The 144,179-nt window shown below is 44.3% G+C and overlaps 5 protein-coding genes and 1 pseudogene across 7 annotated transcripts; 2 read left to right on the top strand and 4 right to left on the bottom strand.

Annotated features, from left to right (window-relative positions):
* The first annotated feature begins 34,035 nt into the window (after nt 1-34,035).
* On the top strand, nt 34,036-34,945 carry LOC311350532 (C1q-related factor-like). Its single transcript, XM_084470566.1, has one exon. It carries the CDS (start codon nt 34,198-34,200, stop codon nt 34,765-34,767), a length of 570 nt encoding a protein of 189 aa, XP_084326692.1. The 5' UTR covers nt 34,036-34,197; the 3' UTR covers nt 34,768-34,945.
* Nucleotides 34,946-38,781: 3,836 nt separating this feature from the next.
* LOC311350605 (galactose mutarotase pseudogene) lies at nt 38,782-41,239 on the top strand (annotated as a pseudogene). The gene is made up of 3 exons: nt 38,782-38,839; nt 39,352-39,582; nt 41,028-41,239. The product of its transcript is annotated as a galactose mutarotase pseudogene (transcript).
* Nucleotides 41,240-55,911: 14,672 nt separating this feature from the next.
* On the bottom strand, nt 55,912-68,379 carry LOC311350245 (galactose mutarotase-like; the record flags this gene model as incomplete). Its single annotated transcript, XM_084470241.1, is given in 6 exon segments — nt 55,912-55,967; nt 55,970-56,027; nt 56,808-56,903; nt 66,416-66,540; nt 68,244-68,310; nt 68,314-68,379. Coding segments are annotated over 6 exon segments (468 nt in total).
* Nucleotides 68,380-74,124: 5,745 nt separating this feature from the next.
* Nucleotides 74,125-92,152, bottom strand: LOC311350244 (protein NLRC3-like; the record flags this gene model as incomplete). The annotated part of the gene is made up of 9 exons (XM_084470240.1): nt 74,125-74,695; nt 83,400-83,446; nt 84,290-84,463; nt 84,901-85,074; nt 86,255-86,428; nt 86,721-86,894; nt 88,069-88,242; nt 88,668-90,468; nt 92,143-92,152. The coding sequence occupies 9 exons, from the start codon at nt 92,150-92,152 to the stop codon at nt 74,139-74,141; spliced, it is 3,285 nt and encodes a 1,094-aa protein (XP_084326366.1). The 3' UTR covers nt 74,125-74,138.
* A 345-nt stretch (nt 92,153-92,497) lies between these two features.
* LOC311350524 (protein NLRC3-like) lies at nt 92,498-119,770 on the bottom strand. 2 transcript variants are annotated; one of them, XM_084470560.1, is made up of 10 exons: nt 119,588-119,770; nt 119,342-119,458; nt 119,026-119,142; nt 117,381-117,444; nt 116,973-117,201; nt 115,025-116,819; nt 108,049-108,222; nt 107,629-107,802; nt 107,258-107,304; nt 102,123-102,896 (listed from the first exon to the last, which is right to left on the bottom strand). In XM_084470560.1, exons 1-10 carry the CDS (start codon nt 119,668-119,670, stop codon nt 102,340-102,342), a joined length of 3,357 nt encoding a protein of 1,118 aa, XP_084326686.1. In that variant the 5' UTR covers nt 119,671-119,770; the 3' UTR covers nt 102,123-102,339. The 2 variants fall into 2 exon arrangements, 1 of the variants encoding a protein (XP_084326686.1); XR_014636663.1 differs by lacking the exons at nt 102,123-102,896; nt 107,258-107,304; nt 107,629-107,802; ... (4 more) ...; nt 119,026-119,142; nt 119,342-119,458 and adding exons at nt 92,498-92,994; nt 93,228-93,344 and having other exon boundaries at nt 119,588-119,723.
* Nucleotides 119,771-124,761: 4,991 nt separating this feature from the next.
* LOC311350523 (NLR family CARD domain-containing protein 3-like) lies at nt 124,762-140,951 on the bottom strand. The gene is given in 14 exon segments (XM_084470559.1): nt 124,762-127,822; nt 131,785-131,831; nt 132,266-132,439; nt 132,721-132,891; nt 133,547-133,696; nt 133,698-135,276; nt 135,569-135,794; nt 135,968-136,031; nt 136,902-136,979; nt 137,844-137,960; nt 138,079-138,183; nt 139,289-139,405; nt 139,524-139,628; nt 140,695-140,951. Coding segments are annotated over 13 exon segments (3,468 nt in total). The 5' UTR covers nt 139,607-139,628; nt 140,695-140,951; the 3' UTR covers nt 124,762-127,265.
* Between the last annotated feature and the right edge of the window lie 3,228 nt (nt 140,952-144,179).

Genomic DNA, 144,179 nt, shown 5'->3' with positions numbered 1-144,179 from the left:
CTATTTTGTCTTGCATCCCTATAATGAGTTAAATGTTTAAATTTAATTTGCTCGTCTTTTCCTCAGGATCTCCTCTCTCCTTACAGGGTCTGCATTTTATCTCTCCCTGTCCTTGTAAAAAAAAAAAGTAGCTTTGTAGATGCGTGTCGTTGTGAGATGCTTCATTAAATTAGAGTTGCTTACAACGTCTTTGCTCATGGACATAATGTACACTTTACATGCACGTTCTTGCCTTTGACCTCAATTAATTAGTGTTTATATCTCCACCTTGAAAATGCCAACTTTTCATCGGATTGCTCCGGACTCGCCATTTCTACTGCTTCATCGAATCTGTTTGGTGTTTGTGTGTGCGTGGGCGTGTGGCACGCGTATCATGGCTTGTGTGTAAAAACACTGGCTCCGATTGGCTACCATGAAACATGACTCTGCCTTAAGGCTGCCCCACACTACACAATTTTTTAATCTTATGCGATTTTTGAGTCGGAGTACACCACACACATAAAGAGAATCTCAGCCGATTTGTTGCTCTCCGATCGTAAATAAAAATACATACGATTCGAACACAAGACGTAACACTACACACTATAGGATAATCTTATCTGATTCTCGGCCGTGTAGGCTACGTCATCCAGCACGAGACAAGAGATCCAGAGACAAGAGATTGTAGATCTAGAGCAGTGGTTCCCAAACTTTTTTTCCTGCGCACCCCCTTTACGTCCCAACCGGGTTGGCGCACCCCAATCCCCACTTCAAAAAGAAGGAAAAAAAACGTAACAAAGCTTTGTTTTATCGCCATATAAAGACTCATGTTTAATAATGCCCAAATGACCAGAACACGCATGACAATAACAACATCAACAAATATACAACAAATAGGACAGCCAAGGGACACGACTGAAGTTGTGTGCAAGATCTGCTCATGTGTGATACGCATAATAGACGGGCAGACGACCGATCTACATGACCACTTTGTGCGCCTCGCAGAAGTTAATAGAAATGATGATAAACAAAATATCACATAGCATAGAGCAGGATTGTGAACGTTTACAATGTCTCATGTCAATTTACAATCTGCAAAATGTGTCTGTGTTGGCCGACTTTTTTTTAGTTAGGATATTGATGCTGCGCGCCTCCTATTTGCAACAGAATTTGTTTAAGATATAAAACAATTTAATTTAACACACACGCACTAAAACAGATATTTTCGTTTTTAAATAAATATTTGGAAGCGAAAATTGAAAAGTGAGTCGCCGGGGGAGGGGGCATCACGATGGTGACTCTCCATCGTGATGTCGGTCAGCCATCACGCATCGGCACAACCCTAATCCCTTATCCCAACCCTAACCCTTGAATTAAATTGCAATGAAGTTACAAACAATCCACAACATTAAAGAGAATAGGCTCCGAAACAGATAAAATAAATGAAAACGAGGTAATATTACACCAGACCGCCATTACATTTTTCATCTCGCGCACCCCCTGGTAGCAGCTCGCGTACCCCTGGGGGTGCGCGCGTACCCCGTCCCGTGAAGAAGACGCCAACAGTGAAAACGGATCAACGTCTTCTGTTTGCAGTTGTTTCCGCAGTGCTTATTTGCTCCGAAAAAAAAAAAGGAACGAAAGAGAAGGACATGGACAAAGGCATGGCTGAGAAGGCGAAACGAACAGGGTTTGTTTGTTTGTTTGGTTTGTTTGTTCGTTCTACAGCAAGAGTTAGAGGTGAGTTCTTCACTGTGGCCCCTAGACTCACTCTGGCCCCTCCTCCTCACTTTGGCTCCTCCTCCTCACTCTGGCCCCTCGATTCACCCCCTTCTGTAAAATAAATACATTTTAAATTCAAAGTGACTGTCTTTAAAAAAAGTTACTTGTATAGTTTTATAGAATATTAAGTCGCCACAGTGTGATGTTTGTGCAGTACAATGCAGTGTCTGTAATCTGATTGGATGTAAATTTATCAAATGTTGTGTTGAGCAAAATTATGACCAGTTAAAATTAGCATACAATTACAGTTCAAGTTGTGTTAAAGATGCGATCAACATGGGACTATCAGATTCAAAACAATGAAGAATGAAGAGCAACAGAGGATGAAGGATTAAAGAGGATTATAGAATATTGGATTAGAATCAAAATGGACAGATATATTGGCAGCATAACAAGTAAAACCATTTAGGTAAAGAGGGTGAGTGAATATTAAAGCAGTGAAGGAACACAAGAAATTTCTAAGGCACTTAGAGACAGAAGGAACAACCGGGAACTCACCCACTCACTCACTCATCAAATACATATCATTAAAAGTTCATGAAATGTCATAATTCACAACAATTACACAAACTAAAATCTGGGTCCAAGGTTGAAATAACATCAAATGATATTAAGGCTTGAACTGGGGGTTGAGAATTCGTACACGAGTTTCCAACTCGGTACTCAGATTTTTACCAGTAGGAGGCCGGAGTTTCCGACCTCTAAGGGACATCGAACTGCATGGAACAATACCTGGACGATAGAGCGCAACAGTGTGGTTCCGGAAGACGAGGTTTTGATCAAAAGCCATAAGTCAAGTCGTCGATGACTGCTGCCACTGAAGTCGATGGCTCGAGTTGGAGAGCTGGAGTAGGAGATGAGCTCTACATGATGAAAAATATGTTGATATAGAATATCTTATAAAAATAAAAGTACAAATATATGATATAGTACTAGCAGTGCTTTTTTTTTTTTAGCAATTTGGGTAGTACAAAAGCTAGAAATACATAATGTTGAATGAATACGCAGGGCTCCAGAGTGCGACTAATTTGGTCGCACATGCGACCAAAATATTTAAGGGTGCGACTAATAATTTTTCTAGGTCGCACTGGTGCACCTGACGCTGCCCGGGTGAAAACATAAATCTCCTTTGCATCATCTCTGTGTTCTCCTGTGACCGAACTCACACTCGTGGTAGGATCATATTGTGGTCTAAACCAATAAGAGAAAGAGCTCGGTCGGCTCTTTGCCTCTGATTGGCTGTGGTCTTGTTCACTGCTACTGTGTGTGTTTACAAATTGCAAGCGACCTGAGTGCGAGTAACTTAAATGGAGAAAGAAAATAAATGCGACAAAAGCTAACTTAAAAAACCGCCTACTGTTCCAACCAGACATACTACTGAGAGTCTGGACCCCATGACACGCACAAACTTAAACACTCAATAAACGGCAGGCGTGATAAACAACCCAGCTGTCCTAAAGGACAGAGCGGATCAGTCTATCTCCTCTCCCTCTCTAATTATTGAACAAGCTTACAAGGTAGGTTGGATTTATTGGGTTGTTTAACACGCCTGCCGTTTATTGCATGTTGCACGTTTGTGCGTGTCGTGGGGTCAAGTAGCTATTTTAATGTTTTGTGTTATCATTAATAAGCACATTTTTAAATTTAAAACATGATCATTGCACACCGGGTTTATATATTTTTTACTTTTGTTGGTAGGACCACGGGTCTCATGCAGGCCTTTATTAATCTGTAACCTATGTGTTTAGAAACATATAGGACAGCGCGGCTCCGTCTTCCATCTCCTCTCCCTCTCCTGCTGTCAACCAAAGAGCACCATCACCTGTACTGTCAATCATCTCGGCCCCATTCATTGTGACCCGCCCCCATTCAGAACTTGTAGTTGTGCATTTTTGACGCGTCAAATCACCGGAAGTGTATCGGTAAAGAGATTTCCTTTTTAATTTGGAGTAAGTATATTCAATTGAAGCAAAATAACCTATAAATATATAATATATAGTGTTGGAGTACAATGTTGTTTTATAGGTGAATAACCCTTTAAGCACAAGCCCTTTTATTTTACGTAACTGGAATACAAGACAATTACAAAAAACGATGGTGGACGTACCATGTCGATGACAATGCTATGCACTATATGAAACACTATACACACACACACACACACACACACACACACACACACACACACACACACACACACACACACACACACACACACAATATGACACAACTTGTATTACCAATATATACAATATAATAATGACAAAGATTATAAGATGCAAGAAACGTGCTTAGCTATTGGGTTGTAACCATCGCGAAAATGATAATGTAAATGAAAATGCATAGCGAGCTGGTCATTATCAGGATATATGTCCTGACAGGGTGGTTCAAGACATTATCATCAACATTACATCAACATTATCACGCTTATTATACGACTTCTTAATAAAGAATTCCACCAAAAATATTGATTTAAAAATGGTTGTATTGCTCCTGCTAATGAAAAGATCAATAAGATGGGATGTTGTGAAATAGCGACCATAGCAACGGTCTGCTATACAGAGATAACAGGCCGCTGAATGACCAATCAGAATCTGACATAATACGCAGTCGAGAGACGGCGGAGATTCAACATCAATGACCGGATCCAGGAGCTCGGGGCTATGATCCCAAGATCAGCTGACCAGTAAGTGTCTCTCTTTCTCACACAAGCACACACACACACACACACACACACACACACACACACACACACACACACACACACACGGGTGGTGTTGAGGGTTTCGTGCAGTGGTGTTCACAGTGTTGTGTGTGGTGTTGATGGTATTACACTTTGGATGATGTTGATGTTATGCTGTGGATTCTGTTTACAGTACTGTGGCTGGTGTGGCTGGTCCTGGTGGTGGTGTTGATGGTGTAACAATCTAGGTGGTGCGGTTGGTGGTTTTGATGGAGTTAAACTGGGTGGTGTTGATGGTATTAAACTTGGTGGTGCTGATGGTGTTATACTGGGTGGTGTTGATGGTGTTCTACTGGGTGGTGTTGATGGTGTTATACTGGGTGGTGTTGATGGTGTTATACTGGGTGGTGTTGATGGTGTTATACTGGGTGGTGTTGATGGTGTTATACTGGGGGGTGTTGATGGTGTTATACTGGGTGGTGTTGATGGTGTTATACTGGGTGGTGTTGATGGTGTTATACTGGGTGGTGTTGATGGTGTTATACTGGGGGGTGTTGATGGTGTTATACTGGGTGGTGTTGATGGTGTTATACTGGGTGGTGTTGATGGTGTTTAGGGAGCTGCGCTGGAACAAGGGGACCATCCTGAAGGCGTCGGTGGATTACATCCGCCGGCTGCAGGAGGAGCAGCAGAGAACCAGAGACCTGGAGGTCCGACAGAGGACCCTGGAGACCAGCAACAGAGCCCTGGAGCGACGGGTCCAGGTACCACACCTGGTACACGCCCAGCTACCACACCTGGTACACACCCAGGTACCACACCTGGTACACACCCAGGTCACACACCTGGTACACACCCAGGTCACACACCTGGTACACACAGGTCACACACCTGGTACACACCCTGGTACCACACCTGGTACACACCCAGGTCACACACCTGGTACACACAGGTCACACACCTGGTACCCAGGTCACACACCTGGTACACCCAGGTCACACACATGGTACCCCGGTCACACACCTGGTACCCAGGTCACACACCTGGTACCCAGGTAACACCTGTTTCCTTGTTGGTTCTCAGAAGCTGGAGCTCCGTTCAGGCAGCCTGTCCTCTCTCTCCAGCGGCTCCAGCACCTCCTCCCTTCACCCCACCTTCGCCTCATCCACCTCTGCTATGGCGGCCATGTTGAACCCGCCCCTGGTCTCCATGGTGACCACGCTTCCCGACCTGGAGCCCTTGAGCTTTGTGGAGCTGGAGGACCCCCGGGGAGCCCCGCCCGTGTTTTCCCTGGACCTGCAGGGTCTAGGGGTCCTGGAGGACCTCCTGATGGAGGAGGCTGGAGGGGCCGCCCCCCTCCCCCACGGAGCGTCCAGGGGCCGCGGCAGGAGGAGCCGCTTCAGTGTGGAGCAGCAGGACTGAGGAGCCGCGGTGCCACGCCGCACCACCAGGGTTCACCTGCAGTGCGTTTCGCGGGGAAGCCATTGTTACCTGGGCACCGCTGTAACCAGGTTTCCTAAAGGGCCGATTGAAACCCGGGCACGGTTAGGGTTAGGGTTAGGGTTAAGTAACCCGTCTCCCCGTAGACGGAGCCACAGGGCAGCTAGTTAACCTCCATAACGTTATCCTTATCCAACGGTATTCATCATGTAAACACTGTAACCGTAATAACTCTAGTAATGAGTCTGTTAATCATAGTTTACTGAAGTGTGATAACTCTAGTAATGAGTATGTTAACACTAGTTTAAAGTACTGTAATAGGCCTAGTAATGAGTATGTTAACACTAGTTTAAAGTATTGTAAAAGGCCTAGTAATGAGTATGTTAACACTAGTTTAAAGTATTGTAAAAGGCCTAGTAATGAGTATGTTAACACTAGTTTAAAGTATTGTAAAAGGCCTAGTAATGAGTATGTTAACACTAGTTTAAAGTATTGTAAAAGGCCTAGTAATGGGTATGTCCGTCTTAAGACCTATATGACCTAATTGACACATATGGACCTAGTTAACTATATGAACTATATGGCCTATATGACCTAAAGGCCCTGGACCGGCCCTTGTTAAATAGACCACAATAAAATAATTTTGTTAAAGAAATTGAATAATCGCATTGGTGCATTTTATTATGTTAACTTTCTACTGCAGATATTTCTTAATGGAGCATATATTTGCAGGTAGATGTAGGTAAAGGTGTAGTTAAGGATAGGTGTAGTTCAACGTGTGGTTCAATAGCTAAATGTGTAGTTAAGGTCTAGTTAAAGACGTAGTTAAAGGTGTAGGTAAAGCTGAAGTGAGAGGTATTTCTTGTTTCACTGGTGATTGGATATATGATTGTTAAGCATGGGGCGTGTGTGTGTGCGGACCCCCGTTGACGCTCCAGGATGGGTTACACGGCCGGTTTTCTGCTTCCGGAGAAGCTAAATGCTAACGTGCTTGAAAACGTGAAAAAATGCTCTTTCTTGTTTCACATGCTATCTACACAAGTGATATATAACATGAAAGCTGAGACTCCACAGAGTCAAACAATACAAGCCTCATCATTTTATGACCTGATATGAACTAGATGTGAAAGAATAACATCAGTGACACACTTCTCCAAGTTGCTATGACACACTCCCACTCTTCTTCTTACTTTGTAACACTGAGTTGATTCAACCATTTCAAACTTTATTAGAGCAGTTCAGCTATTCTTTATTTGATCAAACTTTATGTATTCAAACGTTATCACTTTAGCTATTTCTTTAACTCTTACACTTGATTGGTTTTCAACCATTTGACACACCCAAATGGTATGATATGGTACACTATATATCTAGATGTCTCAGAGATTTAAATCTGTTATCCTTGTTGAATGTTATTGATCAAATTCCATTTAATTTCAAGTCAGATTAATGTAACCATAACTTTATCACAATAAAACAAAGGGCTCTCTCTCTCTCTCTCTCTCTCTCTATGTATATATATATATACACACACACACACACACACACACACACACACACACATATATATATATATATATATATATATATATATATATATATATATATATATATATATATATATATATATATATATACACACACACACACACACACACACACACATATATAAGCAATAGGTCAGGCTGTGGTATACTCTCACTATATCACAGTTAAGGAGCGTTGTCCGTCCCGACGCGCAGCGGAGTTGGGAACCAATCAGATCGTTTAAGCCACCCGTTTTATAAAGCCACCCGTTTATATATATATATATATATATATATATATATATATATACATACACACACACACACACATAAAGACACGGATACAAATTGAGCGTTCCCGGCAGCCAATTAGTAAACTATGATTGGATCGACCGCAGCCATGACAACAATGCTGGTTGCAATGTTTGGTGTAACCAAGGCCGCCACTAGATGTCGCCATAAACGCCCCTTCGTCAGAGATCGTCTCGAGATAACTTCTGCAGTTTGTTGAGTTATTCAAGATTACTTTTGCCGCGTGACCATGTTGCCCAAAAAAAATAAGATTCATGTGGAACCTGTAAGTATAAGTTAATTTAAATATACATTGTATTCTCCATTTTTTGTGTTGCTGGGTTAACCTAATATCAATACTAATGGATCATTATGATCATCAGTATTCATTCATTATATATATATATATGTGTGTAATATATATATGTATGTGTATATGTAGAACAGTTTAGAATTTTACCAGATCAAGCAAGAATGTAATATATCATAAAAAAGTAAATGAACTTGAATGGTCAAAGCGTTGTGTTCTGTGCCATCACCACAGCTGGACGCTCACCCCCCAGAGACCAGCAGCAGTCATGGGGAGGAAAATAAGATTCATGTGGAACCAGTAAGTATGCGTTAATTTAAATATACATTGTATTTTCCATTTTTTGTGTTGTTGGGTTAACCTAATATCAATGCTAATGGGTCATTATGATGTATTCATTCATATATATATATATATATATATATATATATATATATATATACACATTATTACACATATATATATATATACAATTTCCTTAAGAGAGAGCTGTTAAGAGAGAGCTTTGGTGATAGCTCTCACTCTCCCCGTGCTGTTTGCTCGTTGCGTTGCTAAAGGACTGGTTATGGTTCCACGTCGACGCATCACAAGGGGGTTACGGACCCGTTACGTCCTTGCGGACCCTCCTTACGTCCACCGCGAGGGCCTGACGTGGGCCTCCCAAAAATTGTAAAGGGCTGATTATGGTTCCACGTCGACACAACGCAATGACCCCGCAGATGCTTCGACGCAGTTGTGAACCTTTATGGTTCTGCGACGGTTCTGGGTCGTTCTGCGTTCTGCGTTTTAGTGAGCAGACCAATCACAGCCTTTGCGGCTGCGTCGCCTCAACGGCAAATTGCGTTGCGTGAACGTGGGACCATAATCAGCCCTTAAGGTGCCTTAAAGGGCTGATTATGGTTCCACGTCAACGCAACGCAAGGACCAAGCAAAAACACCTCATTCTGAATTGTGGTGAGTATTTTCTGAATCAATTCATGGTTGAATTGTATTTATTTGTGTAAAGGAAAAACAAGCGTTGGTCACCAGGTGACCATTCACAATATAACGGAGTATGCCTCTTATATTATATTAAGCCTCTCTGGCGTTCCTTGGCTTTCACATGTGTATTCTCCCGTAGAACAGTTTAGAATTTTACCAGATCAAGCAATTATGAATGTAATATATCATAAAAAGGTAAATGAATTGGAATGGTCAAAGCGTTGTGTCTGTGCCATCATCACAGCTGGACGCTCATCCCCCGGAGACCAGGAGCAGTCATAGAGAGGCCTCCAACGAGGCGTTCTCAAGGATCTTCTCCATACTGGAACGCCAGCGGACAGATATACGTCAACAGATGGAGAGGCTGGATAGGCTGCACCACCTGACACTGGCCTCCATGCGCTTGAAGCTGCGTCTGAGCCAGCAGGAAACACTGGTGGGCCAACGCTCCCTGTCACTCACTGTGTGGTCATACTATTTTCAACCCGGTATCACACCATCTCATGCTCATAGTCACGAAAATTATTCTATTGAATCGTCTCCCAGAGCACGATTCTCAGACGTTTTTCGTGCTAGTCAGAACGTGTTACTGTAAACCCATGCATTTTGAATCAGAGCGTTTCTCAGACTTTTTTCCTGCTGGAAGGATATTTAGTCCCTTGCATTTCAATTTGGTGATGTTCTTTGACTTCAGAAGGGGGGGGATGTGCAGATAGTACAGTGCACCCTCTAGTTATGTATACGTCAGAACCACAAATGCAACTAAGGTTAAATGCCGTCTATTATGGATACTCCATTCAGACCTCCTCAAAAAATTTAAACTAACTACGTCCTTTCAAACCAGTCTCATACAGAAGTGTAGGATAACTACGTTATTCCACAGCGGAAAGCTAGTTTTGCATAAAGGCCCTAAAAATGAATGAAGTTTTTTATTATTGTCTCTTCATTCAGTGATTGTATATGATGTTTAGTTAGTCAGTTGAACTGCTCGTGGCGTTTCTCATACTTATTGGGGGTTTTGAGGGACTATAAGAAAAAAACAAAATTACATATTTTACAAACAATATGTTTTTCAAGCATATGAAGCAATGAGCTACATTTTTTACGCGAATACCCCCGCCCCCCAGTTATCGTATATTTAAGCAATAGATCAGGACAGACTGTGGTATACGGTCATTATACCACAGTTAAGGGGCGTTGTCCGGTGACCCCCTTGACTGTGGTATAATGAACGTATACCACTGACTGAAGTGATCTATTGCTTTTATAAAACGGTTACGTAAGTATGGCGAAATGAAAGTCATAGACACCCTAAATTTTGAAAAAGCTAGAAAGTCAGAAAAGCATTTTTTTTTAACGAATACAAAAAAGTAGTCCCTCCTGGCTGCCGGCAAAGTGTACGGCGGTTGATATGCAACACACTGTAGCGTCCTTCAGAGAGAAGGCTAGGCTAGAGACGGTAGCTTGGTTCGCCGGCAATTTAGCCTACTATCGAGTTCACTCTGTTCACTCTGGCACTGTGTGCCTATTGCTTTACAACATTTCCACCTTTTCCATCAATCAACATGTTTTTTAGGCTTCAGTGAACTATGCTATTGCTTTTATATATAAATAAACAACAGTTCAAGTTAGGCGCGGAGTGATACTGAACTCCGTAAACTGAACGGGCGTCATAGCTGTGTGTATACGCTCAATATACAACAGTTGGGAACCAATCAATGTAAGCACAGTTCATGTTGCAAACAGGTTCAGGAGTTCTGTGTAAAGTGCCGTTAACACAACCCTAGATGAGGAGTAATCACCTTAGTAGTGCACTTCACTCATTTACATATTTAAAGCGATACTTTCGAAAATATTTGGGGGGACGAATGCATGTGTTCTAGAAAGTTCCTACAAAGGACCGTATCCCCTGAGTCCCCCTGAAATCAACGCCTGTTTGTGTTTGAGTGTGGATGCATGCATGTATGTAGGTGTGTATGTAAACACACTTATTGCCGCACAATTTAGTGATTGGGTGAAAACTGGAATTATTTGTGGTATGTCTGACAGTCAAACGTTGATGTGAACTGAATGACAGTTCTGTTAAAAAGCTGTACTGTTCTGACACCGTTGTGCTTTCCCTCCCAAAGGTTGAGGTCCTTACACCTGAAGACATCGATTGGTCGAATGCCCCTCTCCTCCTCCCCATTCCGCCAAGCCCCTCTCGTCCTCCTGCTCACAACGCCCTCCCCAACCACCAGCTCAGCCAGGAGCGGGACGCTGTGATGAGGAACATTAATGAACTAAATGTAAGCACAGTTCACGTTGCAAACAGGTTTAGGAGTTCTGTGTAAGGTGCCGTTAACACAACCCTAGATGAGGAGCAATGACCTTAATTGTGCACTTCACTCATTTACATATTTAAAGCAATACTGTAGGAATTACTCCCATCTAGTGGTACAATTATACATTGCATTCAAATGAATAGTGCTTGCTTTTCAAATGGACGTTGCATTGCACGTGTGCGTGCATTGTCAGAGATCATCATCATTAGGTGATTTAAGGGTAGGGAGAGGGAGAAGGAGAGGATAGAGAGGCAGTGGATCGGTGGGAGGTAGTAGGCATGAAATGCAACCCTTATATTCTATCAAACATAACCTATGCTGATATCCACCAACGAGGCGAACAACAAAGCAATAAGAAAAGCTTGTAATTTAGACAGTAAAATTGACTTAACTGTCGAGAAGAAAGCAGGCAACTTCAGCGTCCCTTTGAAAATCGTAATCCTTCATGAGCTCTTTAAATTTGGGAAAAGCTTCCCAAATGTTTACCCTCGTTTTTTGAACTCGCCGGTCAAGTGACCTTTTTAATTGCCTTATACACTTTTTTTGGCCACTAGGATACCTTCTCCTGTGGCGTGGCATAATTATGATCTTGCATTATGATCAAAGTGCAGTGCAGGCTTCCAAATTTGCTTGTGCAGTGACAAGCGCTTGTCGCTATGCTCCGTCTGCATTTCAGTCACGCTGGCTCTGAGCGAAAGTGCGTTTAGCCTGCTAGTACCAGCTAGTGCTTGATATCCACGCGTAATTAACTTTTGTAATCAACGTGCCTTGTTTAATTTAATTTAATCACGTTTAGTCATTTAATATTCTCCCTGCTGAGTCATCATAGATAGAGGCATGATTTACTCTCATGTCCTCTCTTCTGCCCCTCGTTTGGGAAATGATGTGTTTTTGGAGGGTTAAAAAAAACAATAGCTGTCAGTTCTTGCGAGTGACATAGTAATGGGTTTCGAAAATAAAAGTCCCCTACTTTTTTCATGTTTATATTTGGGGGGACAAATGCATGTGTTCTAAAAAGTTCCTACAAAGGACCCTATCCCCTGAGTCCCCCTGAAATCAACGCCTGTTTGTGTTTGAGTGTGGATGCATGCATGTATGTAGGTGTGTATGTAAACACACTTATTGCCGCACAATTTAGTGATTGGGTGAAAACTGGAATTATTTGTGGTATGTCTGACAGTCAAACGTTGATGTGAACTGAATGACAGTTCTGTTAAAAAGCTGTACTGTTCTGACACTGTTGTGTTTTCCCTCCCAAAGGTTGAGGTCCTTACACCTGAAGACATCGATTGGTCGAATGCCCCTCTCCTCCTCCCCATTCTGCCCAGCCCCTCTCGTCCTCCTGCTCACAACGCCCTCCCCAACCACCAGCTCAGCCAGGAGCGGGACGCTGTGATGAGGAACATAAATGAACTAAATGTAAGCACAGTTCACGTTGCAAACAGGTTCAGGAGTTCTGTGTAAAGTGCCGTTAACACAACCCTAGATGAGGAGCATCGTTGTTGTAATCAACGTGGCTCGTTTAATTTTGTGACCATAATGGGGGGAGCCTTGAACACATGCACACAGGCACCCACACACACCCACACACAATTCAAGAGCATGCTAGACTCTTCTTCTCACACACTCAATGTGGTTGATAATTGAGTTAATTCAGGTAGATTCTGATTTCCATCTTTAGAAATTAAACAACTATTAACTATTAACTATTAGCCCCACGTCGACGCAACGCAATGACCCCGCAGACGCTTCGACGCAGTTGTGAACCTTTATGGTTCTGCGACGGTTCTGGGTCGTTCTGCGTTCTGCGTTTTAGTGAGCAGACCAATCACAGCCTTTGCGGCTGCGTCGCCTCAACGGCAAATTGCGTTGCGTGAACGTGGGACCATAATCAGCCCTTAAGGTGCCTTAAAGGGCTGATTATGGTTCCACGTCAACGCAACGCAAGGACCAAGCAAAAACACCTCATTCTGAATTGTGGTGAGCATTTTCTGAATCAATTCATGGTTGAATTGTATTTATTTGTGTAAAGGAAAAACAAGCGTTGGTCACCAGGTGACCATTCACAATATAACGGAGTATGCCTCTTATATTATATTAAGCCTCTCTGGCGTTCCTTGGCTTTCACATGTGTATTCTCCCGTAGAACAGTTTAGAATTTTACCAGATCAAGCAATTATGAATGTAATATATCATAAAAAGGTAAATGAATTGGAATGGTCAAAGCGTTGTGTCTGTGCCATCACCACAGCTGGACGCTCATCCCCCGGAGACCAGGAGCAGTCATAGAGAGGCCTCCAACGAGGCGTTCTCAAGGATCTTCTCCATACTGGAACGCCAGCGGACAGATATACGTCAACAGATGGAGAGGCTGGATAGGCTGCACCGCCTGACACTGGCCTCCATGCGCTTGAAGCTGCGTCTGAGCCAGCAGGAAACACTGGTGGGCCAACGCTCCCTGTCACTCACTGTGTGGTCATACTATTTTCAACCCGGTATCACACCATCTCATGCTCATAGTCACGAAAATTATTCTATTGAATCGTCTCCCAGAGCACGATTCTCAGACGTTTTTCGTGCTAGTCAGAACGTGTTACTGTAAACCCATGCATTTTGAATCAGAGCGTTTCTCAGACTTTTTTCCTGCTGGAAGGATATTTAATCCCTTGCATTTCAATTTGGTGATGTTCTTTGACTTCAGAAGGGGGGGGATGTGCAGATAGTACAGTGCACCCTCTAGTTATGTATACGTCAGAACCACAAATGCAACTAAGGTTAAATGCCGTCTATTATGGATACTCCATTCAGACCTCCTCAAAAAATTTAAACTAACTACGTCCTTTCAAACCAGTCTCATACAGAAGTGTAGGATAACTACGTTATTCCACAGCGGAAAGCTAGTTTTGCATAAAGGCCCTAAAAATGAATGAAGTTTTTTATTATTGTCTCTTCATTCAGTGATTGTATATGATGTTTAGTTAGTCAGTTGAACTGCTCGTGGCGTTTCTCATACTTATTGGGGGTTTTGAGGGACTATAAGAAAAAAACAAAATTACATATTTTACAAACAAGCAATGAGCTACATTTTTTACACGAATACCCCCGCCCCCCAGTTATCGTATATTTAAGCAATAGATCAGGACAGACTGTGGTATACGGTCATTATACCACAGTTAAGGGGCGTTGTCCGGTGACCCCCTTAACTGTGGTATAATGAACGTATACCACTGACTGAAGTGATCTATTGCTTTTATAAAACGGTTACGTAAGTATGGCGAAATGAAAGTCATAGACACCCTAAATTTTGAAAAAGCTAGAAAGTCGGAAAAGCATTTTTTTTTAACGAATACAAAAAAGTAGTCCCTCCTGGCTGCCGGCAAAGTGTACGGCGGTTGATATGCAACACACTGTAGCGTCCTTCAGAGAGAAGGCTAGGCTAGAGACGGTAGCTTGGTTCGCCGGCAATTTAGCCTACTATCGAGTTCACTCTGTTCACTCTGGCACTGTGTGCCTATTGCTTTACAACATTTCCACCTTTTCCATCAATCAACATGTTTTTTAGGCTTCAGTGAACTATGCTATTGCTTTTATATATAAATAAACAACAGTTCAAGTTAGGCGCGGAGTGATGCTGAACTCCGTAAACTGAACGGGCGTCATAGCTGTGTGTATACGCTCAATATACAACAGTTGGGAACCAATCAATGTAAGCACAGTTCATGTTGCAAACAGGTTCAGGAGTTCTGTGTAAAGTGCCGTTAACACAACCCTAGATGAGGAGTAATCACCTTAGTAGTGCACTTCACTCATTTACATATTTAAAGCGATACTTTCGAAAATATTTGGGGGGACGAATGCATGTGTTCTAAAAAGTTCCTACAAAGGACCGTATCCCCTGAGTCCCCCTGAAATCAACGCCTGTTTGTGTTTGAGTGTGGATGCATGCATGTATGTAGGTGTGTATGTAAACACACTTATTGCCGCACAATTTAGTGATTGGGTGAAAACTGGAATTATTTGTGGTATGTCTGACAGTCAAACGTTGATGTGAACTGAATGACAGTTCTGTTAAAAAGCTGTACTGTTCTGACACCGTTGTGCTTTCCCTCCCAAAGGTTGAGGTCCTTACACCTGAAGACATCGATTGGTCGAATGCCCCTCTCCTCCTCCCCATTCTGCCCAGCCCCTCTCGTCCTCCTGCTCACAACGCCCTCCCCAACCACCAGCTCAGCCAGGAGCGGGACGCTGTGATGAGGAACATTAATGAACTAAATGTAAGCACAGTTCACGTTGCAAACAGGTTTAGGAGTTCTGTGTAAGGTGCCGTTAACACAACCCTAGATGAGGAGCAATCACCTTAATTGTGCACTTCACTCATTTACATATTTAAAGCAATACTGTAGGAATTACTCCCATCTAGTGGTACAATTATACATTGCATTCAAATGAATAGTGCTTGCTTTTCAAATGGACGTTGCATTGCACGTGTGCGTGCATTGTCAGAGATCATCATCATTAGGTGATTTAAGGGTAGGGAGAGGGAGAAGGAGAGGATAGAGAGGCAGTGGATCGGTGGGAGGTAGTAGGCATGAAATGCAACCCTTATATTCTATCAAACATAACCTATGCTGATATCCACCAACGAGGCGAACAACAAAGCAATAAGAAAAGCTTGTAATTTAGACAGTAAAATTGACTTAACTGTCGAGAAGAAAGCAGGCAACTTCAGCGTCCCTTTGAAAATCGTAATCCTTCATGAGCTCTTTAAATTTGGGAAAAGCTTCCCAAATGTTTACCCTCGTTTTTTGAACTCGCCGGTCAAGTGACCTTTTTAATTGCCTTATACACTTTTTTTGGCCACTAGGATACCTTCTCCTGTGGCGTGGCATAATTATGATCTTGCATTATGATCAAAGTGCAGTGCAGGCTTCCAAATTTGCTTGTGCAGTGACAAGCGCTTGTCGCTATGCTCCGTCTGCATTTCAGTCACGCTGGCTCTGAGCGAAAGTGCGTTTAGCCTGCTAGTACCAGCTAGTGCTTGATATCCACGTGTAATTAGGGACCGAGCCAAACTTGGCAAGGACCCTATTGAAACCCTCGTGATTATTATTATTATTATTATTATTATTATTATTTTCCACGACTTCGACTGCATTTTTCCCCCCCTGCACATATTCTAAAACTCAAAATTTTTTGGTGCAATTGTGGGGACTGGTGAAAAATTTGATATTCTAGCCCTCAAATTCACATTCGCCCCTAGGTGGCGCTATAGCAACTGTTCAAAAGTGCAAACTTTGCACAAGCATATCTCGCCACCGGTTTGACCTACACTCATGAAACTTTGCACACACATGCATATCCTCATGATGAACAAAAAAGTCTCTTGAACTGAACACTTCCGGTAGCCATATTTTCCGCCATTTTGAATTTAGTTAAAAACAGTAAATTCCCCAAGGATCCCAGGTTTTTCGACTTTGACAAAATTCCTTTGGCACATATCATCTATGGCCCATTATCTTCAATCTGACTTAAGGATTAGTCTGTACAATAAAGTTTAGAGCACCAATGAGTTCTAAAAGTGGTGTGGTTGAAACCTCGAAAATAGTTAATTGCTCATATCAACGTCAAGTTGGACGCCTATGATGTTGGCCCCAATACAAAAGTTGTTCAGAATCAAATTCTGAACAAGATAAAGTCAACATATTTTCAAATGGGGCGTGGCATCGAAATGGGCGTGGCCTGACACTAAAATCGCCACAGTTCATAGACGCAATGTTTGATTTGAGCGGGACCAACTCAATGGCCATTAGGTACCAAAGTTCTAACTGCTCACCAAAAATTAAGTCGATTTAAAATACAACATGGCCGCCAGAGGCTCAAAATCACTGTGCGGAGACCGTAATAGTTATGAATATGAAATTCACAGGACACGTGTAAACTGGTGCCGATAGCTCACATACCAAAATTCGTGTTTCTATTTTTTGTAGCGCCCCCTACAGGAACTTTAAAAAGCAGCCCCTGCGCCACGTTTCACCAATATGTATGAAACTCAGTATTCACGTACAATGTGCCCATACCTACAGAAAAGCCTCTTGGACCCATGCCCCAAACCCCACAGGAAGTCGGCTATTTGCATTTCTAATTTTCACTTTTGGCGGCCATTTTGAATTTTTTTCACTTTTTTGCCTTGTATTTGAATGAACTCCTCCTAGGGAATTTATCGGATCTGCTTCAAAATTGGTCAGTACAGTCATGAAGTGGTGCTGAACAAAAATCCTGCTATTTGTGACTGTACGTTGAAGGGCGTGTCCGTGGCGTGCCGTCAAAGTTGGCCATTTTGAATGGAATTCTTTCACTTTTTCGCCTTGTATTTCAACTAACTCCTCCTAGGGAATTTATCGGATCATTGATGTAGGGTTAATAATGTTAGTTAAAGTTGTTACAACATGTAATTCAGTTAAATGTGGTCTTACATGTTAATGTCAAAACAATCAGTAGGACACCACAGGGCACCTCTGCTTCTACAGATTACATAAATTTGCGATTTTTTTTTAAAACTGCGCTTTTTTAAAACTGAGCGCAGTGATGAACGGGACCTCGTGCCGGCTTGCGGCTGCGTCACGTGCGGTCCTAACATGTGCACATCTTGCCAGCACACATGTTACGACGGCACGTGACGCGGCCGCAAGCCGGCGCGATTTTTTTTAAAAACTGCGCGCAGTGATGAACGGGACCTCGTAGTGGCGGCTGCAAGCCGGCGCGAGGTCCCGTTCATCACTGCGCGCAGTTTTAATTAACTTTTGTAATCAACGTGCCTTGTTTAATTTAATTTAATCACGTTTAGTCATTTAATATTCTCCCTGCTGAGTCATCATAGATAGAGGCATGATTTACTCTCATGTCCTCTCTTCTGCCCCTCGTTTGGGAAATGATGTGTTTTTGGAGGGTTAAAAAAAACAATAGCTGTCAGTTCTTGCGAGTGACATAGTAATGGGTTTCGAAAATAAAAGTCCCCTACTTTTTTCATGTTTATATTTGGGGGGACAAATGCATGTGTTCTAAAAAGTTCCTACAAAGGACCGTATCCCCTGAGTCCCCCTGAAATCAACGCCTGTTTGTGTTTGAGTGTGGATGCATGCATGTATGTAGGTGTGTATGTAAACACACTTATTGCCGCACAATTTAGTGATTGGGTGAAAACTGGAATTATTTGTGGTATGCCTGACAGTCAAACGTTGATGTGAACTGAATGACAGTTCTGTTAAAAAGCTGTACTGTTCTGACACCGTTGTGCTTTCCCTCCCAAAGGTTGAGGTCCTTACACCTGAAGACATCGATTGGTCGAATGCCCCTCTCCTCCTCCCCATTCTGCCCAGCCCCTCTCGTCCTCCTGCTCACAACGCCCTCCCCAACCACCAGCTCAGCCAGGAGCGGGACGCTGTGATGAGGAACATTAATGAACTAAATGTAAGCACAGTTCACGTTGCAAACAGGTTCAGGAGTTCTGTGTAAAGTGCCGTTAACACAACCCTAGATGAGGAGCATCGTTGTTGTAATCAACGTGGCTCGTTTAATTTTGTGACCATAATGGGGGGAGCCTTGAACACATGCACACAGGCACCCACACACACCCACACACAATTCAAGAGCATGCTAGACTCTTCTTCTCACACACTCAATGTGGTTGATAATTGAGTTAATTCAGGTAGATTCTGATTTCCATCTTTAGAAATTAAACAACTATTAATCTGGTTCCCTATTCCTTATTTCTATAAATGTGCAGTCTGCCATGATCATTGCACTCAACAACAGAAATAGTCAATGCACACTGAGCATGAATAATAGCCTCTCACAGATGAGGGGGGCATTGCCTCGGCGGCACTCAGGGAGGCGCTGTTCTGTCTGGAGCACCTTAGTAAACGTGTCTATTTCCTAACCAGCGGAAGTGAGTTAACGAAAAAACAAACCAATATAAAAAGTGCGCTGTTGTTTGGAGCAGAGCTATTTGGAGTAAAAGCCGGCTAAATCATTCATCTGTAAATTAATTAATGAGTTAAGCGCACTATTAAAATGATGATGATGATGCAACGTAAACAGTGCTGACGTTTTGTTAATTAATGTTCCCTATCACAGTAACCTAGAATAAATATGTTCAGGGGGTTGTTCTGGATATTGTGTTCATATAATGTATTAAATACAGGATATATGCGTACATGTTACATAAAGCTGACCCCACACTACAAGATAAATGTCCCGATATCGTGGCCGATTTGCCCCTTACGAGAATCGGGGTGGCATTCCCATAGCAGCCGAATCTGGACGAAAATCGGCCAAGATTATCCTGTCTGCCGTAGTGTTCTAAGATAGAATCTCATAAACTTAAGACCACCCAATCTCAAAATCGGGGTTATCCAACATGATAGATATTTTCGGCATGTTGAGTGTGTAGTCAACATAATAGCGACGCACACACACACAAACACACGCGCAAAACACACACACATGCTGACCCGAGGGTGCTCCATAATGCCATCACATCACGATGGAGAGTCACCATCGTGATGCCCCCTCCCCCGGCGCCTCACTTTTTAATTTTCGTTTCCAAATATTTATTTAAAAACGAAAATATCTGTTTTAGTGCATGTGTGTTAAATTAAATGGTTTTATATCTTAAACAAATTCCGTTGCAAATAGGAGGCGCGCAGCATCAATAGGCCTATCCTAACTAAAAAAAGTAAGTCGGCCAACACAGACACATTTTGCAGATTGTAAATTGACATGAGACATTGTAAACGTTCACAATCCTGCTCTATGCTATGTGATATTTTGTTTATCATCATTTCTATTAACTTCTGCGAGGCGCATAAAGTGGTCATGTAGATCGGTCGTCTGCCCGTCTATTGCGCATATCACACATGAGCAGATCTTGCACACAACGTCAGTCGTGTCCCTTGGCTGTCCTATTTGTTGGATATTTGTTGATGTTGTTATTGTCATGCGTGTTCTGGTTATTTGCGCATGATTAAACATGAGTCTTTATATGGCGATAAAACAAAGCTTTGTTGCGTTTTTTTTTCCTTCTTTTTGAAGTGGGGATTGGGGGTGCGCCAACCCGGTTGGGACGTAAAGGGGGTGCGCAGAAAAAAGAATTTGGGAACCGCTGCTCTAGATCTACAATCTCTTGTCTCTGGATCTCTTGTCTCGTGCTGGATGATGTAGCCTACACGGCCGAGAATCGGATGAGATTATCCTATAGTGTGTGGTGTTCCGTCTTGTGTTCTAATCTTATGTAGGATCGGAGAGCAACAAATCGGTTGCGATTCTCGTTATGTGTGTGGTGTACTCCGACTCAAAAATCGCATAAGATTAAAAAATTGTGTAGTGTGGGGCAGCCTTAAGATGAAATAATGGCCATAGGTCGTAAACAAGCGCATATGGATACATACTGGGGGGCGGGGGGATTCTGAACAAATTGTATCTCATTGCTTCAAATGTTGTTAAAACATATTTGGTATAAAATGTCATTTTGGTTATTTCTTAAACAGAATATAGCCCTCCCCGATTATAGTTCCTCAAAACCCCCAATAAGTCACAAGCAGTTCAACTGACTAACTAAACGAAAAATGGGAGTATCCATTATACGCAGCCTTAGTCGCATTTGTGGTTGTGACGTATGCATAACTAGAGGGTCCACTGTACTATCTGCACATCCCCCCCTTCTGAAGTCAAAGAACATCACCAAATTAAACTCAATTTAATCACGTTTAGTCATTTAATATTCTCCCTGCTGAGTCATCATACATAGAGGCATGATTTACTCTCATGTCCTCTTTTGTTAGCCTGGTGCTACCAGACCATCGTACTTCATTTAATTTGTACAGAAGGTCTGGAACTGCTGTAATTGGCAAACGTTCACTCACTTGGAGGCGGGTGTCTGTTGAAGTTTAAAACTATTGGATCTGCCCAGTGCCACTCTGGATCTGCCATAACCAATCGCAATAGCGTTTCGTCGTGACGTTTGTCATGCGCCGGGACCGGCCGGAAACTACGTTGCGCGCATGCGCAGGCTGAGTACACAAACAAAACAAGATGAAGCGTGAAGATGTCTGTCAACGATAGCTGCAGGTTTTGTTCATCTAATTTTAGAGTTCAAGGAACAATTACAAATTCTACATTAATATTCGATAGTAAGGACAGAGATAATGTTTGCAGTCAACTGTCGAGGCTGGTACTACTTCGACGTCATCGTTCTCAGCCACTTCCTCTGTTCGCTGATTGGTCACACAGAAATTTGTTCGGGCAAAATCCCACTAACAAGCCCCAGCCCCAGACTACTGAAGGGAAAATGAAATTTGGGCGGAAGTAGGTGGGCGGGCGGAGCCAGGCTACTCTTTTGTGCCCCTCGTTTGAGAAATGATGTGTTTTTGGAGGGTTAAAAACAACTATTGCTGTCGGTTCTTGCGAGTGATAATAATGGGTAATAATGGGTTTCGAAAATAAAAGTCCCCTACTTTTTGCATGTGTTCTAAAAAGTTCCTACAAAGGACCGTATCCCCTGAGTCCCCCTGAAATCAACGCCTGTTTGTGTTTGGGTGTGGATGCATGCATGTATCCTCCTCTGGAGGAGGTCAAAGAGAGAAAGCAGAGAGAGAAAGAGATGGCAGAGCTGCATGAGAAGGAAAAGAAAGAACAAGAAAGATTGGCAAAACTGGAGGAAAAGAGTGTGAAGAAAAGGTATGAAAAGGAGAAGAAAGAAAGAGAGAAGAGAGAGAAGGAAGTGGCCAAGCAGATTGAAAAGGAAAAGAAAGAACAGAAAAGATTGAAGGAAAAGAACGTGAAGAAGAAACATGAAGAGGAGAAGAAAGAAAGAGAGAAGAGAGAGAAGGAAGTGGCCAAGCAGATTGAAAAGGAAAAGAAAGAACAGAAAAGATTGGTGGAAAAGAACATGAAGCGACATGAAGAGGAGAAGAAAGAAAGAGAGAAGAGAGAGAAGGAAGTGGCCAAGCAGATTGAAAAGGAAAAGAAAGAACAGAAAAGATTGGAGGAAAAGAACGTGAAGAAGAGACATGAAAAAGCCGTCAAGCAGCAAGAAACGGAACGGAAGGAGCAGGTGAAGCTCCTCAAGAGAAAAAGAGGTGGAAGTCTTTAGCGAAAGCTTCCAAAGAAAGGCTGGAGCTTGAGAAGAGGAGACGAAAGGAAAAGCTGCAGAAAGATGAACATGAGGCCAAGCTGGCTAAAGAGGAGAGAAAGTTGTCTGAGTTTGCAGACCCTCCTCCTCACTGTGGCCCCTCCTCCACAGTGTGGCCCCTCCTCCTCACTGTGGCCCCTCGACTCACTGTGGCCCCTCCTCCTCACTGTGGCCCCTCGACTCAGTGTGGCCCCTTAACTCACTGTGGCCCCTCCTCCTCACTGTGGCCCCTCCTCCTCACTGTGGCCCCTCAACTCACTGTGGCCCCTCGACTCACTGTGGCCCCTAGACTCACTGTGGCCCCTCGACTCACTGTGGCCCCTTCTCCACAGTGTGGGCCCTCCTCACTGTGGCCCCTTCTCCTCACTGTGGGCCCTCCTCCACTCTGTGGCCCCTAGACTCACTGTGGCCCCTAGACTCACTGTGGCCCCTCCTCCACAGTGTGGGCCCTCCTCTTCACTGTGGCCCCTAGACTCACTGTGGCCCCTCCTCCACAGTGTGGGCCCTCCTCTTCACTGTGGCCCCTAGACTCACTGTGGCCCCTCCTCCACAGTGTGGGCCCTCCTCCTCACTGTGGCCCCTCGACTCACTGTGGCCCCTCCTCCTCACTGTGGCCCCTCGACTCACTGTGGCCCCTCAACTCACTGTGGCCCCTCGACTCACTGTGGCCCCTAGACTCACTGTGGCCCCTCGACTCACTGTGGCCCCTTCTCCACAGTGTGGGCCCTCCTCACTGTGGCCCCTCCTCCTCACTGTGGGCCCTCCTCTTCACTGTGGCCCCTAGACTCACTGTGGTCCCTCGACTCACTGTGGCCCCTCCTCCACAGTGTGGGCCCTCCTCTTCACTGTGGCCCCTAGACTCACTGTGGCCCCTCCTCCACAGTGTGGGCCCTCCTCTTCACTGTGGCCCCTAGACTCACTGTGGCCCCTCCTCCACAGTGTGGGCCCTCCTCTTCACTGTGGCCCCTAGACTCACTGTGGCCCCTCCTCCACAGTGTGGGCCCTCCTCCTCACTGTGGCCCCTCGACTCACTGTGGCCCCTCCTCCTCACTGTGGCCCCTCGACTCACTGTGGCCCCTCCTCCACAGTGTGGGCCCTCCTCCTCACTGTGGCCCCTAGACTCACTGTGGCCCCTCGACTCACTGTGGCCCCTCCTCCACAGTGTGGGCCCTCCTCCTCACTGTGGCCCCTCGACTCACTGTGGCCCCTCGACTCACTGTGGCCCCTCCTCCTCACTGTGGCCCCTAGACTCACTGTGGCCCCTCCTCCACAGTGTGGCCCCTCGACTCACTGTGGCCCCTAGACTCACTGTGGCCCCTCCTCCGCACTGTGGCCCCTCGACTCACTGTGGCCCCTCCTCCACTCTGTGGCCCCTAGACTCACTGTGGCCCCTAGACTCACTGTGGCCCCTCCTCCACAGTGTGGGCCCTCCTCTTCACTGTGGCCCCTAGACTCACTGTGGCCCCTCCTCCACAGTGTGGGCCCTCCTCTTCACTGTGACCCCTCGACTCACTGTGGCCCCTCGACTCACTGTGGCCCCTCGACTCACTGTGGCCCCTCCTCCACACTGTGGCCCCTAGACTCACTGTGGCCCCTTCTCCGCACTGTGGTCCCTAGAATCACTGTGACCCCTCGACTCACTGTGGCCCCTCCTCCACTCTGTGGCCCCTAGACTCACTGTGGCCCCTCGACTCACTGTGGCCCCTAGACTCACTGTGGCCCCACCTCCACAGTGTGGGCCCTCCTCCTCACTGTGGCCCCTTAACTCACTGTGGCCCCTAGACTCACTGTGGCCCCACCTCCACAGTGTGGGCCCTCCTCCTCACTGTGGCCCCTAGACTCCCTGTGGCCCCTCGACTCGCTGTGGCCCCTCGACTCACTGTGGCCCCTAGACTCACTGTGGCCCCTCACCTCACTGTGGCCCCTCGATTCACCCCCTTCTGTTTACCCTAAATAAATACATTTTAAATTCAAAGCGACTGTCTTTAAAAAAGGTTACTTGTATAGTTTTATAGAATATTAAGTCGCCACAGTGTGATGTTTGTGCAGTACAATGCCTTTGTCTTTAATGTCTTTTAAAAAAGTTACTTACTTAAAGTTACTACAGTACAATGCAGTGTCTGTAATCTGATTGGATGTAAATCGATCAAATGTTGTGTTGAGCAAAATTATGACTGGTTAAAATTAGCATACAATTACAGTTCAAGTTGAGTTAAAGATGCGATCAACATGGGACTATCAGGTTCAAAACAATGAAGAATGAAGAGCAACAGAGGATGAAGGATTAAAGAGGATTATAGAATATTGGATTAGAATCAAAATGGACAGATATATTGGCAGTTTAACATTCTCATTCACCAAAAAACATAAATTATGTATTAAAACATTTGTTTTAATTTAGAAACATTGATAAACATGTCATATTGTAAAACATTGCATTTAGAGAGAGAGAGAGAGAGAGAGAGTCTTTCTGCTACAGAAAGACAACAGCCACCACTGTGACCAACACAGAAGTATCAGAGATACACTTTCCCCTGACACAGTGCAGTCATAGTTACTCACTACTTGTTCCAAAAAATAACAGAGTTAGTAACTGAATTACTCTATAATAAAAGTAACCAGGGAAAGTAATTTGAGTTACTGTAAAAAAAAAAGAAAAAGCAGCTTTGTAGATGCGTGTCGTTGTGAGATGCTTCATTAAATTAGAGTTGCTTACAACGTCTTTGCTCATGGACATAATGTACACTTTACATGCACGTTCTTGCCTTTGACCTCAATGAATTAGTGTTTATATCTCCACCTTGAAAATGCCAACTTTTCATCGGATTGCTCCGGACTCGCCATTTCTACTGCTTCATCGAATCTGTTTGGTGTTTGTGTGTGTGCGTGTGGCACGCGTATCCTGGCTTGTGTGTAAAAACACTGGCTCCGATTGGCTACCATGAAACATGACTCTGCCTTAAGGCTGCCCCACACGACACAATTTTTTTATCTTATGCGATTTTTGAGTCGGAGTACACCACACACATAAAGAGAATCTCAGCCGATTTGTTGCTCTCCGATCGTAAATAAAAATACGTACGATTCGAACACAAGACGGAACACCACACACTATAGGATAATCTTATCCGATTCTCGGCCGTGTAGGCTACGTCATCCAGCACGAGACAAGAGATCCAGAGACAAGAGATTGTAGATCTAGAGCAGTGGTTCCCAAACTTTTTTTCCTGCGCACCCCCTTTACGTCCCAACCGGGTTGGCGCACCCCCAATCCCCACTTCAAAAAGAAGGAAAAAAACGTAACAAAGCTTTGTTTTATCGCCATATAAAGACTCATGTTTAATAATGCGCAAATGACCAGAGGGGTGTTCCACAAAGCCGGTTTTATCACTTACCCAGCTAAGTTAACCCAGGGTTAGCGGCAACCCTAGGTTTTCCGTTCCAAAATGACCACGGCATGTAAGTTGCTATGGAAACATATGCTCTCAATCAAACCTGGTCGGAGCAGGTTTTGCGCAGGTTAAGTTTGGAAGATAACCCGGTTTTGCTCAGAGTAGGCTATTTAAACCCACGTTTATCGCAGCTTTTACGTGTTCGCCTATTGATATCGGAGCGCAAATAATTTGTGCAATTCACAGAGAGATTAATTAGACCACGGCTCGACATATTGTCCTTTCCGGATGACTTTTTGCTGGAGAGATATAGTTTTTCACGTGATTCTTTGATATATTTAAATAGCCTTCTCCAACCCTACATTGCAAATGTTACCAATCGTGGATCTGCCCTCAGTTCACTACAAACAATTTGCATAGCTTTCCGTTTTTTTGCGACGGGTAGCTTTTTGTACAGTGTAGGAGATGCTGAGCACATAGGCAAAGCTACCGTCTGCCGCTCCGTGCGTCTGTCTTGCGCTGAAGCGGTTGTTGCGTAACTTCATGGAGTTTCACTAACTTGCAGGTCAGCATTATCTACTTTAAGTGTTCCCAAATGGCTCCGAAATTATCCTTGTTGACTTTTCATCTGGGTGTTATATTTCAGGATTTCCTAATGTAATTGGGTGCATTGATGGCACACATCCAATGTGAGCAATACATTTCAACAGGGTGCGTTGCATTATGAACATATCATAGACCTCATATAATTGTTGTGCTTGTGCAAGATAGCTCAAAGTTTGTATTTGATCGCAGGGCAATTCGATGGGGATCTCCTAGGAGATCGAGGGTATCAATGCCTCCCGACGCTCATCACCCCGTACCCTAATCCCGCTCCTGGACCACAGACAACATTTAACCTGGCACACAGCAGAACCCGCGTTAAGATTGAAAATACATTCTGGATATTGAAGTCCAGATTCCAATGCCTACGTGGACTAAGAGTTTGTCCGGAACGGGCATGCGATGTAATTGTTGCATGCGCCGTCCTCCACAATATAGCCACTCTGCGCAAAGAGATGCCTCCCCACTTTACCCGTTCCTCGAGGAGGAACACATTCGCAAATGTTTGTAAGGGCTGACAAAGGATGCGAGACCACATTTTCAGAAATCATTTAAATAAAAAATAAAAAATAAACACTTTTCTTCCATCATTTTTATTCTTTAGTTGCTGAGGGAGGAAAAATAATAATTAGTACCTTGATCGGTAAAATATGCGGCCCGTTTCGCCATTTTGATCAGGATTTCCATGATCCATACATCACGTTTTTATAGGTTTGCCGTGAACGCGCACAACCCTGTGTTAACCAACCCCGTGTTGATTGAACTAATTCATAACCGGTGCTGTGGAACCGACAGCTCTGGGTTAGTCGGCACAGGATCGGACAACCTAGAGTTCAGCGTTAACTCTGTGTTTGTTAAACCTCCGTTCTTGGAACACCCCTCTGAACACGCATGACAATAACAACATCAACAAATATCCAACAAATAGGACAGCCAAGGGACACGACTGAAGTTGTGTGCAAGATCTGCTCATGTGTGATACGCGCAATAGACGGGCAGACGACCGATCTACATGACCACTTCGCGCCTCGCAGAAGTTAATGGAAATGATGATAAACAAAATATCACATAGCATAGAGCAGGATTGTGAACGTTTACAATGTCTCATGTCAATTTACAATCTGCAAAATGTGTCTGTGTTGGCCGACTTACTTTTAGTTAGGATATTGATGCTGCGCTCCTCCTATTTGCAACGGAATTTGTTTAAGATATAAAACCATTTAATTTAACACACACGCACTAAAACAGATATTTTCATTTTTAAATAAATATTTGGAGGCGAAAATTGAAAAGTGAGTCGCCGGGGGAGGGGGCATCACGATGGTGATGTCACCCGTCCTGTGACCGCCGGATGCTTACAGTCCATCGTTCAAACCACTCTGACCACTGACCTCACCAGGCCTTTGGTCACATGATCCTACTGGTGTCATTAAGGGAAGCCAGCATGCAGAGGCTAGCGAGGCTCATACGCAGAACGCTAGGCTCCACGTCCCTGGGCGCTCTGAGGCCGATGTGTCGGCTCATCTCCATTTATTTATTTGTTCAAACCAACCTGGCCGACCTGCTCAGAGACCGTCTGCTGCACCTCTACTGACTCCTCCCACTCTCTCCAAGATGAAGACCGCCTGAGGTCTGCAACCAGACCTCCTGATCCACCAGCGTGGTCTGATGGTGTACTGACGGTGTACTGACCTTACTGACGGTGTACTAACCGTACTGACGGTGTACTGACCTTACTGACGGTGTACTGACGGTGTACTGACCTTACTGACGGTGTACTAACCGTACTGACGGTGTACTGACCTTACTGACGGTGTACTGACGGTGTACTGATGGTGTACTGACCGTACTGATGGTGTACTGACCGTACTGACGGTGTACTGACGGTGTACTGATGGTGTACTGACGGTGTACTGATGGTGTACTGACGGTGTACTAACCTTACTGACGGTGTACTGACGGTGTACTGACCTTACTGACGGTGTACTGACCTTACTGACGGTGTACTGACGGTGTACTGACGGTGTACTGACCTTACTGACGGTGTACTGACAGTGTACTGACGGTGTACTGATGGTGTACTGATGGTGTACCCTGACCCCGCCCTCTACCTCCTGAATAAGGGAAACTCAAACGTGAGGAGGCTGTTGAACAAAAAGGTCAAATAAAAATATAAAGTACATTTATATTATGTATTTATATAGGACCGTACGGAATACTGGGACCCAAGACCAGTAAGGAACCAATCACTGAGCCGTTCCAACCCTACCGCACACGGTACAGGAAGTGATGAACTCTGATAGAGGAACACACACACACGGTACAGGAAGTGATGAACACTGATAGAGGAACACACACACACGGTACAGGAAGTGATGAACACTGATAGAGGAACACACACACACGGTACAGGAAGTGATGAACTCTGATAGAGGAACACGGTAGAATCTGAGACCTCTTTGAGGCGTGTTTCCTCACAGGCCGTCCGTCTACGAATCAGCTCCTGCGAGTGTGGAATCTGCTACTCCAATACTTTTGGCACAAATTGCCCGTTAAAATAATCCTCCAATAACACACTGAAGAATCCGACCCGTTGGTCAGCCACTTACCCCGCCTGAACACTAGGTGGCGACCTTCATCAGGTGGAAGCACTCTAGCATAACTGAAATACAAAACTGTCAGGTTTGTTATTGCTCAATTGAGCACGAGTGATGTCTGTTACTGAACCATCTCGACTCAACTCAACTAAACTCTGTGTATTAAAGGAGATTTATCTAATGAATGTACTGTACTAAATCAGAACATGATCATATGTCATCAGAGATTAAATGTACAGTATGTAAACAAAGGTTGCTTGTTGTAATGGTTGCACGCTCAGTGCTGGACGCCTCATAATGTTTGGCGCGGTCTCACCCGTTTCAATGTGACCATAACCGATCCCCCAGGATGCTTCCACCTCTGTCACGCACCCTGTAGACACGCTTCATGGTCTGAGTCCTGAGTATCACACTAAAGAGGACGCTTGTTCTCAGCCCTGACTCCCCTTACCAGAGGGAGAGAGAACTGAGTTACCAACGGTACAATAGAGGCCATCGTCAAGTGACCCCGGAAACCGATACAAACCCCTCTCCTCCTCTTCTCGTTTCTGCTCTCCTCCTCCTCTCCTCCTTTTCTCCTTCCTGCTCTCCTCCTCCTCTCCTCCTCCTTCCTCCCCCTTTCCTCCTCCTCCCCTCCTCCTCTCCTCCTCTCCTCCTTCCTGCTCTCCTCCTCCTCCCCTCCTCCTCCTTCCTCCTCCCCTCCTCCTCCTTCCTCCCCCTTTCCTCCTCCTCCCCTCCTCCTCTCCTCCTTCCTCCTCTCCTCCTCCTCCTCTCCTCCCCTCCTCCTCTCCTCCTCTCCTCCTCCTTCCTCCTCCTCCTTCCTCCCCCTTTCCTCCTCCTTCCCACCTCCTCTCCTTCCCTCCTCTCCTCCTCTCCTCTCCTCCTCTCCTCCCCTCCTCCTCTACTCCTCTCCCCCCCTCCTCCTCTCCTCTCCTCCTCCTTTCCTCCTCTTCTCCTTCCTGCTCTCCTCCTCTCCTCCCCTCCTCCTCTCCTCCTCCTCCTTCCTCCCCCTCTCCTCCTCTCCTCCCCTCCTCCTCTCCTCCTCCTTCCCACCTCCTCTCCTTCCCTCCTCTCCTCCTCCCCTACTCCTCTCCTCCTCCTTTCCTCCTCTCCTCCTCCTCCTTCCTCCCCCTCTCCTCCGCTCCTCCCCTCCTCCTCTCCTCCTCCTTCCCACCTCCTCTCCTTCCCTCCTCTCATCCTCCCCTACTCCTCTCCCCCCCTCCTCCTCTCCTCTCCTCCTCCTTTCCTCCTCTTCTCCTTCCTGCTCTCCTCCTCTCCTCCCCTCCTCCTCTCCTCTCCTCCTCCTCCTTCCTCCCCCTCTCCTCCTCCTCTCCCCCTCTCCCCCTCTCCTCCTCTCCTCTCCCCCTCTCCTCCTCCCCTCCTCTCCTCCTCTCCTTCTCTCCTCTCCTCCTCTCCCCCTCTCCTCCTCCCCTCCTCTCCTCCTCTCCTCCCCTCCTCTCCTCCTCTTCTCCCCCTCTCCTCCTCTCCTCTCCCCCTCTCCTCCTCCCCTCCTCTCCTCCTCTCCTTCTCTCCTCTCCTCCTCTCCTCTCCTCCTCCTCTCCTCCCCTCCTCCTCCTCTTTCCTCCTTCCTCCTCTCCTCCTCCTCCTCTCCTTCCCTCCTCTCCTCCTCTCCTCCCCTCCTCCTCTCCCCCTCTCCTCCTCTCCTCTCCTCCTCTCCTCTCCTCCTCTCCCCCTCTCCTCCTCCCCTCCTCTCCTCCTCTCCTTCTCTCCTCTCCTCCTCTCCTCTCCTCCTCTCCTCCTCTCCTACTCTCCTCCTCCTCTCCTCCTCTCCTACTCTCCTCCTCCTCTCCTCCCCTCCTCTCCTCCTCTCCTCTCTCAGGTGAGGTGAGAGCCGTGGAGGGCTGGCCCTTTGACCTCCAGAAACCAGATCTGATTGGCTCTCTGCTCAAGCCCCTCCCAGGCCCAGGGTTCCATGACAACTTGTGTTGAGCCTCTCCAGGGGCCCTTAGACCCGGGGGCCCTCAGACCCGGGGGCCCTCAGACCCGCTGCCAGGTCAACTTCAGCTCATGTGGGCTCCTACCCATCCTCCTCATTTACTCCTCCCCCTCCTCCTTCTCCTCCTCATTTTTCCTCCTCCTCCTCATTTCTTTCTCCTCCTCCTCGTCTCAGCTCCTCACCACCTGACCTCATCTCCTCCTCCTCCTCCTCCTCATCTTTGCTCCTCCCCTCCTGACCTCATCTCTCTTCTTTCCTCCTCCTCCTCTCATCTCAGCTCCTGACCTCATCTCCTCCTCATCTCTCTTCTTTCCTCCTCCTCCTCCTCCTCCTCCTCTCATCTCAGCTCCTGACCTCATCTCCTCCTCATCTCTCCTCCTCCCCTGACCTCCTCACCTCATAGGGTGTGTCATCCGGAGAGTGGGCGTGTCCTGGAGGTTTCCACCAGCCAACCAGGTGTCCAGTTCTACACGGCCAACTTCCTGGATGGCTGTGTGGTGGGCAAGGGAGGTTCCAGCTCCGCCCAACACAGCTCCTTCTGCCTGGAGACACAGAGCTGGCCTGAGGCCGTCAACAAGGTACGTCTGAACGCCCCGCAGCAGTGAGGGCTTCACCGCCACCGGGACCACAGCCACACCATCTGCTAGGGCTGCTCCATCATGAAGAACATCATGATCACCCTTATTTTGGTCAATATTGAAGTCACAATTATTCAAGCGATTTATTATTTTTTTGGTTTGAAAACGTGATGCATTTATTCAGCATTTCTCCCCGAAAAAACACTTTGTAATTGTGAAACTTCCCCTTAAAAAAATACACAAAAGGTTAAAATAGAAAATGTTCAAATAAAAAAGAATGTACAAAAAATCTATACTTATATAATATATAAAATAAATATAATAAATATATACGAAATACTAAAAAATATTAATTGCACTGCCCTAGTATCTTCTGTAGCTTACTTTGAGCGTGGACGCATTTGGGGAGAGAATAAAGAAGAGAATAGCCGTACAGAGAAACTCCATTCGCGGATCATTTAAAGTTTCCTGACAATGGGATATTTATCTTCATGGTCTAGTAGTGGGACCTGTGTATACAAGCAAACGACATCAAAGGTGTCTGGCGTGGGCTGCAGGACATTACTGACTATAAGACCAAGCACCATGCTCCAGTCAGCGACCCCTCTCTTCCTGGGAGGCTTAATGACTTCTACTGTCGTTTTGATAGTCACCTGCCCCCCCCCCCCCCCCCCCCCCCTGCTACAGAGAGCAGGGTGACCCTCCACCCACTATCTCTGAGCATGAGGTTAGAATACTGCTCCGCCAGCAGAACATCAGGAAGGCGGCGGGGCCTGACGGCGTAATGTCCGCCACCTTAAGACACTGTGCTGATCAATTAACATCTGTCCTCACTTTTGTCTTCAACTGGTCTCGCCAACTTGGTATTGTGCCTGCTTGTTTTAAAACTGCTGTGATCATTCCTGTTCCTAAGAAAACTAGAATCACATGTCTTAATGACTATAGGCCTGTGGCCTTAACTTCTGTCATTATGAAAGTGTTTGTATATACACAATTCTGTCAATCACACATAGTTCAGTCTTGTTGTTCAAGTTTGCAGGTCTTATTACTAATGGAGATGAGTCTGACTACCGCAGAGAAGTGGAGGGGCTGGTGAAATGGTGTGAAAGCTTTAATTTGATACTCAACATCTCAAAAACCAAAGAACTGGTAGTGGATTTTAGAAGGTCTCCCAGTCCCCTCTCTGCGCTCTCCATTAATGGGGTGGAGGTGGAGAGGGTCACTTCCTTCCAGTTCCTTGGGACCACAATCCATGAATCCCATCATGGGAGCTCAACACTAATATTAGGATCAGCAAAGCCCACCAGCGACTTCACTTTCTGCGGCAGCTCAAAAAGTTTAGAGTCAGCCGAGTTGCCATGACCCACTTTTATAGGTCAACTATTGAAAGCGTGCTCACTTTTTCCATGCATGTCTGGTTCGGTCACACAACCGCTCAGGACAAAACTAGGCTGGAAAGAGGAGTACGCAGAGCATCAAAAATTATAGGCTGCAGTCTGCCTTCACTTTCTTCACTCTTCTCCACCAGAATAATTAGGAAGGCAAAAAACATCATAGCAGATCACTCTCACCCTGCTCACGTCCTCTTTAATCTCCTTCCATCTGGAAGAAGATATAGGAGCATTAAGACCTACACATCACGTTTCAGAGACAGCACCTACCCTCTGGCTATCAGAAATCTGAACTTGCACTAAATATATGTTAACAGCACTTTAACAACTGTATGCACTGTGCTCTTTCTGTCTGTTTTACTGTCCGTCGGGTATGGTTTGCAGTACTACTGTCTGCTGGGATTGTTTATTGTTTGTTGTACATTGAATGTTCTGTACTTATGATGTCTGTCCTTCATGTTTGGCTGTCTGAGAGTTGTACCAAGACAAATTCCTATCAACTTGTTGACATGGCAATAAATATATTGAATCTTGAATTGAGAATTAAGTTCATGATTTTAATGTTTTTTTGTGGCAGACTGTTGACATGTATAAATATATCCCCTCCACTGTCACCATAAGATTTCATTGTGTATTCAGCCGCAGCCAATGGGATGTCCCAGAATGAGCATGTGACCAAGAGGCAAGTTCAAATACGCAAGTGTTTAATAAACAACTATGAGTTCCAGAACTTCCAGTCAAACAGCACTGATGCCCCACTGTGTGCTATTTCCTCCGTATATTATTTTGGCCTAGTGCTGGGCATGCACGCCAGGACCGTGGAGCAAACCACCTCTGGTAACAGAGACTAAAGACTAATGACAGACTGTTGATCTTTGAATAAAAATATGTTTGGTTCAGGTTTGAACCCCCCCCCACCCCCATCCATGTCATCCAACACCGTCCCGAATTTCAGCCAATCTCATCTGATCACCCTATTTTTAGTTGCCCTGGGCAAGCGGGCAACCGTTAGTGCAATACGAGCTGCACTGGGGCTTGAAGACCAGAACTAACCCCAGAGCTGGTAGAGCACACCAGACAGAGTCAGGACCAAATCAAGATCCACCTGAAGACGAACTAAACCAAGGCCAGACCAAGGAGCAGCTCAAGCCCAAACAGAAGTCCAGAAGAGAACCATGGAGCGCACATTCCTCCTCTTGGTGGCCTTCATCTTCTCCAGCGGCCAGTGCCTAGATATTGGCCCCTTCCACCGTGGCGCCAGGGTTGGCGCCAGCCAACCAGGATCTGACGTCCAGATCCTGGATCCAGGATCTGACGCTCTGCAGGAGAGCACATTGGCGGTGATGCCCCGGGTGGCCTTCACCGTCGCGCTGGGCCACAACCTTGGCCCACTGCCCATTGACACGGCAGTCAAGTACCCGGTGATCATCTCCAACATGGACAATGGCTACAACCCGGCCACGGGCTCCTTCACCGCCCGGTTGCCCGGCGTGTACTACTTTAGCTACACCATGTACAACGATGGGGATCAAAACACGGTGGTGGCGCTGATGAAGAACGGCCAGAGGATGGTGTCCACCTGGAACACCAGGGGGGGCAACACACAAGACAGTTCCACCAACGCCGCTGTGCTGCAGCTGGAAGCCGGAGACAGCGTCCACACCCAGCTCTACGCCAGCCGCAAGCTATTTGACGACGCCGGCAACTACAACACCTTCAGCGGCTTCCTGCTCTTCCCTCTGTAAAAGGCCCGTCGGCCATTTAGTGAGTTTTGAGGTTGATTTGCCAGTGTGATGGTGGGTGAAAGGATGGGGTTGGCTGGATTAGTGGTTTTTGTTGACAAAATTATATATTTTGGCTCTGTATAAAAGTAACAAAAACCTTTAATACAAATAAAATAATATCTATAATGTTTGACATTAATTCTGTGTGGTGTGAGTTTTTTGAAGATGAATAGAAACAGTACAAACAAGATGCGGTGGGTCCTGTTAACTGGATAGGTGGTGCAGTTTGGGCGGGGTTTTGAATTAAATGCCTCTCCTGTTAGGAGTGATAGGGGTTTATAGTTCTTCTTTTCCTTCTCCTTAAAACTTTGTATGTGCTGGTGTTCATTGACTAATAATAATAATAGGTGTGTGAATAAAATGGGTTTGATAAAATAGTCTTTAATTTATATTTACTTGGGTCTGTTTGGAGGACGATTGGTCATTGGAGCTTCAGGTGAGTTTGGTTGGAAGTTAACCAATGAAAACATTGGCCCGTTAGATGACTGATGAGAAAAAAAAATCCAACATCTACGGCCCCATAGGACTTAGCAAAGGAAAGGAAAATGTAAAATCTCTTTTAATTTATAAAAAATATATATATGGGAAAAAACACAAACTGAGCTCATTGTGGCTAAATGACATTGTAATCACAACAAACGTGAAAACTCACCCTTTTATCCAGTCATTAGAGGAATATAAGGAGATGCTATGATGTTGATTCAAATGCTAAATAAAATCATTAAAGGGATGAAGGAAATGAGGCAATGTCCCGATTCAAAGAAATCTGAAAATAATCTAAAGGGGTCTTATTTTGGGGTAAACAAAAGTTTAAGGATGAAATAACTTGACTCGACAATGTCCCCTTTTGATAATAAATTGAACCAAATGGACTTAATGTAGCTTCATTTTGCCTAATGGCCTTTAACTGATTCAAAAAAATCTGAAAACAATCTCAAGGATACCCCACGGTATTCCCCTACACCCTCCTAAATATGTGCAGTATTTCATTGTTTTTCATGTGCAGTACATAGAAAAATATGTATTCTAACAAACAAGGGAAATAGATTCATGCCAATGTATTACATCTACAGACAGAATGTATATGTGTTATTCTACCTAATAAAAAATAGATACGTTCTTATTCTAGTTTGTGTTCCTACTAAATTAATTACTTACTTTTATAGAGTCAAATTAAGCTCCCATTTTAGAATAATTGTTTTTTTGGTGTGAATATTTCTCAAAACTATTCTACCTTTTTTTTTCCCCCAAAAAGGTAGAATAATCAGAAAATGAATTGCAAGCACAAAAGAGAACTGGTTCATTTACCAGAATCCATAGTGCTGCAAGCAGCTGGTAAAGTAAAGTAAAACGGGATATTATCTCTGGTCATTTTTGGTATTTTATCACTGTAAGAGAACAAGAGAACTTGTAAACGATTTATATCATAATACAATCACTGAGCTACTAAGCTAAGCTTCAAGGAACTATTGTATTGGTATGCTGTTTGTTCTCAAAGCATACTCATTTGAAAATCTATATAATTTTGATGATCTTTTTTTTTACAACGTGGCTGGCTATGATGAAATTAGGTCAAATTACATTTCATGAGGCTGAACACCTGTTGTTCATTGAGCTATCATTGAGGACAGGTTAAACCACACCCACGAACACTCACTCAAGGAGGTCTCGTACATGGCAGCGTGCGTCACCATCTGTCTGTATCATGGTTCCCACATTCTGCAACATTGAACGGTTTCTAATGCAGTGTATTGATTGGCATCCTTACGATCTCTGTCTGTTTTTAAGAATTAATGGTACTCAATACATAATAAATGATGTATTTCATTTTTAGGTCAACATCGGACAATTAGGGAAAGGTTGAGAGAGCTAAGGGGACTGGTCAGCTTGCTACTGGTACTGCTCCAGCCCACTCACTATCCACCTCTCCTGCCTGTTTCCGACAATGACTACATGCTTCGCTTGGTGCAGTTGATCGATGTTGACTGATGGCCTTTTTCATAATACAGCCTCCTGCATACTTTCTAAAAAATATTTTTGAGTCCATGTAGGTTTTTAGGCATTGTTTAAGAAGTTGTTGGTATTGACACTAAGGTTTCAAAAGCACATGCCCATAGAGTAGAGGTCATGTTCGATTTGCCTGAATGTCATGTTCACTTCGTGAACGGGCCTCTTTTTGCCAGGCACCTGGTCTGGTTTTGGGGTGCTCAGAAAAGTCATCGTAGCTCAGACTGAAGCTGAATGTTAGCTTCCCCTTTACAGTCCCCTAATAACTAGGTATTTACCCGGTAAATATATGGTAAATCATAGTATATTATTGGGTAATTACCACTGTAATAAGAAGGTAAATACAGAGTAACAACAGCTGAAGCACTAAGAAAAACCTCCACTATTACCCATCAACTAAGTACCGTGTAGTTGTTGTAGTTGTAGACTGTTTTAGGTTGGTAATAACTCAAAATATAATTGTGTACTCCCTAGTAGGCAACCAGTTCAGAAACACCTCTTCTATTACCCATCAAGTGTAGTTATCCAAGGTTTATGTTGGTAACAGCCCAAGTTGAATTATGTACTATCTAGAAATGAACATAGTACTTTCCAATAAATTACTTTTTCTTATATAGTTGTTCATAGCTACACCCATTTATAAAGGGTGTATTTGAAACTGATTTGATACCTTAGAAACTATGGAATTGTTTTTAAAAACAATTGAACAGCTGAAAAAATACAGCAATACTTACCTGGTAACAACCTCAGCAGGAACAGTTTCCTCTAGTGTCATGGTCATCTTCTTAAATACTGGGTACAAAGCCTTGTTTGTTTCCATGGTATTACCATGTTCTTACCATATCCTTTGTAATAGATTATTCCATTGTCCATGCAGTTAACTGGAACTTGTACCAACTTGTTCTGCGACGTTACTAAGTAAAACATGACAATTTACCCAGTAAGTAAGCTTAAACTGTACTGTAAAAGGAAGCCTTGTTTGTTTCCATGGTAATACCAGGCTCTTACCATACAATTTGTAATAGACTATTCCCTTTTCCATGCAATCAACACAAACTTGTACCATATATGTTCTGCAACATCGTTTACAAATTGAATCATTCGTTCACCAGTAGTTAAGCACTTTAATACTAGTTATAAAACCCCAAACCACTGTTGATGAACATTGAAATGAAACAGAAACAAAGGCTTAACTTTCAAACAATGCATTTCTCACAAACAGGCACTGAACACTGAAAAAATCTGACGAACAAAAGAGCTGTCTACATCAACTCAATTTAAATGTTACTGATGGTGTTTTGGTAAGACACATGACAGTGTTATGGCAAGTGACCAAAATGCAGACTGCTTCAACCTCTACAATTTGAATAAGTGACGAATGTCATGCAGCGATCTGCCTAGGGGAGCATCTTTGTGGTCATTCGCCAACATGAGTCCACTCGATGAATGAGAGATGGCTCTTTAGTGTCCTCTCCATGCGGTTTCCCCGCAGTCTCCACACCTGGGATTTGTAGGCTGACCAAGCCCTGACCAGGCACCTCCAAATCTCCCCTTCCATACTGTAATAAAGTAGAAGACGACAAGAAAATAAACATTAGGACTGTCAATTAATGAACATTTCTAGATCATGTAAAAACTCAAAGATTATTTTGTTTGCACGGTTAAGAAAGGATGTTGGTCCTCTGGCCATTGTGTTTGGTCATAATAAAAAGAAAAAAAGGCATAGCCATGAATACAGTTAATAGGATGGGAGGGGGCAGGCTCTGTTAGCTCCGGTTAGCGCTTTAGCATCGAGCTAGAGGAGCTTCTGTCATCCTGTCATCCACTACATGTCTCAACAACTCAGACATGTAGTTTAAAACCTATAGCACCCAACTTATTAAAATATCCAGATTTAGTCGGGCTCTGTCCCATAAATACAGTTAATAGGAAGGGAGGGGGCAGGCTCTGTTAGCCCCGGTTAGCGCGATGCTAAAGAGCAGCTCTACCGGAGCATGCTGCCTCAGCAGGTACAAGTTAGCAGCCGGTTTGATATTCGCCGGATACGTTCGTGCACATGAGCACGAAATCGCGTGATACCGGGTTGCATGGTGATGAGCCTGAGGCCCGCTGATCAAAACCTTTATATTTGCAGTATATTGAATGTTATGAACTGGTTGTCGGCGGCGATACCTTTGGGATCTGGACGTTTCCAGGACGTATCATCCAGGACGTATTTGTATAATGAAGAGACACAATTCAACAAGGAACAGTGAAACACAAAAATATCAACATCACATTGGCAAGAGAAGTTAGAGAGAACTACTGTTAGCTAATCGAGCCACATCTAATCTTGCCACATACACTCCCATTAGGATTAATATAATGCATTTATAGATTTACCAATCTAAAGAACTAGAGGTTTGATGTCTATATCTCGCATTTTGTCATTCCATTATCAGGCAGTATCGGAGGAATTTTCGATCCATGTATCGGTATCGGAACAGCTCTCACAGTGACGTCAGTCATTGAGCGCAATGCTGAAGTCCAAGATGTGAGCCCATTCACCGGTCCGGAGTGAAGACCCAGCGGGCGCTGCGGAGATGACGCAGGTGACCACCGCACCGTTCGGGGACGTCAGCAAGGGCTCCGTGGAGAAGTGGGTCCTGCGCTCCGCCCTCGTCACGGTGGAAGTCCTCACCCTCGGTTGCATCATCAGATGGATCCAGTGCACGGACAGGGAGGGACGGGTGGGGGACGACGTGGTGCAGGGCTACGACCACCTGGGAGGTACAGCTCTACTACAGCTGTTTAGCAGAGCTACCCGCTGGGTTAAACTCTGGTGAAGTAGCGCTATATCCCAGGGAAGAGTTGTACATTACGGGGTAGACTCTCTCAACCCTGGTCTGTAGGGTGTAGTATTGGGGGTACAACCTTAGACCGGATAAAAGACCCCCCCCCCACAGGCACAAGTAGGCGACCGACTGGGACAGGATGGGGGAGGAGGTAGACTTTCACCGTGAAGGTCTAGCTCCTCCCCATCCTGACAGGTGGAGGTCTAGCTCCTCCCCATCCTGACAGGTGGAGGTCTAGCTCCTCCCCATCCTGACAGGTGGAGGTCTAGCTCCTCCCCCATCCTGACAGGTGAAGGTCTAGCTCCTCCCCCATCCTGACAGGTGAAGGTCTGGCTCCTCCCCATCCTGACAGGTGGAGGTCTAGCTCCTCCCCCATCCTGACAGGTGGAGGTCTAGCTCCTCCCCCATCCTGACAGGTGAAGGTCTAGCTCCTCCCCATCCTGACAGGTGAAGGTCTGGCTCCTCCCCATCCTGACAGGTGGAGGTCTAGCTCCTCCCCCATCCTGACAGGTGGAGGTCTAGCTCCTCCCCCATTTTGACAGGTGAAGGTCTGGCTCCTCCCCCATCCTGACATGTGAAGGTCTGGCTCCTCCCCATCCTGACAGGTGAAGGTCTAGCTCCTCCCCATCCTGACAGGTGAAGGTCTAGCTCCTCCCCATCCTGACAGGTGAAGGTCTAGCTCCTCCCCATCCTGACAGGTGAAGGTCTAGCTCCTCCCCCATCCTGACATGTGAAGGTCTGGCTCCTCCCCATCCTGACAGGTGAAGGTCCAGCTCCTCCCCCATCCTGACAGGTGGAGGTCTAGCTCCTCCCCCATCCTGACAGGTGAAGGTCTGGCTCCTCCCCCATCCTGACATGTGAAGGTCTAGCTCCTCCCCATCCTGACAGGTGGAGGTCTAGCTCCTCCCCATCCTGACAGGTGGAGGTCTAGCTCCTCCCCCATCCTGACATGTGAAGGTCTAGCTCCTCCCCATCCTGACAGGTGAAGTCTAGGGCTATATCAGTTGTGGTAGACTGTTTGTAAAGTTGTAATAACAGTAGTAACAGTTTGTTTTTATAAATAAATAAATAATAGATTGAATGTGTGTTCTCTTAAGTTATTTAATAAACACCAGCTCAAATATTTTAAATATCAGAGCGAAAAATACCTCATTTTAATCCTAGCCACTGAAGGGATAAGAATGGTCGGCTGCTGTATAGTATCTACTGTAAAGGGCGGGGCCCTGACGCGGCGGGTGTTCCCCGGCTCCAGGCTGCTGTATAGTATCTACTGTAAAGGGTGGGGCCCTGACGCGGCGGGTGTTCCCCGGCTCCAGGCTGCTGTATAGTATCTACTGTAAAGGGTGGGGCCCTGACGCGGCGGGTGTTCCCCGGCTCCAGGCTACGCCTCCGACCGGCGGTACTTCAGCGCGCTGGTGGGCCGCGTGGCCAACAGGATCGCTGGGGGCCGCTTCGTGGTGGACGGGGCGGAGTAGCGGCTGGCCGCCAACAACGGGCCCAACGCCCTGCACAGCGGGCTCAGGGGCTTCAAAAAGGTCTGTAGTACGACACCCCGATGCCGCTCTGTGTGGTCCTTCTTCACCAAGGAGTGAGTGGCCTCATTGCTCACGGCTCTACCAGTCTCAATAGACCTCTGAGAATAAGAATAAGCCCCGCCTCCGAGGCTCCCGGTTCCCTCGGCCAAATGTCTACGGGGAATAACACGGGGTTTATGAATGATCGTACATAACAAACTCTGTAGGTGGCGGAGAAGTAAAAGCTGCGTCACGTGTTGAACTACACACTTTTCCCATCTAGTTTCGACTGGGTTTTGGGATTTTTGGTGCCGTTAAAGTAGCATTAATAATCGTTTACTACTTTAACGGCACCAACAATCCAAAAAAAAAAAGTGTGTAGTTCAAAACGTGAGGCAGCTTTTACTTCTTCGCCACCTACAGATCGTACATAACAGTTTGTTATGTACGATCATTCTAAAACCCCATTTGACCGAGGGAACCGGAGCCTCGGAGGCGGGACTTATTCTTTAGAGGTCTATGAGAGAAGTCTTCCCCTGGCCAAAGGGCAGACCGTTGCTATCTCCTCATCAACTACCAAAACAAAGTCAATCTAAAGTGTAGTACAAGGTGCGAAAACTAGCGAAAACCAGTTCTCCCTCCTGTCTCCCCTTTCCTCTCCCCTCTCTCCCCCCTGCCCTCTCTTCTCCCCCTCGTCTCTTCTGTCTCCCCTTACCTCTCCCCACTCCCCCTCTCCCTCTTCCCCTCTTTTCTCTCTCCTCTCTCCCCTCCCCTCTCTTCCGTCTCCCTTCCCCTCTCCCCCCTCCTCTCTCTCCACTCCCCCTCTCTTCTCGCCTCTCTCCCTTCTCATCTACCCTCTCTCCTCCCCTCTCTCCACCCCTCTCTCCTCTCCTCTCATCTCACCTCTCTCCTCTCCTCTCACCTCTCCCCCCTCCCGTCTCCTCTCCTCTCTCCTCCCCTCTCCTCCCCTCGCTCCTCTCCTCCCCTCTCCCTTCCCCTCTCTCCCCCCTCCCGTCTCCTCCCCTCTCTCCTCTCCCCCCTCCCGTCTCCTCTCCTCTCTCCTCCCCTCTCTCCTCTCCTCTCCTCTCTCCTCTCCTCTCTCTTGAGCCCAGCTGACATCAGAGTTACCATGTTAGTGTTGACTGGACTTTGACACGAGGAGGAGCCAGTGGAAGGCTGCCCCCCGTCCCGTCTCCCCCTTACTCTCTCCCCTCCCCCTTCCTCTCTCTCCCCCCTCTCTCCTCTCCTCTCTCCCCCCTCCCTCGCTGCTGGGACTGCTTCACAGGGGGAGGGATGCACCTTTTCAATTTCTTTAAAAGTTGTGTAAAGCCCAGTTTGAGGGAGAGCTTCCGTCCAGGAGTTTCGATAAGGTCTTGACTCATGTTGAATAAAAGACACATCGGGTTGCCTGAGGAGCGACTGTGGGGGGCGTGGTCAAACAACTAAATCTGATCTGTCGTAACTTTACTGGTTTTCAGGTCATCTGTCACTTGGATTAAATTTACATAAAATAGCTTTATGTTAGTTTTGGGACATCTAATAAAGTAGCTAATAAGGCACATCTAGGTGTGTCATTGATATACGTCATCACAGGTGAAGAGTCCAGATGCTCATTGTTGAGCCAACTTTAGTTTGCTAGCTAGAGTAGCTAACAGTAGTTCTCTCTAACGTCTCTTGTGGATGTGATGTTTATATATTTGTGTTTCACTGTTCCTTGTTGAATTGTCTCTCCACTCCCACATCCTGGATGTTGTAGTTTCACTCTTAAAAACACAACGCCGTCCTTCTGGTTCCTTCTTGTGCAGCAGCGATCTTAGGTTGTAGTTTTTCGTAGCCACCTAGAGGATGTACATCCTTCAATGACACGCCCTCTTGTGATGTCACTGTCTCTAAACACCTACAAAACATCTAGTAGGAGTTAGGAGACTGTGACATCACAAGAGGGCGTGTTACTGACACCTCTTGATGCCAGCAAAAGTGTTCCTAACGAGAGGAGATATGTGTTATGTCAATGAGTTTGGCTGCCAGTCAGGAGAAGGCCTCACCAGGAAATAGCTGCTGCTGGAACCGCCCTAACGACCGACTGACACCATGAGACTCATCTTCATCAGGGAGAAACCGACTCCAGCCTTAAGATACAGACCAGCACATATGAATCAGAGTGGACAGCATGGACCTGCAACCCTTATGGACCCACATTATTTAATACATTCAGTTAATAATCAGTAGAACTTCACCCCTACCAGAGCAAACCGTATATGATCATTCAACATCATCACTTATTTATTACATTTCTCTTTCATGTTTTTTATCTTTTTTTCCTTTCTTATTGAGCAGAAACAGTGAAGAAGCTGAGATCTAAATCGGTGTAAACCTCTACAGTTTTAACCTTCTGTGATTAAAATGCTTTTCCAATGAAAACACATTAAGGTGAAGGTCAGCTAATGTGAAGGTTATCTGACCTTAGGCCATCTCAAAGTTGCAATCAAATCTTAAATATGTTGGAGGCCATGTTGCCTGACTTCAGTTGAAGTCAATAATCATTTGAATGAGAGGGGCTGTTGGGTAGTCCATGATGATGACTCCAAAGCGCAGTTTCTTCCCCCTTTTGCCAGTCAAGTAGTCGTACAGTTTGGCATTGATGCGCTGGGCCACGGAATAGGGGTAGGCACCGCCCCCAGACCCACTAGTGAAGGTGAGAAACATCTGGGCCATGTTTCCTACTGGGGCCAATTCCAGATGTTTGTGAACACTCTGCCACTTGTTCGCCACGTGCAGTAAGGTGGGTACCTATAAAGGGGGCAGTTACTAGAATGAGTGGTGAAGGGTGACTAGTGAGGGTGATTAAAGTGAAACAAATTACAAAATGAAACTGCATGGACAGCACCTCTCTTGAAATGACAAATTGGTTCCACCTTGGTAGAAATAATATGAGCCCATCAGATTGTATTTCATACCTCAAAGTCATCAGCTATGTCCTGGGAAAGGTACCACATTCCCAGGGCCCGTCCCTTGAAGTTTTGCAAGATGATGATCTCCTTCCGGGCCTGCCCCATGGTTGGCATGCCCCGGCTGTTCCACAGCATGTCCCGGCATCTGTGGTGGTCGACGTATCTCATCACGGCACCGTAGATGTCATGCGTCTCGCTATACTCCTCCCTCACACGCATCAGCATGGTCTCCCTGGAGTTCCTGTTCAGGAAGTCCTTCACGCCTTGGAGGACGTCGCCGAAGTTGGCGTGCTGGAGGAACGCACCGTGGTGGATGGAGAGGCCACCGTTGAAGTGGCGCACGCGGATATCCAGGAAGCGCACACCGGCACGGAGCTGGGCCTGAAGGTTCCAGGACTGGCATATAACGAGATCTCCGCCATACCGAGCCATGGTGTTGTGGGTACCTGGCATGGTGACCTTGGAGAGGAGGGTGCTGTCGGGGAGGCCGGACATCCAGGAAGGGTTCCAGGACTCTGGGTGAGGGGTCGCATTGTAGCCAGGTCCCATGGCAGCTCCCATGGCACCGTCAGTTGGGCAAACGACTCTGATCAATGGAAGACATTGGGGGACATTTTCTTTTGAATATCTGGAGAATTCAAAAGCTTATACTTCTTGCCGTCATTGTGTATTCCCCCAGATCCAAATAAGAAACGTATCTTGTTTGAATTGCACTTTCATGAAATGTACTTTCTTAAGCTTATAAAAGAGAAACATAACAAATAATATATAATAAATAATAACATTGATTATGTTTAAGTACACTATTAGTTAGTGGAGATTTGGGGGATTTAAATTTGATTGCATTCGATTTAACTTGATTGCATTGTTTATTTCAATGGCATAGCAAACAGACAATCCATCCAACAAACTGTCCTTATCGTTATGAAAAATGTGTTGATGACCAAATAACAATATGGTTAAAGGTCAAAACCCATTGAAGATGTAGAGGCATGAAAAGTTCCACAGGTGATACCTTTCCCATCAATTATCTTATCAGGGAGAGAAGTGAGTGAGAGTTGAGTTGAGGTGAATATTGTACAATATTTTTCTGCTGTCTCTGAATATGATCGTTAACCTTTTATATTCACAGACAGCACAAAAATATTTGATATGGTTTGTCATTTGTAATTTGTTGTGCAAATGGTAATTTGTCACCATTACTACCACAATTGTGAAACATTCGCTGCTCTACACTATGGCTGTTATAGAAACTTGGTCATGCAGCATTTGAATAGTGCTCCATCTTCTTAGTCTGAATCATCTGTGATTTTTGAGTGTCTGTTAAATTACTAAATATGGATTCAAATTACAATTGCAAGCCAGTATTTAGACACGTGTGCATGTGAGTACACTGGGAGGGCTGGTGTGGGTAGGCTTATGTTGTTGGAAGCTTCTCCACTTTCACTTCCAAGAAGGCAATCACTACAACACAACCTTATCTGCAGTGTTATATTTACCTACACATTGTTTTTTACATTCCAGCAATATGGTTATTTCAACAGGTTGGCCTTAGCACTGCAAGTGGAACAATCACCATCTCAGTATAGATCATTTCAAGTTTTTCCAAATTGTTAGGATGTGGATTTTCTGTAAACAAGTGCATAGAAGTTAGAACAAGTGCAAACTAGTTTCATAGTATGTATTTGTATTATAGTATGTTTGTCGGAAATTATGATTTTAATGGTTTTGTATCAGAATTTGATGATTGGTAAAATAAAAATACAATTTTGGACCCTTATAACTGCACCGCCTCTCATCGATACATGCAAAGATCCTGCGGAAAATCACATTTGTTTAAAAAAATAATAATAAAATTTGCTTTTGCCCCTTATTTATTGCTTATTATAACATAACATATTCACCTCTACAACAAATAATGGCTACATTTCTAATGAACTGAGTTTCTCTGTGGTTGAAAATGTTGCTGTGGAACATGTGCTTCCTAAATTGTCCGTATTGACCATCCATTGTTTCTGGACTGCTGTCTCCGTCATATAGGAGAAATGCACCGGATCAACACACAGCTGACGACAGAAACTAGTCACTTTTGCCTGATCCAAGATTCACATCCTGCAGGATAAATCAAGTTTATAATGTTTACTTATGCTCTCATTGGCTTTTCTACTCGTATTATAAATAAGATACTATCATTGCGTATTTTATTTTAACCAACACGGACTAGGAGGGTTTGCTATGACCAAAACAACCCAAACGATTTACCCTGCCCCGCCCTGTCCTCAGCTGGTGTTTCTAAAAACCGAAGCACACCGCACAGTGGTGATTAACCAACAATAGCACTCCCTTTCCTGGTCAACGACCAGCGCTTGTCAAATACAAACCACTTCCCCGTTCCTATGCCCTTATTTAGAACAAAGGGGCTGTCCTTATTTGACTTCAGAGGAATATAGTGGAAGGAGATGTTTGACATCCTATGTAGACAGAATAACCTAAATTGTTTCATCTCAGGTAAGTCAACGTATATAGTATTAGTCAGTTATAGCGCGTTGGACGAGAGCATTTAACATTCTGTGTTACAGTTGATTACGATTGAACATGGTTTGAACAGATGAAAGAGAAAGGAAGTCCAATGATTGATTGTTGTATAGTTAAGAATAGGCCTGGGCAATAAAACAATTAATTATCATATTGTCAGTGTTGTGCATGAACTAGTTCATTGAACAAGTCAATTTTTCTATGAACTTTGAACTGAACGTAACATATTTTAACTAAAGAACTTGAACTTGAACTAGTTCAGATTTTGTGACATTCTGAATTGATGCTTAGGTCCAGATGACATGTTTATTAAATAGAGTTTTTTGAGATTGTAGTGATGGGCAGCAGGTAATGGAGAGGATTCATGCACATTGAGAGGCACCCCACCCACCATCTGATCTTGGTTTCCCTTGGTGACAGACTGACGCTAATGTAATGACAACAAACATTTAACCAAGCCCCTCGAGTATTACTAATTTCTCTGTTAAAAGACACCTTTCACACAAAGCTGATCTATTATAACTGATGATAATATCAAATATTTTTTGAATAATAATTGCAGGGTTTTATCGTCTATTGGGTCTAATTAGTGAAGCTCCAGCTTGCCGCTCCATATTTCCCCTCGACACATACCTCGTCCAATATCCACGAAAATAATCCACGGGACCACGACGCAAAGTTTGAAAGGTTTTCTTCTCAAAAGCAAAATACAAAAATCCTTTTCCACAATATGAGGTTATAATAAAATGAGAGCGAGAGAGGTGAGAGAGAGAGAGAGAGGTTAAAAAACTGTGTAGCACGCTTGTTAATCCTGGCTGTCTGTCTCACGTCGTTTACACAATAAAGTTCTATTTGATGTAGGCTACGCCGTCTAGACTTCGCCTAATGGGCTTGTCCCGTGTGCACTGAAAATTTCAGCTATGCACCAATCAACGTGGGTACTGCCCACATTCCCCACGGCACCGTGCATAGATATATATAGAACACTAGCAGTGGCGGCTGCTGGTCTTTCAAAAATGGGAAGCTCATTTTCATATAAATAGTCAATTTGTGTATGTGTAAATTATCCTCTCTGTTCCTTTTCAAGGAAATGCTCTGTCATACCAACTAGCTGTCTTTTTCAGTGAGATTTGTCACGGCTCTTAGGGAGACACACCAAGGTTTGTATGCAAAAATAATCATAATTTATTACTAAACAAAAGGTAACCAACATTAATGGTCTAACAAAAGTGGGCCTATGTCTGGAGCGGGAGAGAGCCATGGGCAGACTGGTGAGCCTTATATCTGCTACCCGCTGATTGAGCTGATTGTGCAGCTCCACCCACCAGGAACCACCTGCAGAGGAGAGAAAGACGGGGAGGAGCAGAGGATCTTGCCCCAAGACAGTCAGAGGGCCATCACACTTGACCAGTGTCCTCTCAATGGCCAGCAGAGCTAGGCTGCTTAAACAGCCTTGGTCCATTGTGTTAGGTGTAGGACTTGAGCCGCTTTAAACAGGAGAAGCTCCTTTATATACCTGCAGATGTAGCTCAAATTGTTGCCACTAATGAGAACAGTTTGTAAAGCTGAGGCATTGCACTGTCCAACTCCATGTCTTTAAGGAACACCAAGAAATCACACAGCTTTCCCCTGTCACCCTGCAAGTACTGATCTGAATGCAGGACTTGAAGTTCAGACCTCAGGCTCCCTGAATCAAAGTGATGGCCAACTACCAAAACAATATAAAACTTGAACAAGGAAATGTGGGAATTATGTTAAACTGAAGCAAGGAATTGTGTGAATAAGTGTATGAAATGTACGATGAAAATTGTCAAGCAATTTCGCCAAGCAAATATCAAGAAATACGTTGCAGTTTGTCTTTCGACTCGCTTGCAAAATCCGCGATGGGACTGAGGAATAAAGAGAGCTCCGGCGATTTTTTATAGTTCAAAATCGCTGTCAATCAAACAGCAACTCAGTCTTTAGCAGACCCTCCAATCATCACGCAGAAGCCCAGTGTCCAGGCCAGCTCACTCCTCCATTCACCCCCAGAGACGCTGAGCGTCCGTGGACTTAATCGCAGCATTATCCAATGACAGTCGACTTTCGACAAACTAAAAAAAGCTGTTCTATGCAGCCCCATTAAAGTGGATGGACGCTGAGCTTCAACAGGCAAATGCACTGTGACGCTACGGGAGTGTATGAGAAGGAAATCGAGTCAGTCGACCTGCGATAAGCAGCTGATTCTGAACAAACTCGTCTTCAAGATGGATGTGTCCTAACGCATTTTTAGTCAATGAAATGTTAACACAACAGTATATATTTGACCATCAAGGGAAGCTGAGCTTCCCTTGCAGTCTTAGAGAAATCGCCACTGTACACTAGATGTCTTACGGCAGAGTCTAGAACGTCCGCACTGGCGGCCATCTTGCCACAGTCAGCTCGCCCACCCATAACATTGTGTTGGTAGTGGTACACAGCGCCGTCCTATAGGGGGGAAAGGTTATGACAATTATAAGGGCCCACAGCCCGCTAGGGCCCACACACAGCCCCCAGTAGCCTCTATGACAAAATGATTATGCATATGTAACAGTATGATAAAACAAATGTTGGTTTATAGTGAATTTCCCCAAATGTTTGACCTGTAACATGGTACATTATTTATTTAGTTCCACTTGTCATTTATTGTTGGTTCCGATGGGGCGCTAATTGGGGTCGCACACGCCCAGACTTCCTCTCGTTTGGCAGTTTGGAAAGGGGGTAAGTTGGATTTATGAGTCCTACATCATAAAGGTTTTGTTATAGCCGTTGTCTCATTGTTTTCATGACACATACAGTATATATTTTTCATGGTGTATGAATGTTTACTATGGGTTCCGCTGTTCGCGGATCGGCAAATATGCAAATGAGTGTAATAAGATCCGAATTGAATGAAAGGTATTTAAGTAGGAGCTAACGGGCTAATTATGCTGTCGTAGGGATGTCAGCGTTATCTCCAACTGCCCGCGTGTGATATGCCCTGTTGTCCTATGTTACAGGTATGTGTGTTAATAATATTTAAAGATCTGTCAGTATTTAATTTATAATTATTCATGTATTTTTATTATTTTCATTTATTATACTTGGTACACAATATGATCACAGTATTGTCTTCTATTATTTTGTCCTCTCGTTTGGCAGTTTGGAAAGGGGGGATGTCAGCGTTATCTCCAACTGCCTGCGTGTGATATACTTCCTCTCGTTTGGCAGTTCAATTGTCATTCAAAAATGACAAGTCATTTCAACATCTCCTGGAACTATATCTCAGCATGACTTTGTGTATTTGTGTGTGTGTGTGTGTTTGTGTGGCTGTGTTTGTGCAAGTTTCATAGTTTTCATATTTTTAGAATTGCCAAGCATAAAATAACATCAATAAATGACAAAGCCTAACCTAATGTTTGCATATATTTAGTTTAGATTTTCTTTTATTCAGTTGTTGTATTCAGAGTCTTAAAATATAAGATAGCATGGACTCATACAAATATACAGTTTGATCAGAATTTCATAGGCCATCTCAAAGTTGCAATCAAATCTTAAATATGTTGGAGGCCATGTTGCCCGACTTCAGTTGAAGTCAATAATCATTTGAATGAGAGGGGCTGCTGGGTAGTCCATGATGATGACTCCAAAGCGGTGTTTCTTCCCCCTTTTGCCAGTCAAGTAGTCGTACAGTTTGGCATTGATGCGCCAGGCCACGGAATAGGGGTAGGCACCACCCCCAGACCCACTAGTGAAGGTGAGAAACATCCGGGCCATGTCTCCTCCTGTGGCCAATTCCAGATGGTTGTGAACACTCTCCCACTTGTTCGCCACGTGCAGTAAGGTGGGTACCTATAAAGGGGGCAGTGACTAGAATGAGTGGTGAAGGGTGACTAGTGAGGGTGATTAAAGTGAAACAAATTACAAAATGAAACTGCATGGACAGCACCTCTCTTGAAATGACAAATTGGTTCCACCTTGGTAGAAATAATATGAGCCCATCAGATTGTATTTCATACCTCAAAGTCATCAGCTATGTCCTGGGAAAGGTACCACATTCCCAGGGCCTGTCCCTTGAAGTTTTGCAAGATGATGATCTTCTTCCGGGCCTGCCCCATGGTTGGCATGCCCCGGCTGTTCCACAGCATGTCCCGGCATCTGTGGTGGTCGACGTATCTCATCACGGCACCGTAGATGTCACGCGTCTCGCCATACTCCTCCCTCACACGCATCAGCACGGTCTCCCTGGAGTTCCTGTTCAGGAAGTCCTTCACGCCTTGGAGGACGTTGCCGAAGTTGGCGTGCTGGTAGAACGCACTGTGGTGGATGGAGAGGCCACCGTTGAAGTGGCGCACGCGGATATCCAGGAAGCGCACACCGGCACGGAGCTGGGCCTGAAGGTTCCAGGACTGGCATATAACGAGATCTCCGCCATACCGAGCCATGGTGTTGTGGGTACCTGGCATGGTGACCTTGGAGAGGAGGGTGCTGTCGGGGAGGCCGGACATCCAGGAAGGGTTCCAGGACTCTGGGTGAGGGGTCGCATTGTAGTAAGGTTCCATAGCAGCTCCCATGGCACCGTCAGTTGGGCAAACGACTCTGATCAATGGAAGACATTGGGGAACATTTTCTTTTGAATATCTGGAGAATTCAAAAGCTTATACTTCTTGCCGTCATTGTGTATTCCCCCAGATCCAAATAAGAAACGTATCTTGTTTGAATTGCACTTTCATGAAATGTACTTTCTTAAGCTTATAAAACAGAAACATAACAAATAATATATAATAAATAATAACATTGATTATGTTTAAGTACACTATTAGTTAGTGGAGATTTGGGGGATTTAAATTTGATTGCATTCGATTTAACTTGATTGCATTGTTTATTTCAATGGCATAGCAAACAGACAATCCATCCAACAAACCGTCCTTATCGTTATGAAAAATGTGTTGATGACCAAATAACAATATGGTTAAAGGTCAAAACCCATTGAAGATGTAGAGGCATGAAAAGTTCCACATGTGATACCTTTCCTATCAATTATCTTATCAGGGAGAGAAGTGAGTGAGAGTTGAGTTGAGGTGAATATTGTACAATATTTTTCTGCTGTCTCTGAATATGATCGTTAACCTTTTATATTCACAGACAGCACAAAAATATTTCATATGGTTTGTCATTTGTAATTTGTTGTGCAATTTGTAATTTGTCACCATTACTACCACAATTGTGAAACATTCGCTGCTCTACACTATGGCTGTTATAGAAACTTGGTCATGCAGCATTTGAATAGTGCTCCATCTTCTTAGTCTGAATCATCTGTGATTTTTGAGTGTCTGTTAAATTACTAAATATGGATTCAAATTACAATTGCAAGCCAGTATTTAGACATGTGTGCATGTGAGTACACTGGGAGGGCTGGTGTGGGTAGGCTTATGTTGTTGGAAGCTTCTCCACTTTCACTTCCAAGAAGGCAATCACTACAACACAACCTTATCTGCAGTGTTATATTTACCTACACATTGTTTTTTACATTCCAGCAATATGGTTATTTCAACAGCTTGGCCTTAGCACTGCAAGTGGAACAATCACCATCTCAGTATAGATCATTTCAAGTTTTTCCAAGTTGTTAGGATGTGGATTTTCTGTAAACAAGTGCATAGAAGTTAGAACAAGTGCAAACTAGTTTCATAGTATGTATTTGTATTATAGTATGTTTGTCGGAAATTATGATTTTAATGGTTTTGTATCAGAATTTGATGATTGGTAAAATAAAAATACAATTTTGGACCCTTATAACTGCACCGCCTCTCATCGATACATGCAAAGATCCTGCGGAAAATCACATTTGTTTAAAAAAATAATAATAAAATTTGCTTTTGCCCCTTATTTATTGCTTATTATAACATAACATATTCACCTCTACAACAAATAATGGCTACATTTCTAATGAACTGAGTTTCTCTGTGGTTGAAAATGTTGCTGTGGAACTTGTGCTTCCTAAATTGTCCGTATTGACCATCCATTGTTTCTGGACTGCTGTCTCCGTCATATAGGAGAAATGCACCGGATCAACACACAGCTGAGGACAGAAACTAGTCACTTTTGCCTGATCTAAGATTCACATCCTGCAGGATAAATCAAGTTTATAATGTTTACTTATGCTCTCATTGGCTTTTCTACTCGTATTATAAATAAGATACTATCATTGCGTATTTTATTTTAACCAACACGGACTAGGAGGGTTTGCTATGACCAAAACAACCCAAACGATTTACCCTGCCCCTCCCTGTCCTCAGCTGGTGTTTCTAAAAACCGAAGCACACCGCACAGTGGTGATTAACCAACAATAGCACTCCCTTTCCTGGTCAACGACCAGCGCTTGTCAAATACAAACCACTTCCCCGTTCCTATGTCCTTATTTGGAGCAAAGGGGCTGTCCTTATTTGACTTCAGAGGAATATAGTGGAAGGAGATGTTTGACATCCTATGTAGACAGAATAACCTAAATTGTTTCCTCTCAGGTAAGTCAACGTATATAGTATTAGTCAGTTATAGCGCGTTGGACGAGAGCATTTGACATTCTGTGTTACAGTTGATTACGATTGAACATGGTTTGAACAGATGAAAGAGAAAGGAAGTCCGATGATTGAGTGTTGTATAGTTAAGAATAGGCCTGGGCAATAAAACAATTAATTATCATATTGTCAGTGTTGTGCATGAACTAGTTCATTGAACAAGTCAATTTTTCTATGAACTTTGAACTGAACGTAACATATTTTAACTAAAGAACTTGAACTTGAACTAGTTCCGATTTTGTGACATTCTGAATTGATGCTTAGGTCCAGATGACATGTTTATTAAATAGAGTTATTTGAGATTGTAGTGATGGGCAGCAGGTAATGGAGAGGATTCATGCACATTGAGAGGCACCCCACCCACCATCTGATCTCGGTTTCCCTTGGTGACAGACTGACGCTTAATGTAATGACAACAAACATTTAACCAAGCCCCTCGAGTATTACTAATTTCTCTGTTAAAAGACACCTTTCACACAAAGCTGATCTATTATAACTGATGATAATATCAAATATTTTTTTAATAATAATTACAGGGTTTTATCGTCTATTGGGTCTAATTAGTGAAGCTTCAGCTTGCCGCTCCATATTTCCCCTCGACACATACCTCGTCCAATATCCACAAAAAGAATCCACGGGACCACGACGAGAAGTTTGAAAGGTTTTCTTCTCAAAAGCAAAATACAAAAATCCTTTTCCACAATATGAGGTTATAATAAAATGAGAGCGAGAGAGGTGAGAGAGAGAGAGGTTAAAAAACTGTGTAGCACGCTTGTTAATCCTGGCTGTCTGTCTCACGTCGTTTACACAATAAACGACTATTCACTATTTGATGTAGGCTACGCTGTCTAGACTTCGCCTAATGGGCTTGTCCCGTGTGCACTGAAAATTTCAGCTATGCACCAATCAACGTGGGTACTGCCCACATTCCCCACGGCACCGTGCATAGATATATATAGAACACTAGCAGTGGCGGCTGCTGGTCTTTCAAAAATGTGAAGCTCATTTTCATATAAATAGTCAATTTGTGTATGTGTAAATTATCCTCTCTGTTCCTTTTCAAGGAAATGCTCTGTCATACCAACTAGCTGTCTTTTTCAGTGAGATTTGTCACGGCTCTTAGGGAGACACACCAAGGTTTGTATGCAAAAATAATCATAATTTATTACTAAACAAAAGGTAACCAACATTAATGGTCTAACAAAAGTGGGCCTATGTCTGGAGCGGGAGAGAGCCATGGGCAGACTGGTGAGCCTTATATCTGCTACCCGCTGATTGAGCTGATTGTGCAGCTCCACCCACCAGGAACCACCTGCAGAGGAGAGAAAGACGGGGAGGAGCAGAGGATCTTGCCCCAAGACAGTCAGAGGGCCATCACACTTGACCAGTGTCCTCTCAATGGCCAGCAGAGCTAGGCTGCTTAAACAGCCTTGGTCCATTGTGTTAGGTGTAGGACTTGAGCCGCTTTAAACAGGAGAAGCTCCTTTATATACCTGCAGATGTAGCTCAAATTGTTGCCACTAATGAGAACAGTTTGTAAAGCTGAGGCATTGCACTGTCCAACTCCATGTCTTTAAGGAACACCAAGAAATCACACAGCTTTCCCCTGTCACCCTGCAAGTACTGATCTGAATGCAGGACTTGAAGTTCAGACCTCAGGCTCCCTGAATCAAAGTGATGGCCAACTACCAAAACAATATAAAACTTGAACAAGGAAATGTGGGAATTATGTTAAACTGAAGCAAGGAATTGTGTGAATAAGTGTATGAAATGTACGATGAAAATTGTCAAGCAATTTCGCCAAGCAAATATCAAGAAATACGTTGCAGTTTGTCTTTCGACTCGCTTGCAAAATCCGCGATGGGACTGAGGAATAAAGAGAGCTCCGGCGATTTTTTATAGTTCAAAATCGCTGTCAATCAAACAGCAACTCAGTCTTTAGCAGACCCTCCAATCATCACGCAGAAGCCCAGTGTCCAGGCCAGCTCACTCCTCCATTCACCCCCAGAGACGCTGAGCGTCCGTGGACTTAATCGCAGCATTATCCAATGACAGTCGACTTTCGACAAACTAAAAAAAGCTGTTCTATGCAGCCCCATTAAAGTGGATGGACGCTGAGCTTCAACAGGCAAATGCACTGTGACGCTACGGGAGTGTATGAGAAGGAAATCGAGTCAGTCGACCTGCGATAAGCAGCTGATTCTGAACAAACTCGTCTTCAAGATGGATGTGTCCTAACGCATTTTTAGTCAATGAAATGTTAACACAACAGTATATATTTGACCATCAAGGGAAGCTGAGCTTCCCTTGCAGTCTTAGAGAAATCGCCACTGTACACTAGATGTCTTACGGCAGAGTCTAGAACGTCCGCACTGGCGGCCATCTTGCCACAGTCAGCTCGCCCACCCATAACATTGTGTTGGTAGTGGTACATGTACTTTTTAAATAACCATAACTTGCTAAATTTTCAACCGATTTTCAAACGGTTTGGTTTGTTATAAACGTCAGAGATGTAGTTATGACACTGCATACTTATGAATAATTATGTTATGTTCTAAAAAAATATATAATAATCTAAAATAGGTACAAGAGTTCCCTGTACAAATAGTAGTAGTTTGTAAGAAACCAAACCGTTTGAAAAACAGTTGAAAATTGAGCAAGTTATGGTTATTTAAAAAGTCATCTCATCATCTCACTTGGAGTGGGGTGCGGTGGCTGTGGGGTCGGTCTGACCTGTAGGAATGGAGGTCCCGGCAGGTAGGTCTGGGCCTGGATGGACACCTCGTGGTCATAGACGTTTTCTACGGCCTGCGGAGCAAAACGGACGGCCGGTGAGGAAACACGCATCAAAGAGGTCTCAGATTCTACCGTGTTCCTCTATCACTTCATCACTTCCTGTACCATGTGTGTGTGTGTTCCTCTATCAGTGTTCATCACTTCCTGTACCGTGTGTGTGTGTTCCTCTATCAGAGTTCATCACTTCCTGTACCGTGTGCGGTAGGGTTGGAACGGTCAGTACACCATCAGGACACCGACAGTACACCGTCAGTACACCGTCAGTACACCGTCAGTAAGGTCAGTACACCGTCAGTACGGTCAGTACACCGTCAGTAAGGTCAGTACACCGTCAGTACGGTCAGTACACCATCAGTAAGGTCAGTACACCGCCAGTACACCGTCAGTACGGTCAGTACACCATCAGTACACCGTCAGACCACGCTGGTGGATCAGGAGGTCTGGTTGCAGACCTCAGGCGGTCTTCATCTTGGAGAGAGTGGGAGGAGTCAGTAGAGGTGCAGCAGACGGTCTCTGAGCAGGTCGGCCAGGTTGGTTTGAACAAATAAATAAATGGAGATGAGCCGACACATCGGCCTCAGAGCGCCCAGGGACGTGGAGCCTAGCGTTCTGCGTATGAGCCTCGCTAGCCTCTGCATGCTGGCTTCCCTTAATGACACCAGTAGGATCATGTGACCAAAGGCCTGGTGAGGTCAGTGGTCAGAGTGGTTTGAACGATGGACTGTAAGCATCCGGCGGTCACAGGACGGGTGACAGAGAGACACATGCAGGAGGTCTGCAGGACGGCGTCACTCGCCTGGCCTCCAGGTTGAAGTAGGAGTGGTTGGGGAGGTTGATGGGGCTGGTTCTGGTGGCTCTGGTCTGGTAGCGGCTCCTCAGCGTTCCTCCCTTCACCAGGGATTCAACACAGCTCAACCTCACGGCTATTGGCTCTAGAACGTTCCCTGGACACATGGACCTCTGCTCACGTGTTCCTGAACAGCAGCAGCTTCTATTGGTTTCTATCAGGGCCTTCTATTGGTTTCTATTGGTTTCTATCAGGGTCTTCTATTGGTTTCTATTGGTTTCTATCAGGGTCTTCTATTCGGTAGGGACAGTAGGAGAAGAGCTCAAAAGTGATAAACATTAGAACTAAGATAGATGTACGAAAACTATACAAATTAATTAAAAGATACAAGGGTAAATAAAATGTATTGATGAAGTAAAGAAATTTAGAAAGGAATTAAAGAAACCGATGATCATAATAAATAATGCATTAAATACTAAACATGGATCATGAAGTTTGAAGTCAGACCTAGAATAGTTTGAACGAAAAACAGCATTAAACTAAACCTACCAGTGAACCCCTCAATGGTTCCTCAGAGCCTCAGGAGCCAAAACAGATCAGGGCCCCGTTTCCCGATAACGATGGATCCATGCTCGTACGATCCATCGTACGATGGATCTCACGATGCATCGTTAATTTTAGGGGAGCGTTTCCCGAAACTCATCTTAACATGAACATGCATGCTCTGCTCTTACGACGTCGTAGGATTGTAGCTGTCTACTGACACGGTGCTGAAATGGGCTCCGTATGAGGGGGGGCGCAGGAATGTTGTTGGATTAAACTATATTTTGTGGCAGCAAAAAAATATCTCCCCATCAAGGCCAACAGCAGAGTAGCCTACGAAAAGAATAGACTAAGATTGCTACAAATATTAAAACACAATTGATTAGGTCTAGGCCGACATATGCTATGTCAGTCCTAATCCTGAACGCACCATGTTTACATTGTTTCACAGCATTTTCTCCCCTGAAATAATTCCATATTACAAAAAAAAAAAATAGCATGTGTCTGTGTGACAACTATAGCATTTATTTAAATGTGCTGATTTCTGAAACATGCTTTGCGACGCAAAGAGGGCAGACTTTCTCTGATTCCGCAGAAGGTTTCAAATCATTCATTCAGTGATTGGCGCGCCGCGCATTCTCTAGAAACTTTGGTGTCAATGTTAAAAATGCAACGTTCCATTCATTCATTATCATTCAAATGCAGAGGCATTGACACGGCTATTGCTGTTGCTGGTCTAGATAGATTCCTGCCAATATTGTTGGGCAGGGGTATGATGGTGCAGGCAATGTAAGCGGGAAAGGCACGCATCGCAGCACGGTTTCCCGCAGCAGTCTACGTTCACTGCAGAAACCACACTCTCAACTTGGCGATTGTGCACTCCACTAAGGTCAGGGATGTTCGTAACTGTCTAGACACGGTCCAATAAATAGTGAACTTCATCACAGCCTCACCAACGCACCTACAGTGCTTTATGGCAAACAATCGCAACAAAAAACACCTGCAGAAATTATCCGACACCCGCTGGTCTCAGCATGATTCATGTAGTACAGTATGTCTTCTGTCATTGATCAATATGAGGACATTTTAACCACGATGGTTGAATTAAAATCAGAGGGAGACAGCAAGTGCCGCTCGCAAGCGACCTCCCACACGAGCAACGGAATCATTTCATTTTATTATATGCCTTGTGATAGGGTTGCCTTGTGACATGGCGTTTCATCGGTAGGCCTACATTTCTTTTTGGAATTTTAAATTGCTGCAATAAGTTATATTTTTGTTGAATTCTAACATGTCTCTGTTTTTGCTGTTTAAATCCAACAGTAGTCTACGAGTAATATGCAGGAACGACTGTTTTTGGGGTATTGCGAAATAGCGCCAGCTGGACATTCAGTGGTATTGGATGACGTGTTTTAATAAAACACATCCAATACACGGAATGTCCAGCTGGTGACTCCACTGAGGCTATAGTAACGATGCATAGTGCTCTACGAGTACCCCTGTAGGCGTCGTTAGCTACGAGGGTTTTAACGACGTCGTTACGTAACAATGCTTTCGGGAAACGGTCCGAAAATTCTGAGATGATCGTACGACGGTTTTAACGACGTCGTTAGGCTAACGATGCTTTCGGGAAACGGGGCCCAGTCCCGCTTCTACCTGTAGGGTGGAGGTGACAGCCTGTACCTGTAGGGTGGAGCTGACAGCCTGTACCTGTAGGGTGGAGGTGACCGCCTGTAGCTGTAGGGTGGAGGTGACAGCCTGTAGCTGTAGGGTGTAGTATGGAAGAAAATTTACCTTACATTACTATGCTAACATATATTTTTCATCTGGCTTATATGCTATATAAATATAATAATGGTGAAGAAAAGCTTAAGAAGACAAGTCCCCACTCCTCTCTAACAGAGGGCCTGAAGGGGTGCCATAAGGTCTATCGATTAACTTATCTGTGTTTACCCACTGACATAGAGGTCAAAGATCAGGTGACCAGATGCTAGTCTAGGGGAAAAGACAAACCGGACACCCCATTCCTGGGTCCAAAAACTGTTGATAGATCACAGGTTCACAGGAATTCCTGGGAGACAGGATGCGGGCCAGGAGGGAAACTAGAAAAACAACTGATCGTGAGACTAATTAAAACATGGTGTGTGCGGGAGATATCGATATCGTAAAGAACAACATCCTCGATGGACAGAAAGGGAGATATAAGGAGGGGCCCGTGACTAGCACTCCAGTTCTTTGTCAAACCAACTCGGCTTTGCTCTTACTTGTTCGCAAGTAAAAATAAAGTCTTTTGTCATTCTTGCTCCGGTCTCCTCGAACTCTCTTATTTAAGTTATAGTGTTAAATGCGGATTATCTACCACATATTTGGCGTCACGAACAGGATTGAAGAACAGAGGCACGCCAGCTGCTGGGCTGCAGGACGGGGTCCGGACGGATCACACAATAGAGTGGCCACTCATCTTAAAAAGGTAAGCTGCGTTCTTATCATTACATAGGAAAGATTGTGTGATCTGTTCCTGCCCTGTCTGAACGCTAAGCAGCAGGTAAAGTGACTCTTCAATTAACGAACCATTAGTTATAGAAAAAGAGAGAGGAGCCCTGTGGAGGAATGACGTGCGCGCACTAACCATACATGCTCTGTGGTTTACTAACTCAAAGGATCTGTGGTTTTGAATTGATACAGTTATTGTTGATGATGTTGATTGATGCAGTATTTTAATAGGCCTGAAATTCCTGTGAACTGTCGGCTAAAGGAACAAATTAGTGGAAAAGTTCCAATAGGACTAATATTGAAGATGCAAATTTTAAATATTGTGATTTTTTATTTTTATGTTCAAATGGTAACAGCTACCCGGGACACCAAGAACAAGGGAGCAACAACCGGGGACAGGCGGGACCCTTTATGGGTCAAGGATACTAGGGGTTATTGTCTAGACTCCATAACATGAACAATTAGCATTTAAAGTTGTCCATAGCATGCACACCGCTCCTCCACAGAAGTCCAGGGGTCAACCAGCGCTGGGGACTCTTTCTAAGAGTTCAGGGAAAATCCTCTCTCACCAATCTGAGCAGAAGGACCCGCCCTAAAGGACTCGGGGACGGCGGAGTTAATGCATAGTTCAACAGACCTGACGAGGTTTAAGTACCAAAAAGATAACACAAAAAATATATATTTCTTGAGGGATTACGGTAATAACAGACGTCATATTAAAAAGTGATGACATAAATTAGAGGGGATAATCGACAATACCTACAATTAGACTAAATAAGTAAGATAGTTATCCAAATTTCTAATTCATGTTGTCCACGGTGGAAGAGTGGGGGAGGAAAGAACCAGGTGTTTGAGTGTGAGCCTGTCTTCTTGTGTATGTCAGGGCCGAGATAAGGGAGGTTACTCCTCTACTCAGAGGGGGGGAAGACACACGGATACTGAAAGCATACTTCAGATAAACAATAGTGTTAACAATTAAACGGTCTTTACTATAATTGATTATGATTACATTCTTGTCAACCAATTACTAACTTATAAAAGATGTTCAGATATTCATATTATGCCTAATTATTTTTCTTTTTCAGGTGCAGTTTTGATTAGTTTTAATCTTCCTAGGACAACAGTTATCATTCATGGATGAACATCAAAGTTCAAAAGGAGGTTATAAGGACAATTAAAGACAGTGTTGCAATTAACCAAGTGATTTAACCTAAAAAGTATGAATAAAAAATTAAGTGTCATGCATTTAAGGAAGTTTAAGTTGTGATAAGTGTTTTCTAAATTTAAAATAAATAAATAAAAATAAAAATAATCACACTAGAAAAGGTAATTGAATAGATATGGGTATGATAAGAATAAGACTAGATTGCAAAATGCTGGAATGCTTAATAAACTGAAAAAGTAAAAATACATCAATTAAAATATAGAATCAAGAACAACTAGTAAATTAGCGCTACATCTGCTGGGAAGGGTTCCTACATGCTAGGTTCTCAATTTACATTCAGAAGTAGTGGGTTTACCTTTCAAATGCCAATACCACTGCTGGAACGCTTTGATAAAATGTTATCAATTGATAATATAATATGTTTAACTTTGTTAGAAAGTTACTTTTGATTCGCCCCATTATTCCTCACACACACACACACACACACACACACACACACACACAGGATAAACACCCTGCTGTGTCTCTGTTTCGCAAACACTTGGCTGCATGAGTAGCTGAGGAAGAAGAATCTGTTTCCATTCCTCCACTTTGCAATCCATACCACCTAATGGGTGTAAACTGATTGTATCCCAGGCCCGGCATCCTGCAGTAAGCCAGTATGGAAGGCTGGTTAGCCAACGACGGGTAAGATCCCACCTTGAAACCAGGGACAACCTAAGGCAGGCACAGTCACGATTACTTGGCAGAGTCACTGTGAGCACTGACTCACTTGATCATGAAGTGACGAGCTGCAACCATCATAGGAAGAGCCGGGTGAGGTGAAAGGTGGAGGAGGAACAGGAGTCAGATATGTTGGCTCAGGCAGCGGAAGCAGTGGACTTAGAATGAGGCATGTTGCGTTTTTGTTTATAAGACTTTCACGGTATATACAGACTCACGGTATGTGACGTTTTCGGTTAAAACTCGGGAACAGTGTGGTTTTAAGGCGGTTGAGGGTAAACCCACCAATATCAACCTTTGGTTTTGGATATACTGGCTTTGAATTCCCTTCCCAATAGATTGGTTTCAATCAAAGATAGTTAAGGTTAGGGACCTTAAAGGTGGTTGCACCAACGGCGTTGTTAGGTTTGTTTATCATTTAACAAGGATGATGTCCGCATGCAGGAGAAAGCTGGTGTCTGTGAGCAAAACACGTGTGGTTGAAGAGGGGTGCTGTACGCACTTCCACCGGGTTATGAAGAACCCATAGCGGGATGATGCTGGCGCTGTTGGGGATACTAATGCGCATGGTTTTGACCATTGCGCAAGGGGGGAGGTGTTGAGGAGAATTAGAAAACAAGGTTTTTATTCACCATACTTGCAAACAATGATTGATAACCAGCTAAATGAGTGTGAAAAATGTGCAAAAACAATGTAAGGAAAACAATTACTACTCCGTTGGGACACATTCCCACACCTGAAGGACCGTTTAGACATTTGGTCATGGACTATGTTGACATGATTAAAAGTGTAGGTGGTAAAAGGTACATGTTAGTTATCATTGACAGGTTCAGCAGATGGGTAGAAGCAGTCCCATCAAAAGACCAAAGCGCGGCTACAGTAATCAAGTTTCTGACTAGAGAAGTCATGCCAAGGTTTGGAATTCCGTCTGAGATTAGCTCAGACAATGGTGCAGCGTTTATTCAGAAAACACTCAAACAAGTGATTCAGCAATTGCATGTCAAACAAAGGTTAGGTTGCGTCTACCATCCTCAATCACAAGGTATGGTGGAAAGAGTGAAGGGGACGCTCAAGACAAAAATTAACAAAATCTGTGCAAACACTAAATTGAATTGGATTGATGCACTACCACTAGCACTAATGAGTTCTCGCATGCAAGCTAACAGAACGACACATCTAACCCCGCATTAAATATTTACGGGTCGACCCATGCCTTCACCTATCATTCAAGGGCCCCATAAGGGACCTCCGTTAGAGCAACTAGAAATAGGATTTAGAACAATATGTTTGACAACTAACTGCTGTACATGAGTTTATATTCCACCAAGAGAAACACAAAGTTCCAGAGCCAGAGGAGGAACCACCAAGAGGGGTGGAGCCAGGCGACCCAGATGGGACCTAAGGGTGTTCCGGAGAAAGTGGAACCAGCCCAGGAGAGAAGGACCATACAAAGTCACCAAGGCAACACCAACAGCCATCCAGGTGGAAGGAAGTGCCACATGGTACCATCTCAACCACTGCACCAGAGCTGCTCAGCCAAGGACGAGGGAGGAGCGTGAGGAGGAGCCAGATGCAGACACGCTCGGAGCTGACCAACTACCCCAGGACCAGACCCAGCCGAGCCAGGAGCAACAGCCACACAACGATGCTGAAGATGGTGTGCCTGCTGCTGATCCTTTACGGGTTGTGCCAGATTCCGCTGGTGCAAGGACAGATCCAGAGGAAGAATGACACTACAGAAACCGGACAGACCTGGAACAGCCAAGAATCAGCGGGTGGTACTGAAGGAAATGTGCCAGCCCAGAGACATTCATCAAGAACAGTTAAGGGGTCAGAGAGAATAGTCTTTCATGCCCAGGTACCACCGCAAAGACTGAACCATGAAAATGAACAAATTACTTTTACTGTCATGATAAGTAGCAGAACGCTATGCGCAGTAGCTTTCCACCAGAAGCATGGTCGACTAGTTTGGGGAAAAAATCAGTGTACAGTGAGCATTCAGAAAGAACCAATGTACTGGTGCTTGACAGTAGAATCACAAAAACCATGGGACTATGACAGTAGTGAGTATAAACTAACAATGGAAAAATATTTGTTTCCTAAAATAGAGTCAGCAATGACAATCAATTTGACACTAATTGCAGAAGCCCCTTGTATAACCAAAAGCCAACTGGGTAAGGTCGTAGCACCTGAACAAAGCGAGTCAGAAAAAACCCCAGCTAATGACAAAGTAAATACAACCATAACCACCGCTAAGGTAGATCAAGCTCCAGTTAGACGTATTGGGAAAGATCCACTTATAACCGCTAATAGATTAAACTCAACTCTAGATGCAGGTGAGATTAACGAAACTTCTAATATCAAGGAATTTACACAACCTTCAATCACTAATGTAACTTCTAATATCGAGGAAATTACACCATCTTCAATCACTAATGTAACTTCCATCAGAGAAGAAACAACAATCATGAATGAGCCAATAACCACACTAGAAACAAATGGTACAGCAGCTACCTTTAGGAGTAAGACAAAACAGACAACAACAATGCTAGCAGAAAATAACTTAGAAACACTGGCAACTGAAAAATCGATGGTCAATTCCGAAATTATGATAAATAAGATCAAAATATCGACATTTGCGTCTGAAACTATTGCGGTTGAAATCTTAACATAGACACCCATATGCCTTGAAGAGACTATTGTAAAGCAGGCACTCATCCCTGAGAATAAAAAGAACTTTGAAAATATTGGGCGCTCCCCAAAAACAAGATCCCTAAAACAGTATAAACCTGACGCCTCTGGACGCATTAGGGTAAGGGCGCAAACAACAGACCAGTTGTTCAAACAAGCAAAAGAAAATAGTTGGTATAAATGGGTAGAATACACCGGAAAACAGGCAGAAAACTGTTATTTATGTAGTAGAAATTATCAGAATGCTTTGTATGTAATAAATACTAAATACAATTGGGAATTGTGTAGAGACGAGTGGAGACAGCAATTTAATAACAAACAGGTCAATTCAAATAAAACACGAACAGAAGGTGTTGCTCCCCGTAAGCACGTTGTATGTTCAATGCAATGTTTATTGTACTTAGGATCGAGTAATTACAAACGTATATTTTGAAGATAAATGGGAAGGAAATCCTCTGAACCAAATTCTGAAAAGATGTCGAGAAATAGACATAACTCTATCAAGAGCAATAGGCAAAGTGACACTGCAAATAGGAACAGATTTCCAAATAGAGGAGGGATTAGAATGTTACCAAAACGACGAAGTAAGCAAGGATGCCAGCGATGTAGGCAGTACCAGAGGAACAATGTGAACTAATTTGGAATATCACAAGATACGATATCAACCGGAAACTACTGCAAGTAAAACCACCTGTCATTAAAGGCGTTCAGCACCTATATAAGAGAATCAATATAGGCTACCTGGTTTACTTGAATGATGGGTTTATTACTTGAAAACAACCAATGAGGGTTATGTTTGTCATTGAATAGTATTGTTTAAAATCACCTGAACCATTCAAAACCGCATATGCCTGAAGGAGATTTCAAATGTATTCTTATGTTACTGATTTTGTTCTTATGTTACTGTTCTTACTCTGTATTAATTCACAATGCATGCTGAAGATATTCAATCTTGTATCACACATATTTACGTTAGTTGTGATTATTATTCTTACTTTTTACGTATATATTTTTGATATAATTGTACGCCGAATGGACTGAGGGTTGAACATTGTAGTCTTATGATTATACGGGTCTTATAAATTGTGTGTACCAATTGCAGGGATCACTATACTTGAATGAGGTATCACATCTGGTAATCTTTTTTACCTAAAAACAGGTTGAAAACCCTGAAAAACCTTACAGGTTGCGAATCCTGACTAAGGCTAGGTTTTTTCTGATAACCAAATGTGATGCTGACTTCTTGTCTAGTGGCCGACAGAATGTCCTATAGATTAATTGATAGAAATGTACTACTGTTCTATGTTATTGGGACTTGGTAAGTCCCAAAGGGGGGATATATGGAAGAAAATTTACCTTACAATTACTATGCTAACATATACTTTTCATCTGGCCTATATGCTATATAAATATAATAATGGTGAAGAAAAGCTTAAGAAGACAAGTCCCCACTCCTCTCTAACAGAGGGCCTGAAGGGGTGCCATAAGGTCTATCGATTAACTTATCTGTGTTTACCCACTGACATAGAGGTCAAAGATCAGGTGACCAGATGCTAGTCTAGGGGAAAAGACAAACCGGACACCCCATTCCTGGGTCCAAAAACTGATGATAGATCACAGGTTCACAGGAATTCCTGGGAGACAGGATGCAGGCCAGGAGGGAAACTAGAAAAACAACTGATCGTGAGACTAATTAAAACATGGTGTGTGCGGGAGATATCGATATCGTAAAGAACAACATCCTCGATGGACAGAAAGGGAGATATAAGGAGGGGCCCGTGACTAGCACTCCAGTTCTTTGTCAAACCAACTCGGCTTTGCTCTTACTTGTTCGCGAGTAAAAATAAAGTCTTTTGTCATTCTTGCTCCGGTCTCCTCGAACTCTCTTATTTAAGTTATAGTGTTAAATGCGGATTATCTACCACAGTAGGTGACAGCCTGTAGCTGTAGGGTGGAGGTGACAGCCTGTACCTGTAGGGTGGAGGTGACAGCCTGTACCTGTAGGGTGGAGGTGACAGCCTGTAGCTGCAGGGTGGAGGTGACGGCGACCTGCTCCTCTCCTGGATAGCCCTGGTCTCCGTCTGGACTGATGTGCCTCAAACACACGCCGTCGGCAACCCTCTCTGTACACACACACACACACACACACACACACTCCAGCACTACACACACACACACACACAGCACTACACGCTGAACACACGTGGTTCAAGTCAACGACCAACGGTGATGTTCTCTTGAAGTTCTCTGTAAAGTCATGAGGGCTCAGCCACTTCCCAGAGTGGGAGTGGTCTCTGTCCAGGCACCATCGCTATAGCGACGTGGACGTTCTGACGTTGTTTGACCACGCCCCTCACAGTCGCTCCTCAGGCAACCCAATGTGTCTTTTATTCAACATCAGTCAAGACCTTATCGAAACTCCTGGACGGAAGCTCTCCTGCTCAAACTGGGCTTTACACAACTTTTAAAGAAATTGAAAAGGCGCATCCCTCCCCCTGTGAAGCAGTCCCAGCAGCGAGGGAGGGGGGGGAGAGGAGAGAGGGGGGAGAGAGAGGAAGGGGGAGGGGAGAGCATAAGGGGGAGACGGGACGGGGGGCAGCCTTCCACTGGCTCCTCCTCGTGTCAAAGTCCAGTCAACACTAACATGGTAACTCTGATGTCAGCTGGGCTCAAGAGAGAGGAGAGGAGAGAGGAGAGGAGACGGGAGGGGGGAGAGGAGAGAGGGGAGGAGACGGGGGGAGGGGAAAGGGGAGGAGAGGAGAGGGGAGGAGAGACGAGAGGAGACGGGAGGGGGGAGAGGTGAGAGGAGAGGAGAGGAGAGGAGAGAGGGGTGGAGAGAGGAGAGAGGGGAGGAGAGAGGGTAGATGAGAAGGGGGAGAGGAGAGGGGGGGAGAGGCGAGAAGAGAGAGGGAGTGGGGAGAGAGGAGGGGGGAGAGGGGAAGGGAGACGGAAGAGAGGGGAGGGGAGACCGGAGAGGAGGGGGGAGAGCTGAGAGAGGGAGAGAGGGAATGGGGGAGAGGGGGGGAGAAAGGGAAGGGGGGAGAGGAGAGAGAAAAGAGGGGAAGAGGGAGAGGGGGAGTGGGGAGAGGTAAGGGGAGACGGAAGAGACGAGGAGGAGAAGAGAGGGCAGGGGGGAGAGAGGGGAGAGGAAAGGGGAGACAGGAGGGAGAACTGGTTTTTGCTAGTTTTCGCACCTTGTACTACACTTTAGATTGACTTTGTTTTGGTAGTTGATGAGGAGCTAGCAATAGTCTGCCCTTTGGCCAGGGGAAGACTTCTCCTTTTGTTCCTTCATTCACAGAATAACAGAACTCATAGACCTCTAAAGAATAAATCCCGCCTCCGAGGCTCCGGTTCCCTCGGTCAAATGTCTATGGGAAATAACATGGGGTTTTAGAATGATCGTACATAACAAACTGTTATGTATGATCTGTAGGTGGTGAAGAAGTAAAAGCTGCGTCACGTTTTCAACTACACACTTTTTTTTTTTTGGATTGTTGGTGCCGTTAAAGTAGTAAACGATTATTAATGCTACTTTAACGGCACCAAAAATCCCAAAACCCAGTCGAAACTAGATGGGAAAAGTGTATAGTTCAACACGTGACGCAGCTTTTACTTCTTCGCCACCAACAGAGTTCATTATGTACGATCATTCATAAACCCCATGTTATTCCCCGTAGACATTTGGCCGAGGGAACCGGGAGCCTCGGAGGCGGGGCTTATTCTTATTCTCAGAGGTCTATTGAGACTGGTAGAGCCGTGAGCAATGAGGCCACTCACTCCTTGGTGAAGAAGGACCACACAGAGCGGCATCGGGGCGTCGTACTACAGACCTTTTTGAAGCCCCTGAGCCCGCCATGCAGGGCTTTGGGCCCATTGTTGGCGGCCAGCCGCTACTCCGCCCCGTCCACCACGAAGCGGCCCCCAGCGATCCTGTTGGCCACGCGGCCAATATACAGCATACAGCTATACAGCAGCCGACCGTTCTTATCCCTTCAGTGGCTAGGATTAAAATGAGGTATTTTTCGCTTTGATATTTAAAATATTTGAGCTGGTGTTTTTGAATTAACTTGTTTAAGAGAACAAACATTCAATCTATTATTTATTTATTTCTAAAAACAAGCTGTTACTACTGTTATTACAACTTTACAAACAGTCTACCACTTGGGAGAAACTGATATAGCCCTAGACTTCACCTGTCAGGATGGGGGAGGAGCTAGACCTTCACCTGTCAGGATGGGGGAGGAGCTAGACCTTCACCTGTCAGGATGGGGGAGGAGCTGGACCTTCACCTGTCAGGATGGGGGAGGAGCTAGACCTCCACCTGTCAGGATGGGGAGGCCCTGGGGGCCCTGTCCCTGGTGGCGCCCTGCCTGTGTCTTGTTGTGTGCCCGTGGGCCACACGTTGACGCACCTAGTCCTAAGCCTCCCGCTGCCCAATCAAGGGTAAGACATCCGCTTTTAATCAGGACAATAAATTGACTCTGTTGAATTGCTGAACTGTTGTAATTACTAATCTGATGTATCTAAAATGTTGTATTGCTGATCTGCTGTTTCAACAATAAGTGTACTGTCTACCTCAAAGAAAAGCGGAACCATCATGGCCATCTGTTCATAAAAAAGACTGGACTTCCAGCGGTAATACCATGTATGGGCAGGACGTCCTCGGGAATACTGCTGCCATACGTTAAAAACATCGAACTGCTGAAATGTTGGAACTGCTGATCTGCTGTTTCAACACTAAGTATACCGACGGCCTCTGAAGAAAACAGGAACAATTATGCACATCTGCTCATGGAAAAAAAAACAGACTTTCAGCGACAATACCATATATGAGCAGGACTTCCGCATCTAGTGCTGCCATCATGCAGAAAATATCGAGCTGTTAAATTGTTGAACTACTGAGCTGCTGCGTCAGCAAAAAATGTACCAAAAGGCCTCTGAAAAAACAGGAACCTCCATACCCCAGAATCCACCAAGGTCACTGCTTCTTAGTCTCTTCTTCCTCTCCTTCCCTTTCTCCCCCTGCTAGCTCATTGAGGCAGCCTCTATGGAGAACTTTAGCTACAAGGATCCCCCCTTATCTTATCTGGTGTCTGGTTTATTGAGATAGAATCAGAATCAGAAAAACATTATTATCTGACAGAAACATCACATCACATGACAGAAAATTATCTTCAGCGTGGCTCAACACACATCAACAAGGACACAAAGACCACAGACAAACTGACACAAAGAAACAGCATTCTTGCAATAGTGGTAAAGTGACTGGTGCAATCAATCAATACTATAATTATTTTACCCTATTACTATTACCCTAAACTTAACCCTTCCCATTCCCTTATACTTAAGTTCCTTTAAATTCAACAACGTGTTTATTTTCCCTCCAAGTGGACCGGCTCCTCCCCCTTTCTCCCTCCTCATATTATGTTGTATATTAATAAAAACAATAACCATCCCACCGTTCCCCTCCCTGGCCCCCCACCACAGGCCCCCCACTACAGGCCCCTCACTACAGACCCCCCACTACAGACCCCCCACTACAGGCCCCCCACTACAGGCCCCCCACTACAGACCCCCCACTACAGGCCGCCCCACTAAAGGCCCCCCACTACAGGCCCCCCACTACAGGGGTCCTGATGTTAACCCTAATCCTGATGTTAGCCCTAACCCTGATGTTAACCCTAACCCTGATGTTAACCCTAACCCTGAATATAAACGTTAATGGGACGTGGGCCCCCGGGGAGGGAGGGCCCCCTGCTGTCCCTCCCCAGGTGTATTCATTCATGTGTGCGAGGGCCCCCAGGAGCCGGGAGGTGCGCCCCGGCAACCGCAGCCGATAGTGAGACACAGGGTGGAGGGGTGAGGGGGTATTGAGGGGTGAATGATCGTTGGATGATGGAGGAAGACTGAATAGATGAATGTTGATGGACTCCCTTCCCCTAGCCCTGACCTAGCTCCTAGCCGTCAGCCCCAAGAGCAGGAGCAGACTCCTAGCTGTCAGCCCCAAGAGCAGGAGCAGACTCCTAGCTGTCAGCCCCAAGAGCAGGAGCAGACTCCTAGCTGTCAGCCCCAGCAGGAGCTGGGTATTATTGTACCTGTTGGTATTATTGTCTGTTGGTATTATTTCATAGTCATTTTTTCATTGGTTTATTTACAGTTTCACACTATCAAACAACTTGGACACAAGGAAATACTACAACTTCAATAAATGGAGGTGCAAATGCACGTCCATAAACAACAGACTATGTGCTGCCTCATCATTGAAGCTAGCTAGTGTTTGGACCTGAAGCCCAGGACCTCCGACTTCATGGAGCGGGTCCAGGAAGGAGCTGTTCAGGAGGTAGGGGTCTGTCTGTCTGCCGTTCTGTCTGTCTGCCTGACTAAAACAAAATGTCGTCCATGTTCTGCTTCTTATGCTTCCCTCCTCCTCCTCCTCCTCCTCCCCAGACCGATACAGCGTAACCCTAAACGCTCTAACCTTCAGATCAGAACAACGTCTAGACATCATCCACTGAGCAGGACGCTCTAACCTTCAGGTCAGAACAACGTCTAGACATCATCCACTGAGCACAACGCTCTAACAGGACAACGTCTAGACATCATCCACTGAGCACAACGCTCTAACCTTCAGGTCAGGGCCCAGTTTCCCGATAATGATGGATCCACGCTCGTACCATCCTTTGTGAGGATGATCGTATGACGAGCGTGGATCCAAAACTCCTCTTAACATGAACGGGCGTGCGCTGCTCTAACGACGTTCATAGACTTGTAGCTGTCCACTGACACAGGGCTGAAATGGGCTCTGTAGGAGGGGGAGACGCAGGAATGTTGTTGGATGAAACTATATTTTGTGGCAGCAACAAAAATATCTTCCCATCAAGGCCAACAGCAGAGTTGGCTACGAAAAGAATAGACTAATATGAATGCTACAAATATTAAAACACTATTCAGTCCTATCAGTCCTAATCCTGAACGCACCGTGCGTACATTTTTTCACTGCATTTTCCCCCCTGAAATAATTCCATATTACAAAAATAAAAAATAGCTTGTGTCTGTGTAACAACTATAGCATTTATCTAAATGTGCTGAACTTCATCACAGCCTCACCGAAGTGCCTACAGTGCTTCATAGCAAACACACACAACAAAAAACGCCTGCAGAAGTTCTCCGACACCCGCTGGTCTCAGCATGATTCATGTACACTATGTCTTCTGTCAATATGAGGACATTTTAACCACAATGGTTGAATTAAAACCAGACAGCAAGTGCAGCTCGAAAGCGACCTCCCACACCAGAGCAATGGAATCATTTGATTTTATTATATGCCTTGTGATAGGGTTGCCTTGTGACGCGGTGTTTGATCGGTACATTTCGGCTGTGCATGTATTTTTTTAATTTTAAATTGCTGCAATAAATGTTGTTGTTGTTGACTTCTAACATGTCTCTGTCTTTGCTGTTTAAATCTAACAGTAGTCTACAAGTAATATATTGGCGGTAACCACTGTTTTTGGGGTATTGCGAAATTGCGCCAGCTGGACATTCGGTGGTATTGGATGTGTTTTAATAAAACATGTGTTTTAATAAAACACGTCCAATACCAGATGTCCCACAATTAACATAAAGCTATTACATGCCTGACATGACAAATTTTGTCATAGTAACATGACCTGAAACAAAACAAAACAAAACAAAAAAAAAACAGTAACTGAAAACCAGTAACGTTACGACAGATCCTTTCGAATGCAAAGAGAAAGTGACAGTTTGAAGAGTGAGCGTCTCTCCTCAAGCAATGGTTCCACTGGTCCGGTGGCCACTGGTGAGACTGGGATCCTCTCCTAGAGCACTGGTTGAGGTGGTGAGTCACTGGTGAGACTGGGATCCTCTCCTAGAGCACTGGTTGTGGTGGTGGTCAAGTATAGTTCAGACCCACAGACGTTTATTTACATGAAAATCTTTTGAGATGCCACTTCACATGTAGAAGCTTTTCTAATAACTCAGGCCAATGTGGCCAAACACTGAGAACGGCCTCCACCGGCTTCACCCACTGAGAAGTGATACATCACTCCTTCAGGTCATGAGACGGTCGTAGTTACAGATCAAGCTGTTTCAGTGCATTTATTTCAGAACCTTAAAATGAACCAAAGCGTTGAATGACGTCATTAATGCAGGAAGGGGGGCTGAGGGGCCGGTGATGAAGATCAACATGTCTTCTGTTAAAAGGAGACTTCATGATCAGCGCCTGACGTCATTAGAGCCCAGAGAACAGGATGGAGGACAGAGGGCCGTCTAACACCTCTCCCTGAAGAATAACTTATCTATATTTATATTCCTGTGGATTGATTCAACAGGCATATACTGATGTTGATAAAGAACTATTGATAACTCCCTTATCAACAAAGTCAGAAGCTTTTCTGCATCTAAACTTCAGTTCTGTGTCTGGGTGTGTGGGTCCGTCGTATATCGTCTTGGGTCTACGTTCTGGTAGTTTAGCTTCTAGTCTCCTTGCTATGACCCATGTTTATAGTTTATGGTCTCCAGGAAGGACAGATATGGGCCTATAGGAGGCATGTCAAGGTGTATCTTCACCAAGGGGAGGAGTTTCATATTGTTTATTCAGTATCCAGTGGGTGTGGTCTTGGTTTTATTGTTATTAGATTATTTATAAGGAGACAGGCGTTGGTAAATGTCTCCATCTTGGATTCATACTCACACAGCGCTGTGTTCAGTCACAGAGACACCTGTAAAGTGACCCTCCATGCAGAGGATTTATAAACTGACCACTAAAGAAGGACCAGGAGACGACAGAATACACATCTCTTATTTCTGTATTTATACATTATTTATTCTTTACATAATTAATGTTATTGATTTGATTAATTTAATTGTTTCATTTATTTTCTTCCGGTCTTGATCAATATAGGTTAACAATCGTTAGTTTCCATTTCAAAAGTGTTCACAATTCAGAATTCATAAAATTAGAATAAATTAGAAACACTACCATCTAGTGGCCATACTTGGTTATAGCACCAACATTATTTTATTTCTGTTTAAAAAACTACATACAAACATTATTCATTCAAACATGATTATTTGTTTTTGTAGGTTGAAGAGTAAATTACTCTTTAAAAAAACACATTTAATACACTATCTATCCCGATTCATAACCTCAGTACATTTAATACACTATCTATCCAGATCCATAACCTCAGTACATTTAATACACTATCTATCCAGATTCATAACCTCAGTACATTTAATACACTATCTATCCCGATCCATGACTCTGCTTGTTTCAGTCAAGTTAAGGACTGTTTAAATCACCATCATGAATCAAATCAACATCAACATAATATAAAGCGACATGACTGTGTTTGTACAAGAATAATAAAGTGTTTGATACAAATATACTACAGAATTTACCAGTAGAGCGATCACTAAAGATAGAAATGTAATAATTACTGATAACTGAGCGACTTATTGAGCATGATCACTGATCACTGAAAACACACCTTTTTAAAATAGCTTTCATCATCAAACTCTCCTCATCTGAACAATTAATCTTTCTAACTGTAGAGGAAGCTCAATGCATAATATTTTTTGTAACCGTAGAGGAAGCCAAAGATATGATATTGAGGATAATGAATTCCCTATTGCATAAAAAAAAGTTTTTGAGTTAAAAAAACAACAGAACACGTGTGTGTGTGTGTGTGTGTGTGTGTCAATACAACTGACTCAGAGAGACTGAGATACCAGAAGTCGTAAACCCAAACGCAGGGAGGAGCTCCTCCTGGGTGAAGGAGGTCTGGAAGGTGTGGATGTGTGTCAGTGTGTCTGAGGACCCTCCTCCACCTGGGGACACTCTGTAGAAGGACAGAGTGCCAGCAGGCCGGTCCAGATACACTCCTACTCTGTTAGAGCCAGCGGGGCGGAGACGGATGGAGGTTGCTATATCGTTGTGCTGGGGAGAGTAACGGTCATCATAACAATAAAGACACCAGGACTTGTTTTTCCCTCCAATCTTGCTGTCATCACCATCTCCTCTCCTTGTGATTCCTCTGTATGTCACTCCCACTTTAACCTTTCCTTCCCTCTCTACCTCCCAGTAACAGCGACCAGTCAGACCCTCTCTTCCCAACACCTGGTGCCAGACGTCAAACCTCTCTGGGTGATCAGGATACGGCTGCCACTCTTTAGCCTTCGTCACCTTTCTGTTGTCCTCAGACAGAGAGAGTCGTCTGTGGGCTGTGTTTGGGTCCAGTGTGAGTTCACAGGCATCTGAGGGGAGAACAAGACACCGTTACCAGGGCCGGTTCTACACTGAATTGTGCCCTAGGAGAGACTCCGCCCGAGCGCGATCGGGATGGGGGGGGGGGGGGGGGGGGGCGATTGGGATTGTTGACGGGGGGGGGGGGGGGGGCGATCAGGATTGTTGACGGGGGGGGGGGGCGATTGGGATTGTTGACGGGGGGGGGGGCCTTTTGCTTCTCAAAGGAAAGCTAGCGTCCATATGAGAGAAAATAATAACTGATGACCACACACACACACACACACACACACACACACACACACACACACACACACACACACACACACTCACACACACACACTGTCCCGCGGTCGCACATCCAAGCAACTCATAGGAACTAGGTCTTAAAGAGGACATATTATGGTGTTTTCTCAACAAGTAAACATAGCATATGAGTTCAGGAAAACATGTTTTTGAAGCTGTTTGCTGGAAATAGCTTCTGGGAAACAAAATCTCTCCTACCGCTATTCCCCTCTGTTTCAGTCCCTTCACAATGTGCTGTTTCTGGTGTCTGTAGCCTTCATGCAAATGAGCTGCTGCCCATTGACCAATGAGCTGTCAGAGTGAACCACAGCATGGAGGAGAGGTGATTGTTGCCGTTTGCGGACTCCCTGAGCTCTATATCTATATAATAATAATAATAATAATAATAATACATTATATAATATATACTGTAGGTATCTATATAATATAATATCTAATATCATGGCCAAAAGCTATGTGCGCCTCTGATGATATTATGAATCATAAGGTACTTCCTGGTACTTCCACAACAAGTAAAGACTCGTAGTGGGGGTTATCTCGGCCATGGTTCAGAAGAAATGGGGGAAAGGGACTTTGGCTTTGACTCTCTGAAGTCCGGATTGAACCGCGACATGGAGGAGAAAGGGATTGTGCTCCCGGAGCTGAGCTGCCGGACTGCCGCCGAAGCTCCCCCGCCGTACTCCCGGAGCGGGGCTGCCGGACTGCCGCCGGAGTTCTGGCGGCAGTCCGGGAGCTCCGGCGGGGGAGCTTCTCCCTGCCAGGCGGTCACATCTATTTCTGTATGGAATCTCCTCGCTTCTGAAATGCGCAGACATCTCCGCCCAGCGCTCGTCCGCTGGTCCAGGTCCACAAAATCGTATCTATGCTCTGATTGGAGGGGGGTGGGGAAGTGGGTGGTAATATGCAAATGTACCCCCCCCTCCTGAGTAGGAGGGGGCGCCGAAACTGACTCGCTTGTTTGGTAACTGTAGGCGGGGTACTTTCAGAAATGCATATCTCACTCAAAAAAGCATGTACGGAATTATTTCAAAGTTTGTATGCGTGTGGCAGCACCAGAGACCCAAAACAACAGCCCAAATCCCAGGAAAAGTGTTGTTTTCATAATATAATAATAATAATAATAATACATTTTATTTATATGGCGCCTTTCAGGACACTCAAGGTCACCTAACAAGCATAGAAAGAGATCAAGACACAAATTAAAACAAATTTAAAAAAGACACAGAGCTTGCAGCAGATTTCTAGTCCATGTGTGAGTATGCCTGCCTAAATAAGTGTGTTTTGAGGTGGGATTTGAAGGTGATAGGTGAGTCCATGTTTCTAATGTCCGGGGGAAGGCTGTTCCAGAGGCATGGGGCGGAGCGGCTGAAGGCTCGTGCCCCCATGGTGGACAGACGAGCTGGGGGGACGTGTAGGTTGATGGAGGAGGCGGATCTGAGTGACCGGGTGGGAGTATTGATTTGAATGAGGTCAGACAGATATGGGGGGGCAAGGTTATGAATGGCATTGAATGCATTGAGGAGGATCTTGTACTCTATGCGGTGTTTGATAGGGAGCCAGTGAAGTTGGTGTAGGACGGGGGTGATGTGACAGATGGCAGGGGTTTTGGTGATAATACGGGCAGCAGCGTTTTGGAGCAGTTGGAGTTTATGGAGGAGTTTGTGGGGGAGACCAAACAGAAGGGAGTTACAGTAATCCAGGTGTGAGGTGACTAAAGAGTGGACCAGAATAGCAGCGCTGTTTGGGAGTGAGTGACAGGCGGAGGCGGTTGATATGTCCCCTTTAACACACTCAGTGTTAGAGTAGCACTACTAATAACATGCGGTATGGTAGCGTTTAAATGGCGGCTATTGTGACACGGTTTCAGTATCGGTATACCGTACTGCGACACTATGAGGGGCTGTTCCGTTATTATAGGGCAGACTAAAGGGCTCTTTATGGTTCCACGTCGACGCAACAACCCCGCAGACGCTTCCACGCAGTCCTGAACCTTTCTGGTCCTGCGTCGGGTTTTAGTGAGCGGACCAATCACAGCCCTTGCGGCTGCGTCGCCTCGACGGAAGGTTACAATTTTTGGGAGGCGCACGTCAGGCCCTCGCGGTGGACGCAAGGAGGGTCCGCAAGGACGTGAGGGGTCCGTCACCCCCTTGCGTTGCGTGAATGTCGGACCATAACCAGCCCTTGTCACTTGTGTAGCGTTGATGGTTGGTGATGGGTTTACAGGTTATCTAGTTAAGGTTAGTTAGAGCAGTAGTTAGAGGACCCTGAAGACTCACCTAACCTTTTATTTCTGGTCGGGAGTGAGAGAGTTGGTCGTTCCCCCGGAGTTCGGTTTAGTTCGGGTTTTCTTTCTATTTTGTTCTATTTCCTTTCGTTGATTTAATGCCATCACGTCATATGTTTAAAAAGGCAATGATTCAATAAATTCATTGTCAACAGCACTCTTTGTCTACAGCCTACATGTTATCTGGTCTCTGATCATTTGATGGGGCCGTAACAGGGGGAATAAAATATAAATGAATCAATGAATCACTGAAGAATAATGTAAGTGTAAAGAGCAGTTCTGTTTACACTATATAGCCAACAGTATCTTAAAGAGGCCCACACCTAATATTTGAAATGTGTCTGTGGAGTGTGTGAATGAGGGCTGTTGAAGCAGCCTCACCTGGCCCAGTCAGTCTGGACTCTGGGGCTGGTGAGGCTGCACACCTGTTGTACATTGAGTCATCAGTGTGCACAGGTTAAAGCAGCCGTCACACACACACACTCAGGGAGAGGTCTCCTGCATGGCAGCGTGGAGCACCAGGCCAGGTATCACTATCTACAAAACGTACTCTAACCCGGCTTCAACACCACCGCCCTGCGTCCTTGTCTAGAGGAGCCCACTAGAAGTCCCCTAGCTGGACTGTAGCATCGTCTCTGCTACAGTCTCAAACTAATATGTCTCTCAAATTGATTATTGAATGTCATTTATTAATCATCGCACAACTAGTTGTGTGTGGACACACATCGCCGTACTCAACTGCTCTATTCTTTATTATTTGTTCATCTAATTATGTAATTAAAAAGGTTAATGTCATTGTTGCGCCTGCTCGCTGGCGCGAGCAGGACGCTTATCCAGCAGCTCTGTGCGTGTCGTGTTGTTTTTAATAACTTAAGTGTGTTTTAGTAAACTTTTATATAACACTAGCTGTGTAGAGCTATATATACTGGATACACGGACAGCATAGCAATGGACATCATGTTTATTCAAGGGAAAAGCTGCTTTCACTCCAAACAATGGGACGTGCCGGCATTTTCCACGACATACCTGAGGAGCTGAAGAGGAGGCGCCGAGGCTGCAGAGCCGGAGCGAAGGTGAAGGCTAGGCTAGCGGCTAAGCGGTGGAAATACAAGCCCTCGGTTCTGTCGATAGTGATGGGGAATGTGAACTGTTTGACCAACAAGACGGACGAGCTGGCTGCCCTTGTGAGGACGGACAAGACGTTCAGGGAGTGCAGTTTACTTTGCCTCTCTGAAACCTGGCTAACCCAGAACACCCCGGACGCTAATGTGGATCTACCTGGATTTACTACAGTGAGAGCGGACCGGGACTGTGGACGCAGCGGCAAAAGCAAAGGAGGGGGACTCGCGCTGTTTATCAACAACAGATGGTGCAACCAGGGGCATGTTACGGTGAAAGAGATGGATCAGGAAATGGTCTCCTGAAGCAGCAGAGGTTCTGAGGGACTGACTGGAGCGTCTTGCAGGAAGCACATGGTGAGGACATGGAGGGGGTCACACACTGCACTACTGACTACACTACTGAACTTCTGTATGGACGTTGTGGTCCCTATCAAAACTGTATGCTGCTTCCCCAACAACAAGCCCTGGATCACCAGTAATGTCAAGGACATCCTGAACAGGAAGAAGAGGGCATTCAAGGCGGTGACGGTGGCAGAGACGAGCTGAAGCGCGTACAGAGGGAACTCAAGGTCCACCTGAGAGAGGCGAAGGAGGACTACAGAAGGAAGGTAGAACAGAAGCTGCAGCAAAACAACCTGAGGGAGGTCTGGGATGGCATGAAAACCATCACAGGCTGCAAGAAGAAGGGCAGCATCACAGGAGAGGGGGATGCTGGAGAGCAAACCAGCTAAACCTGTTTTTTAACAGGTTTGATACTCCAACTCCCACAACCAGCGGCGGCCCACTTCACACCCCCACCATGTCCATCACCTCCCCCAATTCCACCACCTCAGACTGCAGACCACCCCCACCCTCCACACCCATGGACAATTCAATCGCCCTCCCCACCACTATCACCAAGGATCAGGTGAGCAAAGAGCTGAGGAGGCTTCGTCCAAGGAAAGCAGCAGGCCCGGACAGAGTGTGTCCAAGGATGCTTAAAGCCTGTTCTGCTGAACTGGGGGAGCCACTCCAGCATGTCTTCAACCTGAGTCTGCAGCTGGGGAGGGTCCCAGTGCTCTGGAAGACTTCATGTCTCATCCCGGTTCCTAAGAAAAAACACCCCAGGAAGCCGGGTGACTTCAGACCAGTAGCACTGACATCACACATAATGAAGACATTTGAACGGCTGTTGCTCCATGTCCTCAGACCCCAGGCCCACCACGCACAAGATCCACTGCAGTTTGGATACCAGGAGAAGATGGGCGTGGAGGATGCCATCCTCTATCTGCTCCATAGGGCCCACTCTCATCTGGACAAGGAGAGCGGCGCTGTGAGGATCGCGTTTTTTGATTTCTCCAGCGCCTTCAACACCATCCAGCCGCTCCTGCTGAGAGACAAGCTGACAGAGATGAGGGTGGACCCACTCCTGGTTACATGGATCACGGACTACCTCACGGAGAGACCACGGTACGTCAGACTGAAGGGCTGCACGTCAGACACTGTGGTCAGAGGCACCGGAGCACCACAAGGGACCGTGCTCTCTCCAGTCCTCTTCACCTTGTACACATCTGACTTCCAGCATAACTCTGGGCTCTGCCACGTGCAGAAATACTCTGATGACACTGCGATAGTTAGCTGTATCAAGGATGGAAGGGAGGGGGAGTACAGGAGCCTGGTCAAGGACTTCGTGGGGTGGTGCAGGTCCAACCATCTGCAGCTGAACACCTCCAAGGCCAAGGAGATGGTGGTGGACTTCAGAAGGAAGAAACCACATCTCCAACCCGTGTCCATCGAGGGGGTCGATGTGGAGGTGGTCAGGAATTACAAATATCTGGGGCTGCAGCTGGACGACAAGCTGGACTGGACAGCAAATATGGAAGCTGTTCACAGGAAAGGGCAGAGCCGTCAGTATTTCCTGAGAGGGCTGGGTTCCTTCAACATCTGCCAAAAACTACTGCAGATGTTTTACCAGTCTGTGGTGGCCACTGGCCAGCATGCTCTTCTATGCTGTGGTTTGCTGGGGAGGAAGCAGCAGGAAGAGAGACGCGGGTCGACAGACTGGTGAGGAGAGCTGGCTCAGTAGTGGGCACAGAGCTGGACTCTCTGGTGACAGTGGCGGAGAGAAGGACCCTGGACAAACTGCTGTCCATACTGGACAACACCCACCACCCTCTGCACGACATCTTCACCAAGCAGAGGAGTCTGTTCATTGGCAGACTGCTGTCCCAGTCCAGCTCCACTAATAGATTTAAGAACGCTTTCGTCCCCCTGGCCATCAGACTGTACAACAGCTCCCAGTAAGGGCAGGGAGGAGGACAACAACAATAGATAATAGACAATGGACAATTTATTAGGGACCGAGCCAAACTTGGCAAGGACCCTATTGAAACCCTCATGATTATTCTTCTTCTTATTTTCCCTCGTATTCGACTGCATTTTTCCCCCCCTGCACATATTCGAAAACTCATTTTTTTTTGGTGCATTTTGTGGGACTGGTGAAAAATTTGATATTCTAGCCCTCAAATTCACATTCGCCCCTAGGTGGCGCTATACCAACTATGCCAAAATTTCAACGTTTGCACAAGCATAACTCGTCACCGGTTGGACCTAAACTCATGAAACTTTGCACACATATGCAAATCCTCATAATGAACAAATTTGCAGATACTAACTTAGCCGGTAGCCAGATTTCCCGCCATTTTGAATTTAGTTAAAAACAGTAAATTCCCCAAGGATCCCAGGTTTTTCGACTTTGACAAAAATCCTTTGGCACATATCATCTATGGCCCATTATCTTCAATGTGACATTAGGATTAGTCTGTAGGATAAATTTCAAAGTACCCATGAGCCATTGAGTTCAAAAAGGGGTGTGTTTTTCACCCCAAAAATAGTAAATTGCACATATCTACATTAATTGTACTCCTATGGTGTTGGACCTCTCTACTAAAGTTGTTTAGAATCAAATTCTGAACAAGATTAATTCAACAATTTTTCAAATGGGGCGTGGCATCGAAATGGGCGTGGCCTGTTACTAAAATAGCCACAGTTCATAGAGGCAATGTTTGATTTGAGCGGGACCAACTCAGTGGCCGTTAAATACCAAAGTTCTAACTGCTCAATTAAAATTAAGTCGATTTAAAAAACAACATGGCCGCCAGAGGCTCAAAATCACTCTGCGGACACCGTAATAGTTATGAATATGAAATTCACAGGACACGTGTAAACTGATGCCGATAGCTCACATACCAAAATTCGTGTTTCTATTTTTTGTAGCGCCCCCTACAGGAACTTTAAAATGCAGCCCCTACGTCACATTTCACCAATATGTATGAAACTCAGTATTCACGTACAATGTGCCCATACCTACAGAAAAGCCTCTTGGACCCATGCTCCAAACTCCACAGGAAGTCGGCTATTTGCATTTCTAATTTTCACTTTTGGCGGCCATTTTGAATTTTTTTCACTTTTTTGCCTTGTATTTGAATGAACTCCTCCTAGGGAATTTATCGGATTTGCTTCAAAATTGGTCAGTACAGTCATGAAGTGGTGCTAAACCAAAATCGTGCTATTTGTGACTGTACGTTGAAGGGCGTGTCCGTGGCATGCTGTCAAAGTTGTCCATTTTTGAATTCCGTCGCGTTGTATTTGAACTAACTCCTCCTAGGGAATTTATCGGATCTGCTTCAAATTTGGTCAGTACAGTCATGAAGTGGTGCTGAACCAAAATCATGCTATTTGGGACTGTACGTTGAAGGGCGTGTCCGTGGCGTGATGTCAAAGTTGGCCATTTTGAATGGAATTTCACTTTTTCGCATTGTATTTGAACGAACTCCTCCTAGGGAATTTATCGCATCTGCTTCACAATTGGTCAGTACAGTCATGAAGTGGTGCTGAACCAAAATCGTGCTATTTGTGACTGTACGTTGAAGGGCGTGTCCGTGGCGTGCCGTCAAAGTTGGCCATTTTTGAAATCCGTCGCCTTGTATTAAACTAACTCCTCCTAGGGAATTTATCGGATCTGCTTCAAAATTGGTCAGTACAGTCATGACGTGGTGCTGAAACAAAATCGTGCTATTTGTGACTGTACATTGAAGGGCATGGCCGTGGCGTGCTGTCAAAGTTGGCCATTTTGAATGGAATACTTTCACTTTTTCGCCTTGTATTTCAACTAACTCCTCCTAGGGAATTTATCGGATCATTGATGTAGGGTTAATAATGTTAGTTAAAGTTGTTACAACATGTAATTCAGTTAAATGTGGTCTTACATGTTAATGTCAAAACAATCAGTAGGACACCACAGGGCACCTCTGCTTCTACAGATTACATAAATTTGCGAATTTTTTTTAAAACTGCGCTTTTTTAAAACTGCGCGCAGTGATGAACGGGACCTCGTGCCGGCTTGCGGCTGCGTCACGTGCGGTCCTAACATGTGCACATCTTGCCAGCACACATGTTACGACGGCACGTGACGCGGCCGCAAGCCGGCGCGATTTTTTTTAAAAACTGCGCGCAGTGATGAACGGGACCTCGTAGTGGCGGCTGCAAGCCGGCGCGAGGTCCCGTTCATCACTGCGCGCAGTTTTAATTTATATCTGTATTTTGCACATCCATCTGCACTGTTTTTACTCTCATTTGTACTGGTTTACTTTCATTTGCACTGTCCTACTTCCATCTGCACTGTTTTACTTTCATTTGCACTGTTTACTGCCTGCACCGTTTAGTTTATTTTATTTTATTGTATTGTAGCAACTGTTAATTTTATTTTATATTTTAATTTAAGTCAAAGTTTATTGCAGCCACTGTTAATTTTATATTTTAATTTTAGTCTAATGTATGTTTTATGTTTTATGCTGCTACTGGATACCTGAATTTCCCTCGGGATAAATAAAGTATTTATCTATCTATCTATCTTCATTTCCAGGATGATTTGACTGAACCAACGTCACCTCCTGCTGTGTGGATGGACTTTCCATCTCTATAGTTAGTGTGTGTTGAGATGAATCAAACTAAACAGACACTTACATCTCTGTGGAGCTGGTTTCATCCACCGCTCTCCACCGTGCTCCACACTGGGGAGACAAAGAGAGAGCAGCATGTTGTCTTTAGACAGGGAAACATTATTCACATGTTAACAAAGAGAGAGCAGCATGTTGTCTTTAGACAGGGAAACATTATTCACATGTTAACAAAGAGAGAGCAGCATGTTGTCTTTAGACAGGGAAACATTATTCACATGTTAACAAAGAGAGAGCAGCATTTTGTCTCCAAAAACTGAAACATTAACATAACTAACATAACTGAGAGCACATTATCTAGTAATATAAAATGGGTGGCTTAAATCAAGCAATCTGATTGGTTCCCAACTGTTGTATATTGAGCGTATACACACAGCTATGACGCCCGTTCAGTTTACAGAGTTCAGTATCACTCCGCGCCTAACTTGAACTGTTGTTTATTTATATATAAAAGCAATAGCATAGTTCACTGAAGCCTAAAAATATGTTGATTACTGGAGAGGGTGGAAATGTTGTAAAGCAATAGGCACACGGTGAGTGAACTCGATAGGCTAAATTGCCGGCGAACCAAGCTACCGTCTCTAGCCTTCTCTCTGAAGGACGCTACAGTGTGTTGCATATAGCAACCGCCGCGCACTTTGCAGGCAGCCAGGAGGGACTACTTTTTTGTATTCGTTAAAAAAAATGCTTTTCCGACTTTCTCACTTTTTCAAAATTGAGGGTGCCTTTGACTTTAATTTCGCCATACTTACGTAACCATTTTATAAAAGCAATAGATCACGACAGGCTGTGTGTTCTCATTATACCACAGTAAAGATCGATCAGTGGAACGGTAACATGTTCCACTGATCCTTGTAGGAGACATTGTCCCTGAGTGGTGAGCTGTCCTCTCCATACCTGAGAGTGTCCAGTCTCCAGTGTGGATCCTCCAGTCCAGCAGAGAGCAGCGCAGCTCCTGAGTCTCCTGGGTGATTGTAGCTCAGGTCCAGCTCTCTCAGATGGGAGGGGTTGAAGCTCAGAGCTGAGGCCAGAGAAGCACAGCCTTCCTGTGTGACCAGGCAGCCAGACAACCTACACACACACACACACACACACACACACACACACACACACACACACACACACACACACACACACACACACACACACACACACACATGTTGAACCATTGTGTAAAAATGTCTTGATAACAGGGAACAGACCAGTGTAAATGTATTGGTGAGAGTCAACAGCTATTCAGTCTATGGTCAGAAAGTCCAAAATAATTCCACAACAATCCAAAAATAAAATAAAAACTTCAACAATCATTTACACACTGAATAACTGAATAATATAACATAAATCTTATTATATCAACAAAAATGGCAACTTGAAATCGGTCAAATGTCTTCTGATATGGAACATTGTGGCGTAACTGTTTGCACATTATGTAAAACTGCCATTGTAATTATTAATAAATTTCATACAACAATTAGTTTAATTGTTTTTGCACATTGACTAAAACTGACCTGAGAGTTTCCATTGTACAGTGTGGATTCCCCAGTCCAGCAGAGAGCAGCTTCACTCCTGAATCCTGCAGATCATTGGTACTCAGGTCCAGCTCTCTCAGACTAGAGGAGTTGGAGCTGAGAACTGAGGCTAGAGCTTTACAGCATCTCTCTGACAGATGGCAGCCAGTCAGCCTTTAAACAATATGCAGTTGTTTTAATTATACATAACTTATACATCTATAATGTTTTAAAAATGATGAAACAACTGGAAAACGTGTCTTCAAAGAAAGTGAAGAGTCTGTTATTCTACTTTAGGGCTCTACACTCACACAAACAGACAGGAACATGTTACTCTTCAGAACATTTTTAACAGACAGTTAAACTACTGTCTATTAAAAATATTCGCACAACTAACCCTAGTTGAATATGTAATTTAAGACATTTTTAATTCATACAATCATCACTAGATCGTTGTTTCACACTTGACAGTCAGTACCTCGTCCCTGGTCCCTCCTAGTGTCTACATTGTTGAGTCCTTGGGCTCCGTCGCTCGCCCTAACAATCTCCTCCCTGTACAGTGTCACCGACCCCTCCCCTGTCTGACTACCCTCCTGTCACCGACCCCTCCCCTGTCTGACTACCCTCCTGTCACCGACCCCTCCCCTGTCTGACTACCTACCAGCCTTCAAGCCCCAAGTCCCTCCTTCACATATTTGTGTCCCTTAGTAAAGACCCTTTGATTTACTGTCTGTCAGCCTCACTCTGTGTGAGCATTTGGGTCCACTCGCTCTACTTCCCCTTAACAGCTGCTCAGACGGAGCTTCATAGAGGAGGGGGGTGCCCCTCGGTCGTGACGTCAGACTTCCTCGGTAAAGGTCTGACGTCAAGTAAAGAACGCCACCTGCGTTCAGCAGAGTGGAACGTTCACACCGTGTTTTGAGGAGAATGGCAATTTACGGCGGATTTTACGGCTTTTCCCTCTAAATTGGGGACTTATTTCAGTAACAGTGATAAAATGGCATGGATTACTATAAGATGATATGAAACATTAAAACTTGTTAAATCACAAAAACAGCACATTTATTTTTGCCATGAAATCTTATCTCAGAATTGAATTCTGAGATAATGAACACAGTAATTCAGAAAAAAAGAGCGGATTATTATTCCATAAAAACTCAGAATTCAGAGTTAATTATGTCACTAATTCAGAAAAACAAGAGCAGAATTCATTTTCTCAAGTGCATTTCCAAGTATTTTAGGTGGCATGCATACAATGATTACATCTAGGCTTGTGACAACTACTACACTATTTAAGAATCAGCTGAATGTCTGCTGATAGTAAAATGTTATAATGCACATTAAGTAAACTGACCTGAGAGTTTCCATTGTACAGTGTGGACTCCCCAGTCCAGCAGAGAGCAGCTTCACTCCTGAATCCTGCAGATCATTGGTACTCAGGTCCAGCTCTCTCAGACTACAGGAGTTGGAGCTGAGAACTGAGGCTAGAGCTTCACAGCATCTCTCTGACAGATGACAGCCTTTCATCCTTCACACAAAATGAAGTGAAAAAAAGGTAACAGATTTAAATCAAACATAATTTATTGTTTTTTATGAAATTATTAAATAATAAAAGTTTAACTTGCTTAAACTTTTGGAATGTGAATCCAAAGTTAAAATGTGTCTGATAAATGTTATCTCTGCATAAAATGTGTCTTCAGAGAACCCTTTTATGCAGATTCTGTTATTATACTTTACTAATTATAAACTATCACTTTCTTGTTACAGTCATTAGTAGATGGCATATGTAATTTACAGTTTGCACATTATGTGAAACTGACCTGAGAGTTTCCAGTGTACAGTGTGGACTCCCCAGTCCAGCAGAGAGCAGCTCCACTCCTGAATCCTGCAGATCATTGTTACTCAGGTCCAGCTCTCTCAGACTAGAGAAGTTGGAGCTGAGAACTGAGGCCAGAGCTTCACAGCATCTCTCTGACAGATGGCAGCCAGTCAGCCTTTAAACAATATGCAGTTGTTTTAATTATACATAAATTATACATCTATAATGTCTTATAAATGATGAAACAACTGGAAAACGTGTCTTCAAAGAAACTTTTTAAGAAGAGTCTGTTATTCAACTTTAGGGCTCTACACTCACACAAACAGACAGGAACATGTTACTCTTCAGAACATTTTAACAGACAGTTAAACTACAGCCTATTAAAAATATTCACACAACTAATCCTAGTTGAATATGTAATTTAAGACATTTTAAATGTATACAGTCATCGCTAGATCGTTGTTTCACACTTAACAGTCAGTACCTTGTCCCTGGTCCCTCCTAGTGTCTACATTGTTGAGTCCTTGGGCTCCATCACTCGCCCTAACAATCCCCTCCCTACAGTGTCACCGACCCCTCCCCTGTCTGACTACGCTCCTGTCACCGACCCCTCCTCTGTCTGACTACCCTCCTGTCACCGACCCCTCCCCTGTCTGACTACCCTCCAGCCTTCAAGCCCCAAGTCCCTCCTTTACATATTTGTGTCCCTCAGTAAAGACCCTTTGATTTACTGTCTGTCAGCCTCACTCTGTGTGAGCATTTGGGTCCACTCGCTCTAGTTCCCCATAACAGCTGCTCAGACGGAGCTTCACAGAGGAGGGGGGTGCCCCTCGGTCGTGACGTCAGACTTCCTCGGTAAAGGTCTGACGTCACGTAAATAACGCCACCTGCGTTCAGCAGAGTGGAACGTTCATGCCGTGTTTTGGGGAGAATGGCAAAAACATAGGATTTTACCCCTTTTCTCTCTAAATTGGGGACTCACTTCAGTAACTGTGCTAAAATGGCATACATTACTATATTGAAGATCATAAAAAACATATTAAAACTTGTTAAATCACAAAAACAGCACATTTATTTTTGCCATGAAATCTTATCTCAGAATTCTCAGATAATGAACACAGTAATTCAGAAAAAAAATAGCAGATTATTATTCCATAAAAACTCAGAATTCAGAGTTAATTATGTCGTTAATTCAGAAAAACAAGCAGAAATTATTTTCTCGAGTGAATTTCCAAGTACATCAGGTGGCATGGATACAATGATTACGTCTAGGATTGTGACAACTATTTAAGAATCAGTTAAATGTCTGCTGATTGTAACACTTTATTAAGCACATTAAGTAAACTGACCTGAGATTTTCCAGTGTACAGTGTGGACTCCCCAATCCAGCAGAGAGCAGCTTCAATCCTGAATCCTGCAGATCATTGGTACTCAGATCCAGCTCTCTCAGACTAAAGGAGTTGGAGCTGAGAACTGAGGCCAGAGCTTCACAGCAGCTCTCTGACAGATTACAGCCATTCAGCCTTCACACAATTAAACAGACAGTAACATATTACTCTTCAGAACCAATGTCACTTTTTACATGAAGTTTGTTGAAAGATGTCAGTTCACCAGTTATAATTGTCTTAGATATATATTTGCAGCATATAACTATGTCTCTGTATACTTATATGTTTCAAGTGAGTATTTGTTAATTTGTTATTTGTGTTTTTGCCATTCTCCCCAAAACACGGCATGAACGTTCCACTCTGCTGAACGCAGGTGGCGTTATTTTGTGCACCTACCAGTGTGCACCTACAGACATATATTTTATGTTATTATTAGTTTATATTCTAGTATTATTGCATTGCATGTATTGTAATATAGGTTCTTAGAGCACATACAGAGATGTTTTGTATATTATTATAACTTTCATGTTTTATTATTACATTTTTATTAGTGAACTTACAGGGACGTTTTGGAGGCTTTGACCACTGGCAGCAGCCTCAGAAGACCCTCCTCTGAAGCAGAGTATTTCTTCAGGTCAAACACCTCCAGCTCCTCTTCTGATGATAGTAAGATGAAGACCAGAGCTGACCACTGAGCAGGGAAGAGAGACTCTCTGGAGAGACTTCCTGATGTCAGGTACCGTTGGATCTCCTTCACTAGAGAACGGTCGTTCAGCTCATTCAGACAGTGGAACAGATTGATGCTTCTCTCTGGAGAGAGATCTCCACCTATCCTCTTCTTGATGTAAGACACTGTATTCTGATTGGTCTGTGAGCTACTTCCTGTCTGTCCCAGCAGGCCTCGTAGGAGATTCTGATTGGTATCAAGAGAGAGGCCCAGGAGGAAGCGGAGGAACAAGTCCAGGTGTCCGTTCTCACTCTGTAAGGCCTTGGCCACAGTCTTCTCATAGAAGAGATCAGATTTATTTCTAATAAGAGAAGAACAGGAGGAGGAGGTTGGTTGTTCTTCTGAGATCAGATTGACACCAGTGTCGATGAAGGTCTTAAAGACATAAAGTGCAGCCAGAAACTCCTGGATGCTCAGATGGACAAAGCAGAACACCTTGTCCTGGTACAGCCCACACTCCTCTTTAAAGATCTGGGTGAACACTCCTGAGTACACTGAGGCTGCTCTGATATCGATGTCACACTCTGCCAGGTCTGCCTCGTAGAAGATCAGGTTGCCTTTCTCCAGCTGGTTAAAAGCCAGTTTTCCCAGAGAAACAATGATCTCCCTGCTCTCTGAACTCCAGTGTGGAGCAGTTTCAGCTCTCCCATGATACTTCCTGTCCCCCTGTATGGACTGAACCCTCAGGAAGTGGCTGTACATCTGAGTCATGGTCTTGGGCATCTCTTCTTCACCCTGGGATGTTTTGAAGATGTCCTCCAGAACTGTAGCAGTGATCCAACAGAAGACTGGGATATGACACATGATGTAGAGGCTTTGTGATGTCTTGACGTGGGAGATGATCCTGCTGGCCAGCTTCTCCTCTCTGAATCTCTTGCTGAAGTACTCCTCCTTCTGTTGGTTAGTGAACCCTCTCACCTCTGTCACCATGTCAACACACTTAGCAGGGATCTGATTGGCTGCTGCAGGGCGTGTGGTTATCCAGATGTGAGCGGAGGGAAACAGGTTACCCCTGATGAGGTTTGTCAGCAGCACGTCCACAGAGTTGGACTCTGTGACATCAGTACAGGTCTCGTTGTTCTGGAAGTCCAGAGGAAGTCGACACTCATCCAGACCATCCAAGATGAAGACAACTTGGAACCGGTCGTGTCTGCAGATTCCTGCTTCTTTGGTCTCAATAAAGAAATGTTGAAGAAGTTCCACCAAGCTAAACTTTTTATCTTTCAATAAATTCAGCTCTCTGAAAGTGAAGGGAAATATGAAGTCTATGTCGTGGTTGGTTTTGTCTTCAGCCCAGTCCAGAGTGAACTTGTGTGTTAAGATGGTTTTACCAATGCCGGCCACTCCAGTTGTCATTATTGTCCTTGGTTGATCTTTTCCAGGTAAGGGTTTAAAGATGTCTTCACATCTGATTGGTGTTTCCTCCTTGGCTGTTTTCCTGGAAGCTGTTTGAATCAGTCTGACCTCATGTTCCTTGTTGACCTCTCCACTGCCTCTCTCTGTGATGTAAGGCTCTGTGTAGATCTCATTCAGAGGTCTTGACTCTCCTGCTTTAGCGATTCCCTCAAACACACACTGGGTCTTCTCTTTCAGATGAGACTTGATTTTACGTTGGCACTCAGCAGCAACTGTTTCTAAAAAAATGAAACATCAGAAGAATCAAAGTCAGCAACTGCAGCAACAAATCTGCAGCAACACTTTCTACATTAGAAAACAAAATAAGAATTTATCTATCAAATTATTACTGCTGGTTTTTTACTTCTAGTGCCCTGTTTAAAAAGGGGCACTAGTGATCATATATCAAAATCTGTTTTCAAAAAAGAGTATCTTACTGCTCCTTAGTGTGTCGGCCAGCTCCTCCAGCTTCAACTGCTTCATGCAGAGCAGTGTGATGTCTAGCACTCCCTCTCTGGCGCGCCTCCTCTGCTCCTCTTCCTCACCTCTTGACTCTCCTGCTTTAGTGATTCCCTCAAACACACACTGGGTCTTCTCCTTCAGATGAGACTTGATTTTATGTTGGCACTCAGCAGCAACTATTTCTAAATTAAAAAACAACAGAAGAATGTGTGTTTATAAATAGTACAGGTCTTTAAAAAATATATAATAGTCTCTTACGGCTCTGTTTTAAAATAAGAAAAACTTTCTAATCTGTTTTCAAAATAAGAGTATCTTACTGCTCTTCAGTGTGTGGGCCAGCTCCTCCAGCTTCAACTGCTTCATGCAGAGCAGTGTGATGTCTTCCACTCCCTCTCTGGCGCGCCTCCTCCGCTCCTCTTCCTCACCATCCTCCTCCTCCCTCTGGCTCTCTGAGCATTGTGGGTAATCTGGGTAGAGAACCCTCCAGAGCTTCTCCACCTCCTTGTCTAGAAAAGCGTGTGCGTTCTCCTTGATCCGCTGGAACAGAACAAACATCAATGAGAACTTTACTGTAAACTAACTGAGGACATCAGAAGCGTCTGTCCTGGATTCACATCCTGCTGGTCTGAAGAGGGAAGCCTGGAGACCGTTAGCTCCAGACTGTTAGCTCCGGACTGTTAGCTTCAGACTGTTAGCTCCAGACTGTTAGCTCCAGTCTGTTAGCTCCAGGAGAGATGTTGTTCACATGTCATTCATGACTGAACTCAGTGTTGTACATTTACACACCTTCAACTCTGTGTGCTGCTGCTGTACAGACGGACCACTGGGAACCTTTGACCTCCTCTGGTGTCTGTGGAGAACAAACACACACACACACACACACACACACACACACACACACACACACACACACACACACACACACACACACACACAAATAACAGTTATCTTGGTTGCTATCTTAAAATAATTTGTTAAAAAACATTTCTCCTAACTTGTTCCTTTATTTATATATATGAAATAGTATCAATCAATAACTTTTATTATTTTCTTACATATAATTTAATTTCAGACGGCTTCCTGCCGTCACTGCAGATGGCTTAAGTTCCACACACTTCCTGTTAAGGCTGAACGATTAATCTAATTGAAATTGAAATCGCGATGTAATAGAACGTGATATGCAAATCGCAAAGGCTGTGATTAAAAAAAACACAAAACTTTTTTTTGTCGGGTGATTTGTTACCGTTACTGACTGGAGATCAGTCAGATTTACATTTATTTTTCTTTTACCATTCAATAGTTCACAATAAATCGCATATCACAATATTGGTCAAAATAATCACAATTAGATGATTTCCCCAAATGGTTCAGCCCTACTTCCTGTCCTGTGAACTCTTGGGTTGGGTGGTCTTAGTGGAGGTTCTTTTCTCACAGTGTCTGTCTGGGCGCACCCCTCCACATCTCTCCTCTCTGGGAGTGGACGGACAGTAGAGCGTCCTGGATGTTCTGATCTGAACAAGGTTGTGTTTTAATTATCAGGATTTTTCAAATCAAATGATTATTTTTTTATATAAATAAACGATTTGACCAAAAATAAGTCTTTAAAAAGTGGGGGTTGTCTTGTAATCCAGGCGGTCTTATACTCGGGTCTGTACGGTACTTTATTTAGGCTTTTATCCGTGGGGAACTTGGATTAGAGCCGCTGCTCCTCTGCCTAGAAAGGAGTCAGTTGAGGGGGTTCATCTGGTAAGGATGCCCACTGGACGCCTCCCTAGGAAGGGGTTCCAGGCACCACCAGTAGGGAGGAGACCTCGGGGAAGACCCAGGACTAGGTGGAGGGATTATATCTCAACACTGGCCTGGGAACGCCTCGGGATCCCCCATCAGGACTGGTCAATGTGGCCCCTGGGAAAGGGAAGTCTGGGGCCCCCTGCTGGAGCTGCTGCCCCCGCGACCCGACCCCAGATAAGCGGATTGACGACGAGGATGAGAATGAGGAAAGTGAGTGAGCTGGAGGTACGAGGAGCAGGGTCCTCTTGCTGAAAGACGTCAACTCCAGTAGTACTCAGGCTGAAGAACAACTGATCCATATTCTGATGACAAGCCGGGGGAGAAACAGTTCTGATGAACTCAGATATGGGTCAGATATCAAGTGGTCTGTTTCATCGTCTGTTTGAAACTCCTACCTCTCCTCTCTGGAGGGGCGTCCATCTTTAAACACAACAGGTAGAACCATAGAGTGGTCACTCTTCATGGAGACACAGCTGGGTCCAGGGGAGTCTGCTCCCTCCTGCTGCTCTGGGCTTCAACACACACACACACACACACACACACACACACACACACACACACACACAAAAAGAGCAGGGGAACATCACTATTAAGAACACTCTGATTATTGGATGTCCAGAAAGACAACACTGAATCAACAGAGTTTGAAGGTCCACAACATTTAATTTTCTCCTGCCTTGTTGCATCTGATCAGTAGAGTCTGATATCAAGTGGTCAGTTTTCATCGTCTGTTTGAAACTCCTACCTCTCCTCTCTGGAGGGGCGTCCATCTTTAAACTTAACAGGTAGACCCATAGAGCGGTCACTCTTCATGGAGACACAGCTGGGTCCAGGGGAGTCTGCTCTCTGCTGCTGCTCTGGGCTTCAACACACACACACACACACACACACATACACACACACACACACACACACACACACACACACACACACACACACACACACACATACAGCTTTTACTCAGACTAAAGATGGTGTCATGATGTATCACTGCTGAGCTCTGAGATGGACAACAGTCACAGACAGTGAGAGATCCTCTTCTTACCTCTTAGCTTTGCTCTGGTGGCCATGTTCCCCAGACAGAGTGGTCTTAGAGGTAGGACCCCCCTCCTCTCTCTCCTCTCTCTCCTCATCCATAGTAGACTGGAGACCTGGACACAAACACAACTACATATTGTTCCTCTGGTCATTCAGCGTTTGGTTATTCCCTGCTTTTATAGAACCTGCTTATCAGTGGTGGACTCAGACAGTTTGAAGGGCAGGGGCGAAAAAATAAAAAGGGCGCATTCTGCACAACATGGGGCCCCACCAGCGTGCAAAAAGCTATGAGGCATCATGTATGATGAAATAGTCCTCGCCCTCATTAAGATTAGCACTACGTTATTATGAGGAGATCCAGATCAAAGTAATTAATGACATGGTACTGACAATTAAAATGATAACCACACCTCTATGATAAAACCACACAGGGAACTATAAAACCTTTACAATGTTTATTCCACAAACACCTTCATTAAGTAAAACACAGAGGGAACTACTAACATTTGTTCCACAAACACACACCCAGGCGTGATAATGTCCATGACAAAGCTATGATTTGGGAGCTTAGCAGTCGGAGCTTAGTAGTGGAAACGCGCCACTAGAGGGTGATGGGCAAAAATAACCTAACGGACACATTACATTACGAATATAGTCAACTCTGGGTCCAAACTTAACGAACACAACACACCACACATTCAAGAGGGTCAAGATGACCCTCGAGCCCTCCTATCAGTCTGCGGAGAATACTCTGCCACAGCTGGATGGCGAGGACACACATATCACACAGAAAGACAACACAACCCGGAGGCTCAGAGACAAGAGAACCCTCGATAACCCACACAAAGTCTAACACACACACACCTGGCTAGGAAAGATACTATAAGTTTCACATGCACCGGATCACGGGGGCTCTTCTGAAGCAGAACTTCCACGGAGGCGAAGCTCCGGACGACCTCAGCGCTGTTAGGGGACGTAGAATATTCAATCTCTCACGCTTTATGAATCAGTATTACCTTTGCCACTTTACTCAATAAATCCGAGGCCCTCGTGCTGACAGACTTTATTACCTCTCTGTCTCATTTTATCTGGTCAAGTAACTAGACAGACTGTTTTTCCCAACAAGGGCACTCAATATGTTTTTGCACGTGTAAAGGGCAGCCAATAAGGCCCTTCCTCTCGTTGTCACCCCTGTAGAGGGCACTTTAGCAACACTTCTTCAACCATGGAGGCACCGGACGGGCAGAAGGGCACTAGCAGGGCCCTCATTAAGGCACGTTGCTCTAGAGGGCACATCATCATCACTTATTGTATGAAGGGGCACCCTAGAGGGCACCCAATCATTTTTTGCACGTGTAAAGGGCAGCCAATAAGGCCCTTCCTCTCATTTTCGTCACTATTGAGGGCAATTTAGCGCGCTTTTTCAACCATTGAGGCACGAGGGGGGGTGGTCGGTCCAAATCCCTACTTTCTTGACTTTCCCAAAATATGTCTGTTGTACCACCCTGTGTTCATACATTTTCTAAATCAGACGGGGATAAGCTATTATAGAGCATTTTTGATGTATTCCTGTGTAATTGTTTTTTGTCCAAGGATGCAATTCTTTTTCTGTCAGCAGAGGTCGCAAGGGGACATTCTGAAGTGAATAAGATTGATATCTATAGGTAGATATAGATAGATATATAGACACACAGACAGATAGACAGCTAGACAGACACACAGACAGCTAGACAGACAGACAGACACACAGACACACAGACACACAGACAGATAGATGATAGATGGCCTACACATCCATCCAAATTGTCTTTTGTCTGCATCTATACTGTAATAAACTCATTTGAAACCCAAGTCATTTGGTTGAGAAACACTGGCATGTCTTGTCTTGTCTTGTCTTGTCTGGCTTGTCCTGGAAGCACAGCCTGTCGGCCTAAATGGCAAAAACTCAGGTGTCAACTGGGAGTACAGAACTACAATGGACTACATATTCTCTCTCTCTCTCTCTCTCCCTCCCCCCCTGTCTCCCTCTCTCTCTCTCTCTCTCTCTCTCTCTCTCTCTCTCTCCCTCCCCCCCTGTCCCCCCCCCCCCCTCTCTCTCTCTCTCTCTCTCTCTCTCTCTCTCTCTGTTTTTTTTTGTTATATTTTTTTACTGACTTACTGAATGTCAATGCACATTGTACTGTATGCTGCAGTATAACCTACAAAATAAACTTGAACTTGTGCAATTTTCAAAAGATAGATGGCCTACACATCCATCCAAATTGTCTTTTGTCTGCATCTATACTGTAATAAACTCATTTGAACCCCAAGTCATTTGGTTGAGAAACACTGGCATTTCATAAAAATAGGATACATTTCGCCTCTCATTCAAATGACTTAGGCCTCTTGTGGAGCTTGTAGGTAAAAATGGCTTTACTGACTTCCTCTTGACGTTTAGACCACACCCCCATCCCCAGATCTGGCCCTCTTCCTCACGCACAATGACAATACTGACAATGAGATTAATAATACAATTGAAATGATCATTATAATATTAATAATAATAATATAAACATATATAATAATGACTCAATAATAATAATAATTGTAACAGATATCATAATAACAATACAATTTAAACAAAATACTTATAAATGTATTATAATAATTATTCGTAAGTCGTAATAGTATTAATGTATTAATTAAACATAATATTCAAATCCTTATTTGATGAATAGTTTGAATAAAGCTGAATACAGTTTTCATGCAAGTAAATGTCGACATACAAACCAATTAATTAACAATGTGACGTGTCAAGTAGACCAAAGTTTACAAAGCAGTAACATTACATTACATTATGTTTTCATAAATATAACCTATGAATTATGATTTGACGGAGCGTGGTGACTACAGTACCTCGTCTTCTCCCTGCTGTAATGAAGAGCTCAGCACCAAACCGTCCAAGACAACAACAAGGAAAGAATGATGTTGTGAACCAACCAGTTGGACCAGTTCCCCTCCCAGTTTAAACTCCTGTCACACTAACCTCTTATTGGCTGCTGTTCCATAACTTCACTCAGTGATGAAGAATAACCACTTTATTAAAATAGGAACGATGGACAGAGCTGTGATGTCTAGAAGCTCAGAGAAATACAAAGAGACACTTGATGGTTCAAACAGCAGGTAGAGACACTCTGATGCATCGCCTCACACGTCCTCCTCAGTTACAGAAAATTAATACCAGGACTTCATGAACACTTTACCATACATTAATGAAACATTCATTAACATTAGTGAATTAACTAACATTTAACTAATGGTATAGTAACTATTAATTCACATTAGTAAATGCAGTAATAACCATTATTATAGCATGGGGAACTAAATACACATTGCTCACATGTGTATTTAGTTCCTATGGACATTGTTAGTAAACATGAACACCATAATTAAATGATTACTATTCATTAACTGTTAATGCTCATGACTGCATTAACTAATGTTAATTAATGGTTAATTAATGCACCCTTATTGTAAAGTGTTCCCATGATTTCCATGAAGAGAGAAATGTAGATAATGTAGAGAATAGAAACACGTGACCTAGAGAAGGCCTCTCCTGTGCTCCAGGTGATCAGTACAATCTCACAAAGATCAAATCATCACCACACGTTTTCTTCCTTATACCAAACCTGTGGCGGCCGCGCCTCCATTCATAACATCACTCTGTTGAGCTCAAACACAGCGAGACGGTGGCTGACCTTCACCTTAATGTGAAGGTCAGCTAACCTTCACATTAGCTGACCTTCACCTTAATGTGTTTTCATTGGAAAAGCATTTTAAACACAGAAGGTTAAAACAGTACAGGTTTATACTGATTTAGATCTCAGCTTCTTCACGGTTTCTGCTCAATTTTAAGAGTGAGCAAGGAAAAAAACTGGACAGAAAAAGAGAATTGTAATAAATAAATAAATGATGATGTTAAATTATCATAATTATTATTATTATAATAAGTGAATGTATTCAATAATGTAATAAAGGGTCCATAAGGGTGGCAGGTCCATGCAGTCCACTCTGATTCATATGTGCTGGTCTGTATCTTAAGGCTGGAGTAGGTTTCTCCCTGATGAAGATGTGTCTCATGGTGTCAGTCGGTCGTTAGGGCGGTTCCAGCAGCAGCTATTTCCTGGTGAGGCCTTCTCCTGACTGGCAGCCAAACTCATTTAAATAACACATATCTCCTCTCGTTAGGAACGGTTTTGTTGGCATCAAGAGGTGCCAGTAACACGCCCTCTTGTGATGTCACAGTCCCCTCACTCCTACAAGACGTTTTGTAGGTGTTGAGAGACGGTGACATCACAAGAGGGCGTGTCATTGGAGGATGTACATCCTCTTTTCAACGCTACCTCACTGTCACTTTAATGCACTGGAGGATGTATGCCAATGTGTGTGTGGGGGTGTGGGAGGGGTTTTCTGTGTATAGCTGGACATTGTATTGTTTTGTATTGTTTTATATTCTTTTTACAACTATAAGCACCAAGAGGACTGCCATCCAATTTCATTGTATCCTGTGCAATGACAATAAAGAATTATATTATTCAATCATTATTAGGTGGCTACTTAAAAACTACAACCTAAGATGGCTGCCGCACAAGAAGGATCCAGAATGACGTGTTTTTAAGTGAAACTACAACAACCAGAAGAGACACAATTCAACAAAGAACAGTGAAACACAAAAATATGAACTTTACATTCAAAGGGTTGCCAACTTTTTTTTTGGCCAGAGTGAGACTCTGTTACTGGTCCAACTCTTTAACCAGTAGGCCACGGACGCATTAACTGTTTTCGAGACAGTGTTTTGGGGCTTTGTTCTTGGCCCCACAATAAATTAATTTGTGAATCTGTGCGTGATGTAATGACTGCCCCCCATTAGGATTAATATAACGCGTTGATGATTTCCCAATCTAAAGAACTAGAGGTTTGATGTCTATATCTCGCATTTTATCATTCCATTATCAGGCTTTACAAGGAGAAAGGCCGTACGTTGACCGTTGTGTGTTTGTCTCCCCCTAGCGGTCACTGTTGGAACGCAGCCCCCAAAAAACACATGTCTCTAAAACAGTGAATGCGTGCATTTGTCTCCTGGTTTCTCCCGTTGTCCCGTGTTATTCACCCCGTTGTCTCATAGTAATATGTCATGTGTCACTGGTTGTGTTTGTCCGCAGACTTGTGTGGTTGTCTACGACGAGGGAAGGACGACCCAGAGACACAGGACCTGCTCTCACTCTGGTCCTCTTTAAACTGGTACAACATGACGATGCACACGTTGTGTCAACAGTGTGCGACTGAAATCATGAGTGTTCATGAGACCCCCAGCTTAGATAGATTTATCTTCTTCTTTATTTTTGACTGATAGAAAAATACATTCATACATTCTCATTCTCCATCAAACATGTGATGGTATAGTGGTGAATTACAGGTCATTTCCAACATGTTTAATGAGGCCTACCTGGTACACAACGATGACACACACAGCGTGTCTGTTTTCTTTGCGGGAATCATTTCTACGTTTCAGATGCAGGAATGAGGCTGAAGACAGCGAGGCCGACTCAGAGCAGGGTTCACGCTGTGGGTTCAGCGCTCTGCACAGAGGCTGCTGAGCGCTGACAGAGCGCTGACGTCTGAACACCGAGCTGGAGTCTGGGATGGGACCCCATGAGGGACGGGGACACAAGGGTTCAGCCCCCTGGCCGCGCACAGACCCCCTGTTGAGGGGGAGCCCGTTTATTTAAGGGTGAGATATCATACCCCCCCGACGGCCCCGTGGGCCCCCGGCCACGCCCGGGGCTTCTCGGGCGTGGTCTCCGCCCAGCCACGCCCCTTCCTCCCCGGCTCCTCCCCCTCTGACGAGGACGGCGGCGGCGGCGGCGGGGGGGGGGGGGGATGAAGGGCGGGAAGGCGGGCCGCTCCGGGCATGCTCAGTGCGAACACTGCGGCGAGACGTTCTACCCCTAGGCCAATTGGAGGGGCCGGTGCCAGGACGCGCCGGACGCGGTGGGCGGCGGCGTGCGGCGGGTCAGCTGCATGTGGCTGGCCGACAGCATGCTGCACCACCGCATGTCGGACCCCGAGGGGGACTTCTCGGACCCCTGCTCCTGCGAGGGCGGGGGCGGGGGCGGGGCCCGGCGGGGTTAACCATGAGGAGAGTCCAGGCACCGCAGTCACCGCATCACGCTACAACAGACAGACCAGTGAATTAGACATAGTGCAAATGTACACTGCTACTAACTTAGTAACTGCATTAACAAAAGCACCAACAAACACGCAGCGGTCTGCGCAAAAACAGGTGGGTTAGACCCCACTGCTCCAGGTCCCGGTCCATCCACTGCTCCAGGTCCCGAGTCCAGGTCCTGGTCCCCCCTCCAGCCATAGCCGTACCTCTGGCCAGCCTCTCTGGGCCCTCTCCAGTGTGACGGCCCTCTGCCTCTCCAGTGTGACGGCCCTCTGGCTGCCCTCTGGCTGTCTATGCGTGGTGTTGTGGAGCTGCACAATCGTTATTTGAGAGGCAGCAGGGAGAGAGGTCTTGTTTCCCGAAGCTCTGCTAGGCAGTGGCGAAAACTACCTAATTCATCGTTCAGGTCTACTTTATTTTATTTTATTTCATGATCATAATACTTAAGAATATGTAGTTTGTTTCCGTTCTGTCCTATCGCCAACATGCCTCTGTACTCGGATGTCTCAGGCACAGAGACATGGGAAATGCACAGACTGCACCAAACTGCAACAGACAGTGGCTTTATTTGAAACGAGGACAACATTTCATATACATATTATACATAACATTTCATTTCATATTCATTTACATATATATATATATATATATATGTAAAGATAATAATATATAAATAGATATAAAATGCAGAAACACGTGGATAAAAGATAAAAAGTGCTAAAATAAGTGCCAAGGTAAGAAAATTAATAAATACATAAATAAATAAATAAATAGGTAAGTAAAATGGAAAGAATAAAAATAGGGTCGAGAGGCCTCCAACAGAATTTGGAACTTGTAAAACTGGAGGCCTAAATAAAATCATGGTAAAAAAGAACACCCAGTAATAAAAACATGCAACATTTTAAAACGCACACTGTGGACCCGGTGCCATGCAGGGAGCCCCAAGGAGGAGTCCCGGGTTCTCCCAGCGCCCACAGCAGCGGCCCGGCGCGGTCCCTACTCCCTGACGTTCAGGCCCAAGGGGGTAAGTGTTTTTAGTTTGGCTATCCATCTACGCTCCGCCGCCTTCCTCTGTCTGTCCGACCAGCACGCCTTCATCTGCAGCCCAGTGATGAATGATGAGGTAATGGGGTGTGTTTGGAAATGTTCCACCAGTCTTGTGTTGGATGTACCTCTGTGTATGTTATATAAATGTTGTTTGAGTCGAGTGAGTATTGTGTGCTTTGTTTCGCCGACATATATGATGTGGCATTCGGAGCATGTAATGGCGTATGTGATGTTTTTGTCGTGGATTGTGATTTTTTTTATTTATAAGATTATTATATTGTGGCGACCGTTGGCGTGGTCGCCGTGTTCCAGGTGCCGCAAAGCCGCAAAGCACACTGGGACAATGGGTTTAGGACATTTTAGTTTTGTAGCCTAACACCATGAGTGAGAGTGCTGTTCATGTTGGCCAGGTGTGCCATGTTTTCTGTGGTGTGTGTGTGTGTTAATAAAGACAACTCCCGTTGCTGAGCGGTGTATGGGGCGCGGAAGTTGATTGATTGCTTAACCTGGGCTCCCGTCTCGTCCTTCCCGTGCCGCTCGCCACAATATTAGAAGATTATTTATAAGGAGACAGGCGGTGGTAAATGTTGGTAAATGTCTCCATGTTGGATTCATACTCACACAGCGCTGTGTTCAGTCACAGAGACACCTGTAAAGTGACCCTCCATGCAGAGGATTTATAAACTGACCACTAAAGAAGGACCAGGAGACGACAGAATACACATCTCTTATTTCTGTATTTATACATTATTCATTTTTGACATTATTAATGTCATAGATTTGATAAATTTAATTGTTTCATTTATTTTCTTCCGGTCTTGATCAATACCTAATAGGTTAACAATCGTTAGTTTTCATTTCAAAAGTGTTCACAATTCAGAATTCATAAAATTAGAATAAAGTAGAAACACTACCATCTAGTGGCCATACTCGGTTATATACACCAACTTTATTTTATTTCTGTTTTAAAAACTACATACAAACATCATTCATTTAAACATGATTATTTGTTTTTGTAGCTTGAACAATAAATTACTCTTTAAAAAAACACATTTAATACACTATCTATCCAGATTCATAACCCCAGTACATTTAATACACTATCTATCCAGATTCATAACCCCAGTACATTTAATACACTATCTATCCCGATCCATGACTCTGCTTGTTTCAGTCAAGTTAAGGACTGTTTAAATCATCGTCATAAATCAAATCAACATCAACATAATATAAAGTAACTTGACTGTGTTTGTACAAGAATGATAAAGTGTTTGATACAAATATACTACAGAATTTACCAATAGAGCGATCACTAAAGATAGAAATGTAATATAGTGATAAGCATCACTGAAAACACACCTTTTTAAAATAGCTTTCATCATCAAACTCTCCTCATCTGAACAATTAATCTTTCTAACTGTAGAGGAAGCTCAATGCATAAGATTTTTAATAACTGTAGAGGAAGCCAAAGATATGATATTGAGGATAATGAATTCCCTATTGCATAAAAAAAGTTTTGGAGTTAAAAGAAACAACAGAACGTGTGTGTGTGTGTGTGTGTGTGTCAATACAACTGACTCAGAGAGAATGAGGTACCATCATCTAAAAACCCAAACCCAGGGAGGAGGTCCTCCTGGGTGAAGGAGGTCCTGAAGGTGTGGATGTGTGTCAGTGTGTCTGAGGACCCTCCTCCACCTGGGGACACTCTGTAGAAGGACAGAGTGCCAGCAGGCCGGGCCAGATACACTCCTACTCTGTTAGAGCCAGCGGGGGGGAGACGGATGTCTGTTGTTATATTGTTGTACTCGGCATAGTAACCATCATCATTACACCAAAGACTCCAGGACTTGTTGTTCCCTCCAATCCAGCTGTCATCAACATCTCCTCTTCTTGTGATTCCTCTGTATGTCACTCCTATCATAACACCTCCTTCCCTCTCTACCTCCCAGTAACAGCGACCAGTCAGACCCTCTCTTCCCAACACCTGGAGCCAGTAGTCAAATCTCTCTGGGTGATCAGGATACGGCTGCCGCTCTTTAACATTCGTCACCTTTCTATTGTCCTCAGACAGAGAGAGTCGTGGGTGGGCTGTGTTTGGGTCCAGTGTGAGTTCACAGGCATCTGAGGGGAGAACAAGACACCGTTACCAGGGCCGGTTCTACACTGAATTGTGCCCTAGGCTAGACTCCGCCCGAGCGCCCCCCCCCCCCCCTCCCGCGCGATCGGGATTGTTGACGGGGGGGACGATCACAGGGTTGTTGACAGGGGGGTTGTTGATTTTCTCTCCATATAAGAGAAAATAATAACTGATGACCACAAAACACTGCACACACGCACGCACACGCACACACACACACACACACACACACACACACACACAGTCCCGCGGTCGCACATCCAAGCAACTTATAGGAACGAGGTCTTAAAGAGGACATATTATGGTGATTTCTCAACAAGTAAACATAGCATATGAGTTCCAGAAAACATGTTTTTTTTTTTTTTTTAATATATATAGGTATCTATATAATATAATATCTAACATCACGTCCAAAAGCTATGTGCGCCTCTGATGATATTATGAATCATAAAGACTGCGTCTGACGTCTCTGGTACTTCCACAACAAGTAAAGACTCGTAGTGGGGGTTATCTCGGCCATGGTTCAGAAGAATTGGGGGAAAGGGACTTTGGCTTTGACTCTCTGAAGTCCGGATTGAACCGCAACATGGAGGAGAAAGGGATTGTGCTCCCGGAGCTGAGCTGCCGGACTGCCGCCGAAGCTCCCCCGCCGTACTCCCGGAGCGGGGCTGCCGGACTGCCGCCGGAGTTCTGGCGGCAGTCCGGGAGCTCCGGCGGGGGAGCTTCTCCCTGCCAGGCGGTCACATCTATTTCTGTATGGAAGCTCCCTGCTTCTGAAATGCGCGAACATCTCCGCCCAGCGCTCGTCCGCTGGTCCAGGTCCACAAAATCGTATCTATGCTCTGATTGGAGGGGGGTGGGGAAGTGGGTGGTAATATGCAAATGTACCCCCCCCCCCCTCCTGCGTAGGAGGGGGCGCCGAAACTGACTCACTCGTTTGGTAACTGTAGGCGGGGTACTTTCAGAAATGCATATCTCACTCAAAAAAGCATGTACAGACTTATTTCAAAGTTTGTATGCGTGTGGCAGCACCAGAGACCCAAAACAACAGCCCAAATCCCAGGAAAAGTGTTGTTTTCATAATATGTCCCCTTTAACACACTCACTGTTAGAGTAGCACTATTAATAACATGCGGTATGGTAGCGTTTAAATGGCGGCTATTGTGACACGGTTTCAGTATCGGTATACCGTACTGCGACACTATGAGGGGCTGTTCCGTTATTATAGGGCAGACTAAAGGGCTCTTTATGGTTCCACGTCGACGCAACGACCCCGCAGTCGTGAACCTTTCTGGTCCTGCGTCGGGTTTTAGTGAGCGGACCAATCACAGCCCTTGCGGCTTCGTCGCCTCGACGGAAGGTTACAATTTTTGGGAGGCGCACGTCAGGCCCTCGCGGTGGACGCAAGGAGGGTCCGCAAGGACGTAAGGGGTCCGTCACCCCCTTGCGTTGCGTGAACGTGGGACCATAACCAGCCCTTAACAGTCCTCCGCTCTCTGTTCCCTACAGGCTGGTTGTTCCCGCCGCCGTCCTGATTGTGGGCGGGACATCGGATATTGTCGTTATTATTATATCCTACCTTATCTCCTAAACAATGTAAGACCTTCCTTGTGTTTCCCTGAATGAAAAGCACTCGGGGTGTCCTGTCTGGGCCTTAGATCTACTAAAGCACTGGTCCTGTCTGGGCCTTAGATCTACTAAAGCACTGGTCCTGTCTGGGCCTTAGATCTACTAAAGCACTGGTCCTGTCTGGGCCTGGGGGGGGGGGGGGGTCCTCGCTGGGCGGCCCTCACACATAGCATCGGAGCTACAAATCATATCGGGTTAAAAATCATTTTGGCGGGTGTTCATAAAAACTTACTTTACGCCAGTTTGGCCGGTGATGCATGAGGCAATCTCAGAGCCACTCTACACGGCATTTCAGAATGTTTGTAAACAATAGCCGTAAGGACACTTCAGAATGTTTGTAAACAATAGCCGTAAGGACACTTCAGAATGTTAGTAAACAATAGCCGTAAGGACACTTCAGAATGTTTGTAAACAATAGCCGTAAGGACACTTCAGAATGTTTGTAAACAATAGCCGTAAGGACACTTCAGAATGTTAGTAAACAATAGCCGTAAGGACACTTCAGAATGTTAGTAAACAATAGCCGTAAGGACACTTCAGAATGTTAGTAAACAATAGCCGTAAGGACACTTCAGAATGTTAGTAAACAATAGCCGTAAGGACACTTCAGAATGTTAGTAAACAATAGCCGTAAGGACACTTCAGAATGTTAGTAAACAATAGCCGTAAGGACACTTCCGGGTGGCAGAACGCGAGCGGCTGCCACTGACCTGAAGCCATCCAGCCGGCTACTGTGAACATAGTTACATAGCATACATTACATTACATAGCAAACCATTGTTGATCTGAAGTTGAAACGATGACGTAAACAATATTAATATAATATAATATAAGTTATATTTATATATATTAATGAGACGTCCTGTAGCACCCCGCAATAAGAAAATCATGCATTCAAGCCATTGACTCTGTTTTCTGGATCGCTCTGCCCTGGTCAAATGACATGGAAGGGTTTGTTTACTAGTGGTGCCATCGGAGAACGCTTCGGCTTTTGCCACCCGGAAGAACGAATCGTGACGTCATGGTGAATTGTCGTACTGTTCTCGCTCCCTGGGCAGTACTGACTACATTTCCCATGAGCACTGTCGTGATGCTACGTGATGTTGTGTGGGGCGCGCCCCACTGGTGGGGAATAGAGACGTGCAGGTGGGGCGCGACAAACGGGAGGAAGTGTCACTGAAAACTCCATGTTTCTTATGGTAGGAGCGAAAGCTTGACAGTAGGGCTGGGCGATATGGGCCAAAAGTCATATCTCCTATTTTCAAGCAGAATGTCGATATAAGATATGTATCAATATTTGTTCATGCAATAAAATAGGTGCCGTCGCCGCGCTCCAACTGGTCATTCTATATCGGGGGCGCCGCGTCGCTGTGCTAAAATCCTAAATCAAAAATCAATCTTAAATTTGGGTGTAGGCCAGGGTAGCTAAACATTTTAAAATTAGTCAGTCAAAAACAGTCGGAGCAAGATGTTGCAAATGCATGTTTCGCTCTGAAGGGGATTTACAAAAGTGACGAGAGTGGTGGAAGAGCGGGGCCGGGGCAGAGTGTGTGTGAGCCAGAGGCAGAGCGGAGTGGAGAGAGATGAGCAGAGCAGAGTCCTGCACGGCTCTTATTTGCAAACCTGCACCCGTCCTTACCCGCAAAACTTAAAACCACATCCGACCCGTGTTCCGACAGTAGCGCAAATTACATTCCGCACCCGACCAGACCCGCTATAAATTGATACCAACGCCCGACCCGCACCAAAAGGAAAATTAGACACATAAGATGGAACGCCGGGGAATTACACTATAGGTGTTTGGCGTGGTGCTTTAGATTGCCGTGCAAAAAAGCACATCATCCACTGTGGACGGTTTTAGTTGACTCCTCCGCTCCTGAATATCAGATCCAGCACCGGAGAAGTCTCGCTCTTTTTTCTTTCAGCTGCACTTTTATTTTCTCTATTTTTGAACTTGATGCAAGTTATAACACAGCTGCACTTTTATTTTCTTTATTGTTGAACTTGCTGTTATTTGATGTTATTTAGTTAGAATTTAGATACAACATGATGTAACTTGATGTTACTTCAATAAATTTGGAAATGTTAAGCTTGGCATATTTCATTAGCATTGTGTTGGGGCGATGGGGCAGGTGGGGCTTGAAAATCCCCCCTTGTCCAAAGTGGGGGATGACCGAAAAAGTTAGAGAACCACTGCGTTAAACTAAACGCGGCGGTGGTTGGTTGGACAGACATCTGGGGGCGAGAAGGGGAAGGAGGCAGGGGATGACATTGAGAATATCAACAACAAATATCAATTAAATATTTGGCTAGTGGAAATTCTGATTGGCTGGTAACTTTAGAAAGTTACCAGCCCAATTGGCTGGTAATCAAAAAAGTTAATTTAATACAAAAAGTCAAAAAAGTTAATTTAGAACCCTGCACACGGGGGTCAATCTCGCACACGTTTCAGCCCTCGTACGGCTGGCCGCTCAGGGTTAATATTTCTTAATACTGCGTAACATTCACTAGGAAGCAAATATCAAACGAGAACGAAATATAGATTATTGTAGAATATAATTATTATACATCAACAGTTTGATGAAGGTGATGTCCACCATCATCTTCATTCCCAGGATGATTTGACTGAACCGACGTCACCTCCTGCTGTGTGGATGGACTTTCCAGCTCTATAGTTAGTGTGTGTTGAGATGAATCAAACTAAACAGACACTTACATCTCTGTGGAGCTGGTTTCATCCTCCACTCTCCACCGTGCTCCACACTGGGGAGACAAAGAGAGAGCAGCATGTTGTCTTTAGACAGGGAAACATTATTCACATGTTAACAAAGAGAGAGCAGCATGTTGTCTTTAGACAGGGAAACATTATTCACATGTTAACAGAGAGAGAGCAGCATGTTGTCTTTAGACAGGGAAACATTATTCACATGTTAACAAAGAGAGCAGCATTTTGCCTACAATAACTGAAACATTAACATAACTGTTGTCTCTAAATGAGAGCACATTATCTAGTTATATAACGGTAACATGGTCCACTGATCCTTGTAGGAGACATTGTCACTGAGTGGTGAGCTGTCCTCTCCATACCTGAGAGTGTGCAGTCTCCAGCGTGGATCCTCCAGTCCAGCAGAGAGCAGCGCAGCTCCTGAGTCTCCTGGGTGATTGTAGCTCAGGTCCAGCTCTCTCAGATGGGAGGGGTTGGAGCTCAGAGCTGAGGCCAGAAAAGCACAGCCTTCCAGTGTGACCAGGCAGCCAGACAACCTACACACGCACACACACACATACACACGCACACGTTCAACACATGTTGAACCATTGTGTAAAAATGTCTTGATAACGTCCATTATATCAACTTTAATATTATTATATCAACAAAAATGGCGACTTGATATCGGTCAAATGTCTTCTAATATGGAACAGTGTGGCGTAACTGTTTGCACATTATGTAAAACTGACATTTCATACCACAACTAGTTTAATTGTTTTTGCACATTTACTAAAGATGACCTGAGAGTTTCCAGTGTACAGTGTGGACTTCCCAGTCCAGCAGAGAGCAGCTTCACTCCTGAATCCTGCAGATCATTGGTTCTCAGGTCCAGCTCTCTCAGACTAGAGGAGTTGGAGCTGAGAACTGAGGCCAGAGCTTCACAGCATCTCTCTGACAGATGACAGCCAGTCAGCCTTTAAACAAAATAAATAGATTTAAATAAAACATGATTTATTGTTTTATAAATGATTAAATAATGGAAGTTTAACTTATTCAAACTTTTGTAATGTAAATCCAAAGTTAAAATGTGTCAGATAAATGTTATCTAACAATAAAGTGTGTCTTCAAAGAAACCTTTTAAGCAGAGTCTGTTATTCTACTTTACTAACTATAAACTAACACTTTCTAGTTACAGTCATTAGTAGATATCATATTTATGGAAGCGTAATGCATTCACTTGATGCATTAATGCATTCACTTCTTAATTAACAAAATCCCAAGAGAAGCTCTCATTCCCTTAAAGAGCCAGTGAGCCCACTGTTTCAGATGGAATTCCAACACGATGTGATTTAAAAAAATGTGTTTGGGCTGAGAGTTTTAGGAAAGAGGGTCGTGTTATCCCCATGGTTACGAAAATACCAACTGTCTCGTGGACACCACAGTCCACAGCTGCCCAGACAGAGCTCCACACACACCGCCCAGACAGAGCTCCACACACACACCACCCAGACAGAGCTCCACACACACACCGTCCAGACAGAGCTCCACACACACACCGTCCAGACAGAGTTCCACCCGTCCACACACACCGCTCCGCCGCTGCCCCTCGTCGTGACATCAGACTTCCTCGGTAAAGGTCTGACGTCACGTAAAGAACGCCACCTCTGTTCAGCAGAGTGGAATGTTCACGGCGTGCTTTGCGGAGAGAGGTAAAGACATAGGATTTTACCCCTTTTCTCTCTAAGTTGGGGACTTATTTTAGTAACAGTGATAAAATGGCATACACTATTATGTTAACGATCATATGAGACATATGACCTTTAAAACAAAGAAGCAGTGGTTTTGGGTTCACTGGTTCTTTAAGGCTGATGAGCAGCAGCTACCGTACTCCATAGAGAGAGCTGAGAACTGAGGCCAGAGCTTCACAGCATCTCTCTGACAGATGGCAGCCAGTCAGCCTTTAAACAATATGCAGTTGTTAATTAGTTGTTAATTATACATAAATTATACATCTATAATGTTTTATAAATAATGAAATAACTGGAAAATGTGTCTTCAAAGAAACTTTTTAAAAATAGTCTGTTATTCTACTTTAGGGCTCTACACTCACACAAACAGACAGGAACATGTTACTCTTCAGAACATTTTTAACAGACAGTTAAACTACTGTCTATTAAAAATATTCACACAACTAACCCTAGTTGAATATGTAATTTAAGACATTTTAAATGTATACAATCATCGCTAGATCGTTGTTTCACACTTAACAGTCAGTACCTCATCCCTGGCCCCTCCTAGTGTCTACATTGTTGAGTCCTTGTGCTCCGTCACTCGCCCTAACAATCTCCTCCCTGTACAGTGTCACCGACCCCTCCCCTGTCTGACTACCCTCCTGTCACCGACCCCTCCCCTGTCTGACTACCCTCCAGCCTTCAAGCCCCAAGTCCCTCCTTTACATTTTTGTGTCCCTCAGTAAAGACCCTTTGATTTACTGTCTGTCAGCCTCACTCTGTGTGAGCATTTGGGTCCACTCGCTCTACTTCCCCTTAACAGCTGCTCAGACGGAGCTTCACAGAGGAGGGGGGTGCCCCTCGGTCGTGACGTCAGACTTCCTCGGTAAAGGTCTGACGTCACGTAAAGAACGCCACCTGTGTTCAGCAGAGTGGAACGTTCACGCAGTGTTTTGGGGAGAATGGCAAAAACATAGGATTTTACCCCTTTTTGCTCTAAATTGGGGACTCATTTCAGTAACAGTGATAAAATTGCATACAATTTTATTATATAATATATTATTAATACATTACTTTATTGAAAATCAAATAAAACGAATGACCACGTTTAAAAACAAAATAAATTTTTTGGGTTCACTGGCTCTATAAGGCTGATTAGCAGCAGCTACCGTACTCCATAGAGGGGAGAGCTTCTTTTGGGATTTGGAGGTATCTCGTTAAATCACAAAAACAGAACTTTTTTTTTTGCCATGGAATCTTATCTCAGAATTACGAGATAATTATGTCGTTAATTCAGAAAAACAAGAGCAGAATTTATTTTCTCAAGTGAATTTCCAAGTATGTTAGGTGGCATGCATACAATGATAATGTCTAGACTTGTGACAACTACTCCACTATTTAAGAATCAGCTGAATGTCTGCTGATAGTAAAATGTTATGATGCACATTGAGTAAAACTGACCTGAGAGTTTCCAGTGTACAGTGTGGACTTCCCAGTCCAGCAGAGAGCAGCTTCACTCCTGAATCCTGCAGATCATTGGTACTCAGGTCCAGCTCTCTCAGACTAGAGGAGTTGGAGCTGAGAACTGAGGCCAGAGCTTTACAGCATCTCTCTGACAGATGACAGCCAGTCAGTCTTTGCACAAAATAAAGAGATTTAAATCAAACATAATTTATTGTTTTATAAATGATTAAATAATGGAAGTTTAACTTATTCAAACATTTGTAATGTAAACCTAAAGTTAAAATGTGTCAGATAAATGTTATCTAACAATAAAGTGTGTGTTCAAAGAACCCTTTTAAGCAGAGTCTGTTATTCTACTTTACTAACTATAAACGAACACTTTCTAGTTACAGTCATTAGTAGATATCATATGTATGGAAGCGTAATGCATTCATTTGACATTTGACTGCATAAAATAATAAAATCTGTTTACGAAAAACGAAATCCCTCAAAATCCCAAGAGAAGCTCTCATCCCTTAAAGAGCCAGTGAGCCCACTGTTTCAGATGGAATTCCAACACAATGTGATTTGAAAAAATGTGTTCGGGCTGAGAGTTTTAGGAAAGAGTTATCCCCATGGTTATGAAACTACGCGGACACCGCAGTCCACCGCTGCCCAGACAGAGCTCCACACACACCGCCCAGACAGAGCTCCACACACAGCTGCCCAGACAGCTCCACACACACACCGCCCAGACAGAGCTCCACACACACACACCGCCCAGACAGAGCTCCACACACAGCTGCCCAGACAGAGCTCCACACACACACCGCCCAGACAGAGCTCCACACACACCTCCCAGACAGAGCTCCACACACACCGCCCAGACAGAGCTCCACACACACACCCTGCCCCTCGTCATGACGTCAGACTTCCTCGGTAAAGGTCTGACGTCACGTAAAGAACGCAACCTGTGTTCAGCAGAGTGTAATGTTCACGGCGTGTTTTGCGGAGAGAGGTAAAGACATATGATTTAATTATTATTTAATTATTTATAAAAAAAATGCATTTTAGAAAGTGAGAAAATAAAGGCAAAGTTACTAATAAAATAAAATAAAATAGAAGCATTGTAGATGTAAGATTTAGCAGAAATCTAAAGCAAACATAAAAGTCGTCAGTCTTGTTTTAAAAGCTGTCAGAGTTGGGGCAAGTCTTAAATCCTCAGGGAGTTTATCCCAGCTATTTGTTGCATAGTAACTAAATCCTGCTTCCCCATGTTTCGTGTTGACTCTGGGGATAATTAACCTATTGGTCTCAGAGGATCTTAGTGGCCTAGAAGGCTTATGTAGTGGATACACTACTATGTTGATGATCATATGAGACATATGACCTTTAAAACAAAGAAGCAGTGGTTTTGGGTTCACTGGTTCTTTAAGGCTGATTAGCAGCAGCTACTGTACTCCATAGAGGGGAGAGCTTCTCTTGGGATTTGGAGGCATCTCGTTTAATCACAAAAACAGAACAGAATTTATTTTTACCATGAAATCTTATCTCAGAATTCTGAGATAATAATGTTAATTCAGTGTTAATTTAATGTTAATTCTCATGTGAATTTCCAAGTATGTTAAGTGGCATGAATACAATTATGACCTCTATGCTTGTGACAACTACTACACTATTTAAGAATCATCTGAATGTGTGCTGATATTTAAGTAAACTGACCTGAGAGTTTCCAGTGTACAGTGTGGACTGCCCAGTCCAGCAGAGAGCAGCTTCACTCCTGAATCCTCCACATCATTGTTACTCAGGTCCAGCTCTCTCAAACTAGAGGAGTTGGAGCTGAGAACTGAGGCCAAAGCGTTACAGCATCTCTCTGACAGATAACAGCCATTCAACCTTTAAACAAAACAAAAACAGACAGGAACACGTAACTCTTCAGAAATTATATAAATTTTCTTAAATTCTTAAAACAATTGTAGCTGAAAATAAACCAATAGCCAAATTACAACCAGTAATTACATCAGTCATTGAGGGCAATGATAGGCCCAGATTTTTTTAATTTAGTTTTACAAATTAAGAGTAGGCCTGATATGACTAATTGGCTTTGCATCCTTTCCTTCTGCCCTTGTAGTCCAAGACATGCTGCCCACCAGCTTTCAAAGTACAATGCTGCCACTGGTGGATTTGTATCATTTTTATACACATAATTGTCCCTGCTATTTTGTAGTTCACCAAAACACCCTGAAACAACTTGAGTCTTATGCCATACGCCACTAAGAGTTCAAGCAGGCCAATGGCAACCAAGCGCGCAGTCCTTCCTCCCTCACTTTAAAAACCACCAGCCGCCACATGTATGTATGTATGTATGTCAATTATGGCCCCCCTTGCACTCGTGACCATCCCTGGAAGGAGGGACCTCCCACTCTGAAGGAGGGACCCCCCCTCCCACTCTGAAGGAGGGCCCCCCCACTCTGAAGGAGCCCCCCCCCCTAGACTGGGTAGCCCCACCCCCATCTGCCGGCGATTGGAATTCGCCCTGCAAGTGGGGATGGAAAGGAACATGTTTAATCCCCCTGTTTCCTATCCCAATCCGTTTGGCACCAATCACCAAGCTGTTTTTTTTAACCTGGCGCGCTGTTGGCTGGTTAAACATGATGGCGACAGAGAAGCGTCGCAAGCAGCCGAAGCGGAGCAACCACTACCCGTTGATGCAGCTGTCCGCTGCTGTTTTAAATGTTTTCAGGGGCAAGTTTTCTTTGAATTGAATACCCGATTGAATACAGAAAGAAGAGCCGCGCACCACGGCGGCTGGAGCTGAGCTCCCGGAGGCGGTGCACGGCAGCCGGTCCCCGCAGTCACGGTCTCCCGGCTTGAATACAGAAAGAAAAGCCGCCTCGGGGCACCGCGGCTGTTGTATTGTGTTCAATCCCCGTGCCCGCGGGAGTGCACCGCCGGAGTTCGGGAGCTCAGGCGGTGCACGGCCACCGCGGGGACCAGCCACCGTGCACCGAGGGGCAAGTTTTCTTTGAAAGCTGAGTAGAAACTTGCCCTTGAGCAATTCCTCCAAAGAAAGGATTATTATTAGGATTATTAGGATATTTTCTTTACTGCCAACTGGTTTTGGTATAAGTTTAATCTACCAGCTAGCCCCGCTGGTGGCCAATTGCTTGCAGCCATTTGAACTACGCCCGCCTCTTGTGCAGGAGAAAATGAAGGCATCCTTACCAGACCAACGTGCAATCTACGGTTGGACTTGGTCTGGCAATAGCCAGGCTACCCCCCCCCCCCCCACTCTGAAGGAGGGACACCCACTCTGCGTTCCTCCTCTGGATTTCTTCCTTGCTCATTAAGGGAGTTTTTTCTTGCCCACTGGGGGGCTAGGGTCGGGGGGGGGGTCATAAGAGACTGGACCTGTTATTAAGGGCTATACAAATACAATTGAATTGAATTGAATGCATAAATAATACATCTTTAATGTTTCATAAATGATGAAACAACTGAAAGTTTAACTTATGTAAACTTGTGTGATGTGAATCATAACTCAAATGTGTCTGACGAATGTTATCTCCGCATAAAACGTGTCTTCAAAGAAACTTTTTAAGAAGAGTCTGTCATTCTACTTTATGGCTCTACACTTGAACAGTTTTTAGTTACATTAGTAGATAAAGTCTGCAATGTTCAGGTTATAACTGCAGCTCTAAATGTGTTAAGTGACGTAATTCCAGTGATTTGATCTAGGCTTGGGACATCAACTACCTATTTAAGAATCAGATGAGACTCTGCTGATGGTAAAATGTAATTTTGCACACTGAGAACTGAAACTAAACTAATTAAAACTAACCTGAGAGTTTCCAGTGTACAGTGTGGACTCCCCAGTCCAGCAGAGAGCAGCTCCACTCCTGAATTCTGCAGATCATTGGTACTCAGGTCCAGCTCTCTCAGACTAGAGGAGTTGGAGCTGAGAACTAAGGCCAGAGGTTTACAGCATCTCTTTGACAGATGACAGCCATTCAACCTTTAAACAAAACAAAAACAGACAGGAACACGTAACTCTTCAGAAATTATATCACTATTAACATGAAGTAGGTTTAATATATGTCAGTTCAGCTATCATTTAAAGGTGACATATTATACCACCAGGTGTGAGTGTGATTAACCTTTTTTTTTTCAAAACGGCTCTCACAAAATCACACTCACACCTGGTGGTATAATATGTCACCTTTTAACAAAGTAAATATCTTTGTATCATATAACTATGTCTCTGTGTACTTGTATAAGTGAGTATATTTGTTATGCCTGGACCAACAGACATGTAATGTAGATGTTTATATTATTCTAGTATTATTGTGTTGCATGTGTTGTAATACAAGGTCTTAGAACACATACAGAAATGTTTTGTATATTATTGTAACCTTTAACTTGTGTTGTGTATTGTAGTACATGTTATTAATGAACCTACAGAGATGGTTTGTATATTGTTACAACTTATATTCTAGTGTTATATATTTTGTAAAACATGTTATAAGTTAAACTACAGAGATGTTTTGTATGATGATATAACTTTTAGATTGTATTATGTGTATTGTGTTATTAGTGAACCTACAGAGATGTTTTGGAGGCTTTGACCACTGGCAGCAGCCTCAGAAGACCCTCCTCTGAAGCAGAGTATTTCTTCAGGTCAAACACGTCCAGCTCCTCTTCTGATGATAGTAAGATGAAGACCAGAGCTGACCACTGAGCAGGGGAGAGAGATTCTCCAGAGAGTCTTCCTGATGTCAGGTACCGTTGGATCTCCTCCACTAGAGAACGGTCGTTCAGCTCATTCAGACAGTGGAACAGATTGATGCTTTGCTCTGGAGAGAGATCTCCACTTATCCTCTTCTTGATGTAAGACACTGTATTCTGATTGGTCTGCAAACTTATTGTCTGTCCTAGCAGGCCTTGTAGGAGACTCTGATTGGTCTCCAGAGAGAGGCCCAGGAGGAAGCGGAGGAACAAGTCCAGGTGTCCATTCTCACTCTGTAAGGCCTTTTCCAGAGCACTCTGGTAGAAGAGATCAGATCGTTTTTCAAAAACAATAGACCACCAGGTTGGTTGTTCTTCTGAGAGCAGATTGACACCACTGTTGATGAAGGTCTTAAAGACATAAAGGGCAGCCAGAAACTCCTGGATGCTCAGATGGACAAAGCAGAACACCTTGTCCTGGTACAGCCCACACTCCTCTTTAAAGATCTGGGTGAACACTCCTGAGTACACTGAGGCTTCTCTGATATCGATGCCACACTCTGCCAGGTCTGACTCATAGAAGATCAGGTTACCTTTCTCCAGCTGGTTAAAAGACAGTTTTCCCAGAGAAACAATGATCTCCCTGCTCTCTGAACTCCAGTGTGGATCTGTTTCAGCTCTCCCATGATACTTTCTGTCCCCTTGTATGGACTGAACCCTCAGGAAGTGGCTGTACATCTGAGTCATGGTCTTGGGCATCTCTTCTTCCCCCTGTGATGTTTTGAAGAAGGCCTCCAGAACTGTAGCAATGATCCAACAGAAGACTGGGACGTGACACATGATGTGGAGGCTTCGTGATTCTTTTATGTGGTAGATTATTTTGCTGGCTATATTCTCGTCTCTGAATCTCTTCCTGAAGTACTCCTCCTTCTGTGGGTCAGTGAACCCTCTCAACTCTGTCACCATGTCAACACACTCAGCAGGGATCTGATTGGCTGCTGCAGGGCGTGTGGTTATCCAGATGCGAGTGGATGGAAGCAGGTCGCCCCTGATGAGGTTTGTCAGCAGCACGTCCACCGAGGTGGACTCTGTGACATCAGTCCAGATCGGGTTGTTCTGGAAGTCCAGAGGAAGTCGACACTCATCCAGACCATCCAAGATGAAGACAACTTGGAACCGGTCGTATCTGCAGATTCCTGCTTCTTTAGTCTCAATAAAAAAGTGATGAAGAAGTTCCACCAAGCTAAACTTTTTATCTTTCAGCAAATTCAGTTCTCTGAAAGTGAGTGGAAATATGAAGTGTATGTCGTGGTTGGTTTTGCCTTCCGCCCAGTCCAGAGTGAACTTGTGTGTTAAGATGGTTTTACCAATGCCGGCCACTCCAGTTGTCATTATTGTTTTGATTAATTGATCTTTTCCAGGTAAGGGTTTAAAGATGTCTTCACATTTGATCGGTGTTTCTTCCCTGGCTGGTTTCCTGGAAGCTGTTTGAATCAGTCTGACCTCATGTTCCTTGTTGACCTCTCCACTGCCTCTCTCTGTGATGTAGATCTCTGTGTAGATCTCATTCAGAGGTCTTGACTCTCCTGCTTTAGCGATTCCCTCAAACACACACTGGGTCTTCTCCTTCAGATGAGACTTGGTTTTACGTTGGCACTCTGCAGCAACTGTTTCTACATTAGAAAACAAAGTAAGAATTTATCTATCAAATTATTACTGCTGGTTTTTTACTCCTAGTGCCCTGTTAAAAAAGAATGATCATAAATCTAAATCTGTTTTAAAAATTAGAGTATCTTCCTAATCTGATGTCAAAATGAGTATCTTACTGCTCCTCAGTGTGTCGGCCAGCTCCTCCAGCTTCAACTGCTTCATGCAGAGCAGTGTGATGTCTTTTACTCCCTCTATGGCGCGCCTCCTCTGCTCCTCTTCCTCACCATCCACCTCCTCCTCCTCCTCCCTCTGGCTCTCTGAGCATTGTGGGTAATCTGGGTAGAGAACCCTCCAGAGCTTCTCCACCTCCTTGTCTAGAAAAGCGTGTGTGTTCTCCTTGATCCTCTGGAACAGAACAAACATCAATGAGAACTTTACTGTGAACTAACTGAGGACATCAGAAGCGTCTGTCCTGGATTCACGTCCTGCTGGTCTGAAGAGGGAAGCCTGGAGACTGTTAGCTCCAGGAGAGATGTTGTTCACATGTCATTCATGACTGAACTAAGTGTTGTACATTTACACACCTTCAACTCTGTGTGCTGCTGCTGTACAGACGGACCACTGGGAACCTTTGACCTCCTCTGGTGTCTGTGGAGAACACACACGCACGCACGCACGCACGCACGCACGCACGCACGCACACACACACACACACACACACACACACACACACACACACACACACACACACAAATAACAGTTATCCTGGTTGAGATGAGATTACTGATTATTGTGGAGATGTTTGGACCAAATGCACAGGCTATAAAATAATTTGTTAAAAAACATTTCTCCTAACTCCTTTATTCCTTTGTTCCTTTATTTCTATATATGAAATAGTATCAATCAATAACTTTTATTATTTTCTTACATAGAATTTAATTTCAGACGGCTTCCTGCCGTCACTGCAGATGGCTTAAGTTCCAGTTCCACACACTTCCTGTTAAGGCTGAACGATTAATCTAATTGAAATTGAAATCGCGATGTAATAGAACGTGATATGCAAATCGCAAAGGCTGTGATTAAAAAAAAGACAAAACTTTTTTTTGTCGGGTGATTTGTTACCGTTACTGACTGGAGATCAGTCGGATTTATATTTATTTTTCTTTTACCATTCAATAGTTAAATAAAGATGTTATATTATCAACTCAACTCAACACATCGGCCTGGCCTAAAGGAAAGAGCAGTTTATATGTTGACTGTTGAATGTTGTGTTGGTCATACTACAGAATGATTTATTGCTTTTTTAGTGAATAATACAGAACATAAGGAACTTAATAAATAAATAAAAAATTGCATATTAAATCGCAATCACAATATTGTCAAAATAATCAAAATTAGATTATTTCCCAAATCGTTCAGCCCTACTTCCTGTCCTATGAACTCTTGGGTTGGGTGGTCTTAGCGGAGGTTCTTTTCTCACAGTGTCTGTCTGCGCACACCCCTCCACATCTCTCCTCTCTGGGAGTGGATGGACAGTAGAGCGTCCTGGATGTTCTGATCTGAACAAGGTTGTGTTTTAATTATCATGATTTTCAAATCAAATGATTCTTTTTTTTTCATAAAAAAACGATTTCACCAAAAATAAGTCTTTAAAAAGTGGGGGTTGTCTTGTAATCAAGGTGGTCTCATACTCGGGTCTATACGGTACTTTAGGCTTTTATCCGTGAGGAACTTGGATTAGAGCCGCTGCTCCTCTGCCTAGAAAGGAGTCAGTTGAGGTGGTTCATCCGGTAAGGATGCCCACTGGGCGCCTCCCTAGGGAGGGGTTCCAGGCACGACCAGTGGGGAGGAGACCTCGGGGAGGACCCAGGACTAGGTGGAGAGATTATATCTCAACACTGGCCTGGGAACGCCTCGGGATCCCCCCGTCAGAGCTGGTCAATGTGGCCCGGGAAAGGGAAGTCTGGGGCCCCCTGCTGGAGCTGCTGCCCCCGCAACCCGACCCCGGATAAGCGGATTGACGACGAGGATGAGAATGAGGAAAGTGAGTGAGCTGGAGGTACGAGGAGCAGGGTCCTCTTGCTGAAAGACGTCAACTCCAGTAGTACTCAGGCTGAAGAACAACTGATCCATATTCTGATGACAAGCCGGGGGAGAAACTGTTCTGATGAACTCAGATATGGGTCAGATATCAAGTGGTCTGTTTCATCGTCTGTTTGAAACTCCTACCTCTCCTCTCTGGAGGGGCGTCCATCTTTAAAGTTAGGAGGATGACCCATAGAGTCGTCACTCTTCATGGAGACACAGCTGGGTCCAGGGGAGTCTGCTCCCTCCTGCTGCCCTGGGCTTCAACACACACACACAAAAAAAGAGCAGGGGAACATCACTATTAAGAACACTCTGATTATAGGATGTCTAGAGAGACAACATTGAATCAACAGAGTTTGAAGGTCCACAACATTTAATTTTCTCCTGCCTTGTTGCATCTGATCAGTAGAGTCTGATATCAAGTGGTCTGTTTTCATCGTCTGTTTGAAACTCCTACCTCTCCTCTCTGGAGGGGCGTCCATCTTTAAACACAACAGGTATATCCATAGAGCGGTCACTCCTCATTGAAACACAGCTGGGTCCAGGGGAGTCTGCTCTCTCCTGCTGCTCTGGGCTTCAACACACACACACACACACACACACACACACAGATTTTACTCAGACTAATGATGGTGTCATGATGTATCACTGCTGAGCTCTGAGATGGACAACAGTCACAGACAGTGAGAGATCCTCTTCTTACCTCTTAGCTTTGCTCTGGCGGCCATGTTCCCCAGACAGAGTGGTCTTAGAGGTAGGACCCCCCTCCTCTCTCTCCTCATCCATAGTAGACTGGAGACCAGACACAATCACAACTACATATTGTTCCTCTGGTCATTCAGTGTTTGGTTATTCCCTGCTTTTATAGAACCTGCTTATCAGTGGCGGACTCGAAAAAATAAAAAGAGCACATTCTGCACAACATGGGGCCCCACCAGCACGCAAAAAGCTATGAGGCATCATGTATGATGAAATAGTCCTCATCCTCATTAAGATTAGCACTACGTTATTATGAGGAGATCCAGATCAAAGTAATTAATGACATGGTACTGACAATTAAAATGATAACCACACCTCTATGATAAAACCACACAGGGAACTATAAAACCTTTACAATGTTTATTCCACAAACACCTTCATTAAGTAAAACACAGAGGGAACTATTGACATTTGTTTCACAAACACACACCCAGGCGTGATAATGTCGATGAGAAAGCTATGATTTGGGAGCTTAGTAGTCGGAGCTTAGTAGTGGAAACGCGCCACTAGAGGGCACTCAATATGTTTTTCCACGTGTAAAGGGCAGCCAATAAGAGGCACTTCCTCTCATTTTCACCCCTGTAGAGGGCACTTTAGCAACACTTTTTCAACCATGGAGGCACCGGACGGGCAGAAGGGCACTAGCAGGGCCCTCATTAAGGCACGTTTCTCTAGAGGGCACATCATCATCATTTATTGTATGAAGGGGCACCCTAGAGGGCACCCAATCATTTTTTGCACGTGTAAAGGGCAGCCAATAAGGCACTTCCTCTCGTTTTTGTCACTCTTGAGGGCACTTTAGCGCGCTTTTTCAACCATTGAGGCACGAGGGGGGTGGTCGCCCCCCCCTGCCCCCCCCTTAAGTCCGCCACTACTGCTCATTGCCGCTCATTGCTGTTCATTGCTGCTCTCAGTCTCTACGAGGGGAAAGACGTGGAGACGCCGCCCAGTGTTTACTACAAACCACTGATAACTTTATCACTCACACAGAACGTCTCTCAGGGCTTCAAGTGCGTCTGCAGGGGAACCAGAAGACAGATACGCTCACTATGAGGAAATCATCCTCTGAGGTTTTCTGTCCTGTTGAACCAGTCTGACTGACGACCTTAAACAGACTTCCTCATGACGTTTAGACCACACCCACATCCCCAGATCTGGCCCTCTTCCTCACGCACAATGACAATGATGATGATAATGAGAATAATAATACAATTAAAAGGATCATTATAATAGTAATAATAATAATATCAATAATAATAATAATAATATAATAACTCAATAATAATAATAATAATAATAATAATTGTAACACATATCATGATAATACAATTGAAACAAAATACTTATAAATTGTATTATGATAATTATACAAGTCGTATTAGTGTTAATGATATTAGACATAATATTCAAATCCTTGTTTGATAAATAGTTAGAATAAAGATGAATACAGTTTTCATGCAAGTAAATGTCGACATACAAACCAATTAATTAACGTCAGAAGTGTCAAGTAGACTAAAGTTTACAAAGCAGTAACATTACATCACATTATGTTTTCATAAATATAACCCAACCTATGAATTATGATATTCAGAGCGTGTTGACTACAGTACCTCGTCTTCTCCCTGCTGTGATGAAGAGCTCAGCACCAAACCGTCCAACACAACAACAAGGAAAGAATGATGTTATGAACCAACCAGTTGGTCCAGTTCCCCTCCCAGTTTAAACTCCTGTCAGACTAACCTCTTATAGGCTGCTGTTCCATAACTTCACTCAGTGATGAAGAATAACCACTTTATTAAAATATGAACGATGGACAGAGCTGTGATGTCTAGAAGCTCAGAGAAATACAAAGAGACACTTGATGGTTCAAACAGCAGATAGAGACACTCAGTCACTGATGCATCGCTTCACATGTCCTCCTCAGTTACAGAAAATAAATACCAGGATTTCATCAGCACTTTACCATACATTAATGAAACATTCATTAACATTAATGAATGCAGTTATACGCATTAACTAACATTTAACTAATGGTATAGTAACTATTAATTAACATTAGTAAATGCAGTAATAACCATTGTTATATAGCATGGGGAACTAAAGACACATTGCTCACATGTGTATTTAGTTCATATGGACACTGTTAGTAAACATGAACACCATAATTAAATGATTACTATTCATTAACTGTTAATGCTCATGACTGCATTAACTAATGTTAATTAATGGTTAATTAATGCACCCTTATTGTAAAGTGTTCCCATGATTTCCATGAAGAGAGAAATGTAGATAATGTAGAGAATAGAAACACGTGACCTAGAGAAGGCCTCTCCTGTGCTCCAGGTGATCAGTACAATCTCACAAAGATCAAATCCTCACCACACGTTTTCTTCCTTATGCCAAACCTGTGGCGGCCGCGCCTCCATTCATAACATCACTCTGTTGAGCTCAAACTCAGCGAGACGGTGGCTGACCTTCACCTTAATGTGAAGGTCAGCTAACCTTCACATTAGTTGACCTTCACCTTAATGTGTTTTCATTGGAAAAGCATTTTAAACACAGAAGGTTAAAACAGTAGAGGTTTGTATCGATTTAGATCTCAGCTTCTTCACTGTTTCTGCTCAATTTTAAGAGTAAGAAAGGAAAAAACTGGACATAAAATAAGAGAAATGTAATAAATAAATAAATGATGTTAAATTATCATAAATATTATTATAATAACTGAATGTATTCAATAATGTAATAAAGGGTCCATAAGGGTGGCAGGTCCATGTTGTCCATTCTAATCTAATCTAATCTTCATATGTGCTGGTCTGTATCTTAAGGCTGGAGTCGGTTTCTCCCTGATGAAGATGTGTCTCATGGTGTCAGTCGGTCGTTAGGGCAGTTCCAGCAGCAGCTATTTCCTGGTGAGGCCTTCTCCTGACTGGCAGCCAAACTCATTTAAATAACACATATCTCCTCTCGTTAGGAACGGTTTTGTTGGCATCAAGAGGTGCCTGTAACACGCCCTCTTGTGATGTCACAGTCTCCTCACTCCTACTAGACGTTTTGTAGGTGTTGAGAGACAGTGACATCACCAGAGGGCGTGTCATTGGAGGACGTACATCCTCTTTTCAATGCTACCTCACTGTCACTTTAAGCATGCACTGGAGAATGTATGCCAATGTGTGTGTGGGGATGTGGGAGGGTAGAGGGGGGTTTTCTGTGTATAGCTGGACATTGTATTGTTCTGTATTCTTTTTACTATTTAACTAACTATTTTTTTTATAAAGCATCAAGAGGACTGCCATCCAATTTCAATGTATCCTGTGCAATGACAATAAAGAATTATATTATTCAATCATTATTAGGTGGCTACTTAAAAACTACAACCTAAGATGGCTGCCGCACAAGAAGGATCCAGAATGACGTGTTTTTAAGAGTGAAACTACAACATCCAGGATTTATTGGTATAAAGAAGAGACACAATTCAACAAGGAACATTGAAACACAAAAATATAAACATTACATTCAAAAGGTTGCCAACTTTTGGTTTTGGCCGGAGTGAGACTCTGTTACTGGTCCAACTCTTTAACCAGTAGGCCACGGACGCATTAACTGTTTTCGCAACAGTGTTTTGGGGCTTTGTTCTTGGCCCCACAATAAATTAATTTGTGAATCTGTGCGTGATGTAATGACATCAACTGCCCCCCATTAGGATTAATATAACGCGTTGATGATTTCCCAATCTAAAGAACTAGAGGTTTGATGTCTATATTTTGCATTTTATCATTCCATTATCAGGCTTTACAAGGAGAAAGGCCGTTGACCGTTGTGTGTTTGTCTCCCCCTAGCGGACACTGTTGGAACGCAGCCCCAAAAACACATCCGTCTCGTAAACAGTGAATACGTGCATTTGTCTCCTGGTTTCTCCCGTTTTCCCGTGTTATTCACCCCGTTGTCTCATAGTAATATGTCATGTGTAACCGTTGTGTTTGTCCGCAGACTTGGTTGTCTACGACGAGGGAAGGACGACACAGCGACACAGGACCTGCTCTCACTCTGGTCCTCTTTATTCTGGTACAACATGATGACACACACATTGCGTCAACAGTGTGTGACTGAACTCATGAGTGTTCAGACCCCCAGCTTAGATATATTTATCTTCTTCTTTATTGTGACTGATAGAAAATACATTCATACGTACATTCTCCATCAAACATGTGATCGTATAGTGGTGAATTACAGTTCATTTCCAACATGTGAACCCTACATTTAATAAGGCCTACCTGGTACAAAATGATGACACACACACACACACACACACACACACACACACACACACACACACACACACACACACACACACACACATACACCGTGTCAACAGTGTGTGACTGCAATCATTAGTATTCAGACCTGTGCAACAAAAAGTATGATAATTACGATCTAAAATAAAAACCAAAAATTATGAGCGAGAGCAAGCTAGTTTACAGCTAGCCAATTAGCCTTAGCTAAACTTGCGGCTAAAAGTGCTACTCATAAATTGAATTACCATTACTGCACATAAATGCCTGTGACTTTCCAATTACATACGTCATATTTACGTTTGAAATGCACAACACCGGTTAGTACAAAACAAGCCAGGGCCCCGTTTCCCGATAACGTACGATGGATCCACGCTCGTACGATCCATCGTACGATGGATCTCACGCAGCATCGTTAATTTTAGGGGAGCGTTTCCCGAAACTCATCTTAACATGAACGCGCGTGCTCTGCTCTTACGACGTCGTAGGATTGTAGCTGTCTACTGACACAGTGCTGAAATGGGCTCCGTAGAAGGGGAGAGACGCAGGAATGTTGTTGGATTAAAGTATATTTTGTGGCAGCAAAAAAATATCTCCCCATCAAGGCCAACAGCAGAGTAGCCTACGAAAAGAATAGACTAATATGAATGCTACAAATATTAAAACACAATTGATTTGGTCTAGGCCGACATATGCTATAGGCCTATCAGTCCTAATCCCGAACGCACCGTGCGTAGCCTACATTGTTCCACGGCATTTTCTCCCCTGAAATAATTCCATATAAAAAAAATAAAAAATAGCATGTGTCTGTGTGACAACTAGGCCTATAGCATTTATTTAAATGTGCTGATTTCTGAAACATGCTTTGCGCCGCAAAGAGGGCAGACTTTCTCTGATTCCTGCATTCCGTTTCATTCATTCATTCATTCAGTGATTGACGCGCCGCGCACTCTCTAGAAACTTTGGTGTCAACATTAAAAATGCAACGTTCCATTCATTCATTATCATTCAAACACAGAGGCATTGACATGGCTATTGCTGTTGCTGGTCTAGATCGATTCCTGCCCATATTGTTGGGCAGGGGGTATGATGGTGCGGGCAATGTAAGCGGGAATGGCACGCATCGCAGCACAGTTTCCCGCAGCAGTCTACGTACAGAAAACCACTCTCTCAACTTGGCGATTGTGCACTCCACTAAGGTCAGGGAGTTCGTAACTGTCTAGACACGGTCCAATAAATAGTGAACTTCATCACAGCCTCACCGACGCGCCTACAGTGCTTTATGTCAAACAATCGCAACAAAAAACGCCTGCAGAAATTATCCGACACCCGCTGGTTTCAGCATGATTCATATACAGTATGTCTTCTGTCATTGATCAATATGAGGACATTTTAACCACGATGGTTGAATTAAAATCAGAGGGAGACAGCAAGTGCCGCTCGCAAGCGACCTCCCACACGAGCAACGGAATCATTTGATTTTATTATATGCCTTGTGATAGGGTTGCCTTGTGACGTGGCGTTTCATCGGTACATTTATTTTTGGAATTTTAAATTGCTGCAATAAATTATATTTGTGTTGACTTCTAACATGTCTCTGTCTTTGCTGTTTAAATCTAACAGTAGTCTACGAGTAATATATATGCGGGAACCACTGTTTTTGGGGTATTGCGAAATAGCGCCAGCTGGATATTCAGTGGTATTGGATGACGTGTTTTAATAAAACACATCCAATACACGGAATGTCCAGCTGGTGACTCCACTGAGGCTATAGTAACGATGCATCCTAGTGCTTAACGAGTACCCCTGTAGGCGTCGTTAGCTACGAGGGTTTTAACGACGTCGTTACGTAACGATGCTTTCGGGAAACGGTCCGAAAATTCTGCGATGATCGTACGACGGTGTTAACGACGTCGTTAGGCTAACGATGCTTTTGGGAAACGGGGCCCAGAACCATCAAACATGAAAATAGAAAAAAGGTTTGCCACATGGCTCACGTGTTCCCGCCTCCAGCTTAGATCTATTTATCTCTGCGGAGGCATGTAGGCTGCACCGATAGGAACACTAGATGTAGGCTGCACCAATATGAACACTAGCTGTAGGCTGCACCAATAGGAACACTAGATGTAGGCTGCACCAATAGGAACACTAGCTGTAGGCTGCACCAATAGGAACACTAGATGTAGGCTGCACCAATAGGAACACTAGATGCAGTTGCGGTATTAACTCACCAGGTGGCTCTAAAAGCCGCCCTGTTGACCAGGAGGAGGACCAGACCAGGAGGAGGACTAGACCAGGAGGAGGACCAGACCAGGAGGAGGACCAGGAGGAGGACCAGACCAGGAGGAGGACTAGACCAGGAGGAGGACCAGACCAGGACTAGTACCATACCAGGAGGAGGAATAGACCAGGAGGAGGACCAGACCAGGAGGAGGACTAGACCAGGAGGAGGACTAGGACGAGACCGGCCGCTTCCTTCTGTGTGTGTGTGTGTGTGTGTGTGTGTGTGTGCGTGTGTAACGGAGTCAATTAAATAATTAAAATAGTAGTTCCCAATGACACAATCCTGTGTCATTGGGTCAAGACTTTTATTTTGATACTTCTGTACAGTTTTGCATTCTGGGTATCCTGCAGCAGAAAAGAGGGTATCTGCTGCAGGTAGGTTGAGTAGGAAACATGTCCGCCTAAAAGAATCATTAATAGTCATGTTTAACTTATATGCCATCATTTAACTCACTTTATTGAGATATTTGGCATAGTATTGTTTCTTTTATTTGATTTTGTTTTTTCGGTTGCACGTTTGCATGGCTGTTGTGCAAGTTGTCTTATTGTATTTATTTTGTCTAGGCGGACCAGTTTAATGTTTAAACCTTTGTCTACATGTTTGCTGACCCATTGTGCAGGTAACCAATAAGTTGTTTTAGTTCTATGTCTCGTGTATGTTTTCGAATCTCCCTTGTGTGTGTCGCCGCCATTATTGTGTCTTACATGCAATACCATTGGTCGCCACACGAGCGGAGAGCGCACCTGTTTATGAGCGTTGTTCAGCGCGATTATCATTTAAAATGGATGTTGTGTTATTATTTGTATGTATTGCCATAGTAATTATATATATTAATTATTTGTGTTTACTTGTTTATATAACACATCATAATGGAAGCAGCAGAAAAGACGGTATCTGCTGCAGGCGGACCAGTTTAATGTTTAAACCTTTGTCTACATGTTTGCTGCCCCATTGTGCAGGCAATAAAACCCGCTGCATCCCATGCTGAGTGTCCCAGTAAATACTGCACGAGAAACACACAACGCACGTTACACGTGTGTGTGTGTGTGTCAATACAACTGACTCAGAGAGACTGAGGTACCATTAGTCATAAACCCAAACCCAGGGAGGAGGTCCTCCTGGGTGAAGGAGGTCTGGAAGGTGTGGATGTGTGTCAGTGTGTCTAAGGACCCTCCTTCACCTGGGGACACTCTGTAGAAGGACAGAGTGCCAGAAGGCCGGTCCAGATACACTCCTACTCTGTTAGAGCCCGGGGGGGGGAGACGGATGGCTGTTGTTATATTGTTGTGCCAGGCAGAGTAACGGTCATCCTCACAACAAAGACTCCAGGACTTGTTGTTCCCTCCAATCTTGCTGTCAACACTATCTCCTCTCCTTCTGATTCCTCTGTATGTCACTCCCACATCAACACCTCCTTCCCTCTCTACCTCCCAGTAACAGCGACCAGTCAGAACCTCTCTTCCCAACACCTGGAGCCAGCGGTCAAATCTCTCTGGGTGATCAGGATACGGCTGGTCCTCTTTAACCTCCGTCACCTTTCTGTTGTCCTCAGACAGAGAGAGGAGTGTGGGGGCTGTGTTTGGGTCCAGTGTGAGTTCACAGGCATCTGAGGGGAGAACAAGACACTGTTACCATCGTTCAGTGTTGAACGTTCTTTCATAGATATCCTCCACTCGATGTTCGGTGAATGAAATAAGCCAAGAGAGACTAAGACGACGTGCGGTCGGTACATAGAGTAACTGGCAGAAAGGCCTCCGGTTCTCAAAGGAAAGCTAGCGTCCATATGAGAGAAAATAGTAACTGATGACCACAAAGCACTACACACACACACACACACACACACACACACAGTCAGACATCCAAGCAATTCATAGGAAATAGGTCTAAAAGAGGACATATTATGGTGTTTTCTCAACAAGTAAACATAGCATATGAGTTCCAGAAAACAGAAATGCATTCCAGAAATGTTTTTGAAGCTGTTTGCTGGAAAAATCTCGCCTACCGCTATTCCCCTCTGTTTCAGTCCCTTCACAATGTGCTGTTTCTGGTGTCTGTAGATTTCATGGAAATGAGCTGCTGCCCATTGACCAATGAGCTGTCAGAGTGAACCACAGCATGGAGGAGAAGTGATTGTTGCAGTTTGCGGACTCCCTGAGCTCTATATCTATATAATATAATAATAATAATAATAATAATAATAATAATAATAATAATAATACATTATCTAATATATAGGTATCTATATAATATAATATCTAATATCACGGCCAAAAGCTATGTGCGCCTCGGATGATAAACAACTAAAAACAACACCCCAAATCCCAGGAAAAGAGTTGTTTTCATAATATGTCCCCTTTAACAAACTCACTGTTAGAGTAGCACTACTAATAACATGTGGTATGGTAGCGTTTAAATGGCGGGTATTGTGACATGGTTTCAGTATCGGTATACCGTACTGCAACACTATGAGGGGCTGTTCCGTTATTATAGGGCAGACTAAAGGGCTCTTTATGGTTCCACGTCGACGCAACGCAAGGACCCCGCAGACGCTTCGACGCAGTCGTGAACCTTTATGGTCCTGCGTCAGGTTTTAGTGAGCGGACCAATCACAGCCCTTGCTGCTGCGTCGCCTCGACGGAAGGTTACAATTTTTGGGAGGCGCACATCAGGCCCTTGCGGTGGGAGAGGGGTCTGGTTGCAGACTCATGGGGGATTCTGGGAGCTCCACTGTAGAACGGAAATACGTCACCTCCACTATCTATGACGCGCCTCCAGCCACTCTGCTGCCCCCTGTTGCCCTATTGGACTAATACAACACTCCAATCGACCACATCTCTTGAGAGGCTTGTAAATTATACAGATGTAAGTTTGTCATGCTTTGATGATAAAGGATTTAAGTAAAATTATACATTACAGAGTAATCGTCTTTCATTTGACTCTTGTCGTGAATAATTTGTTCACTGAAATTTGATAAAATACGTAAAACATCCAATTACAGAACATTGCAATACCCTGATGTTTCTGTATTAGTTATGATCTATTTCACATACATTTAGCGGTCTTGTTATTGTTTCACGTTGTTTACAACTTACTTCCTTATAGACCTCTGAAGAATAAGTCTCGCCTCCGAGGCTCCGGTTCCCTCGGTCAAATGTCTACGGGAAATGGGGTTTATGAATGGTCGTCCATAACAAACCATTGGTGTCGTTAAAATAGCAATTTATAATTGTTTACTACTTTAACTGCACCGACAATCCAAAAAGCCAGTCGAAACTAGATGGAAAAAGTGTGTAGTTCAAAACGTGACGGAGCTTTTACTTCGTCGCCACCTACAGAGTTTGTTATGTACGATCATTCATACCCCATGTTATTTCCCATTCAAGTGGTCTATTCAAGTGGAGGTGACGTATTTCCGTTCTACAGTGGAGCTCCTAGAATCCCCCATGAGTCTGCAACTAGACACTCTTGTGGACGCAAGGAGAGTCCGCAAAGACGTAAGGGGTCCATAACCCCCTTGCGTTGCGTGAACGTGGGACCATAACCAGCCCTTAACAGTCCTCCGCTCTCTGTTCCCTACAGGCTGGTTGTTCCCGCCGCCGTCCTGATTGTGGGCGGGGCATTGGATATAAAAACAGCCTATCCCGATGTCTGGCGGATTCTCCCGCTTCCGCACTGCAATCACAAGACGGTTTGGCGCTGTGCCACGCCGGCACCTCGCGGCCTTTGTGTTGATCCTTTGTGTTGATCATTTGTGTTACCAGTTGCTGTTCAGCACTCATTCCCATGTGGGATCATTCTTTGTTATACTTTCATTGGGACACTTGTGTAGCGTTGATGGTTGGTGATGGGTGTAGAACTTTCCAGCAACTGTCACTAACTTACTAACTAACGCTAGCTTAGCGGTAGCAGTTAGGCTACCTAGTGTGCTTATTGTGTTTGTGTGCGCAATAAAAGTTATAAAGTGACACGAGTGGTATCTGCCGTACTTGGCCTGACACCCTTCCAGTGGGGGATTTATTAGACTATAGCAGGTAGCTAATAAAGACTGGACAATGGGTTTACACGTTATCTAGTTAAGGTTAGTTAGAGCAGAAGTTAGAGGACCCGGAAGACTCACCTAACCTTTTATTTCTGGTCGGGACTGAGAGAGTTGGTTGTTCCCCCGGAGTTCGGTTTAGTTCGGCTTTTCTTTCTATTTTGTTCCATTTCCTTTAGTTGATTTAATGCCATCACGTCATATGTTTAAAAAAGCAATGATTAAATAAATTAATTTTCTTCAACAACACCCTTTGTCTACAGCCTACCTGTTATTTGGTCTCCGATCATTTGATTTGATAAAATATAAATGAATCAATGAATCACTGAAGAATAATGTAAAGTGTAAAGAGCAGTTCTGTTTACACTATATAGCCAACAGTATCTTAAAGAGGCACACACCTAATATATGAAATGTGTCTGTGGAGTGTGTGGATGAGGGCTGTTGAAGCAGCCTCACCTGGCCCAGTCAGTCTGGACTCTGGGGCTGGTGAGGCTGCACACCTGTTGTACATTGAGTAATCAGTGTGCACAGGTTAAAGCAGCCGTCACCACACACACTCAGGGAGAGATCTCCTGCATGGCAGCATGGAGCACCAGGCCAGGTATCACTATCTACAAAACGTACTCTAACCCGGCTTCAACACCACCACCCTGCGTCCTTGTCTAGAGGAGCCCACTAGTAGTCCCCTAGCTGGACTGTAGCATCGTCTCTGCTACAGTCTCAAACAAATATGTCTCTCAAATTGATTGTTGAATGTCATTGTTTAAACATCGCACAACTAGTTGTGTCGACACACATTGCTGTACTCAACTGCTCTATTTGTTCTTTCATCTAATTATGTAATTAGAAAGGTTAATGTCATCATTGTTATTATTATTATATCCTACCTCATCTCCTAAACAATGTAAGACCTTCCTTGTGTTTCCCTAAATGAAAAGCACTCGGGGTGTCCTGTCTGGGCCTTAGATCTACTAAAGCACTGGTCCTGTCTGGGCCTTAGATCTACTAAAGCACTGGTCCTGTCTGGGCCTTAGATCTACTAAAGCACTGGCCCTGTCTGGGCCTTAGATCTACTAAAGCTGGTTGGCTGAAGGCTACACGGTCTTCTAGTTCTGCTCGTAACTGAAAGGCCGATGTGACTCAATCTGAACAAAGACCCAGACCGCGCAGAGGAAACGGGCGGAGCTGGGATGGGGGGGGATGGGGGGGCACGTAGCATCGGAGCTCTGGGGGTCAAACGGGGGTCAAACTCGCACACGTTTCAGCCCTCGTACGGCTGGCTGCTCACGGTTAATATTTCTTAATGCTGCGTAACATTCACTAGGAAGCAAATATCAAACGAGAACTGAATATAGATTATTCTAGAATATAATTATTATACATCAACAGTTTGATGAAGGTGATGTCCACCATCATCTACATTCCCAGGATGATTTGACTGAACCAACGTCGCCTCCTGCTGTGTGGATGGACTTTCCATCTCTATAGTTAGTGTGTGTTGAGATTAATCAAACTAAACAGACACTTACATCTCTGTGGAGCTGGTTTCATCCTCCACACTCCACCGTGCTCCACACTGGGGAGACAAAGAGAGAGCAGCATGTTGTGTTTAGACAGGGAAACATTATGCACATGTTAACAAAGAGAGAGCAGCATGTTGTGTTTAGACAGGGAAACATTATGCACATGTTAACAAAGAGAGAGCAGCATGTTGTCTTTAGACAGGGAAACATTATTCACATGTTAACAAAGAGAGAGCAGCATGTTGTCTTTAGACAGGGAAACATTATTCACATGTTAACAAAGAGAGAGCAGCATGTTGTCATTAGACAGGGAAACATTATTCACATGTTAACAAAGAGAGAGCAGCATGCCGTCTTCAAAAACTGAAACATTAACATAACTGTTGTTTCTAAATGAGAGCACATTATCTAGTTTTATAACGGTAACATGGTCCACTGATCCTTGTAGGAGACATTGTCCCTGAGTGGTGAACTGTCCTCTCCATACCTGAGAGTGTCCAGTCTCCAGCGTGGATCCTCCAGTCCAGCAGAGAGCAGCGCAGCTCCTGAGTCTCCTGGGTGATTGTAGCTCAGGTCCAGCTCTCTCAGATGGGAGGGGTTGGAGCTCAGAGCTGAGGCCAGAGAAAAACAGCCTTCCTGTGTGACCAGGCAGCCAGACAACCTGCGCACACACACACACACACACACACACACACACACACACACACACACACACACACACACACACACACACACGTTCAACACAACACGGAAAAGACCAGTATGTATTGGCGAGAGTCAAAAGCTATCCAGTCTATGGTCAGAACATCCAAAATATTTCCTCAACAATCCAAAAATGTAACTTAGAACTTAAACAATCATTTATGGAGACTTGAAATCAGTCAAATGTCTTCTGATTTGGAACCTTTTTTTGTAACTGTTTGCACATTATGTAAAACTGACCTGAGAGTTTCCAGTGTACAGTGTGGACTCCCCAGTCCAGCAGAGAGCAGCTTCACTCCTGAATCCTGCAGATCATTGTTACTCAGGTCCAGCTCTCTCAGACTAGAGTTGGAGCTGAGAACTGAGGCCAGAGCTTCACAACATCTCTCTGACAGATGGCAGCCATTCAACCTTTAAACAAAACAAAAACAGACGGGAACATGTAACTCTTCAGAAATCATATCACTATTAACATGAAGTTGATTGAATATATGTCAGTTCAGCTTTTATTTAAAGGTTATACCACCAGGTATGAGTGTGATTTGCCGTTTTTTAACGGCTAATCACACTCACACCTGGTGGTATAACCTTTAAATAAATGCCAAATGTATACTTTAAACAAGGTAAATATCTTTGTATCATATAACTATGTCTCTGTATACTTATATTTGTTATAAGTGAGTATATTTGTTATGCCTGGACCAACAGACATGTATTGTTCATGTTTATATTATTCTAATATTATTGTGTTGCATGTGTTACCTTGTAATACAAGGTCTTAGAACACATACTGAAATGTTTTGTATATTATTATTATTATTATTATTTTGTATATATTTTAACTTCTAGTATTATGTATATTGTGTTGTGTATTGTAATACATGTTATTAATGAACCTACAGAGATGGTTTGTATATTATTACAACTTATATTCTAGTATTATGTATTTTGTAATACATGTTATAAGTTAAACTACAGAGATGTTTTGTATGTTGATAAAACTTTTATATTCTAGTATTATGTATACTGTGTTGTGTTTTGTAATACATCTCATAAATGAACCTACAGATATGTTTTGGAGGCTTTGGCCACTGGCAGCAGCCTCAGAAGACCCTCCTCTGAAGCAGAGTATTTCTTCAGGTCAAACACCTCCAGCTCCTCGTCTGATGACAGTAAGATGAAGACCAGAGCTGACCACTGAGCAGAGGAGAGAGATCAGCTCATTCAGACAGTAGAACAGATTGATGCTTCTCTCTGGAGAGAGATCTCCACCTATCCTGTTCTTGATTAAAGACTTTGTGTTCGGATTGGTCTGTGAGCTACTTCCTGTCTGTCCCAGCAGGCCTTGTAGGAGATTCTGATTGGTCTCCAGAGAGAGGCCCAGGAGGAAGCGAAGGAACAAGTCCAGGTGTCCGTTCTCACTCTGTAAGGCCTTGTCCACAGTCTTCTCATAGAAGAGATAATATTTATTTGTATTAAGAGACCAGGTTGGTTGTTCCTCTGAGATCAGATTGACACCACTGTTGATGAAGGTCTTAAAGACATAAAGGGCAGCCAGAAACTCCTGGATGCTCAGATGGACAAAGCAGAACACCTTGTTCTGGTACAGCCCACACTCCTCTTTAAAGATCTGGGTGAACACTCCTGTGTACTCTGAGGCTGCTCTGATATCGATGCCACACTCTGCCAGGTCTGCCTCGTAGAAGATCAGGTTGCCTTTCTCCAGCTGGTTAAAAGACAGTTTTCCCAGAGAAACAATGATCTCCCTGCTCTCTGAACTCCAGTGATGATCTGTTTCAGCTCTCCCATGATACTTCCTCTCCCCCTGTATGGACTGAACCCTCAGGAAGTGGCTGTACATCTGAGTCATGGTCTTGGGCATCTCTTCTTCACCCTGGGATGTTTTGAAGATGTCCTCCAGAACTGTAGCACTGATCCAACAGAAGACTGGGATATGACACATGATGTGAAGGCTTCGTGATGTCTTGACGTGGGAGATGATCCTGCTGGCCAGCTTCTCCTCTCTGAATCTCTTCCTGAAGTACTCCTCCTTTTGTGGGTCTGTGAACCCTCTCACCTCTGTCACCATGTCAACACAATCAGCAGGGATCTGATTGGCTGCCGCAGGGCGTGTAGTTATCCAGATGTGAGCAGAGGGAAGCAGGTTGCCCCTGATGAGGTTTGTCAGCAGCACGTCCACCGAAGTAGACTCTGTGACATCAGTACAGATCGGGTTGTTCTGGAAGTCCAGAGGAAGTCGACACTCATCCAGACCATCCAAGATGAAGACAACTTGGTACCGGTCGTATCTGCAGATTCCAGTTTCTTTTGCTTTGATAAAGAAGTGATGAAGAAGTTCCACCAAGCTAAACCTTTTATCTCTCAGTAAATTCAGCTCTCTGAAAGTGAAAGGAAATATGAAGTGTATGTCGTGGTTGGTTTTGCCTTCAGCCCAGTCCAGAGTGAACTTGTGTGTTAAGATGGTTTTACCAATGCCGGCCACTCCAGTTGTCATTATTGTCCGGATTGGTTGATCTTGTCTAGGTAAGGGTTTAAAGATGTCTTCACATCTGATTGGTGTTTCCTCCTTGGCTGGTTTCCTGGAAGCTGTTTCAATCAGTCTGACCTCATGTTCCTTGTTGACCTCTCCACTGCCGCCCTCTGTGATGTAGAGCTCTGTGTAGATCTCATTCAGTGGTCTTGACTCTCCTGCTTTAGCGAGTCCCTCAAACACACACTGGGTCTTCTCCTTCAGATAAGCCTTGATCTTATGTTGGCACTCAGCAGCAACTTTTTCTAAATTAGATGACAAATGAAGAAAGTATACAAACTATCAAAAATTGTTTGTCAAATTATCAAAATATGATAAATATGAAATATGAAAAAAAAAATTCAACCAACAGTCATTTACTGGTGTTTAAAAAAAGAGCATATTCAAAATAAGTTTTCAAAATAAGGATATCTCCCTAATCAGTTTTCAAAATAAGATTATATTCCTGATCTCTTTTCAAAGTAAGACTATCTTACTGTATCTTACTGATCCAAAAAAGTATCTTCGTAATCTGTCCTAAAAATAAGAGTATCTTACTGCTCCTCAGTGTGTCGGCCATCTCCTCCAGCTTCAACTGCTTCATGCAGAGCAGTGTGATGTCTTCCACTCCCTCTATGGCGCGCCTCCTCTGCTCCTCTTCCTCACCATCCACCTCCTCCTCCTCCCTCTGGCTCTCTGAGCATTGTGGGTAATCTGGGAAGAGAACCCTCCAGAGCTTCTCCACCTCCTTGTCTAGAAAAGCGTGTGTGTTCTCCTTGATCCGCTGGAACAGAACAAACATCAATGAAAACTTTAATGTGAACTAACTGAGGACATCAGAACCATCTGTCTCACGTCCTGCTCGTCTGAAGAGGGAAGCCTGGAGACTGTTAGCTCCAGGAGAGATGTTGGTCACATGTCATTCATGACTGAACTCAGTGTTGTACATTTACACACCTTCAACTCTGTGTGCTGCTGCTGTACAGATGGACCACTGGGAGCCTTTGACCTCCTCTGGTGTCTATGGAGAGAACACACACACACACACACACACACACAAACATGCACACAAATATCATCTTGGTTGAGATGAGATTACTGATTATTGTGGAGATGTTTGGACCAAATACACAAATGCACAGGCTATGAAATAATTTGTTAAAAAACATTTCTCCTAACTCGTTCCTTTATTTATATATATGAAATAGTATCAATCAATAACTTTTATTATTTTCTTAAATATAATTTCATAGGCAATACACGTAGAATACTCTACACGAGAACTACTGTATTGACCTGATTATAGGATGAGTTTTTTTCCCTGGAATTGCTTCTGACAAAGTGTGGTTGTCTTGTATTCGGGGTCTAGACTTTTAAAAGTCGATCTCCATTCCATCTTCCTGGTGATGAATGCCTTTCATTTGACCGACTTCTTGTGGTTCCATGCTGATTCCCTTTCCCCGTAGGAGCTGGGCCCTAACAGTTTCCGTACTTTGAGAAAAAGTACTTTTGTTTGCTCTCTCCTCTGTTGCGGTGTGTGAGCAAGTTTTGGAGAAAACAAACTGTTTTAATTATTATGATTTTCAAATAAAATGATTTTCTTGATGAAAACTGATTTGATCTTAAAAAAATATTTTTCCAGAAATTACTCTTTAAAAAGTGGGGGTCGTATTTTCTCCTTCATCCAAAGAGACTTGTGACAGAAAGTGAGTGAGCTGGAGGTACGAGGAGCAGGGTCATCTTGCTGAAAGACGTCAACTCCAGTAGTACTCAGGCTGAAGAACAACTGATGCATATTTTGATGACAAGCCGGGGGAGAAACTGTTCTGATGAACTCAGATATGGGTCAGATATCAAGTGGTCTGTTTCATCGTCTGTTTAAAACCCCTACCTCTCCTCTCTGGAGGGGCGTCCATCTTTAAGGTCAGGAGGATATTCCATAGAGCGGTCACTCTTCATGGAGACACAGCTGGGTCCAGGGGAGGCACACACACACACACACACACACACACACACACACACACACACACACACACACACACACACACACACACACACACACACACACACACACACAAAGAGCAGGTGAACATCACTAGAAACACTACTCTGATTACTGGATGTGAAGTCCAGAGAGAAAACACTGAATCAACAGAGTTTGAAGGTCCACAACTATTTATTTTCTCCTGCCTTGTTGTAGCCTAGTCCTAACTAGACCTTCGTACTAATTTCATTCATACCGATGGTCTAGAACTGCTATAGAGACAAACGATTTCTCACTTGAAGGCGGGTGCTGTTGAAGTTTAAAACCTATTGGCTCTGCCCAGTGCCACTCCGGATCTGCCTTAACCAATCGCTAATGTTTGGTCGTGACGTATTTCATGCTTAGCAAACTCCTTCACCACTAACGGAGCCAGCTGGAAAATTCAACTTTTCCCAAATCCCGTGGAAAGAAGCGCCACAACATCTTGAAAAAAAAAAAAATCTGGCTTTCATTTATCTATATTCGGCAGAGTTTCCACAACAGACCGAATAGCTTTCTCCATGGTCTTCCTGCTGCTTCCTGGTATTCGTTTGACTACAACTGAAACTCGCGCACGACCTGTACGTCACTGTTCTCAGGCCGCGCCTCCTGTTCGCTGATTGGAGGGACAAACTTGAGGGAAAAGAAATCGTTCGAACATACAGCACTCCCAGACCTAGTACTGAAGTGAAATGAAAATTGAGCGGAAGTACGGAGGCAGGCGGAACCAGGCTAGCCTTGTTGCATCTGATCAGTAAAATCTGATAACAACCAACTGGTCTGTTTTCATCGTCTGTATGAAACTCCTACCTCTCCTCTCTGGAGGGGCATCCATCTTTAAACCTAACAGGTATATCCATAGAGCGGTCACTCTTCATGGAGACACAGCTGGGTCCAGGGGAGTCTGCTCTCTCCTGCTGCTCTGGGCTTCAACACAACACACACACACACAGCTTTTACTCAGACTAATGATGGTGTCATGATGTTTCACTGCTGAGCTCTGAGATGGACAACAGTCACAGACAGTGAGAGATCCTCTTCTTACCTCTTAGCTTTGCTCTGGCGGCCATGTTCCCCAGACAGAGTGATCTTAGAGGTAGGACCCCCCTCCTCTCTCTCCTCATCCATAGTAGACCAGAGACCTGTAGTCCTACACAAACACAACATGTTGTTTTTCAAAAATATATACATTTTTGTCATTTAGGTTGAGATGAGATTATTGATTGTTGAGGAGATGTTTGGATCAAATACACTAATGTACAGGCTACAAAATAATTTGTTTCTCCTGACTTGTTCATTTATTTATCAATATAAAATAGTATCAATCAATACATTTGATTATTTTCTTACATAGAATTTCATAGGCAATAAACGTGGAAAATTGAATTCCATATTGACCTGAAAATACTTTTTTTCCTGGGAATACATCTGACAAATATTTGTATTGTGATCAGAAGCACTACCTTTAATTTGCACATCCACACAATCAACAATGAGTGTCTATATTTTATTGTGTGTTGAATGTGTGTGAAAGTATGCTGGGAGAATATAAACGTGTTTTAAGGCCAATCTATACCAATGTAAGGAGCTATTGAAAATACAAGCGACCATGAGCAACATATTCACACCACTTATGACATACTGTATATATAAAAGGGTTTGATGGCAATCCATAAAAACTAATATCAAATATCAAATCCATTGAAGGGTTAGATCAGGAGTGTGTGTGTATCTGAGTGGTATTGATTACTACTAATCGTCCTGTCATTTAAATAAGATTGCAGTCATATTTCTGCATGCAGCTTTTACACGATCCCTAAACACCGGCAGGAAAAGCGCTTCACAGCTCGAAATTCAAAGCAGTCTATTTGTAATATCATCTAAATAGTTTGTGATGCTCAGCGAACTAAGAGTGTGAACCATTAAAACACACACACACACACACACACACACACACACACACACACACACACACACAGACACACACACACACACACACACACACGCGCGCGCACGCGCACAACCTGTACGTCACTGTTCTCAGGCCGCGCCTCCTGTTCGCTGATTGGAGGGACAAACTTGAGGGAAAAGAAATCGTTTGAACATACAGCACTCCCAGACCTAGTACTGAAGTGAAATGAAAATTGAGCGGAAGTACGGAGGCGGGCGGAACCAGGCTAGCCTTGTTGCATCTGATCAGTAAAATCTGATAACAACCAACTGGTCTGTTTTCATCGTCTGTATGAAACTCCTACCTCTCCTCTCTGGAGGGGCATCCATCTTTAAACCTAACAGGTATATCCATAGAGCGGTCACTCTTCATGGAGACACAGCTGGGTCCAGGGGAGTCTGCTCTCTCCTGCTGCTCTGGGCTTCAACACAACACACACACACACAGCTTTTACTCAGACTAATGATGGTGTCATGATGTTTCACTGCTGAGCTCTGAGATGGACAACAGTCACAGACAGTGAGAGATCCTCTTCTTACCTCTTAGCTTTGCTCTGGCGGCCATGTTCCCCAGACAGAGTGATCTTAGAGGTAGGACCCCCCTCCTCTCTCTCCTCATCCATAGTAGACCAGAGACCTGTAGTCCTACACAAACACATGTTGTTTTTCAAAAATATATACATTTTTGTCATTTAGGTTGAGATGAGATTATTGATTGTTGAGGAGATGTTTGGATCAAATACACTAATGTACAGGCTACAAAATAATTTGTTTCTCCTGACTTGTTCATTTATTTATCAATATAAAATAGTATCAATCAATACATTTGATTATTTTCTTACATAGAATTTCATAGGCAATAAACGTGGAAAATTGAATTCCATATTGACCTGAAAATACTTTTTTTCCTGGGAATACATCTGACAAATATTTGTATTGTGATCAGAAGCGCTGCCTTTAATTTGCACATCCACACAATCAACAATGAGTGTCTATATTTTATTGTGTGTTGAATGTGTGTGAAAGTATGCTGGGAGAATATAAACGTGTTTTAAGGCCAATCTATACCAATGTAAGGAGCTATTGAAAATACAAGCGACCATGAGCAACATATTCACACCACTTATGACATACTGTATATATAAAAGGGTTTGATGGCAATCCATAAAAACAAATATCAAATTATCAATCAAATCCATTGAAGGGTTAGATCAGGAGTGTGTGTGTATCTGAGTGGTATTGATTACTACTAATCGTCCTGTCATTTAAATAAGATTGCAGTCATATTTCTGCATGCAGCTTTTATACGATCCCTAAACACCGGCAGGAAAAGCGCTTCACAGCTCGAAATTCAAAGCAGTCTATTTGTAATATCATCGAAATAGTTTGTGATGCTCAGCGAACTAAGAGTGTGAACCATTAAAACACACACACACACACACACACACACACACACACACACACACACACACACACACACACACACACACACACACACACACACACACACACCGAACGAGGTAGCCTCGAACATGGGGTTGAGGAAGAGGAAGTCTGGCCTCCACAGAGCGAGACGGAGCGGACCGTTACTTCAGCTGCACGGTGAGCAGCCTGGAGCTTCGACTGTGTTGAGCACGTCTGAACAGATCATTGATCATTAGATCATTGATCATTAGCTCAGTACCATGATGAGCAGAACAACACGTTTTACCTGTGAGGAGGAGGAGGAGGAGGAGGAGGATGAAGGTGGTCGGGTTCTTGAGCTGATGTCGCACTTAAAGAATCGTCTGCACGGATGATTCTTACGAGTTCAAATGCAGTTCTTACAAGTACGAGAGGACTTCGAGTTCGAGTTGAACTTCTGCCGCCAGTCGCCCAGTCCGTTAAAAGGAGAACAACTTTGTTGCATTCAACAAAGTTTCACTTTCGAGGGCGTTCAGACCCGAGTGTCTCCGAGCCAGACCCGAGTATCTTCGAGCCAGACCTTAGTGTCTCCGAGCCAGACCCGAGTGTCTCCGAGCCAGACCGGAGTGTTTCAGAGTCAGACCCGAGTGTCTCCGAGCCAGACCGGAGTGTCTCAGAGTCAGACCCGAGTGTCTCCGAGCCAGGACCCCTACACCACATGACGCCTTTTCCCCTTTGCAAACCCCAATAGCACCTTGAAAGGAGGACTGATTACTTCCACATTAGTCTTGTTGTAAATACTGGACATTTGGTGATATTTCAAACAAACAATGTCAATGATATCATCAATAAACGGCTTTGACAGTCGAACTCTGATGGCTTTTATTTTCCTATGGATGCTTAGGGATCGTCTAAAAAATGCATGCAGCAATACGTAACACTGCAATCTCATTCAAATGACAGGACGAAACATGTTTAAAACTATTATAATTGTGATCAGAGGGTCCGTGTACGAAGTATAATTCATTTACAGTTGTTCACGTTGTATAATGAAAAAAGCCAGTTTAGGGGTCCGTGTACGAAGTATAATTCATTTACAGTTGTTCATGTTGTGTAATGAAACAGGCCAGTTTAGGGGGTATTGCCTAATTTCATTATCCTAGACGTGCAATGGAATTCAGCGCGCCAATGCGTCAGCTTCTTCCATTATCCAAGTTGTACAACGATATTTGACCAAGGAAGTCGAGAGCCGGAAACAGAGACAGCTCGCCTTCAAAGTAAAGCTCGCCTTAGAAGTAAAAGTCGTGCGTTTTGAAGCGTGAATTTAATTTAAGGAGCGCCAAACTAAATAAATAAACAAATAGCCTAAATAATGCACATAATTCATAACTGTTACAGTCATATTTCTGCCACTTTCCCACAACTGATTGTGAATAAATTGCCAATGGGTGCCAACACTGGAAATATTATAGAGCGCTGTGATTCATGTATGCATGTAATGATTAATTTATATATTCATCAACTTATTTACTTGAGGCTACTTGATCTGTTACTTTGGGTGAACGTTAAAGGTTTACGTATTGTCACGTATTAAGTAGTAATAATCATTATTATTGCTTTGTCATATTTTCATATTTTTCAGACCTTATATTTACATCCTGGTTTTATATATATATATATATATATATTTATTTATTTATATTTATACTTACATCCTGATTGCACTGTACTGTTGTTGCATATTTTGTATTGTAAATAATGTTTGTTGCATTTTCTGATATTGTCCTTTTCTGCACAATTTCTGTAGGCATTGCCACTTTTCATTTCACACACACTGCATGTATATGTGACAATTACAATTCTTGAACTCTTGGACTTCCTTGTTAAATTACGTGTAATTGATTCAGTGTAGGCTACACAGATACACTGCACACATGAAAAGCAAATTTTATATTTACATGATTAAGATTATGTATTTATTTATTTATTTATTATATACGGAGATCACCAGACCTCCTCGAAGCAACGAAAATGGTTTACTAAATACAAGATGGGTGGGCGAGAATCAACACAGTCTCACTGAAAACTCGTCAAAACGTCCTGGTTTCACGTTAATAAGAGAACATCATTACACGGTTACATAAAATAACATAATCAGCGAGAACCAGTTCTCTCTCCTGTCTCCCCTTTCCTCTCCCCTCTCTCCCCCTCCTCTCTCCCCACCCCTGTCCCCCATTCCCTCTCTCCTCCCCTCTCTCCCCCTCTCCCCCTTTCCCCCCTCACCTCTCTTCTTTCCTCTCCCCTCTCTCCCCCTCTCCCCTCTCCCCCTTTCCCCTCTCACCTCTCTTCTCTCCTCTCCCCTCTCTCCCCCCTGCCCTTTCTTCTCCGCCCTCCCGTCTCCCCCCTCCTCTCTTCCGTCTCCCCTTGCCTCTCCCCACTCCCCCTCTCCCTCCTCCCCTCTTTTCTCTCTCCTCGCTCCCCTCCCCTTTCTCCCCCCTCTCCCCCATTCCCTTTCTCCCTCTCTCACCTCTCCCCCTCTCCTCCCCTCCCCTCCCGTCTCCCCTCCCCTCTCTTCCGTCTCCCTTCCCCTCTCCCCCCTCCTCTCTGCCCACTCCCCCTCCCCTCTCTCCTCTCTCCTCCCCTCTCTCCTCTCCCGTCTCCTCTCCTCTCCTCTCTCCTCCCCTCTCTGGGGGGCCTGTAGTGAGGGGCCTGTAGTGAGGGGTCTGTAGTGGGGGGGCCTGTAGTGGGGGGGCCTGTAGTGAGGGGCCTGTAGTGGGGGGGCCTGTAGTGGGGGGGCCTGTAGTGAGGGGTCTGTAGTGAGGGGCCTGTAATGGGGGGCCTGTAGTGGGGGGCCTGTAGTGGGGGGCCTGTAGTGAGGGGTCTGTAGTGGGGGGCCTGTAGTGAGGGGTCTGTAGTGGGGGGGCCTGTAGTGGGGGCCCCCCCCCCCCACAAGAGGGAGGGGAGAGCGAGCGAGAGGGAGGGGAGACAGATCTTAAATGTTTGCACATGTGGCCCTGATGTGGTCTGAGGCTGGAGGGTTTACTCCTCCTATTCCCTTATCTCCTCCCTCTCCTCTCCCCTCCTCCCTCTCCCCTCCTCCCTCTCCTCTCTCTCCTCTCCCCTCCTCCCTCTCCCCTCCTCCCTCTCCTCTCTCTCCTCTCCCCTCCTCCCTCTCCTCTCCCCTCCTCCCTCCATCATTATCACTCACATACTTTAGAGAGTATCCGGACAGAGAGAGAAACACACACACACACACGCACACACACACACACACACACACACACACACACACACACACACACACACACACACGGGAGAAAGAGAGAAGGAGCGACGAGAGGAGGAGGACAGTTATTGCCGTCACATGGTACCCTGGAGCAGAGAGGATTCTGGGAACTTTGTTTACCTACTGATTCTAGACACGCGCACACACACACACACACACACACACACACACACACAAACACACACACACCTTTTGAATGCCCATCACTTAAGCCAATTACAACATCCAAGGTTTTTATTTCATCTTCAGCTAGGCGAAGATGGCTGTCAGTCAGGACATTAAGCCACGCCCACTAAGGGCATTCTGTTCAACTTCATAGACCGGCCCCTTTCGTTCATCACTTCATTCATTGTAAACATTCATTGCAGATTCCGATCGGTGCTATATAAATGGAGTAATTATAATTCTCATTATGAGTTGAGTCATAACTGTTAGCAATGGAGCGCTGCAGTCGGCACAGAGACACTTGACGTCGTTAAGGTTTTCTCAGTTTATTGGAGGCAGAA

This window comes from Micromesistius poutassou (assembly GCF_964030765.1).
Source record: "Micromesistius poutassou genome assembly, chromosome: 7".
Taxonomy (NCBI): domain Eukaryota; kingdom Metazoa; phylum Chordata; class Actinopteri; order Gadiformes; family Gadidae; genus Micromesistius; species Micromesistius poutassou.
This window is presented reverse-complemented; position numbering and strand designations above follow the sequence as displayed.

Excerpts from the sequence above, each read along its gene's own strand:
- LOC311350532 (XM_084470566.1), top strand. The coding sequence starts at position 34,198 with ATGGAGCGCACATTCCTCCTCTTGGTGGCCTTCATCTTCTCCAGCGGC.
- LOC311350524 (XM_084470560.1), bottom strand. The coding sequence starts at position 119,670 with ATGGATGAGGAGAGAGAGGAGGGGGGTCCTACCTCTAAGACCACTCTG. Across the intron at positions 117,202-117,380 it reads AGCAGCACACAGAGTTGAAG|AGGATCAAGGAGAACACACA; the intron begins GTGTGTAAATGT and ends GTTCTGTTCCAG. Across the intron at positions 108,223-115,024 it reads AAAGCCTCCAAAACATCTCT|GCTGACTGGCTGTCATCTGT; the intron begins GTAGGTTCACTA and ends TTTTGTTTAAAG.